We start from the raw sequence: 142,352 nt of genomic DNA, 5'->3' as shown, positions 1-142,352 counted from the left end.
AACGTCCCCTCCTCAGATGTGGAATACTCCTCTGCGTTTGTGCCCGCTTAAAAAAATACTCCCTCCGTTTTTTATTAAGTGTCTCCAGCTGTCAAAATACACATATCAATAAAATAAGATATTTTACATTTATAACCTTAGTAATTATCATAATAAATGCATATATACAACTAATTATTACATTCATACAAGTATTAATTAAATAAGGATAAAATAGGAAAAATGTCATAAATATACTCTCAAATTTTAAAATGAGACACTTATTGAAAAACAAAAAAATGAGCTAAATAAGACACTTATAAAAAACCGGAAGGAGTATGTACATAATAAATATCAATAAAATAAAATACGGAGATGTGTATATTCAAATAAATTACCCGTAGCGGTATGTACATTGAGATGTTTGAAATTCCGTACAGCACATACACTTTTAGCAGCAAAGTCGGAAAGTGATTATGCGACAAAGGATGAATTTAGCCTACAATATTAGATTCGGTTTGAAGAGAAAAACGGCGATGGATGGGACCAAAACTGAACAAATGACACTAATTATTTAGAGCTGTAATTTAAATTGTCGCTGTCAAAACATTCTTCTTTCGGGGTGCCGATGCGACTGCGCGCGGCCGGAGGACTGGAAAGGTCAACCGAAGTGTGTTACTAAACCAAGCTCGATTTTTTATCTTCAGCCTAGCTCGAATCAGTCGAGTATTTTTATCTTCAAGATTCACTCGTTTATTACTAAACCAAGCTCGATTTTTTTTTTGGGCCTAATACATTGAAACGATCTTAATAAATTTAAATTTTAAATATTCGTCCTTCTTTTTAAAATTGGCTTAATCGCGAAATCGAATATCGCATTGAAATTATCTTGACGAGAAAAAGAAAAGAAAAAAGGGTGAGGTGATGGGCTTTTACCGGTTCGCATCATTACATGAGGCCATCATATCATTGCATTGGGTTCATCTATTGAATGTGAGTAGGCCCAGCAAAAACGGCACCGCCACCTTTTCTACTACCACAAATTATAGGTAGTTGATAGATAGAGACAAGCATTCCAACAAATATTATCGGGAGTATTATTCACTATATTCATTATAATTCCCGATATATTGGTCTTTTTTTTAAGGAATAATTTATTAATCTAAAATGGGTAGTTGAATCACAGCTCCAAACACCACTGAAAAAAACGTAATTGCAATAACTTTCCCATAATGTTGTTGTTCTACTCTTCATCTCTCTTTGCTCCCTCCCTCTCACTACCAGCACCGATCATGATCGCCTTCCTATAAATGGATATAGTCACAGTATTGGCCCATTGGCATCGGCCTGATATTTTTACTTTCAAACGAGCTTAATAAATTTAGACTTTAAATATTCGTCATTCTTTTTAAAATTGGCTTCATCAGCAAATCGAATATCGCATGAAAATTAGCTTGTTGAAAAAGAAAAGAAAAAAAGGGGTGAGGTGATGGGCTTTTGACCGTTCTAATCATTATTAGGGGTGTAATCGAGTCGAGCCGAGCCGAATAGTGCCTTGTTCAAGCTTGGCTCGTTTAGCTAATCGAGCTGTTTGATTAATTATCGATCGAGCTTTAATCGAGTCGAATACAATGCCGAGCCTAATCGAGCTTTTTAAATTTAAATTTTTATTTAAAATTTTAGTTATTTTCCTAATACATAAGTTAATTTTCAAATATACTCCCTCCGTCCACGAAATGAGTACTCATATTTCCTTTTTCGTCCGTCCACGAAATGAGTACCCATTTCCCTTTTTGGCAAGTGTACCCCACACATCTCTTTAATTAATACACTCAAAAAGTGGGACCCTTAAACTATTCACACTACACTCCATACATTTCTTAAAACCCGTGCCGTCCACAAATGGGTACTCATTTCGTGGACGGAGGGAGTATAAGTTATTTTATTCACAAAAATATAATATATTTACTATTTTCTTGTAAATAAATGATGTTAATTAGATACTTAATCCAAATATTACTACATATAGTATAAAATATAGTAAGACATTTAATGAATAATCTTATGTTTTTAAGATAAATCACTTCACGAGCTTGTTCACGAGCTAACGAGCCGAGCATCGTCATGCTCAAGCTTGGCTTGTTTAGCTAAACGAGCAGTTCATTAAATTACCGAACGAGCTTTTATCGAGTCGAACGTCGAATAGCTCACGAGTAGCTTGACTCGTTTAATCATTATAGAAGCCCATCATATTCTCGCATTATGAAATTGGGCTCATCAATTGAATATGAGTCGGCCCAATAGAAACGGCAACCGCCACCTAGTCTACTACCACCGGTAGTTTTTCTAGTATTTCTTTTTCTAAAAAAAATTAACTGCCACCAGTAGTTGATAGAGAAACATTCAAGTCCCTCAAAAAAATTTCCACAATCTCCTTACTTTATATTTTTGTACGTAATCCCACCATCAAATACTCCCTCCATCCATTAAGAGTATGTTACAATACGTGATTTAATAAACATTCCTTCATTGAGAAGCATGGATCTTTCTCAAAACCAGCACTCTTCCTGCAGAGATTGGAAAACTCAAGAATCTCGAGTATTTCAATGTTTCAAGAAACGGACTCGTTGGCAGCGTGCCTAACAGCGTTGGTGGCTTCGTGAAGCTGGAGTTCCTCGACTTGCAAGGGAATATCCCTTCAAGCCTCAGCGCATTGAGGGGCCTTGGAGTTCTAGACCTTTCGCGCAACAGATTTTATGGCAGAGTTTGTTGGGAATTATAGACGCCAATAATTCCGCCCGGGATCTAGTGCGACGCAATATTTGGATATCGACCGATATGAAATGAGAAGAAAAATGACACCGATATTTTTAACGTGGTTCAGCCAAACTGCCTACGTCCACGGACCCACACTAATATATTAGAGAATCTCAAAAGGAGGAGTACAACAAAAATACCACACTGTATTTTGTATCTGCCTAAACCAAGACTATATCTCAACTCACTTTTATCACTTGTGTATAACTTCCACACTGAAGTTTTCTCTCACAAGATTTTTCTCTCTCTCTAGCAAATAACACTTTGCTTGGTGGTGTTGGTTCTGGGGTGGTTCAATGCTGCTATGAAGCCCTCAATTTATAGGCATGAAAGGTTAAATAGTGTTAGCCACCAAGTTTGAAAAATGTTGCAGCAAACTTTGAAGATATTGCTGCAATGGTTGAAGTTTGGTGGTTGCAATTGTTGAATGGAATGGTAGCAAAGTGGACATTGAGTTGCTGCCATTGTTTGACTAACAATCTCCCACTTGAAGACTGATTCCAATCTGTCTTCACACCCTGATCAACGCAGCAGTCTTTCTGTCTTAACTGTAAAGACATAACCGGTAGTGCTTCTCCTGCGATCTACCTCACCGGCAAAATCTGCATCTACAAAACCTTGTAGTGCTACATCACCTCTTCGAAAGCACAAGCATCTATCAGTAGATCCACGTAGATATCTCAATATCCACTTTACTGCTTCCCAATGCTGCTTTCCAGGATTTGCCATAATTCTGCTCACAACTCCCACTGCATGAGCGATATCTGGTCTAGTATAGACCATGGCATACATCAGACTTCCAACGGCTGAGGCGTAAGGAATTTTAGCCATGAAGTCTCTTTCATCCTTTGTCTTTTGAGAGTGCTCTTTGCATAGGCGGAAATGGTTAGCTAACGCTGAGCTAACCGACTTAGCACTGCTCATGTTGAATCTTTGCAAGATTCGATCAACGTATTTGGCCTGAGACAACTGCAAAACACCTTTTTGCTTGTCTCAGTAAATTCTCATCCTGAGAATTCGCTTTGCTTCTCCTAAATCCTCCCCTCAAACCAAGGACCACATCATGTCCTCCCTCGAACGACAATCCATACATCTTGCACCGCCGTTACCACTCAACGGGACTCGCTGCCTGACCACACTATCAGGAAGACTTTCGATACAAGGAACCACCGGATTCAATCGTGAGTTCACTGGGGGTACACCTCCGTATATCTTGCACCGCCGTTACCACTCAACGGAACTCGCTACCTGACCACACTATCAGGAAGACTTTCGATACAAGGAACCTGAGGTCGAGATGACCTCCTAGGAATAGGAGTTAGAGCTGGAACTGGAGACTGTGGTGGATCAGCCTCAGAGTTGGGCTCCTCCGTCTGCAAACTTTCATCTGTTTGCTTCGATGTACTGCACTCTGCAGTATCATCTGGATCAACATATGTTGGATCCTCCGTTGTTGTGTCGGTGAACTGCACTGCATTCCTATCTTTGTACATCAAATTTTCATTGAATATTACGTCCCTGCTTCGGATGACCTTCCTGTTTTTGTCATCTCGAAAATGGTACCCGAACTCATTTCCACCATTATCCAATGAAAATACATTTTAGTGATTTGGAGTCGAGCTTACTCCTAGCAATATCACTAATGTGTACATACGCGACACAGCCAAATACTTTTAAGTGAGAAAGTTTAATTTCTTTGCCACTCAAAACTTCCTCCGATATTCTGTACTCCAATGGTACAGATGTCCCATGGTTAACGAGATATGCCGTTGTGTTAACAGCTTCTGCCCAAAATTATGTTGGCAGTCCTGCATGTATCCTCATGCTCCTAGCTCTTTCTGTCAACGTCCGGTTCATGCGTTCTGCGACTCTATTTTGTTGTGGGGTCCCTACATTTCCAACTTGATGCCATTCTGGTAACAAAATTTATTGAACGCCATATCTTCGTATTCTCCGTCATTATCGGATCTCTTTATCCGTAAGCCAGTTTCATTCTCCACCATGGCCTTCCACTTCTTGAACGCCTCAAACACCTTTGACTTTTGTCTCAAGAAGTAAACCCACACCTTTTTCGAGTGGTCATCAATGAAAGTCACAAAGTAAGACTTTCCGCCAATGGATGAAACTTTTGCTGGACCCCAAACATCTGTGTGGACTAACTCAAGCTTTACTTGCTTCAGAGTTCTACCACTTGTGTTGAAACTCACCCTCTTCTGGTAGTTTCCCTTTCGAATGCATATACTTGAACCCTTTCTGGCTCATGTGCCCAAGTCTTTGGTGCCACAAATTTGCATTCTTCTTGCTATCAGCAACTGCAATTGTCACACACGCATTCATCGCTGTGTATAGGCTGCCAGTATCCTTGCCACATGCAAGAATCATTGCGCCCCTAGTGATTTTCCAACAATCACCTGAGAGGTGTGTATCACATCCTTCTCTCGACAATTGCTTGACGGAGATCAAGTTATTCCTCAACTTTGGAATATGTCTCACGTCCTTCAATCTCCATACAGATTCATTGAGTTTGATCTGTACTTCTCCTATGCCCACCACGCTGCATGGATGATCATCTCCGAGATATACTTCTCCGAAATTTCCCGACATGTAATTTATGAAGGAATTTCGATTCGAGGTGGCATGGAAAGATGCTCCAGAGTCTATGACCCAATACTCAGCCCTTTTCTCCATGGAACATATCAAGGCATCGCCTTCTTCTTCAGCCACAACATTGGCTTCGGTCTTTTTCTCGTTTCCCTTTGAAGGTACTTTACACTGCGTTCTGTAGTGCCCGACCTGACCATAGTTCCAACATTCAACGGACTTTGATTTGTTGGAATTCTTGTGGTTCGTGGAGCTCTGCCTGCCATTCTTTGACTTGCTCCGTCCATGTCCTTGACTTCTGGATTTTCCTTTAAGGGCTTATACAGGTCCTTCTGGTACAAATAATCCTCCATTTGCATTTTCCAAAAAATCCAAAATTCACACCGTTGAATTTATCAATTTTGGAAATTTTATCGTCTATCGACATTGCTCCCACTCGATCTGGACTCCTTGGATCGTTTCTGATTTTTCAGCTAACCACCGTGTTTAGAACACCTTTTTGTCGACAAATCGGAACCGCCGACAAATTTCACTATTCACGTGGCTCTGATACCAGTTGTTGGGAATTATAGACGCCAATAATTCCGCCCGGGATCTAGTGCGACGCAATATTTTGGATATCGACCGATATGAAACGAGAAGAAAAATGACACCGATATTTTTAACGTGGTTCGGCCAAACTGCCTACGTCCACGGACCCACACCAATATATTAGAGAATCTCAAAAGGAGGAGTACAACAAAAATACCACACTATATTTTGTATCTGCCTAAACCAAGACTATATCTCAACTCACTTTTATCACTTGTGTATAACTTCCACACTGAAGTTTTCTCTCACAAGATTTTTCTCTCTCTCTAGCAAATAACACTTTGCTTGGTGGTGTTGGTTCTGGGGTGGTTCAATGCTGCTATGAAGCCCTCAATTTATAGGCATGAAAGGTTAAATAGTGTTAGCCACCAAGTTTGAAAAATGTTGCAGCAAACTTTGAAGATATTGCTGCAATGGTTGAAGTTTGGTGGTTGCAATTGTTGAATGGAATGGTAGCAAAGTGGACATTGAGTTGCTGCCATTGTTTGACTAATAGAGTTCACCTTGTTAGCTTTGAACCTTTCGTTCAATGATCTTGAAGGCGCGTTGCCTCAAGGTGGTGTGTTCAAGAATGCAAGCGCAATTTCAGTAGCCGGGAACCCTAAGCTCTGCGGAGGCGTGCCTGAGCTCAGACTACCAAAATGCAATCTCAAGAAGTCGAACTTGAAGTTGAAGATAGTGATGATCTCTACTACAATATTAGCATTAGCTGTCATTGTTGGTGGTGCTCTTGTCTTCTGTTGTCTGAAGAGAAGGAGGCCTCTGCCTCCGTCTAATCCATTTGCCAATCCTCTGCTGCAAGTGTCGTACCAGACGCTCTCCCAAGCCACGGTCGGATTTTCAGAGGAGATCTTGCTCGGTGCTGGCAGCTACGGAGCAGTGTACAGAGGAGCTCTTGGAGAAGACGAGAAGCTCGTTACGGTGAAAGTGCTGAACCTTTCGCAGCGTGGAGCTGTGAGAAGCTTCGTAGCTGAGTGTGAGGCGTTGAGAAACATCAGGCACGGGAATCTTGTCAAAGTAGTCACGGCTTGCTCCGGCTTTGATATGTAGGGGAATGACTTGAAGGCCTTGGTTTATGAGTTCATGCCTAATGGCAGCCTCGACGACTGGCTGCACGAAGAGGATCAGAGACGAGGGCGAGCCAGGAGACTAGGCCTAGCTCAGAGGGTTAGCATTGCCATAGATGTTGCATGTGCAGTTGGACCCTATCATCCATTGTGACATCAAGTAGTTGATAGAGAAACATTCAAGTCCCTCAAAACAATTTCCACAATCTCCTTACTTTATATTTTTGTACGTAATCCCACCATCAAATACTCCCTCCATCCATTAAGAGTATGTCACTTTAATTAAATATGTGATTTAATAAACATTCCTTCATTGAGAAGCATGGATCTTTCTCAAAACCAGCTGAACAGCACTCTTCCTGCAGAGATTGGAAAACTCAAGAATCTCGAGTATTTCAATGTTTCAAGAAACGGACTCGTTGGCAGCGTGCCTAACAGCGTTGGTGGCTTCGTGAAGCTGGAGTTCCTCGACTTGCAAGGGAATATCCCTTCAAGCCTCAGCGCATTGAGGGGCCTTGGAGTTCTAGACCTTTCGCGCAACAGATTTGATGGCAGAGTTCACCTTGTTAGCCTTGAACCTCTCGTTCAATGATCTTGAAGGCGCGTTGCCTCAAGGTGGCATGCTCAAGAATGCAAGCGCAGTTTCAGTAGCCGGGAACCCTAAGCTCTGCGGAGGTGTGCCTGAGCTCAGACTACCAAAATGCAATCTCAAGAAGTCGAACTTGAAGTTGAAGATAGTGATGATCTCTACTACAATATTAGCATTAGCTGTCATTGTTGGTGGTGCTCTTGTCTTCTTTTGTCTGAAGAGAAGGAGGCCTCCGCCTCCGTCTAATCCATTTGCCAATCCTCTGCTGCAAGTGTCGTACCAGACGCTCTCCCAAGCCACGGGCGGATTTTCAGAGGAGAGCTTACTCGGTGCTGGCAGATACAGAGCAGTGTACAGAGGAGCTCTTGCTCGTTACGGTGAAAGTGTTGAACCTTTCGCAGCGTGGAGGCGTTGAGAAACATCAGGCACGGGAATCTTGTCAAAGTAGTCACGGCTTGCTCCGGCTTTGATCTGCAGGGGAATGACTTGAAGGCCTTGGTTTATGAGTTCATGCCTAATGGCAGCCTCGACGACTAGCTGCACGAAGAGGATCAGAGACGAGGGCGAGCCAGGAGACTAGGCCTAGCTCAGAGGGTCAGCATTGCCATAGATGTTGCATGTGCAGTTGGACCCTATCATCCATTGTGACATCAAGCCGAGCAACGTCCTACTAGACGATGACCTAGTCGGGCACGTGGGCGATTTGGGGCTAGCAAGATTCCTCACTAAAGCTACAACACATCAACAGAGGCACCATTGGCTACACTGCTCCAGGTACTGCCACTCAAATCCAGCTATAGCAAAAACTCTTTTGTTTTGACGGCTGATTCATGTCCTCTGCATTGCAGAATACGGGTTTGGAGGCGAGCCAACAACGTGTGGTGATGTGTACAGCTTTGGAATCCTGCTGTTGGAGATGTTCAGTGGCAGAAGGCCAACAGATGAGATGTTGAGAGATGGATTTGGGATTCATAGCTTTGTTGGGAAGTGTTTGGTCGAGGAAGCTAAGGAGGTCGTAGATCCTTGGCTCTTGACAGAAATGGAAGATGCAGTGAGATTCAGCATTGGTGATAGAGATCAAAGCTTCATGGAACATCATAAATTAGACAGTAAGTGTTTGAGGTTCTTAATGTTGGAGTTGCTTGCTCGGTCGACTCGGCCAAGGAGAGGATGACCGTTTCTTATGCGGTTGGTAGGTTGCAGTCCATCAGAGACTGTATTTGTGTTGTTAGAGAGACGGCCAACGGGCGATGATATCGTCGGGGATGCCACATCGGATCCACGCCTCCGAGTGTTGGAGCTTAGGGTGGAATGATAGCCCCATGTGTTATATTAGGTGTAGTATTCAATTCAGAAGTTAAAAGATTTTTTTGTATTTCAAAAGTCTATAGGTATTCAATTCGGATTTAAAAAAATCCATAAAAAATCAATTATAACTCTTAAATATCCATCGAATCCGGTGATATTGAAAATTTGTAGGATTCTAATATATCATGGATTTTATTGAATTCTTAAACCCTAATATAAATATAAAACTCCTCCAGAAATCATTGTGCATCTCTACAAAGTAATGGTTGAGACGGGTAAATTAGCTAAACCATATGGAGGCATCGGTGAATGTTTCTCAAGAACAATCAAAGAAGAAGGTTTTGGTTCAAATCTAATAATATCGCTCTTTGTTTATATTGACCAATACATCTTTCTTACGATTTAAATTGTTTTCAATTGATTTTTTCAAGTAGCATTCTATCAAGATTCTTTTTCTTCCTCCCCCTCTAATGCTCCTAAATATGAAGTTGATATCAATAATCAAACAATAGACACACTCTATTGTTTTCAGTTGACTTCTAACCATTTCAACATGGTTAGTTGGTTACAGAAAATGGTTTCTATTATTATTTTGTGACATTGGGTTTTTGTTTTGTTATATTTTGTGTTGTATTAACCCATTCGTTTCATCTATCTTTTCATTGACAAATGAACTCAATTGATCGAGCTAGATGCAAGCGAGCAGTATAAACAAAGTGCAGTTCAACGGCTTGATTGGTGTCTACCGGAAGGCTTTGGCATCCCAAGGCATTGATGGACCGTATCGTGAATTCAACATTTTGTGTAGAAATCATTGTTTAGTACTGTGGTCTCTGGAGTGTACAATTCTTTAAAATCTATGAGAATAGAGATAAATTAATCTAACAGAATATGTTAAACTGTACATAGAATTAAGATAATCAATGGAATTACTTGAAAAATCACAAATTTCCATTTCTTTAAGATGAGTATTATTTTATGTTTGTCCTTAACTTTAGATATATATATATATATATATAGAGAAAGGTTAAACAGAGAATGATAAATATGTGGAGAATAGAGAATTGATCTTGAGCATTAAAAATTGCAAATCAAGCGGCCTAGTTTTAATCTTGATTTGTTTCCTTAATATGGCCGAAAAGGACAATAAAGTAAATTGTTAAATATTTAAAACCGTGAAAAACACATTGAAGATCATATATATATATATATAGATCTTCTTATTTTCGGCAAGATACCACTAAATCATATATTTTCCTATATTTATTATTAATCTCATTCATTTAGTCATTTAGCCGATATCTTCAAGATTTGTTTCTATATGGAAAGATTTATTTTTATTTCTCTGCAGACTCTCTGGCCCCCTCCTCTATTTGTTTATCTCTTTCGTTTAAACACAATATTGAACTCGAACGATATCAACACAATTTATAATCTGTACAATAAATTTTATTTAGATGTTCGTAATTTTGTTATGCCTGTTCGAAATGCTTAATGTTAAATAATTTATGTTAATCAGAAATATTCAAATAATTTATTTTGGTGTTCGTAATTTTTTTACGCTTGTTCGATTTATTTTATGTTAAATATTTTATGTTAGTCAGATAAATTCAAATAATTTATTTAGGTGTTCGTAATTGTTTAAAGCATGTTCAAAATGTTAAATATGTCAAAAAATGAAAAAAAAAATCAGATTTCACAATAGAAACGAAAATAAAAGCGATTCAATTAGCGAAAATGATGATGTTTCAAACCGAGGACACATCCAAACATGAATTTCAATTAGAGTTTGAAGTTTAACCTATAGTCTTAATTAATATGCTATATTAACTCCAAATATCAACTCTCTCCATTGCTGAAAGTTGGCCTAAGATATAATATTTTGAACAATTATAGAGAATAAATTGAACAGCCAAAGAAAAATTGCGAACATGTGACTGGAAAAAAATAAGATGTTTATCAAATAATGCAATAAACATTTTGAACAAATATAGAGAATAAATTGAACACTCAGATAAATATTTCGAACGTGTGGTAACGGAGAATCACAATTTGTAAATGAACAGATTACAATTTCTAAATGAACAGAACATACTTTGTAAATAAACATATCATAAATTTTAAATGAACAACACATATTGTTTCAATGAACAAATTATTCTTATAACTACTCCTAGTTGTTTCCAGCACCTTCACTTCCAATAGCAGGCTTGCAATTTAGGGTGTCCCCTTTGCGGAGGCTGATTGTTGCTGCCATTGGAGGAGGATTCGGTACATCGACTTGGCCAATATTTCGTCTCCTGCAGCAATCTCCCTCTCGTCATAATCTAGCCTCCGTCTTGATCTCTGGTTGCTCCGCGGCGAGACGCCACATCCAAGCGCGTAGGCCCTATTCTTGCACCTCTTCCTGCAGGCCTTGAGGGGTACATCGCCGGCTGTGGAGGCAATGATTTTGAAGTGATTTCCATGTAAAAACTAACGCCAAACACACAAATTCACTAAAACTATAAAACAACCTGATAATTAAACAAGGTGGACCAAATCTGTTCAAGAATAGTTCAAAATTTAGCATAAAAAAGTTCCATCATCCAGTCAATACAAATGCATATATTAAACAATATAACCACAATCATAAACCCTATTTGAAAAATGAGATAGAAAATCCAAAAAAAATTCGAAACACAATACCTTGATTATTTAGATCCACCAAACGTGATTCAAATCGGCGAACACAGTATGCAAAAACAAGTGAAACAGAAAATCATATTCAAAAACTGAAATCCCAATATCTGAAATCTCATAATCTCAAAAGACTTTCAAATTTCCCAACAATTTCTTCATCGTCAACAACAATCAGTTGTTCGAAACAGAAAATCAAAATCAAAATCAACAGTAAAAGAACAGATTCATACAAATAAACGACACCAACATATGCTTGATTCCACCGATAACATCAATCTTCGACAAATTAAAAAGAGTTAAACATATATCAATAAACGAACAGACCATATCAGAAAAAAGAACAGACGCACACAACTAAACGAATGTGTCACCATAATACTTACATCAGAAAAAAGAACAGAGCCCAACATCTCATGCGAACGACTTCAACTTTTCACAAAAGGTTTTCGATATTCAGCGAAAATCAATTGTTCAAAACATAAAATCCAAAACCTTTAGGGTTTAGGGTTCAAAACATAAAATCCAAAAATCCCTAAAACATATCATGGATAGCCAAAAAAAAATCGCAAAACCTTACACATACCCGTTCGATTTCAGCAAAATAAACCACAAACAAAACAATGTTCGAAAATCAAAATTCCCTCAGTATTTTTGAACAAGTCGCCGGCTGAATACGAAAAAAAAAAAACTTGAAACGAGACCTTAATTACCTGGCGGCGTCGAAATCTGCTACAGAGAAACCTTAGCTGCCGTGAGAATCGTGGGAGATGAAGTGGAATGGTGGTGACTGTTCAAATCTTCTAATGGACGCGGTAGATAGGAGTAAAATACGGAACTACCTTATTTACTCTATTGGATTTTACCCAACTACCCTAATTCCATTTACAAAATAAATTCGAACAGATTAATTGCAAATTCCTAATTTTCTGCAGATTATATATCAACCGCACGATTTTTTAAAATCTAGGGATGAGATTTATTCTCTCTTCTCTATACATAGGGTCATTCTTTGTTTAACTTGACCCTATATATATATATATATATATATATATATATAGGAGAAAGTTTAATGGAGAACAATATATATTCAATGAACAGAGACCAAATCTCATGTGTTGATATTATCTAATCCAGCGGTCAGCGTTTGTTCATTTAACATTCAACGGTAATTGTGTTGAACGTATCCAAAGTTCAAACCCTAAAAAATTCCAAAGGTTCAATAAAATTATTGGTATGTTCAATTGCATTACTAACATGTTCAATATTTCTCCATTCTCTACTTATTTTGTAGTTCTCTATGGAACTTAACTCATGTAGCAACTGAAATTCGTCACTACATCAATATATGAATTTACTTTAAAATGCCATCACACACAATTTCTGGGAATTCATGTAATAACCAAGAAAAGTTTCCATGTGCAAACACATCTCAAACAAACATGAAGCAAACAACTGTTTCCAAAAATAACATTAAAAACTCAATGAAGAATATATTGTTCTGTTCATATCATTGATCACATACACATCTATCTATCAAGGTATAAAAAAAAACCAGAAATCTTAGTTCGATAAATAGCAATCCTCGGAGCCTTCCAACGGTTAAAAAAATCAACTGTATAAGCCTCCTTATTAAGAAGGGAATATAAATTATGAGAAACAAAATCATGTTTTCTTGTAGGAACACAGAGCACAAACTAATCCAAAGAATAAACGAAACTTTGCACGACGATGTAACAAAATGAGCGCGGACGCACCTTGTTTTTTGTATCTACAGACGAGTAGAGTAGCCTTTCCGGTTGCTTCTACCAAAAATGATTCAAGGGATAAACTGAGGTCGATCATCTTTACTCCGAGACTTGAGATCTTTCTTGTCTTGTACGTCCCACACAACCTTTTTTCTACGCATGAAGTGAAAGCCACTCGGTGTTAGTCACAATCCAAGCCACAAACTTCCAGAACGACTCCACCTCTTGACAGGAATGGGTTGATGCGGACCCACAACAACGAGAAGATGGAAGCGAGGAGGATAGACCACACAAGGATTATGGTGGGGACCCGGTCTTGTTTCCCCATGAAACCTTTGAGGAAAGGGTATAGATGGACAATCACCCAAATGGCAAAGAACAGCCGGCCAAATAGACTCGTACCCGTTGTTTATGGCGTTCGAGACCCCGACCACAACTCCAATGATGTTGAGGATCAATAGAGTCAGAGGAGGGATCAATAGAGACGTCCACTTGAAAAGGTAGAGGTCTGAAAACTCTCCATCATCGGCTGCTTTCGAGGTGACGGTGAAGTTTGTGTTCACACCAGCCAAGACTTTGAGCAGACCTTGGAGTAAGGCGAAGAAGTGCGATGAGCAACCACCGATCACCCAAAACTGCTCATTTCTCCACAAGTCATCGATCCCGACTCCTCCCCACTGCATCTCCAGTATGCTTGTTACGGCGATGGATATAAAGAGGCCCATGAAAACTAAACTGGCATAGTTGCTGATCTGCAGAAGGTAAAAGATACTGTTACCATCGGAATTTGGAAAACTGATAAGAATCATCAATGTTTAAACAAATTCGACACGCTGAAACTCACCTGTGGGACAATAAATTTCCCAGTTATAAGGCAAACAGCCGGCAAGGTACAATAAGCAATCAAGGGGAGCGACGTCAATGGATAGACGACCGAGTTGATGTATGAGAATCTCTCGAGCGGTTTCAGACCACAGCCATACCCATACCAAATAGGGCAATGCCTACTCAAGAGGATTTCCACCGATCCCAAGGCCCAACGAAGAACCTGGTGCAGACGATCCGAAAGATTGATTGGAGCCGACCCCTTGAATGCGGGTCTTTTTGGTATGCAGTATACTGATCGCCAGCCGTGGCAGTGCATCTTAAACCCAGTCAAGATATCCTCCGTAACGGAACCATAAATCCATCCAACCTGGTGAATATAGAATGGTTAGAATTTATGCTTCAGGTCAACGAAAAGGTACCAGATAAGTATACAAACCTCTTTTCCCCATTCTGTTTTATCTTCATAACCACAGCTAATGACATGGATAGCTTCTTTCAAGAGCGATGCAGATGACGCTCCATGAGGAACACCACCGTTTTCTAAAAGTGTTGAGGCGATAAAAACAGGTGATTGCCCGAATTTCTTCTCAAACTTGATCTGGGGCATGAGGGATGATTTTTCGCTGTCGATTCCTGCCAGCAGAAAAGAGGAGAAGAAATGAGCACGTCATTATGAAATGAAAAACATAATTTATCATTATCTCTACTCATCTCTACTAAAACTAGATATGAAATTCAGTATTGGTGAACTCTTTCAAGTTTTTATTTTCTCACCTTCGATTCCTTCCTCGATATTTTCCAGAGCATGAATCTGAGGTGAAAGTTCCTTGCTTTTAGTCTTTTTCTTACTCTCCTTTGACTTCCCTTTCTTGCCCTTCCTTTTCGATCCAAAGCAGCAGCAACACAGCTTCGGCAAACTCAAAAAATGAATTTTACTCACTTTTTATATTTAACATGAAGTAAAATATAGTTATAACATAAGTGATATGCTACTTATAGTTTTTGATGAGGACACAACATGACCCCACAAACTCAAAAACACTTCCGTCTTCGTCCTAGCTAGTAGTAGTAGCCGCGATGGCGATTTTGTTACTTCCGGCGGCAGATTAATTATTAACTTGCGTCTCGGGCGTAGTGGTGGCGTCGTAGTTCTACTTGTTGTTGTCGTTGTAGTGATAGTAGTAGTGGCGGTGGTGGCGGCGGCGGCGGCGGTGGCGGTGATGGAACAGGTGGTGGTAGTAGACGTTGTAGTGGTACATCACTTCACAACTTCATCTTTGGTGAATAAACTTTGAAATACTAAAATAAACTTCAAAAGAAAAGGATGCACTAGGTAATAAGGGCGTATTATTTCTCTCACATTTTATGTTTATTGATACTAGTTTTACATGACCCTTCAATTTCTACTAATTAAATACAAATGCCTTTTCCTAGGAATACATGAATCATAATTGGTACTAATTTAATACTTCACTCGATTAATACAAGTTTACTTTTCAAAAAAATTCTTTGCGCAGAATGTCGAACACCGTCGGCGGGAGTTTTTGAGCTCTCACAATTAAATTCTCAAAGTTCAAAATTGGCTAGTAAAAACGATAACATATCGAATTTCGGGTAATTCAAAGGTATATTTAATTAATGTTATACAGTATTACTTGTCAAAATAAATATTACATTTGAAAGTGTTGCTTCGTCTGGATCAAAATGTTGTGCTGAATGTTGGAACAATACGCACAACCACATAGAGAAAAATTGCAGCGGAAATAAATAAAAATGGATGGGAAGACACAAGGAGATACAAAAATTCTTCAAGTTATAAAGTATAACTTGAAGACGCCTCATGGCAAAATGACTAAATCGATAATGAACAACTCACGTTCAATACCTTTACAAGACTCTAGGTATTTGACACATGACACTCTCACTAAAAAATAAAACTCGGTTCAAGAGTAATACTTCGAAACCTTACAAAATAAAACAACGAGTGTTGACTCTGATGTTATCCCAACATACGGAATCACACTCGTACACAATCGTCCTACATGGCTTGATTTCTATCTGTGAGCTCTAGTTCTGACTGGGAACTCTTCCTTGGCATTTATAGGCATCACCAACTTGCTCTCCAATGCTTGAAAGTCGTGGATAGGTATAGGAGAGAGTGGTGGTATAGTCTGTTGAGGTTAGTCTACAAAGACCACTTCTCCCTTAGTTTTAGGAACTGTTTAACCACCTCTTCTCTCTCATCTTTATCTCTTTCTTTAGCTCCCTCTCTTCCAGACAATGGCTCGGTCAAAACACCTACACAAAATGTGGAGAAAGGCAAAACAACTCCATCTAAAACAATGCATAAACGTGAGTTTATTATAGAGTAAAAATTAACTCCAACAACATTCATATTATACTACCTCCGTCTCTTAAAAAGACATACGAGGGTGTGTGGCACGGATTTTAAAATTATATTATGAGTGGAAAATTGATATCACTTTATCATGAAAAATAAGGATAAAAGATAAATGGATTATGGTGAGGTAATGTAAAAATAAAAAATACATATTTTTATGAGACGGTCCAAAATAGCCAAAATTGAATGTTTTTAAGAAAAGGAGGGAATAGCATAATTATATTGGTTAGTTAATTAATTAAATTAAAATTCAATTCCTTTTGCAACTTCTTATTATTTAAAAAATGGAGTAGTATAATTATATATTGGTTAGTTATTCAAATATATATAGGTGAGCGTTCTAATAAGATCTCCTGTTTGTAGTGAGATCTTAGATTGATTTGTTGGTATTGATTTAACTGACTTATTCATTAGTCTCACATCTCACGAAAAATAACAATCTCACTAGATCATACCTCTCTATACATATATATACTATCAGCAAAAACCATTTTTTTTTGTTTTTTTTAGTATTACCAAAAAATGGTTTGATTCACGTGAATCTTTAATTTTCACATAAACAAAAACTTTTAATCGTTTTCGAATTTTAAATTAAAATGAACATTTTGATAAGAACTACATAGTACTATATGCTTTATAATTTGAACTAGTGGTTACTGTTCATATTTAATTAATCTAAAGATTGCTTTATATTTTGCCTCTTAAATTAATGCGTCCGTTAAGGATGAAAGGAAATGAAAAATTGAGTGAACGGAAATTACAAAAATTAAACATGTATATTCCTTTTTATGACCAAGAAAAAAGAATATTATTAAGGGGAAAAAAAAGGAATTGAAATACACATTATGAGTAGGAAGGAGGATAGAACCCCGAATTCCACGGCGGTGCCGGAAAACTTCTACTGCCGCTGACGCCTTCTTCTTGATACGAAGAAACAGAAGAAGAATAATGTGAATACAAACCAGCCAATGACGAAGCATACAACATATTCTCAAACAGCGTCGCCGGCGGATGCCCTAATTGCAGATCGCCCCTGCTCCCGAGCAGCTCCGAGTATTCCAAGTAGTCACTACCGGCAGTTTGAAAAAACGACTGCTGTGGCGCGGCGGCGGTGGGGGGCGGCGGAGGAGCGGAGATGGTGAATTGTGTGGAATATTGGGAAGGCTGAGGCGGCGGCAGGATGCGGACGTTTTCCGGGAAGTTGAGTTTGGCTCGGCTGCCTCGGAAGCGCAGCGCCGCCTCGTCGTATGCTCGGGCGGCGTCCTCCGCCGTGTTGAAGGTGCCGAGCCACACTCTGGCGGCTTTCTGTGGGTCTCGTATCTCGGCCGCCCATTTTCCCCACGGTCGTTGGCGGACGCCTCTGTATCGCCGCCGTCTTTCTCCGGTTTCTGGGTAGGAGGCAGTGGAGGAGGAGGACTCCGGTGGTGGCGTTTGTTCCGCGGCGGCTGCCGCTGGCTCTGGAGAAATAATATTTGTATTAAGTTTTTGCAATTGGATTTGATTTGAACATTCTAAATTCGACGACAATATTTTCTTTTGTCCATTATCAAAACAAATGACAGATATGCTATATTAATTCAACATGAAATTCTCATGTTTTACGTACATATTTTATTTCGCCATCATTTATGACTCGACTTACTGAAAAATACCAGAAATCAAATTTTATAATATATCCCATATGAAATGAAATCTCGTCTTTTACTACATTTGTACTTCATCATCATTTATCTGAGTTTGGTATATCCTATCATATATACTAAAATTAATAGCTGATCATAAATATTCATCATGACGTACGCTACGTACGTAAGTAAACTTAAATATAAAAAGACCATAAAATCAAACGTTTTCAACAAAAATACAATAAAATGGGAACCATGTATCGAATTTCAAGGCCTCTGTAATTGTGTGAATTATATAAACAAAAGAATAATAAGACTATAAGAGAAAGAGAACAAGAAAATTCTAGCTAGAACACTGTTTCATAAACATGCAAAAATACTTACTATATATTTTTCTTATTTAAATTAATGGGTAAATTAAAAAAACAAAATTTATGTTCATATAATAACATATTCAAAAAATCTAAGCAATCAAATACTGTAAATGAAAAAAAGAATCCGAAATTCAAAAAAAAAAAAAAAGGACAATAGATAACTGGGAAACAGAGCAGCTGCATGCTAAAAAAAAGTTCATCATAACTCCAAAAAGAACAAGAAAAAAAAAACATAAACCAATAAAATTGCAAACCTGATTTAGCAGCTCTAAACGAATAAAAATTCTCAGAAAACTCCGCCGCGCAATCCTCTCGATCGTGCCTCCTTTTCCGGCCGCTAGCCGAGGCGGAACTCGAAGACGAGTAAGCAGAGGAAGGAGAATTAATGGAGGCTTGGACAAAATCCCCACCGCCGCCACCACCATAAGACGAGGAGATTCCGCCGCCGTTTTGCTGCTGACTAGACACCACGTGGGTCAGCGCTGTCACCATAGCCGACATCTCAGACGGCGGCGCCGCCACCACAGCTGAAAGCAGGTAATCCGATTGTTGTGGCTGTTGCATGTGGAAGTATGACATCGGACTCGCGGCGGCGGAGGTGGCGGTTTCTCTGCTCCACGTAGCCGGAAATCTGGCGTGATCGCCGTAGTCGCGTCCGTTCGCCACCTTTGATAAGTGGGGTGTTTTCTCTAATTTAATTTATTTTGATTTTTTGGATTCTTTTTTGGGTTTTATATAGTGAGAATTTATTTATCTTCGGTAGAGAAAGAATCATAAAAAATGGGACTATATAGAAGGAAAATAGACTGGATGCAGAGATTCAGAGAATAGCTACAGCCGTTTTAGGAACAGTAGTTTTTAAATTAAATGTGCTCAAATTGGAACTGCATACATGGCAGAAAATATTTTATTTATTTGATTTAATTATTTTATGTCGATAGAAATTAGAAGGAAAAAGAAATATGAGGCTTGTAGACGACTTCGAATCTATACAAGTTCACACCCTTTAATTGAAACGAAAAGACCCACATCTATCCAACCTTACAAGTATATGTCAAATCGAGAGAAGAGAAATCATGTTAGAATTGAACTCTTTCCTTTATTCTAAATATTTGTAAGAATTTTAGTTTTATCTCTTAATTTACTATTCCTTTCTTTCAATTTAATAGGCCACAAGGACTGGACACGAATGTTAAAACATGAATAGTTTATAATAAAACATGAGAAAGAGTAATTTTTTTAATTTAAGGTATTTATAAAAAAATTAGAAGAAATAAACAAAGATATTCTTTTTTAAATAAGAAGAGAGATAATTATGTGTGGATCACGATGATATGCATATGATGTAAATAATGAGTTATGTAAGATTATTTGTTATGTATTAACTTTTCATCTTGAGAAATGACCTAGTATTAAATTAAGACGTCCAAATAATGAAATATGACCTTTTAAATTAGGATGGATGGTGGAGTACTTCATTAGGCTAAATAGACTTTGAATTTACTCTGTTATTATGGCGTGACTAATAAGAGGAAACAATGAAAATGCAATAATTATAATAATACTATCTATGTCCCTCAAACATATTCCTAAGATATATAGGGTGGCACGGGTTTTAATAAAAATTAATTGTATATGTGATGAGTGGAGAATGAGTCTCACAAAAAATGAAGATTGTAAGGATAATAGTGAGTGGAATTATTTCGAAAAGTAGGTTAATAAGATGTTTGAGAGATGGACCAAAATAAAAGGAGAGCAAGATGTTTGAGGAACGGAGAGAGTAATTAATATAAAGTTGTTCTATTCATATGTAGATGGAAAATGAAATATGGTTTTAATTAGTAAAATGTTTTTCTTTCAATTATTAAATTGAAGTTTGAGTTACGAAAGATAAATAATGAGTAATCATTATCGCTCATTCTTAAAATGAAAAATATTATCTTCGTCCCATTATAAGTGACACAAAATTTTTGAACACGTAAATTAAAGAGAATGTGTAAATTGATTAAAAGTGGTATGACTTAATTTTTTTTAAGAATTAATTAAATTTTACTCATTTATGAAAACATACTATTTATAATAGGACAATCCAAAATAAAATGCAGACCATTTTTAATGATACACGAATAAAAACTAAGGTCTAGATGATTGCTTAGCTTGCTAGTAATTGAGATAGTAACACTTTTAAATAATATCTTCAAGCCTTATAAATTGAGTTAGTAACACTTTTAGTTCGTTGGTTGATTTTTGGCATTGAAAAGTTTAGTTGGCACTTGGCAGTGGGATTTTACACATGCGTGATATTTCCTAAAGTAAGAATGTATTGATGTAGAAATTTGAGATATTCCTTGTTATCAATTCTTTATTTTCTACTCATTTTTGATATTTTTAATAAAAATACACATATAACGATATCATTTTTATGATGTGTATTGTACATGTAATATTCAAGTGATACAGGTGAAAATATCATGCATAAAATTCGAATGTGTCAATTGGACTATATGACGCCAAAAATTACTAGCAAATTAAAATTGTCACTAAATTAATTTATGAAGCTTGATCGATGTACTGTATTAACTTAAATTCAACCTAAAAAGGCGTCGTTTAATTATAATTAAAACGGCGTCGTCTCGTTCAATTTCCGGCGATGACACGCTGGAAATCCGATTGCCACCTCGAATTCAATTTGGGGAAAAAATGGACGCGGGGAAAATTGCAATTAATTTTTCAATTCATTGATTTCTGCTCAGATTTTTTTTATCATGAGAAAAAATCAAAAATCGAAAAAAATTATGGTTTTTGCGGCAATTAACCCTTTAATATATATCACTAGATTATACGAATTTGAAGTCGCATTCACGAATTTGGTTAACTAAAATGCAATTTGTGTAATTGTTACACTTGTTTGTACTTTGGCATTTTTCCCTCTATAAAAGATTTACATCATATTCTTCAAATGTAAGTCACCTACTTCATGACCGAGTCAAGCAGAGGAATACTATATAATTAAAAGTTTAAACTATACGAATTTCAGTTCGAATTTGTGTCTTATAGTATTTTATAACCATGTAATAAATTATTAAATGATATTTGTCTCGATTAAGATGATCTATATAATAACCTCAAAAAAAAAAAAAAAAAACGATAAGGACGAGATTCGGATTTTGGATAACAAATGTCAACAGTCGTACCTATCCGTGTGGGAGTCAGCTTGGATCAACGCACACGTGGGTAATAGGAAGCTTCCTATAAGATCTTTTTTGTATTCTGACTCAACATTTTAATTCGAAATCATATTTTATTATTACATTCAATCTAGTAGAATTAAATATAGAGTAATGCTAAACAGCCACATTGTGGCTGCCCACAATTTACTTAAGTAGAAAATAATTTAATTTATTTAATATATTTTTTTAAATAAAAATAAGATTTAGTCATTTTATCATATTCTCTACATTATAGTAATTTTTTTGCAATTTTTTGGTAACTTTTTTATTTTTATTAAAAAATAAAGTAAAAATAAAAAATGCAAAAAAAATAAAAAAAAATAAGTACAATATAGAGAATATAATAAAATAACTAAATCCTATTTTTATTTAAAAAATAAATTAAATAAATCAAGATTATCCTTATTATATTAGTGTGTGGGTGGCCACAATGTGGCTGCATAGATTTATTGTTAAATATACGTCGATGTCGGAAGACGGTGGACACAACCTTTTGATAGAAATACTTTTCTTCCCTTTACGAGTACTTGATGAATTTAACTACTCCATCCGTCTCTCTATATGTGAGATTTTTTTTTAACACGAAAATTAAGAAAAATATACTATTTTGTTTGTAGGTGAAAAAATGAGAATGTATTTAAAGAGTAAAATTTTTATCAAAAAATGAAAGAGTCTCGCTTATAGTGAGACACCTTAAATAGAAAGAGTCTCAGATATAGTGAGACGGATGGAGTATTAAACGCTTTTATTTTTAAAATAATCTGCATTTGATTCTACGCAATTAAAAAAGAATATTTATATTCTAAATTATGGTCATTGAAAAAAAACTCTCATGAAATGATGACTATAATAACATATATAAACTATCTTAAAATTATAAAAAAATATTAAAATAAAGATATATATATATATATATATATATATTAGCAATTAAATACACAAAACTTTGGAGCTTTTAAAAAAATGCACACGACTTTTTTTTAATAGAAAATCATGACCTTTTAATTTTTCTCATTTCGTACAAGATTTCAAATTTTCCCAAAAATGAAGTTAAGTTGGCAATTGAAAATTCCAACGTGGCCAAATCGAATATGATAGAAAAACGATACAGTGCTCAAACATATCAAAATATTATCGTTTATAATTAAATATGTGTTTCAAATTTATGAAACAACGTCATGTACGTGTGTCGATGTGTTCAACGATGATCTTTTAAAAATTGTTCCATTCCTCCCATAAATGTTTCTTTCTCGGCCACTTGGAAGATCTGGTCATGAATCATTGTGTAACATATCTTGAATTATCTTCGATATGCCCCTTAATCGTACTATTTGTGAATTTGATTTGTTTGGTGTAGTTCATATATGATGACGAAACTAAAGATCAGACATTAATTTTTTTTTTTTTGATCGGTCAAAGTCATGTTAGATGTTAGTAGTTAGTTCCCCATCCACTCCAAGAACCACCTTATCTCTCCATTCACCAAATCCACCTTATATCTCCAATCTCCAATTCGCTCCCAAGAGGGATCGAACCCGGGTCACTTCACTTAAGTGAGGACCTGGTGGCCAGTGGGCTAAGCCCCCTGGTCTTAATTGTCACACTTAATTTAAAAAATTCTTTGGTCTTAATTGTGATGACGAAAACTAAAGACCAGACATTATTTAATTGGTCACAAATTGTGGCATGCATTAATTGTGAACCATAAGAATTGTAGTAGTCAATAGTGGAAACTCATGGTACGTATATTAAATTTTATTCTATCTTGCATTTTATTATGGCACTAATTTATTTCGGGTTGTATCTGACATTGGTGGCAATTCATATATACTTCATTAAATATAAGTTATAGTCCATAATGTAGTCTTGGCTATTATGAAATGAAAGTAAAATCGATCCATAGGTAAAGAATTAATGAAAGTAAAATGTGAGTGCAAAATCCGTCGTTTGTAAAACAAAGGTCAAGTAAATTGAATTTGGTATTCCATCCTCGTGCTACATTGTGTCACGAATACAACAGATGGGATCCTCTGTCCCACAATATTATGTGTACCACGTGTACCACTCTTCATTTCTTTGTTTTATAAATTGTTTTTTATAAAAATAAAAATTATTACTATATTATAAACTCTAATTAGTATTTATCATTGAAAAATTAAAATTTAAAAAATTATATACCCTAACTTTGAATTAATGAACCCAAATAATCTATTATTAATTCAAATAAATATAAAAAAATAATTATAAACCCTAAATGAATGAGTGAACCCTTGTTAATTATCTTTATATTATATAAAAGCATAATAAATTAAAATTGAATAAAAAATCATTTATAAATATAAATAAATGAAGAGTGGTACACGTGATACACACTATATTTTGGGACAGTCATTTGCGAATACAATAAAAAGCAAGCATCACACTTAAGTAAACTATTTCACATATAACAACAAATATCAAAAAGCTAAAAGGGACATTCAACAGTCAAAGGGCCATTATAACGAGTTTGTCTAAATTAAATCACACGTGGTCGTCAAAAATTACTCTAAAATCCAATATCATGGGAAAAGTATAACTTAATTAATTGCTCTTGCTTTTATTTTTTCGTTCTACCTCTTTTTCTCTCTCATTTTCTTTTCTTTTTTGGCATCTCTTATAACAATTTACACGCACGCGTGTCGCATATTGAATTCCAACAATAAATTAATGTTTATATTTTTAAATATTAATCTTTATATTTTTTTTCTAAAGTGGCATGCTATGACGACACGTAATATTAATACTATCAAACATTTGCTAGTTCTGACTGAAAGTTGTGGATATTTCAATCTTTTAGTTTATTTATTACGAACGAGAAATTACTTTATCTTAATTAACTAGTTGTGCCCCGCGCAATGCGCGGAACAATATGTTGCAATAAAAATAATTTAATTTTTATTATTTGAATTTATACAAATGTGCAATTTAATTTTTATAATTTAGGTTTTTATAAAAAGGGTTAAATGCATGTAATATCATGAACTTAAGCCGAAATCCAAATTTAGCACGACCTTTAAAAGTTCAAATTAATATGGCTACCTTTGCTCCGTGTTCAATTTTAGCACCCCTTTTTGACGTGGCTTGCCGGCACACGCTTCAATCCTGCGTGGCTTGCCGGCATAAGCTTCCGGCCGGCGAGCAAAACGCTGCGTTTTGCTCGCCAAGCTTTCTCTCTCTCCCGCCGCCCCTCATCTTCTCCGGTTAGCTTCCTTCGCAAAATCGGCGTTCACCCGTTTCAGTTCCTAATCTCCACAGCCCACCAAAAACCTTGTTATCTTCCACAAAAAGTCCCCACCTCCGATCAAAAATTTCTAGAAATCAGTCCACCATCTCTTTCAATTTTCCAGTTTCCGGTGGGAGTGGCTGGCAATTTTCGGTAACCCCAAAAAGACAAAAACCCCAATCTCCACCAGGCGGCGGCGGTGGCCAGCGTGTCTGTCGCTCGCCGAACGAAAGCAGAGGACGGAGGTCAGCGGTGCGGCGATCTCTGGCCAACGAAGGCGCGGCGGCGTGCGGTCACCCGCGCTTTCAGGCGGAGAAGCTAGGGCTCGATCCCTTTTTCCCGCTCCCCCTTAATTGTGTGCTTTCGTTGAGAGTCGAGATGAGAGAAGGTGGAGGACGGAGCGGCGGCCGTTCACCGGGCCTTCAGCGGCAGCGACGACGACCTCACCTGGTCTGGATCGAAAAAAATGGGGCTCGCGCCCTTTTAGCCATGATTGTGTGTCTGAGAAAGGGGAGCGAAGAGGGAAAGAGAAAGGAAAATGAAGGCGACGCCGGGTGGAAGAGCGTCGGCCTCGCCGTGCGTCGTCCCAAGCGCCGACTGACGAAGCTAAACCGCCGCGTCTCTTCTTCTCCGACCATGCTCGTCTCTCTCTCTCTCTATTCAATGCTAAAATTGAACAAGGAGTAAAGTTAAATATTTAAATTGAATACGAAGTAAGTTACACATTAAAATTGGAGGTTCGTAAGTTACAGATTATGACGTGTCACTTGGAATACACGTCATTGCCACGTGGTTATGCCGGAAAATAAATCGGTGCTAAAATTGAACACGGAGCAAAGGTAGCCATATTAATTGGAACTTTTAAAGGTCGTGCTAAATTTGGATTTCGGCTTAAGTTCATGATATTACATGCAGTTAACCCTTATAAAAAGTATTAAATTAAATGATACTACCTCTTATTACAAATAAATGTCAAGAGTGTTGATGCAATAGGTGGAATATTTTTTCGTGCACTCCTTCTTACTTATTTTTATCTCCAATAATGAATATACCTATTTTATCTTTAACAATAAAAAATATTATCTTTGGATAGTGGTATGAAAATATTTGTAACAGTTTTTTCATTTCTTTGATCTCTAATAAGCATATGTTTAAAAATGAAAAAAAATAAATATTTTCTCATCTCGTTTTATCCATCTTCCAACAAAAAATTACAACTAAAGTAAATGTACCCTAAAGACTAAACCTTTAATCCATTGATGTAATGAAGCTTGGAGTTGGATGTCCTATATCTCAGAAGAAGGGCTCATCTACACGAAGACACATTTGACAAAGTTTATATTTAAAAACAAAAAATTTTATATGTAAGAAATTATATTAATTAATTACCATGACTATTCCCTTGGCATGCTTCCGAGATTAATTCATCTTCGCCATAGCTAACTCCCATCCATCAATTTCATTACAAGAATGGCAAAAGAATAAATAAATTTACAATCACATAGGGTTACAAAAGGGTTACAATCATAGGGTTACAATCAAAGAAATTTAGGAGGCTTCCGAATGAGGTATATATGTCATCTTTGTACAAAAAGAAAATATCGAAGTTCCTATGCAATGAAAATAAACAACTCGAGCTACAAATAAATATCAAAGTTCTTAATATTGTCACATCATTCTGAAATTAATCATGTGCCGATCCGAGCTTCATAGATTTCCTCATCTCTACATATATCTCTTGCTGCAGATTCATTAAACCCAAAACAACTTATCACTCGAAACTCAAAAGAAAATAGCAATAGCAAGTTGTGTGAGAAGATAAAGTTCACAAGTCAAGAGACCAAAGCCCTCAAAGGGAAGTATAGAGAATGCCTAATAGCCCAAAACATCCACATTCCTCGAATCAATATATTTCTTATTTGCAAAACCAAGAAAAAGCTAAAACTTATAAGTGATTTCTTCTTCACCATGTTTCTCTTTTATTCTAGTTTTCATCTTCTCTCTTAGTAAAATAAAGTTATATAAAGAAAAAAAAGAAGGGAAAGTTAAGCAAAGCAAAGTAAAAGCTAAACAAACATGAAATACGTACTGCTCCATTTAATTAGTTTCAATAATCCTATGAAATGCCCAAACTAAATCAGCAATCCATATTAGATGTGGACTTTTTATCTTAGATTGACAAAATCCATATTCCAAATATGCAGTGCAAAACCAAACATGAAAGAAGTACAACTAAAAAGCCAATAAAAGCAAAAAATATTCTTAAAACTATTATGACTTTAGAACAAATAAGAAGATGACATATTAAGGTGGAATGTTGAACTATGAAGCAAGAACATCTTCGTATATTGAACTACATTTATTTAGCCTCAAGCTAAACATTTAAATTTGGATTATTCTTTCAACAATAATTTGTAGTCTAAAAGGCTACACTGTTCTACAACATTAAAAGAATTAAGCGAACATAGAATCAAAAAAATTAAGTAAACATAACTTGTAGCATGCAGTAACATTCAGTTTCTATCAGTAACAACTAAACACCGGTGTGAGTGAGATAAACTTTTTAGACAATTGGCTTATGCAATTTCTCCACCATATTCATGTACTCAAGTTAGCTGCAACCCAAAAAATTAAAACGAAAAACTTAAGTTAATAATATCATTTGAAGCAGCGTTGATAAATTACCTCCAAGCAAACTCTAAATCGACAGTAAGATAGTTCCAACATCATAGGCAGGCAACCACTTATCCTGTAATATGTCCAAGCATATGTTTCCATAAAACGTCTGATGTTAGGATGGAAGCAAGATGTCTCAAATTTTCAGCAAAATATGTCGTCTTCCACGGGGAAGACGGATATCCCATAATCACCTCACATCATTAGGACCATTAGCTCGAACTGCAACATGAGAATTGAAAGAGCAAGATGAGAGATTCAGAGCGTAATATCGTTTTTCTTTGCAGGGAAAGAAAAACTAAAAGTTCAAGGTCCTCAGTCATGATTCAATATCCAAATGTGCAGCTAGTTAACCTCAATATAACAACAATCATCTAAGAGAAAAGTTGCCCCAACTGCTATTACCTAGCTAAGAAAGCTCAAGAAACGCGATTTGTAGTTAGAAATATATTTGATTGATGTAAACACTTAAGTTGCAATCATCTAAAGGGGAGTTTTGCAAATATAAAGCACATCTTGTACTACACAAGCAATATTTGGGTGTATACTTATATCAAAATTCACAACACCAATAAAAACAAAGGGAGAGAAGAAATCCCCATCTACTGTAATTGTTTATTATTTTGTCGGAGAAATTGGGGGTCTTTTTGGTTCAAATGTCATCTAACAATAAACAAAAACCGCACATTGCAATAAAGAACACCAACAAAGCTTAACGGAAGGGAGATGAGAAACCATTACTGGAGATATTCCATACCTTTTATTCGCGCTAGAGAAGACGCCATCGACGTTTCTAATTTTCTCTTCGGCGAAGGAGAAGTCATCTCTTCTCATCCATCAGGTCGATGGTGAAGTCGTCGAATTTAGTAAGTACGCTGGAGTGATTTTCTGAGTTTTGATATTCGCCATAGAAGGAGGAGAAGGGGAAATTCCTATCACTTATAGCTATTTCCCTATGCGGCGACGGTGGCAGCGCAGACTGAACCGGAAGACGATAAAAATGGGAGCGGCGAGGTTGCACAGAAAGATGGAGTAGCCGTCGACTGAATAGGGAGTAGAGAGAGGAGACGTCGACTGAACAGGGAGTAGAGAGAGGAAGCTGAAATGTCAAAAAGATGACAAAAAAATTAGCAAATCTGGCATCATAGAATCAAAATTACGATGAAAAACTAAAACCTAAAAACATATCTCCATTCAGATCCTGATTTAGCTGCGCGAGAAGGCCAGATAGAAGAAAAAAAGATCTTCTTTTTTTTTCTTTTTATAAAAATAAAAATAAAAAATAAGAACGCAAGGAAAACCTCAGCTAAGTAAATCGCCTAAAGCCTTAAATCGTGAAAAAAAAAATCCTCAAAAACCAAGAACAATCTACTATCTTTACAAAGCCTAATCAAACCTAACCAAAAAACTAAAAACACTACCGATTACAAATCCCTAAAAATCGCAGATCTGAAAAAAAAAAAAAAAAAAAAAAAAAAAAAAAGCATGCACACATGCAAACACACAACCGCAATTGGATCTTAGCCGGGAATCATTACCTCACAAACCGATCTTAAGGGAATCAAATAGAGGGCAGAGTCTGAAGAGACTCTCGCGAAGTAAAGAGAAAGAGAGAGAAAGGTATAGAGAGAGAAGGAAGAACAGCCGAAAAGATGAAGAGAAAGAGAGGATGCAATGGAGAAAATGAAGAATACATTTTGCGTAAAGGTTGGAAAAAATCTTGGCAAATGAAAAGACTGTCATCAAATTTAATGAGAAACATAAAAAGACAATTTTGCCCAATATGTTTAGGCGGGAAAATTTTGACATACTACTTTCCTTTAGTATAATAGATAGATACGACCTAGCTATACATAATTTATGTAAGATGGTGTACATTCCACATAAGCGATATTCCAACTTCAATAACTTGTCAAAGAACTGTTTGTCGTTGATTTATGCATGCCTAGTAAAATATTCCTGTAGCTATATTTCATTGAAAAAGAGTCGTTATTTGAAATTTCGTACAGCACATGAACTTTTAGCAGCAAAGTCGGAAAGTGATTATGCGACAAAGGATTAATTTAGCCTACAATATTAGATTCGGTTTGAAGAGAAAAACGGCGATGGAGGGACCAAAAGTGAACAAATGACACTAATTATTTAGAGCTGTAATTTAAACTGTCGCCGTCAAAACATTCTTCTTTCAGGGTGCCCATGCGACTGCGACTGCGGCCGGAGGACTGGAAAGGTCAACCGAAGGGTATAGCCGAGCTCGAATGAGTCGAGTATTTTTATCTTCAAGATTCACTCGTTTTGTTACTAAACCAAGCTCGATTTTTATTTTTTGGCCTAATACATTGAAACGATCTTAATAAATTTGAATTTTAAATATTCGTCGTTCTTTTTAAAATTGGCTTAATCGCGAAATCGAATATCGCATGAAAATTATCTTGACGAGAAAAAGAAAAGAAAAAACGGGTGAGGTGATGGGCTTTTACTGGTTCGAATCATTGCATGAGGCCATCATATCATTGCATTGGTTCATCAATTGAATGTGAGTAGGCCCAGCAAAAACGGCACCGCCACCTATTCTACTACCACAAATTATAGGTAGTTGATAGATAGAGACAAGCATTCCAATAAATATTATCGGGAGTATTATTCATTCACTATATTCATTATAATTCCCGATATATTGGACTTTTTTTTTAAGGAATAAATTAACGATTTATTAATCTAAAATGGGTAGTTGAATCACAGTTCCAAACACCACCGAAAAAAACGTAGTTGCAGTAACTTTCCCATAATGTTGAATCACATTCTTGTTCTACTCTTCATCTCACTACCAGCACCGATCACGATCGCCTTCCTATAAAATTGATATAGTCACAGTATTGGCCCATTGGTAATTTTCGACGTCATAAAATACAGTTGGCAATTGGCATAGGCCTGATATTTTTACTTTCAAACGAGCTTAAGAAATTTAGATTTTAAATATTCGTCATTCTTTTTAAAATTGGCTTCATCAGCAAATCGAATATCGCATGAAATTTAGCTTGTTGAAAAAGAAAAGAAAAAAAGGGGTGAGGTGATGGGCTTTTGACCGTTCCAATCATTATAGAAGCCCATCATATTCTCGCATTACGAAATTGGGCTCATCAATTGAATATGAGTCGGCCCAATAGAAACGGCCCCGCCACCTAGTCTACTACCACCGATAGTTTTTATATTTCTTTTTCTAAAAAAAGTAAAAAACATTAACTGCCACCGGTAGTTGATAGAGAAACATTCAAGTCCCCCCAAAAAATTGCCACAATCTCTTTACTTTATATTTTTATACATAATCCCACCATCAAATACTCCCTCCATCCATTAAAAGTATGTTACTTTAATTGAATACGTGATTTAATAAAATATTTGATGATTTTTATGTAGTGGAGAAAAGGTTCTACCATTATATGAAATGAGTTATTGAAATTGAATAACATATGAGTTTTTTTGTAGGATTGTTAAAATTGAATCAGATGAGTTTTATGTAAATAATAAGTATTTGTAAGGATAAAAGATAAAAAATAGATGTGGGACCATGTCCTAAAAAAGAAAGTAACGTAGTCTTTGTGAACGCCCAAAATGACAATTGTAACATATATACTCTTGACAGTCAGAGGAAATAACTTTTTATCAATTTTTATTAAAATTTGTGCCGTTTTCTTTGGGGCAAACTTTTGAGGGACGGGGGAGCATTTTTAAAAAAAATATTATTGGTTGGTTGGAGGAAAGCGTCTTATCAATAGACTGCGCTTTATCATCGAGGGACGGAGGGAGTATATTATTCACTATATTCATTATAATATTAATACTCGATAAATTGAACTTATTTTTGAAGGAATAAACGGTAAACTGAACTTTTTTTTTGTCGATATCGGGTTGTTACATTGGCAACTGGAAAATATGACTGTTGAATCATGTTCGAATTTTAAAGAAAATGTTAAGAAAAATAAATTTCACTTCAATTAAGAACCACGTCAGTTCTTACAAGAAAGAAAATAATAAAATAACTTTTTGCTAAGTCTTGTCGCTACAATTTTCCCGTTGATTCTTCTGAATTTAATGAGATTGTGAAGTGCTGCAAAGACATACTTAGATGCCAAATATATGACACATGAGATTGCTAGAGCGGCTAAGAATTCCCTTTCTATTTGTACTGGTCCGTTTCATTAAGGGGGTGTTTAATCGAATTTATAAACCTTTTAAAATAATTTTTAAATTATTTAAGAGTTTATAAGTTCTTTTTAAAATTTTGACAAAATAAATTCTTAAAGAGCTTGTAAATTATAAAACAAAAAACTCTAAGAAGCTTCTCAAAAAATAAATTTTGAATACCGAATTGAATCGAATATTCAAATATTGTCTTCAACACCAAATTAAATATTCTAATATTATTACGAATACAAATTAAATATGGTAATAATGGATACTATACGATTCAATCACAATTAAATATGGTGATATTGGATACTATACGATTCAATCACAATCAAGGAGGGAGTATGCCGACGAAACAAGAGAACGTACCATACCCCACGATACATAGTCAAGAACTCAATCCCCACTAATTCTAGTGATACCAAATTAATTGAAGCTGGCCATCTTTCTCATATCAGTAGACGCATAAATTTATATAGTCAAACAAACGCCTTTTTGACTTCAAGGAATTCCCCTCACTTTTGACTTTACCACATAAATCGCGTCTCCACTTCCAACCAAACAAAAAAAGAGGGAAGAAGAAAAAGAAGGTGATGAATAAATAAGTCTCCAATCTTGGTTCCCCTTCAACTTCATCATATTTACAATATCGTGGTAACCCTACCTTGCATGCTTCGGCAACACATCACCGAAAACAACGTAGTTGCAATAACTTGTCCCATAATGTTAAATCACATTACTGTCCTACTCTTCATCTCACGAGGCCCTTCTCGCGTTCATGGCGGCCACCAACGACCCTTCAAGCTCCCTCAGCTCATGGAACTCATCCCTCCCCTTCTGCAGATGGACATGCAGCACCACGCGCCCGCGTGTCACCGGACTTAACCTCTCCGGCTCCATCTCCCCCCACGTCGGAAACCTCAGCTTCCTCAGATTCTTGAACCTCAACAACAACTCCTACGCCGGCAGCCTCCCCCCCGAGCTCGGCCGCCTCACCAGAATCCAACACATCTCACTCAGCAACAACTTGTTTGAGGGCGAGCTCCCTACCAGCCTATCAAACTGCAGAAAGCGCGCTGCCATTGGAGCTCGGCTCCCTCTCCAGACTCGAGCTGCTCGCGATCAGCAGGAACGCCTTCAGTGGCGCAGCCCTTCCACTCTAGGCAACCTGTCTTCCCTCGTGAGACTATACTGCGGCTCAAACGGTCTTGCAGGCGGCCTCCCTGCCTCGTTGGGCCGCCTCACGAGGCTGCAGCTTCTTGCATTTGGAGAGAACATGATCGCAGGGCTGATCCCACCCTCAGTTTTCAACCTCTCCAATCTTGCAGCCAACCAGATCAGGGGCTCTCTGCCTTCCAACTTAGGCATTGTTCTCCCCAATCTTGAGTTCTTCAGCGTGGGTATAAACATGCTACAAGGCTCGATCCCGCCCTCGTTCTGAAACGCTACGAGCTTGGGATACATACATGTTGGATACAATCAGTTCACAGAGGAGGTGCCTAGCTTCATGAAGCTGAATAAGCTCACGTTGTTGGGAATCTCTGGGAATCTTTTGGGGAGGGGAGGAGCAGAGGATTTGAGCTTCGTCGCCTCATTGAAGAACGCTACAAACTTAGCTAGTTTAGGCCTAGATGGAAACAGCTTTGGTGGGGTGCTGCCTCCTGCATTTTGGAACCTCTCCACCACCATTTCAAGGATGTTCTTGAGCCAGAATCAGATCTCCGGCACTATTCCAGACGACATGGGGAAGTTTGTCGAGCTGCAGGATCTAAGGATGAACAATAACAGATTCTTAGGCATGATCCCTTCTAGCATAGGACGCCTTCGAAATCTGCAGTTCTTGGACTTGTCTGGCAACGATTTCTCGAGCAGAATCCCCTCTACTATTGGAAATTTGAGCCTTCTGCTTTATATGTATCTCTCTTACAACAATCTTGGCAGTTTTATACCATCAAGTATTGGGAATTGCCAGCAGCTGTTGGAGCTGAATCTATCTCGTAACGGTTTGACTGGTTCTCTACCTAAAGAAGTTGTGAGCATTCCTTCTTTGAGAAGCATGGATCTTTCTCAAAACCAGCTGAACAGCACTCTTCCTGCAGAGATTGGAAGCCTCAAGAATCTTGAGTACTTCAATGTTTCAAGAAACGGACTCGTTGGCAGCGTGCCTAACAGCGTTGGTGGCTGCGTGAAGCTGGAGTTCCTCGACTTGCAAGGGAATTCCCTCTGAGGGAATATCCCTTCAAGCCTCAGCGCATTGAGGGGCCTTCGAGTTCTAGACCTTTCGCGCAACAGATTTGATGGCCTCGTCCCAGAGTTCTTGGCACCTTGTTAGCCTTGAAGGCGCGTTGCCTCAAGGTGGCGTGTTCAAGAATGCAAGCGCAGTTTCAGTAGCCGGGAACCCTAAGCTCTGCGGAGGCGTGCCTGAGCTCAGACTACCAAAATGCAATCTCAAACACCACAAGAAGTCGAACTTGAAATTGAAGATAGTGATGATCTCTACTACATTAGCATTAGCTGTCATTGTTGGTGGTGCTCTTGTCTTCTGTTGTTTGAAGAGAAGGAGGCCTCCGCCTCCGTCTAATCCATTTGCCAATCCTCTGCTGCAAGTGTCGTACCAGACGCTCTCCCAAGCCACGGGTGGATTTTCAGATGAGAGCTTACTCGGTGCTGGCAGCTACGGAGCAGTGTACAGAGGAGCTCTTGGAGAAGACGAGAAGCTCGTTGCGGTGAAAGTGTTGAACCTTTCGCAGCGTGGAGCTGTGAGAAGCTTCATAACTGAGTGTGTGGCGTTGAGAAACATCAGGCACCGGAATCTTGTCAAAGTAGTCAAGGCTTGCTCCGGCTTTGATCTGCAGGGGAATGACTTTAAGGCCTTGGTTTATGAGTTCATGCCTAATGGCAGCCTCGACGACTGGCTGCACCCGGATCCAGACGAAGAGGATCAGAGACGAGGGCGAGCCAGGAGACTAGGCCTAGCTCAGAGGGTGGGTCAGCATTGCCATAGATGTTGCATGTGCAGTTGGACCCTATCATCCATTGTGACATCAAGCCGAGCAACGTCCTACTAGACGATGACCTAGTCGGGCATGTGGGCGATTTCGGGCTAGCAAGATTCCTCACTAAAGCTACAACACATCAACAGAGGCACCATTGGCTACACTGCTCCAGGTACTGCCACTCAAATCCAGCTATAGCAAAAACTCTTTTGTTTTGACGGCTGATTCATGTCATCTGCATCGCAGAATACGGGTTTGGAGGTGAGCCAACAACGTGTGGTGATGTGTACAGCTTCGGAATCCTGCTGTTGGAGATGTTGAGTGGCAGAAGGCCAACAGATGAGATGTTGAGAGATGGATTTGGGATTGATAGGTTTGTTGGGAAGTGTTTGGTCGAGGAAGCTAAGGAGGTCGTAGATCCTTGGGTCTTGAGAGAAATGGAAGATGCAGTGAGATTCAGCATTGTTGATGGAGATCAAAGCTTCATGGAACAGCATAACAGTTAGTGTTTGAGGTTGTTAACGTTGGAGTTGCTTGCTCGGCCAAGGAGAGGATGAGCATTTCTGATGCTGTTGGTAGGTTGCAATCCATCAGAGACTGTTTGTGTTGTTAGAGAGAATGCCACATCGGATCCACGCCTCCGAGTGTTGGAGCTTAGGGTGGAATGTGTAGCATCTTCTTAAATATGTCGATATTCATAAAAGCTCATCTAATGCTGCTTTCACGTTGTAAACTTCGTAAAAATATGATTGTTTAGGAATAGGAGGGAAAATAGTTACACATCCTTGACTTAGGGCTAAATTATTTAAACCATATGGAGGCATCGGTGAATGTTTCTGAAGAACAATCAAAGAAGAAGGTTTTGGTTCAAATGTAATAATATCGCTCTTTGTTTATATTGCTCGCTTGCATCTGTCCAAACGCCACCAATACATCTTTCTTACTATTTAAATTGTTTTCAATTGATTTTTTCAAGTAGCATTCTATCAAGATTCTTTTTCTTCCTCCCCCTCTAATGCTCCTAAATATGAAGTTGATATCAATAATCAAACAATAGACACGCTCTATTGTTTTCAGTTCACTATTATTTTCTAACCATTTCAGCATGGTTAGTTGGTTACAGAAAATGGTTTCTATTATTATTTTTTGTGACATTGGGTTTTTGTTTTGTTATATTTTGTGTTGTATTAACCCATTCGTTTCATCTATCTTTTCATTGACAAATGAACTCAATTGATCGAGCTAGATGCAAGCGAGCAGTATAAACATAGTGCACTTCAACGGCTTGATTGATGTCTACCGGAAGGCTTTGGCATCTGATGGCATTGATGGACCGTATCGTGAATTCAACATTTTGTGTGTAGAAATCATTGTTTAATGTGGTCTCTACTTTGGAGTGTACAATTCTTTAAAATTTATGAGAATAGAGATAAATTAATCTAACAGAATCTATTAAATTCTAAATACAATCTATAAATTATAAAAAAAATCTATCAAAATCTTTTAAATTCTCTATTGAATACACCCCCTTAGTTATAGTGTCAGCTAAAATTTCAATTACTCCTACATTATTCACGAATCACGCCTTATAAATAGATTTAGTGACGGTGCATAGTCTATTAGTGATTTTCAGCATCATAAAGTGCAATTGGATTTCCACGCGTGATATTTTCACTTAATAAATTTAATAACTTGAAAAATCACAAATTTCCATTTCTTCAAGATGAGTATTATTTTATGTTTGTCCTTAACTTTATATATATATATATATATATATATATATATATATGTATATATATGAGAAAGTTCAATGGAGAACAATATATATTCAAATAACAGAGACCAAATCTCATGCATTGATCTTATTTAATCTTAACGGTCATCGTTTGTTCATTTAATGTTCAACGGTAATTGTGTTGAACGTATTCAAGGTTCGAACCCCAAGAACCCCAAAAACCCCAAAGGTTCAATAATATTTTTCAGTATATTCAATCGCATTACTGACATGTTCAATGTTTCTCCATTCTCTACTTATTTGCAATTCTTTATGGAACTTAACTTATGTAGTAACTGAAATACGTCACTACATCAATAGATGAATTTACTTTAAAATGCCATCATACACAATTTCTGGGAATTCATGTAATAACCAAGAAAAGTTTCCATGTGCAAACACATCTCAAACAAACATGAAGCAAACTGTTTCCAACAATAACATTAAAAACTCAATGAAGAATATATTGTTCTGTTCATATCATTGATCACATACACATCTATCTATCAAGGTATAAAAAAACCCAGAAATCTTAGTTCGATAAATAGCAATCCTCGGAGCCTTCCAACGGTTAAAAAAAAATCAACTGTATAAGCCTCCTTATTAAGAAGGGAATATAAATTATGAGAAACAAAATCATGTTTTCTTGTAGGAACACAGAGCACAAACTAATCCAAAGAATAAACGAAACTTTGCACGACGATGTAACAAAATGAGCGCGGACGCACCTTGTTTTTTGTATCTACAGACGAGTAGAGTAGCCTTTCCGGTTGCTTCTACCAAAAATGATTCGAGGGATAAACTGAGGTCGATCATCTCTACTCCGAGACTTGAGATCTTTCTTGTCTTGTACGTCCCCACACAACCTTTTTTCTACGCATGAAGTGAAAGCCACTCGGTGTCTAGTCACAATCCAAGCCACAAACTTCCAAAACGACTCCACCTCTTGACAGGAATGGGTTGATGCGGACCCACAACAACGAGAAGATGGAAGCGAGGAGGATAGACCACACAAGGATTATGGTGGGGACCCGGTCTTGTTTCCCCATGAAACCTTTGAGGAAAGGGTATAGATGGACAATCACCCAAATGGCAAAGAACAGCCGGCCAAATAGAGGCCCCCACGACTCGTACCCGTTGTTTATGGCGTTCGAGACCCCGACCACGACTCCGATGATGTTGAGGATCAATAGAGTCAGAGGAGGGATCAATAGAGACGTCCACTTGAAAAGGTAGAGGTCTGAAAACTCTCCATCATCGGCTGCTTTCGAGGTGACGGTGAAGTTTGTGTTCACACCAGCCAAGACTTTGAGCAGACCTTGGAGTAAGGCGAAGAAGTGCGATGAGCAACCACCGATCACCCAAAACTGCTCATTTCTCCACAAGTCATCGATCCCGACTCCTCCCCACTGCATCTCCAGTATGCTTGTTACGGCGATGGATATAAAGAGGCCCATGAAAACTAAACTGGCATAGTTGCTGATCTGCAGAAGGTAAAAGATACTGTTACCATCGGAATTTGGAAAACCGATAAGAATCATAAATGTTTAAACAAATTCGACACGCTGAAACTCACCTGTGGGACAATAAATTTCCCAGTTATAAGGCAAACAGCCGGCAAGGTACAATAAGCAATCAAGGGGAGCGACGTCAATGGATAGACGACCGAGTTGATGTATGAGAATCTCTCGAGCGGTTTCAGACCACAGCCATACCCATACCAAATAGGGCAATGCCTACTCAAGAGGATTTCCACCGATCCCAAGGCCCAACGAAGAACCTGGTGCAGACGATCCGAAAGATTGATTGGAGCCGACCCCTTGAATGCGGGTCTTTTTGGTATGCAGTATACTGATCGCCAGCCGTGGCAGTGCATCTTAAACCCAGTCAAGATATCCTCCGTAACGGAACCATAAATCCATCCAACCTGGTGAATATAGAATGGTTAGAATTTATGCTTCAAGTCAACGAAAAGGTACCAGATAAGTATACAAACCTCTTTTCCCCATTCTGTTTTATCTTCATAACCACAGCTAATGACATGGATAGCTTCTTTCAAGAGCGATGCAGATGACGCTCCATGAGGAACACCACCGTTTTCTAAAAGTGTTGAGGCGATAAAAACAGGTGATTGCCCGAATTTCTTCTCAAACTTGATCTGGGGCATGAGGGATGATTTTTCGCTGTCGATTCCTGCCAGCAGAAAAGAGGAGAAGAAATGAGCACGTTATTATGAAATGAAAAACATAATTTATCATTATCTCTACTCATCTCTACTAAAACTAGATATGAAATTCAGTATTGGTGAACTCTTTCAAGTTTTTATTTTCTCACCTTCGATTCCTTCCTCGATATTTTCCAGAGCATGAATCTGAGGTGAAAGTTCCTTGCTTTTAGTCTTTTTCTTACTCTCCTTTGACTTCCCTTTCTTGCCCTTCCTTTTCGATCCAAAGCAGCAGCAACACAGCTTCGGCAAACAATTGCATGTTTTGCCAGGGGGTTTCGCCTTCTTGGGGGCATCATATCCGTACAGTGCCTGTCTCCGAAAGACACATCCAGTTCCCACATAAATTGGACCTTGGATCCCGTCGAGCCCCTTCATGTTTATCTGTTAGCAATTAAGATAGTATTAGCCTTTTTACAATGTCATTAACAAAGCCATATTACAGGCCTAAACCACTCTGATGACTTGTAACTTTACTCTGAGAACGAACTCCACATACATCAAAAAAGACAACGTTGCGATTCGAATATCGATCATGCCTATCAATTCCATCGAATCTTTGAGGAAATTGCACATAGCATATCTTCTTTCCAGATTGTGGATCCATCATGAAACACATAGCTTCCCTAAGGGCCTTGCTGTTATTTATGTAGTGATCACAATCGACATTGAGTAGGTAAGGAGCATTTGAAATTACAGCTGACACTCGTATCTGGAAGCAAACGAGAAATTTGTATATTAGATGGTTGTCTCAAACAGGAATTCCAAGTAAATAGAGAAGAAGAGTTTACCAAAGAATTCATAGCACCGGCTTTCTTGTGATGATCATATCCAGGCCTCTTCTCACGAGAAACATAAATAAGGCGAGGCAACTCGTTCCCTTCAATATCACGGACACCGTTTTGACCTAAGAAAACCTGTCGTGCAGAGAACATAGATAGTCAAGCAACGGATGTTCTGACAGTAGAATAGCACCAAAGCACATGTTCACCAACCTGAATCATTCCAGGATGATCTCTGACGTTATTTCCGGGCCACAGAGTTCCATCTTGCATCGTCCATCCCTCCTCGGGAACCTTTTGTGCCATGGCAACCAACGCATTTATTCGAACTCTGAACTCTTCATATTCTCTCTGCATTAGCATAAAGATATCAGTCATGAAAGCTGAGATCCAAAACTGATGCAATATATAATAACAGAGGAAAGGAAAAATTCAAGAAAGAAAGTATATGCAGTGTGGCACCTTCATTGCACGACGTTCCCTCACGAATGTCGGTTCTACTTTGTCTCTCAAGTAGTCAACCTTTTGAGCAAAGTACCATTCAGGAGCCCGAGGCTCGATTTTAAATTTTTTGCAGAATGGGACCCATTTCCTGGCAAACTCAGAGGTCTCAGAAAGAGCTTCAAAAGTAAGCATAGCAGCACCATCATCAGAGACATAGCACGCAACCTTGTCGATTGGGTAATCCACAGCAAGAATTGATAGAACTGTGTTTGCAGTAATAAGCGGAGGTTCCTTCATTGGGTCCACCGTACTAACAAATATGTCCACAGAAGCTAGCTCAGAGGGTTTTCCTTCTTTTTCATACCTGTTAGTAAATCAAACATGCAGAAGCTCAGAATGCAATCATGGACGAGCATATTGAGAGTAGACGGAACGGAGAAGTATATACCTCAGTGAGAGCCTATCCAGGTACGTCTCTCGCTTAATGGGGGACCACTTTGGGAACTGGTCAAATATCCATGATACAGCAAACCATATCTCGCATATAATTGACGTTAGCCACAACCCGTAGGCGTCATTGACAGGGTTAAGAATTCTATAGTGAAAGAACAGTCCAAGAATAACAATCCGAAGCAGAATGACCATTCTGTAAGGATTTATCTTGCTTGAAGGTATTGGTAGCTTCCTCGAGAGCGGTTGCCTGCCTTCATCCATCCTGTAACATATTTACAAAAAATTAGGAAATCATACCGTGGATTAATTTCTTTCACCACAATATATTCAAGCACATCCTCTGTGCTTCATCTCCTACTCTCTGTTGGCAATGACTACTAACAGCATTAGTAATAGATTTTATTTGCTTGGTACAGATCGACCTAGAAGCAACAAGCTTTTATTCTACTTAACATCAAACGCCATTACACTTCATGAAAGTACAGAATAGTTGTTTCATAAACTTAACAATTCGCTTAGTCATACCGTAGATACTACGAAAATAACTACTCCACCGAGTCTCAAAATACAGCATACAAAGAAGGCAACAGAGAGAATGGACCTACTTGGGAAGATCAGGATCGTCAAAATCATCTCCGTCTAAACCACCTTTATCTCCTTGGTGCTTAACCACTTGAAGTTTTTCGTTCTGCTTTCTCTTCCACTCCTCCATCCTCTCCTTCCACGCAACAGTGCCATAACCATAGACTGCCAAGTCCTTCTTAGGATCCATCGGTCGTGGTGGCACTACAATGTCGGAGGCACATTTAACCACCGATAAAGAACAACAAAGCAACTACACAGCAAACCCAGAAAATAATCAAACTCACGTGTCATGGAGGAATCAGTATATGGTACAGGATGGACTCGTTTCCCACGGCTCATAAAAGGCGGGACAATAAGCGCGTGCTTGTCAGCTGAAATTGCGTCATCCTTCACCAAGACGAACATTTTCTTTAAACAATTGAATCAGATGTTAAAGAAACACCAAAAGCAAAATCGGGATTGGGAATCTACCTCTTGACCATAAGTAAGAAGCGGAATCTCCGAGTTAACAGCTGAAGCATCCAACTCTGAGGAATTAGTGATTCCAGAAGCAGTGCGGCCAATGTGATGCCGGCCAGAGAGAGCTGCCTCGGCAACCTGATGAGGATAGCCATTGTACTCGAACTCATTATCCAAATCATCGAATTCATCCTCATCTTCATCTCCATCAACTCGAGGACTCCCTGAAAATTAGGGCAGCTCAACTACATTATCATCAAAAGGACCTGCGAAGCAGCATAAACAGCAGGAAGGCGTCACCTTACCTTTGATGCGCTTGAATCGTGTTTTGCACTGAGGACAGGCTTGATTCCCCTCTCTTCTCTCATATTCATAACAAGGTCTACACACGGGGAATGCACATTCGTTGCAGGCGATAAACGGCTCCCCATCGACAGTTACTTCAATCTCATCACCACAAATCTGGCAGATCTGCCCGCTCAACTCCTTTACAGAAGTCACCTACCGACAACAAATAAATTGATTTCATGGCCTCGAATCAGATCAAACAAGCTCTCAATAATAAAACCTAGTTCAAACTTGAAATCGAAATCACTGAGATTCATAAGCAAGCTCACATAAATTCAAAAGGGGAAACCGTCGGTGGCTAAAAACAAGCAACAATGAAACTGAAGAGCAATAAAATTTACTTTAAAGGAAACTATTTAGGCCTTAAATTGCCCAAAGCAGCACAAATTTTCCTTTATCAAACTACCAAACAATAAATCCACTCAATCCAGACCAAAAAGGCAGTCAACCTCAAGAAATTAATGAAGAAAACAGAAAAAGTTCCAAACTTGAACAATACTTCATGCAACACTGAAAACCAAAATCAATTGAGAAATTAATGGAATATATAAACAATGGAGAAGCATATATGGATTTGAGCACTCACTCTTCCAATCTCATCAGCATTGATGAGCACAAACTCATTCCTGTTGTGTGAGCCAGCAACAAGCCTCCCTTTAGTATCCATCCAAATTTAAAAGAATTTTCCCCAAAAAATTCCCCTTATCTCAACTCGCACCGCTTCAAAATCAATATCAAGAGAGAGAACGAAGAGAGAGAGTTCCTCGCGCAACGCCCATTGCACACGTTAAAGGAAGAAATGCACGGGGTTTCCACTGTTACTTTTTCTTCCCTCTCTTCAACATTAAAATCCTTGGCAATAAACTATCAACTCAAAAATGCGGAAACAATTCAACTGAAAAAAATTCCACGGATTAACAGTCTGCGGAGACGACACTATTCTAAAATTCAGTGAAGGGGAAATGTGGGTTTTACTTTTGAGAGAGAGAGAGAGAGAGAGGTTAATTGGTTTGGTTTCTTTCTCTCTCTTGATTCTTTCCTTGAGAGAAACCCCAGTTAAGAGATAAAGGGTCTCTCCCCCCTTTTAGTAATTTTATCTTAGTGTTTGTGAGCTGTGGGCATCACTGTGTGGATCAGAGAATCAAATGCCCAACCGGTGGTTGAAGAAGGGATCGACAAAGACAAAAAGCATTGTTTTATAAATTATTTATAATTTCTTTAAAGAAAAAAGAAGAGAGAGAGGGAGGGATAATAATGTGGTCGTAGTAATAAAGAGAAAGAGCAATCGAAGGTCCAACGCGTAACGCACAAGTGAGAGAGATTATCGATGTTTGGATCGGAAGCTGTAAAAGAATTTTGTAAAATGTGAGAAAGAGAGGTTTCTTTTCTCCAGATACTGGGTGGGCCCGGGCGGCGGCGGTGGTGTAGAGGTCGCGATTCCGCCGCGGTGGCGGCGGCGCTTGAGATTGGGAGAAGGGGTATTTAGGTGAGTTTGTAGCCTTTTTGTTTTTTTCCAAAGAAAAATAATACTAGTAAAAGGAATAACCAGATATTTCAGCTTGAGATTTTCTTTGGGTTTTAGATCGTTTCTTGTGATTATATTCGTTTCCTTTATTTATCTATTATAACTATTTTGATTGACATGGAATTGGAATTTTTAGATGTGATACTATAATTTTTAAGTTTAAGTTTTTTAAACTTTTGATGTCACGTTAATTTCAACTTAATCTGAAAAAATAAAATTCATTAATATTCTATTAATTTACAGCTAATTAACACCTTTTAAAATGTAGTGTTAATAGTGGTAAAATATATACACTTGGAATCTAATTAATGGAATAGAATGTAAATATCGATATTTGAAATTGAGGATCTCTTATAAAAGTTTGATGACGATTGTTGATGTAATTTGTGTTCCTTTCTTACACGATTTTGGTGCTCCATGGAGTGTTAGAGAAAAAAACTTATTGTTTTATTTTATAATTTTTTATGAATATATTTAAAGTATTTTTTTATGAATGAATATATTTAAAGTTGATAGAACTTATTTATTGTAATAAAGTAGTATAATACTGTACATAACATAACCAAATTTGTATGCATGGGAGACAACTGTAACATTTTAGCTTAAAACACAGAGTACAGTATTAAATTATAGTAGTACTATATAAAATAGAAAAAACTCATTGCAAGAGGGAAACAATGAATTTGGCCTTGTTTTATTTATTTACGGAATAAATATCAGATTAGAAATTCGGGTAGTGTCTTACTTTCTGGTAGTTACAATATTTGAGGTAATAACGTAATCCTTATAAAAAAAAAGAACGATGGATATAATGATCAAATTTTATTTTGCATAAAGCAAAATTGTAAGGGTGAAGCTAAATCGTGTACAAAAAGAAGGAAATTATGTGAAACTTGAAATTTCTTTTCAGATAACTAAAAATAAATAAAGGGTTACAGTTGTGAAACTGAAAAATCGCCATGAAACATCACTTTATCTTCCTTTTTTTTCTTTGTTTTGACCAAGCTACTAATGGAAAAAATAAAATAAAGGAGGAAAGGAAGTAGGCGGTTTCTCGATTTTAAAATTATGTCTTTCGTATTCTAATCATAAATTTCTTATAGTAAGATTAATTAATTTTTTAATTAGAAATATCAAAATGCATATAATATGATGGATTTAAACCTAGTCATTTAACCTTAAACATTAATCCAGTATATTACAAAGTCTACAAACGTACATAATATATTTTTTTCTATTTATATATTTTTGTATTTTAATACCTACAAAATTATTACTGACAAATGTGAATTTTTTTAAAATTCATTTATTATATAAAAACCTCAATAGAAAATAAGTAAGATTTTTATTTCTTGAAGTATAAATGAATTATTCTTATCAAAATACATGAAATCTCGTATAATTTTGAAATAAATTAAATTTTATTTTGGAAATATATGAAATCTTAATTTTATAGTGTATTTTTTTTTTCATTTTGCAAGACAAAAATATTAAAGAACACTTGCAATTTTTTTTTTGAGAGGTTTTCTAAACTACCCCACTTTGTGAATGTATATACCAAATGGTTAATAGTGTTTTATGTTCCGAATTTTCAGAGGTTTGCATAAAATGTTCTGAATTTTCATTTTCTCCTAATAAACCCCGAAGTTTCTGTTTTTCCATAAAATGTCCCGATATATAAAATTCGGTGACGAAAAGATGATTTATCTCGCCAAATGAAATACTTTGGAGACCGTTAGTGTTGGAAAAATCATATTAGGAACCAATATTGTTGTAAAACGTTGAAAGTTCGGAGTTTTTTGTCATCTTTTCGTCTTCGAATTTTCTATAGTGGGACATTTGATGGAGAAAAACTAAAAGTTCAGGGTTTATTATGGAGAAAATCGAATTTTCTATCCATTTTATCATAGTGAATTAATGGCCCAAATCAAATTATATGGAGATCATTCGTAACCGTTTCCCTTGCAATTCATACGTTTTTCTCATTACGAATTGAAAGTACCTTTTTTACGAATTATATTCTATGCACGAATCCGAAGTTCTTTTGTTACGAATTATGTTCTGATTAGACAAATTTCAAGTCACAAGATCAACCAAGATCTAATGGACATGATTTGTTCCTATTTTATACACTTAAAAGTGTTCTTATTTTAGCTCACCCCTACTATTAAATACTAACTTAATTGGATATAGAATGGCGAATTGGCAATTTGAAAAAAATAGGTATTTTTTATATATACATTTAAATAGTAAATAGGTAATTTTATATAATTCCACATTTTTTTGTCGCATTGACAAGTGTACCCCTCAGTCACTCGGTTATTAAGGGTAAAAACTCCAATAGCTGATATTTTGTCGCTTCTGTTTTGGGGGGAACTTTTCTATTGGACAAGGGAACAAAAACTGCAGTGCTTTATAAAATCAAATCATGGCCCCTACAGAAATTAATACTATAAAATATTGAAGTTTATAACTACAGACTATACATTGTGTTTAATATGTTGGGTATAAATTGTGTAATATTAGGATTCAATTAATCAATGTGAATTGTTTGAGTGTTATAATTATAAATAATGTTATACATTTGATATTAGTATTAAAACAAATTATTGTACTCCTAAACGCGTGTATATAATGTATAAAAGGTATACATATTTATATTTATCATAATGCATAAAAAAAACATATATTTATAATTATATGGTACCTATACTCATAAAATCATGGAAAAATTATTATTATCTTATATATATATCCATCTAAAATTAAACCCGATAATTAAATAAATTATTAACTGCATAGGCAATTTTTCAGAACTCCACTCCACATATGCTTTTCGTAGATTTGAAGACAATAATGGACCACACTTAGAGTTAGGTACGTTAATAAATTTAACATGGTACAAACTTAGATTGGAGAAGCTATACAAATATACATAAATAGAAAATGTCTGAAATCAAAATTCACGAATAATGTAGTGTAGCTTTATCACTTAACCATTCACTAGTAGCTAGTCTAGTATATATATAGTCTAAATATCCTAAAAGCCTATTTTGGTGGTAAATTAATCTCTTCGTAATGTTTTTTTATGACAATAGTAAATCAATGATAAATTATTCAAATTAAATTTTTGCATTTACAAAGAGAGAAAAAAGTTTTAAATTAATTTTGTATGATTGTATCCAAATATGCGCGTGTGTGTGGGTGTGAAAAGTCCGAGAGGGATTCGCCCCCACCATGTTAGAAACCATAGATAAGTAAATAAATAAACTGACAGACTCATCAATTTGCTTCAAGCTTCAACCAACTTCAATTTTTGCCCCACATACAATTTTTAACCCCCACCCCCCCTCTCGAGTTGGCATTAGGGTCCAATCAAATTTAAATCTTTGATAATCTCACTTAACATAATATTAGACATTTTGAATTTCTAAATATTTTTCCAATGCCTTCATCAACACATATTGTACAATGCCACGTGAATAAAGATTTCGGAGCTACTTGAATTCTTTCCATTCTATAGTTTCAGCTTAGCTATGTATAGATCATTACGATTCGGCCCTTCAATTATTCTTGCTTGCTTCTTGGCACAATTGGCATGTTCCACTCATTTTGGTGAAAGGCTTTCTTTTATTACGCGGGCATATGTCTTTACAAAGCTTTCTACTTATTGTTGAATATTAGGGAATATAAACACTTTTGTTCACTCATAATTCGGTATATTGTGTGTATTCATTTAATGGTAAAATGTTTATTATTTAAAATAAGAATTTTAAGTTAAATTTCATGGCAACGTAATTTTAAAAAATATTTTGTATTCAACGAGAGTAGATTGTGTATTGTACCGAAGGCATATATTATGGTAAATGTTTTTTGCTATGATACTTATATACGATAGGGGTGGTGGGGGTACAACCTAACCCCAAAATGATGGAAGTTTTTTTATATCAACAAAACTAATCAAAAAATAATCTTGGTTTGGAGACTTATAATCAATTTAAGTCATCATTGATATTTATATAATCTACTCTATTGTTACATAAAAAAAAAAAAACATTACTGTTGTATAAATAAACAAGCATTATCGTTAAAAATATGGATTATTACTCCATCCATCTCATTACTTTTGAGCCGGAGATTAAGAAATGTGTAATTAATAGATATAGTGAATTGGTGGAGAGATAAATAAATTGAAATTTGTAAAAATAAATATAGAGATAGAGTAGGTGGTGTGCTCATTACTTTAATTAGTTTCATAATTATTTGTCAAAAAAGAAATGAGACATTTGGAATGTGATGTACTTATTATGAAAATTGAGACATATGTAATGGGACGGATGAAGCATTTTTTATATATAAAAAAACAAAACTGTGTTTCCACCATGTGACGCCATGGATGTGTTTTACGATATCTCATCCCTTCTTAATTTGTATAATATGTGTGTTACTTACATCCATGATAAACATAGTAACTAAGAAATTAAGTATATATTTCCTCAAGAAAATAATACTAATATTATGTATCAACTGTGTTCCAACTGCAGGTACCAAAGATGGATGGAGATGGGAAGCTGCAAAAGACGGTAGGTACTCCATTAAATCAGCATATGAGGTGATCAAGAAACAATGGAGTGTTAACAACGTCCAACAGTCTGATCTGAACACCCTGGCGTCGGTGTGGAAGACGCATATCCCACAGAAGGCAATTGTAACTTCGTGGAGACTGCTTCGCAATCGTCTCCCAACGTGCAGCAACCTGAGGAAAAGGAAGATTAACTTGAGCGAGGAAGAACTTCGATGCTGCTTTTGTCATGAACAGGAGGAGGATACAAATCATCTGTTTATCTCTTGCCCAAAATCTCAGGAGCTCTGGGACGAGATCCAACAGTGGACTGGGATAAGCACAGCCCGACCATCTACGGCGAATAACCATTGGATTAGCTTCAGCGAGTGCGGGCCTAACAAGAAAGGTACGAAGTTACTCAAGGCAATTTGGATGTGTTGCTGTTGGCTTCTTTGGAAGAGGAGAAACGAGATCAGGTTCGAAGGCAAAACGTGGGAGGTTAAAAATCTGATCTTGGAAATCAAGGTTAGGGTGTGGAGTTGGAATAAAATTTTTGGTTTGGTTGATTTTGATCTGGATTTTACTCTGTGGTGCTCTAATGGGCTTTTACCACGTGTGATGTAAGTGTTTTGTTGGTACCTCTAGTACCTTGATCTTTCCTTAATAATATTCCCTTTTGCTTGATCAAAAAAAAAAAAAAAAATGTATCAACTGTGTGTGTGTGACCAAGCATGTGTACAGGAATGCAGTCACATGGCCCATGTTTTCAATTTCTAATTTATTTTAATTTTTATTTCCCCTTGCGAAGAAGGTGTGACAGCTCCTCAAGTAAACAGTGTGGGCCCATCTCGACGTTGCTTCCGCAAATAGTGAACAATTACTATTGGCCCATCAAAATTTGTCGCACCCATATTTACATACTTTATTATAATTGAATCTTCAATTTGTGTTTCTAAATCATTGTGACTTATTAAATAATTAATATATTATTGATACTTTATACACCCAACTCAATCGCTCCGTAGTATACTGTGACGTCATAGATCCAATTTTTCATTTTTATGAATTTAGATATGATGAAGAAAATTAGTATGCATTAAACTCATAAACTAAAGTGTAATATTTGATACTACGTCGTCTTGCCTTTCGATCCCATGATAAAGAGTCAGAACTTGTTTAGAATAATTGATTTTTTTTAAGTAAAGTCGAGTTATAATTATTTTATAAACGACAATGATGAACAATAGTTCAAATTATACTTACTTACACAACCCAAAGCTCAGATCAAATTGGAGGGAAATGCAGTAATATTTGGATTTTACGACAAATATATAATGGCATAAATGATCATAATTCATGATTTAAGATATTAAGACTGTCGTGGTTTAAATAAAAAAATACTCAGGTTCGTTGTGGTAGTCGATAGTGATGACACAACTAGTCACAAATCTAAGTCAAATTGTTAGTAAATTATAATCACGAATTAATATGATTAGTAAAACATGTTCTAACCACTTCCCCTGGTTTCATGTAGTAAGTTATACTTATTTAATATACTAATATGGTTTGATTCTCCATGGAAGGAATACTTGATTTAATTAAAGCATGTCACGGTATATGGGAGGTCAAGTTTATTTTTTATTTTTAGTTTTAGTTTCTGCGTATGGATCTCATTTAATGTGGAGACCAAAACCAAAAGGTTTAGTTAGGGGTTGTTATCATTTTTTTTTAGTTAACAATTTTATTATCTTAACAATTTTAGAGTGAATAGTTACTTTATTTCACTTTAATTAAGATAATAAAATTGGTTCAAAAATTTTATTATCTTAATTAAAGTGAAATAAAGTAACTATTCACTCTTTTTTTTGTTTGGGGGGGGGGGGGGGGTTGGGTTATTCCTTCACACAATGGATCAGTGCGTCTACGGGATTCATTTATTTAATAATTTCTTGATTATGTGTTTATTTTTCCTTGGATGGAATGTCATGAAACTTGGGTTAAAAGCGGTGATAATTTTTTAGAATTTTCACTTCAAGAAGGGATAATATTAATCCATACTTGAAGTAAAAATAAGAAGAAAAATTGGTGAATTTCTCTTTTGTGTAAAATGTGGGAAAAGAAAAGAAGATATTTAAAGGTATAAATTTTTGTTATCCCTCATTTTTCCATCCATCAAAGTGAACGCACCCTAATACTATTAAATGGAGGGATAATACTATTTAGGATGTGATCGTGGTGTGTTTGCTTTTTAACCTTTTAAATGGAGGGATAATATAATGAGGTATAAATTTATCACTTAAATTGAAACCCTATTTTTTATATCTTGTTTGATTTGAATGATAATATATTTATCCCTTCTTACAAAGTGGTATAAAATTATACCACAATTTCTTAGGTATAAATTATCCATTTTTCATGGATAAAGAACAACTCGAAAAATTATACTACCTACCTGAATTTTTATATACATCAAAGTAAACGAGGTATAAGATGGTAAATATAACTTATCTATTCTTTATACCTCAAACCAAATGCACTAATTTAATTTGTTACTTTGATCAATACATATATTTTCTTCCCGTTAAACATATGTTCTTGTTCGCCCGCTCTTCCTCTTTCTCATCATATCTCGTGTAATAAGAATGTTGACAATAAAATTTGTATTGATGACAAATATAACATTATTATTTTAATAAAATTTTAAAATAAAACCTTATTCGTGAACAAAATTTATCTTCAAATATAATACTTCCGTCTTTATATAAATGACATATTATGCCATTTGTTTTGTCTTTTTTTTTTTAATTACAAAATGTATTTAATTATATATGATATAATCAAATAAGTCACTACACCACATACAAACGGGATCAAAATGAGAAAATTACACCGCACATAGGCGAGATTGAACACTCAAGACCTCTCATGAAAGAGTCTCTGTGTGTTCCAACTTTGTCACTTGAGCTAAATCTCATTGGCTATTTTGTCCCTTTCGGAGGTGTTTGATTTGAGTGATAAGACATGATTGATAAAATAATTCATCTTAATCAAATGTTTGATTTGCGTAATTGGGCTTATGATTGATAATTCGGTCCATATATAATCATCCAATTGAGTGATTATTTATCACCCCAAAGTTGGGTGAATAATTTAATCACTCATCCAATCCTATCTATCTCATCCACCAATCCAAAGTGTCGTATTACGAAAATTTTAATGTAGAATTATGATAAACTTTCAATTCTATCCTTATCTTAAAGTTGGGAAAATAATAAAAATACAAAAATTGAAGGATAAAAATACTCCCTCTATCTTTAAGTAAGTGTCATATGACACAAAATGACACATATCAAGAAAAGTACTATAATTTTACATGCATACCTTTAATTATACTCCCTCTGTCCACTAATTTAAGATCTAAGGGAGGAAACACGAGTTTTAAGAAAAAAATGTATTATTTATTAGTTGAATGAAGAAAAAGTGTATTGTTTATTGAGACTCATCAATTAAAAAAAATGTATAAATAGTTACTAAAAATGGGTAGGACATGAATTGGTGGACGAACCAAAAAAGAAAATAGGACATGCATTGATGGACGAATGAAGTATTTCCTAACTTTAATTAAGATGAAGTGGGTAAGAAACAAAGATAATACATTTAATTTTAATATTAAAGATATGAGTAGAATTAAAAATTTAGCTTCATATTACTCTAAAATTTCATAATATGATACTTAAATGGAGATAAAAAAAAAACTCTAACACTTATTTTGAAATGGAAGGAGTATTAATTAAAGATACAAATATAAATATATGCGGCATTTTGTGGTGTGTAACACTTATTTAAAGACGGAGATAGTAATTCTTTATTCTATTCGGGCAAGAAGAGAGTAATTAATTACTCCTTTAAATCCTTAGAATGCAGGGATTACTGACTAGTGAACTTTTAGAAGCATTGGATGCTTCAAACTTCAAATTAGTAGCAGCCTCCAATCATTACCTAATTACCAAGTGATTGTGTTCAATTAACCACAAACCCAACACGTGCAACACATTAATTATTCATAATCACTCCATCCTAATACGACATGTGCACTGTCGATTTTCTAACAAAATATATCACTCGTAATTTCTCGGGTTTTATTTTCTTTTAATGCAATTTATTTACGACCATCATTTTTTTATATCACAAAATAATTTTCGGTTGCGCTACACTACCGTTTATGAATAATAATAAAAAATATTATTGATGACGGTCGATTAAATTTGACCACTATAACCCCAAAATACTTGAAAGAAAATCACGATATAAAACTGTTTTACAATTATTTTGACAATATTTATTGAATCAAGTCATGTACAATGTAAAATTACGACTTCTTATATTTCTAGAGAAAACGACTAAACACGAGTAATTATGATAAATACAACTTAACTATTTTAGGTGTGAATTAACATTATTCGGCCTAACCTTATTTATCTTTTACCATTTATATGTAAAATTCCAATACAACTAATAAGACTTTTAATAATGCGCCAATGCCAATATTGTACTCCCTCTGTCCCGCTCCAAATATCTCATTTATTTTGGGCACGAGACTTAAGAAATATGTATAAAGTAAATAAAATGTGTATAAAGTAGATAAAATGAGTTGGTGGAAATTGTTTAAATATTAAGTATAGAAAGAGAGATTGTGTATTGCCAATAAAGGAAATGAGACAACCCAAAATAAAAAATGAGACATTTGGAGTAAGACAGAGGGAGTAATAGCTACACTTGTTGACTTGAAGTAATGAATAATCATAGAACAAAACTATTGACGCACATTTGCAATTATGTTTCAATATTATTTAATTATTAATCAGTAATGAAATAAAAATTATTTATAATTTATTAATTTTAATTAGAAGTTATTTATCATGATGAAAATTTAATTACGAAAGATGCAGGTGAATGTAATTTTGTTGCTAATAATATAATTAGTTTACGATTAATATCGCAACCATCTTTACAATTTTTCAGGATTAACTAAAATCTAAAAGTGTAAAAACCAACCTCTAATAATTGAAATCTTGATTTCATCAGAATAATTAATTAAAAAATAATTAAGAAAAGATAACACCCCACCCATTTGACTTGAATAATTGACAGCAAAGAACAATTTGAGAAAAAGAACGTCCACGTCAGCAGCAGATCCCATCTCCAAGAAAATATAACCCACGCGCGAGCCGACAACTGTGGTCACGCGCTCCACTACTAATTTCGTCGGTGGACACTAAAATCAATAAACAAAATTAAAATAACAGGATTTGGAAAAATATCGGCCTAATTAAAACGAATATGAATATTCAATACGCATTGCGCCACCTCCGCCGACAGAAAACAGATCGACGGTTTTGATCAAGCCACGTGGCGTGCAGTGTAGTCTTCGATTACAGCTAAACGAGAGAGCCAGAATGAGTGAAGTTGGTGTGCCGCTTTCATTAGCTGTCAGGCAACTTGTTGAAGAATTTTCCCCCCCTTTCCGAATAGTACTAGTAGTATATATCTTGTCGCTGCGAACAATTTATTTATATTATTTTAATTTCACATAAATATAAATATTTTTTTAGATGTATTAATATGTCGTGACAGGCCGTGTTTTGAAGATATTATATTAATAAAATATTGCGATTCAAATTTATGAAAATAAAGTTTAGAATTGTGAAAATATCCGGATCTAAAATATGGTAGTAAAATTATAAAACAAATTCAAATTTGAACAAAAGGATCATAATTTGGACGCAACGTGTTGTAGGTGTATTAAAACATACAAAAAAAATTAAGATCCACCGAAAATGTTAAATTTATAAACATCAACCTGTATAGTTTTATCTTCGATTTTTAATAGTAGTATATATTAATGTTGAGCAGGCTAAACGTTTCTCCTCTAATCAATAGGTCAGAGATTCGAGTCACCTAAATGACTAGAGTGTGAGTGTGTTTTTCATTTTTTTGGGTAAAAACATTTAAAAAAAAACAAAGTTAAGCATGCGAGATATTTTAATGAATCTTCACGAAAAATCAGAATATGCTTGGGAGCTTGGTAGGTCAGTGGTAGTCTTTAAATAGTGAGTCATATGTGGTAGAATAAATAAATAAGGTGATGTATTAAAAATGATATGTATTGATTTGTTTTGAAATAATGTTTATAAATTGAATAAGATTATTTTTTTGTGAATGTTTCAGAATGATAAAAAATGACTATTTTTATGAGACTGATAAAGTAATTAATATTGTGCGAACCTGGAAAAGAAGAACCTTAATATGGCTATGAAAAAAGTGTACTATTTATTATTTTTTGGTTAATAGGTTTCTAATCCAATTAATCTCAAAATATCACCTTAAATAATACAATACGATAATTTGTGGGGCTATGTTGTCTCAACTCTTGTAAATTAATAAATGTTAAAGAAATAAAGATCGGATTCGATTTTTTGTTAATTGGCATAGATCGAGATCTTGCTGGTAGAAATATAATTATCAAAATTCATTAGATCGTTGTTCAAAAAAATAAACAATATGATCAATCTTCCTAAATCATTAAAACGACTTAATCAGGACTAATTTTTGATAGGTTAGGTTTGGTTGTTGAAATCAAATAAATTCTTGTATCCCTCTACCTCTGCCGACACTCGTTTTCCTCAATGTGTCTCAACAAATAATTAATAATTTAAATATCTTTTTTTATTTTATTTTTCCTAAAATGTTTATGGTCACTTATTTAATTTCTTGTTAATTATTTTCTGTTCCCCTTTAACTTTAATAGGTTTTTTTTTGTGCCACCGACACAGGATTAACTATTATGCAAAAGATATGTACAAATGATTAGACTTACGTAAAAAATAATCATTAGATTTATGTTCAAACAATATTAATCGGAAAAAGGAGAAAAAATAGATAAATAAGTAGTGGAAAGTTTTAAAGAAGGTAGATGTTCAATAATTTATAAAGGACATGTTTTTTTTTTTTTTTTTTTTTATGGTTTCTGATGTACTAAGTTGGTCCGTAATGCTATTTATTTTATACGAACCAGAAAAGTAGCAGGAAGGTGATAAAATTAAAATAATTTAAGTTATATTTCTAATTTTATTCATAAAAATCTTTTGAGGATGTTGGTGATCCCAAGTAGGGGTGGACTGGTACGGTATGCTGATTTTTTTTCGTCATACTGTATACCATACATTGGCGGAGCCACACTATGAGGTGGTGGGGCAATTGATCCCCCTCAAAAAAAAAAAAATAGTATACTTGTTATATTAATATATGTGTATAATTATTAAAAAAAAATGCCCCACCAAAATTTTGAGAAAAAAAGGGCAAAATGTGAAGATTGAAAAAAAGTTGACTTTGATAAACTACATTCTTTTTCTTTTGTCTAACATGGAGATCGGAAAGAAGATAAAGAAGTTAAATTTACACCAATTAGGAAGTCTTGCAATGGAGATGGTGAAGACAAAAAGAGATATTGTGTATTTATTAGTGTATAATATTATTAAACTTACACTTGTTTTACCTGTGACAACTACAACACAACAACTGTGGAAAGAGCTTTTTCTGTCACGATGATTGTCAAAAGTCAGCTTCGAAATCGAACGGGTGATCATTGGATGAATGATTGTTTAGTTACTTATATCGAGAAAGAAATTTTTGAGACAATTGGTATTACGTCGCTTTCAAAATATGAGTGATCGTAGAAAATTATTGTAAAAATATTTTATTATATAACTTTTATAGAAATTATTTTTTTAAAAAATTATCATGTTTTGCCCCTCTTATCTTTAGGGGCCTGGCTCCGCCCTTGATATCATATTGTAAATTGCGGTATGAGAATTTTCATATATTTGTCGTACCGAACCCTTCGGTATACCGAAGATCGGCATACCGAAAATTTCGGTATGAACTTTTCTCATGCCGATGTTGTACTGATAGTGTGGTATACCGTATCGAAAATCGGTATATCGTACTTTCCGGTATACCAAAATTATTTGTATATCATTTAATGTCTAAATTTACCAAAATATTACGGTATACTGTGTATTTGTGCATACATAAATTTTATTAAACAACAATAAAATTCGGTATATACCGCAATACCGATATATACCAAAAATTCGGTATTTTCGACATTTTTTTGATACGGTAAGTGCGGTATATATACCACTTTTTCGGTATTTAGTCCACCCCTAATCCCAAGTTGCAGTCCCGTTAGTTGGTGATAGCAAAATGAGCGAAGGAGCAAATCAGTTTGGAGAGATTAAAAAAAAAAAAAAACAAATCACCACACAATTTGCAGAAAAACTGATTGAATCTTTCGAAAAAAAATTAAGCTCTAGATACCATGTTGAGATAAACCAGGCTTTAGAGATAAGAAACAAATGAGCTGAGATTTCATTGAAAACCAAGTGACTGTACATGGAGGAGAAGCTATCTATATATACAAGAGATAGAAAAGGGAGATGATGGTTACAACAGAAAGCTTAACCTCCTAACTAATGCTAAACTACTTCGACACGTGGCACTTTGCTTGCATCTAAGTTTTTGTGTTCTTCACACTGCATGCCATGCATGCCTTCATATAAGTATTCTAATAGTTTGGAACGGGTTTTTAGTGAATTTGATTTGAATAGTTCTAATTATATTATATATTGATCTCAAAACTTAAAATGACGTATTTAGCACAAGGCTAAAATGAAATTATTACAAATCGAAATAAAATGAAACTATAATTTACACTTAAATGAAATTTGAATCATATTCATTTAAAAGAGTCTTCTAATGTTTTAACTTTACAATTTGACTCGAACCTCATTTACATCGAATGCCTTGCCAGTGCTACCTTAGAATGAGAGTAAAATGTAACATTGACAAAGTCATTAACAATGTTCTTCATAAAATTTTGATCCTTAAAATGATACTAGACTGTCGTCTCAAAAAATAAAACTGATACTAGACTATAACATTGACAAAACCATTGGCAATTTTTTAAATAGAATTAACCATTAAGTTAAATATGTCAATATTAAATTACGAAAACAATATCCATCTTAGCAAAAATTGCGTCAAAAAATAAAAATCAAATTAAAGCTTAAAAAGGTAAGAAAAAATTATACAATTGTGGCTGCTGGGATTCGAGCCCAGGTCTCCACGGCCACAACGTGGAATTCTTACCACTAAACTACAGCCACTTGATGTCTCATTACACAAAATTATTATTTTTGTACTTTGTTTCTACCGTTGAAGTCACGGAAACCTTTACACATGATTAAACGTGCTTAAGCATATTTGAAGTGATTAATTAATTGGTATAATTGGAAAGAGTGAATTCAACACATTGAGAAATGAACATAAAAAGACTGGATTTTGGGTTTGACACTGAGTTTGTTAGATTACACTTTTTCCTGCAATGGAAATTGAGGTAAAACAATAATTAGTGCACCTAAAAACAAAGATCATTTCTTGGTACTTGCAATCTTGGCATGATGGCTTATATTGGATACTTCACCCCTAAAAAATGGGGAAAATATGTTTGGCCATATGGCAAAAAATTATAAAGCTCAGTATTTAATCTTTTATGTTTAAAACAAAAATATGATTTAGTTAGGGTTTTTTTTTTTTTTTTTTTTTTTAATACGCATTGTAGCAATTGTTTTATTTAATTTAAAATAAAAAATTCATTTTTTTTTTAAAAAAATATTACAATGTGTACAAAATAATAAAACCAACAACATTCATTTTGAACAAAATACTCCATGTCTCCATCAGTTCCACCTATCTTGAGACACTTTTCTTTTTGAGCGTCCCACGTATCTTGAGACATTTCCTTATTTGACAAAAGTTTTACCATTTATTCACTTTTTCACTTTTTTACCTACACGTAAAATACTATTTTCTTAATTTTCGTGTCAAGAAAAAGTCTCAAGATAGTTGGAACGGATGGAGTATGTTTGTTTAAACAAATTAATGATAAATATATGTGTGTGTATTTTATATCTACCTGTCTGTGTGTATATATGTACGCATATTGTATAGTAAGTTTATAAACACAATGCTTTTGGATAAATGTAAATTAGGTGTGGACCGTTTAAATATTTGAAGGGAAATTAATGGACTTTGAACTGGTGCTTTCTTAAAGCTCTTATTTATCATAAAATACTATTTTTATTAAGGGTGCGTTTATTTTAATGGATAAATTTATTTATGGAAAAGAATGGATAATAAAAATTTATATCTTGAAATGTCTCCTTTCTTTTCTAACATTTAACACAAAAGAGATGTTCTTCATTTTTCCTTCCTTATTTTCACTTCAAGGATGAATAATATTATCCACTCAAAAATGGAGGGATAATATTATCCATCATTGAAGTGAAAATAAGGAAGAAAAAAATGGTGAACATTTTTTTTGTGTCAAATGTTGGAAAAAGAATGAGACATTTTAAGGCATAATTTTTTGTTATTTTTCATTTTCCATGAATAAATTTATCCATCAAAGTAAACGCAGTCTAAGAAGTTTATATTTATGTAGATTAGTAGTAATCCGAGTTTTACAATTAAAAAAATGAAACACACTATATATCGCTATAACCTTTTTGATTGGATCGATATATGATCAGTGCAATTTTTTATTTTAGTTGCGTGGGTTGTCGATTTGGTTGATGATTGGAGTGGTCGATTTGGTTGATGATTGGAGTGGTTGTAACTTTTATTGTCTTTACAGACTCTACAAATTTAAATTTTTATTGAATTTATCTTTAAGTGGGTATTAATTTCTAATTATATATGTTGAGTGTTGTTAATAATGGTTATAGTTGCTGGGCAAACGTAATTAGGTACGATTCGGTAAAAACGGACAATTTGAGTAATCATTCACGCAGGCAAACGAACAACAATATAAAATAAGATAAATAAATAATATAGTTTCAGCAAAAAGAAAAAAAAAATCATTTTTAGCACTCTCCTAATAATGACTAACGGTATTAACTTTTGACGCGACTTTGCCGTTTTACCTTTTCACATTGGCATTTCTTACTTTAATATGAAACTTTCTTGAAAACTTCTAAAACTTTCTTTGAAATTGATTTTTAAAAACTTAATTTAATTTACAACAAATTTTAAATATGCTATAAGGGTATACTAGTAAAATTATAATTATTTTTATTATTTTTTAAAATAAGAGGCTATAGTGAAAAAATTGGGGCTATGTTTAAAATTACCCTTAAGATATTTATTCCTTTGGAGCTTTTTAGAAAAGATCACATTCTTCAATATCATGATTTCGGATAGACCAGCCCAGATAGGTAACTCAATTCATAATCTTCATTTTACTTTCAATAGCCCATTTTTTTTTAAAAAAAAAAACAATAAAAAACATTGAATATATATTATTTTATCCCTAGCCTTAAAAATAAATTCTTAATAAATCCTTAAAACCCTATAGATCTAAAAAAAGAAGTAAAAACTCGTTGGACTATTCCTATAGCCTAAAATCTATTCGTCATCTTACTAAATTATTAGATTCTTTTTTTTGAAGTGCAAATTATTAGATTCTTAAAAGCGAAGAAAGAAGAAATCAAACCCCTTGAAGTAGCGTAAATTAACATCATTCGCCAAAGTTCATGTCTTCGTCCAACAATGGCTGAAAGTAGTGCGACATCTCTCTCTCTCTCTCTCTCTCTCTCTCTCTCTCTCTCTGCATGTTAGGGGATTATGGAAAGTGTTTTACGTTTATCAGTTTTCTAGGTTACGTATTTTTTCTCCTTGAATTCAATTCGAATTCCAGCAACCCCGTTAGTCCAAATCCAAATATCTACAAATGTTTTCAAATTGGCGCAAGATGCAAATATTAGGGCCCAATATTTAAGGCCCAGAGTGGGCGACTGTCATTCATATGAAAGAAACAATGAAGCATGTTTGTGAAAAAGAATCAATGTTGATATCTACGAAAGTTGGTGGGCAAACCGTGACAGATGGATGACAAGATTGCAGCATACCTGGAACAGTGGGTGCTGAGCAAAAGGAGATCCATCTTGATTTCATGATGATGTATGCATTTCTCAACCTGCAAGCCAGAATCAGCATCCGAAACCTCCGAAGCTGCTCGAGATTTGAGCCACCTAAAATCGATCGGGTTCTCAATAAACTTCAAGAAATTACTCTCAGTAGCAAGAAAGCACCAAACGTTTGAGGCTATCTTGGCACTGCACTTATCCAACTGCCTCTTTTGACACCGCTCAAATTTATGCACGTCACGGCAACCATCACATTCCAGAACCAAGAACAACGATTCTACTTGTAAATCATCATCCCACAAAAAGTTTCCAGCAAGATTCAGCAGCGACGCCCCTGCTTCAATCCACAGATTTGCTGCACCCACCACACTGCTCGGTTCATACGCGTAAAAATGGTTCACAATCCCAGCCACCAACAAGTAATATGCACAACTTGTCTTGTGCATGTTGAGAGCTTCCAGTTTGTGATTCCCTTCGAGTTCCAGATTGAGAGCCAATAAATCACTTGCTCGAACTCTATAAGCAGAAGCCAAGGAGAGACAAGCATTGATAGAAAGATGATTGAAAGGATGCAGCTTCACTCTCCTAGGTAATTCTACGGACTCGTCATAGAGCAAGAATTCAAGATCCCGACAGCATGATTTTGCGTCACCAGTTACTAGGTAGCCAGAAATGGCAGCCACCAAGTTTTGCACCAGCTTCTCTATTTCGTCGGGTGAGTGTTCTGGATTCTTGGGATTGTCAGTACGGAGTGCCTACACGGGGATTAAAAGAACGTAGGACAATCATTGATGGCCACCAGCTAAAGTTTCAATAAAGGTCTTGTAATCGTCTGAATTATTTTCAGAAAGTTCAATGCAATATGAAAAACAGTATGCAAACTCGAGAGAGTTCAAGGATATTTCAAAGACAAAACAAGGAACCAACAAACTTTGCCAACCGATAAATGTAGGTATTAAGGGATTTGGGATTTGGGAGCATATCTTATCTTGAGTTCTTGCTAATTCAAATTTAATTGTTTCCATGCACACACATTTTATTCAATTAAACTATAGCCTTACTCGCAGAGCGTGATCCACGTAACTTGTAGGCACTGCACCACATCGCTTACAGCTACAGCTGAACCGATACTTGAACCACAGCTCCGCCTGTCTCATTTCCTGCAGAAATCAATGACAGTCAGAAGCAATAAACGGTTGAAAGCCTTGCTGGAGAAGGCATGAAAATCAGAAGAAACACAACACGAGAAACTGAAAAGCTCAAGAAAGGCCAATCATGAAGAAATATAAACAAGAAACTATAAACACTGACAAACTATCGAACTACTTAAAACCTTTATACACTCAGTAACCGGAAATATAAAAACGAAAGTTGTTCCCAGTAACGAACATGTGATCAAATACTACTTAACCCCTTTCTCTGTTTTCGTTTTCCCTCAAATCTTCATTAAGCACTTCACAACTTTACCCAGTTTCCTCGGCTGTCTCACGACAGAAAAAAGGCAAAATCAACTACTTTATCCAGAATTTCATCACTAATTATTGAACTACTTAAAACCTCTATACACTCTCAATCACGGTAATAAACACGTGATCGGATACTACTTAACTGATTTCCTTAGTCCAACATTTTCCCTCAAATCTTCATTAAGTACTTCACAACTTTACCCAGTTGCCTCAGTAGATTTATCCAGAATTTTCACTAATTTGTAGCTCTAACGTATCACATTCTGAACTAAAACACAAGTAAGGAAACAACTCTTCAGAAAGATTTAGCATAAACAGAACAACTTGGCAAATATGACATCTCAAGAAATCAAAGAACACGACCAAATAATGTCCAAACCTTAGGTTGCACCAAATCCAAGTATCCAATAGTAACCTCTTCACCTTTGCTAACAGCATCTATACTTCGAACTACAAGTCTTGGGCCATAACCATTTCTATCTACAATAAATCACCACAAACAAACTCACTTCACTTCCATAGCCTAGACTAACACAATAGTGAATTCACAAACACATTATTTCACAAGAAATACCTGAAATTCCTCCTCCCATTACTAAACCACTGACATTTCTACCATCTTTCGAGGCCGGAGCAATCCTCAGAGGCGGCTGCTCATCCTCTCCCGGCCCCATCAGAAACCAGTAGCAACAATTGGGAGAGCAGCTGTGATTGATCCAAGAAAATGTAGCATCATAAACAGCAATTCCTATGCAAAACCCAGTCATTTCTTGAACCTCCACTGCATTCGTCATCACCAAACACAACACAGCCTCTTCAAATGCAAACCGTCCCGAACTTACATCTTTGCCTCTCGCCCAAGCCATCATCCTCGCACCCTCTGTAATCCTCTTAACTTTTCCAGAACTCTTATTATCTCTGGCAATTAGGGCTTTCTTGATCTCATCGAATACAAATTTTTCGCGATTGGTCATCAATCCGGCCATTCTCTCCAAACAGCCTCCGGGTTTCTCATTCTCTCCAAGAAACGACATGTAACGCGGAAGGTTCTGGAAAACGTGGGCGAGGCGGAGGGAGAGGCGGAGCTCGGTGGAGCTTTGCCACGTGGAGGGAGGAGAGGTGGCGAAGTGGGCGATGAGGCGGTGCTCGAAGGAGGAGAAATGCAAGGGGGAATCGGCAGCGGAGCAGGCGAGGGAACAGTAGAGAGGAGTGGCGCGAGTGTCGGTTGGGACATAACCGGGAAAGTTGAGGGCAGAAGGAGGAAATGGCTGCGGAGGGAGGACGGTGAAGCAGGCGGAGCAGCGGGTGCCGAAGGCGGCGTCGTGTAGGACGGCGGCGAGGGGGCGGAGGGGCGGAGTGAGGTCTTGGCCTATGCCGATATCTTCGATTGCTCTCATCTCCATTTTTATTAGACTTGTAAAGAAAATTTCGATGATGTAAATGGGCCTACTAAATGGACTGTTTTTTTTGAACTAACAAAATGGACTTTTAAATGTTTTAAGCTATTGGTTTCCAAAAATAAGTGACTGCTGCATAGATTTTAAAGAAATATTGGGCTTCAAAAATAGGGAACGGTGCATCAACTTATGAAGGTAATACGGTATATACATAAATTTTGCCATATTATAGGTAATATTAAATTTTGTACAAATAAATGACCAAATTGCACATAATTCATGATATTTAGATCCTTTCGCGAATCTAACATAGAGATAGAGCCATTCAATTTAACATAGAGATAGATCCTTGGCGGGAGGACCGACGTTGAGTAATAAAATTACTTGTCTTTCGTCTAAAAAAAAAAGATAAAAAATTACCAACATACAATTTTCACATTGAACCAACAAAGTACATCTAAAAAAAATGCAACGATCGCTACTATGAGTTACATTGAATATATCCATAAAATTGAAAATAACTGTCAATACAATTAGCAAAGTGAATATTCCCCCAACTATATTGAGTATCAACCGTAATAATTGTATAAAAAATTATGAGAACAGTTTTTAAAGGACTAATTGCATATAAATTATCGAATTTTCAACAAATTCTCATTTTGCACATAAACTTTAAAATTTTTATTAAAATTACTTAACTATTAATTTCTTCTCATTTTGCATATTTGTCCATTTTCCGACCAAACTTTGGGCCTAAAATGACGTTTTTTTCATTCAACTATACATTACAACGTCAATTCTATTTTTCCACATGATCATATTTATGCCACGTAAGCATATTCTTATCAAGCGAGTATATTTATGTCATGTCACCACGATGAAAAATAGGTAAATATGCAAAATGTGAAAAAAATAATAGTTGAGTAATTTAAATAAAGATTTTAAAGTTCGTATGCAAAATAAGAATTTGTTAAAAGTTCAGTAATTTATATGCAATTAACCCATTTTTAATAGTTTCCTTATAAAAAGAAATATTTTTTGTATCATTTTGATATATATAAAAAAAAGAGACCAAAATATCGTCTATAAAGTTGTTTTTTTGGAGAATATCCTCTATAAAGTTGTTGATGTTGACTTATTCCAAATTCTTTTTCGTCCAAAATAAACAGCAGAAAATAAGCAAAATTAAATGGTAAATAAAAATCAAATATCATTAAATCAATTTTTTAATTTATTCTTTCATTTCAAGCTAGTCCATTTAAGTTTTTGTAAAAGAGGTTGTTCTTTAAAAAAAAAAAAATTACATAAGTAAATAAAAAAAATCAAAGATCACGTGGTGGAGGACTCGAATACAGGATCTTAGGTCTTGGACATTAATCTCCTACTATTAGGCCAACATACACACACAATAAAAGAGGTTGTTTGCTCTCATTAATATCTTACCATAAGTAAATTTAACTAGACCATATAACATAAGTAAAAGAGAAGAATTTGAGATTGTAAAAAGCTCAAAACTCAAAATTCAAATGGCTCTTCAAAAGTTCATATAAAAATCTCACGATAATTCAAAAATAGTAGGGGTTGAAGTTGAAATAGGATCGCGTTTGTGTTTCTGAGTTCATGCAGAAGGTATGCAACTAAATTTTAACCTCAAAAAATCTTTTTTAAGTTGAATTCTTCTGAACACGATATGGTCATGTTTTACTGCACACGATAGCAACCATCATGGGCACGATAGCTCCCCACGATAATAGAACATTGTGTGCATAGATCGTGTTCAAGACAGAAGATGCCTTAGAATCACTATTGATTGTTTTGTTGATCGTTTTTTCTTTTGTTAATCTCAGATATCGTGGCAACGTGTTATGATACACCACAAAAGTTGTTAGGAGCGATCGACATATATATACGAGGATCCATCGATGAGGGCAAAGTTAGTCGTGCTAACCCCGTGGATCTTATTAGAGAGAGTTTGGATGGTCGAAAAGATACATAGTATGTGTTATGATATTTGGTATGCATGAATAATGACATCAAAGTAAAAAAATTATTGCTGAGCGATATCGAGTTACTCCAATTGCTAGTGAAACAGAAAGAGGATACATAGGTTTATGTGAATGAGAACGACAACCCTTCCCCTGAGGTTAATGTGGGAGGTTGCGACTCGGGATTAGAGCATGACAACATAGATCATAGCATGCTATCCCAAGATAAGAAATATGAGAAATATGAGGAAGATAAGGATACGTCCGAAGATGAGAAGAAGATCAAAGTAAAAATTTGCTTCATTCATTGTCTACAAAATTTGCTGGCACAAATGGATAAGATTTATGGTTATCAGCACTTCTCATCAAACCATCAGTCTGGCGAGCCTGAGCATCAAAGTTCACTACGCAACTGGATCATTCAATTTTTCGACCCTGATAGTGCTGAGACATTGGGCTGGGACGAACAATTGGGATCCACATTTTAGTCCAAGGAAAAGTTGAGGATAACTGTAGGAATGTGCCATTTGGATAACATGTTAAAGTAGGTCACTGATCGTTCAGTCATATTGTGTTCATTTGCAAGAGTGGTAGAAAGAATGCACGTTTAGGTTGTGTGGTGTTGAGGTGCAACCATTTGGAGAATTACCAAGTTGACCTTGGATCAAACTGTCACACTGACTTAAATTATGTTGCTTCACAGTCGGTGACTTCTGAGGTTGCTTCGTGTTATTTTGTTAAAAGGTTAGTCGGTGATGAGGTCACTTTGAGGCCAAATGAGATAATTGTAGAGATGCGTAGAGAGTACGACATTAACACGCCATATAGTTTCGCACTCCAGACGAGGAACATGGCGATAGAAAAGACGTGTAGACCACGATCTTGCTCCGACATAGTGTAAACCGGAGCTAATTTATGACTTGCAGACGACTCGTGAGAGAGTGCTTATGTCACATAACAAGCTAGTCCAACAACAACAACAAGAGAGCTAGTCCAATGAAAATACAAAATGTCGACTAACACCCATGCCCATGTCTCAACCATGATGTCGCCCCGACATTAGAGAAAATAGTAGTAAACCAACAGATTGGTTGCTTTCAAGTAATCTTCAATGTATTTGCCCAATTTTCGATCCTTGAACCTCTGGTGCAGTTCACTAACTTTTGTGTTTCAGGCGTTGAATTGTTTGTGGAAAAGACTGTCAGGCTGAATGAGATGGTTGCCTTGTGGATGAAACTCATAATTGTTGAAGTGAAGTCTAGTGATCAAGGCATAATCCCACGTAGTAAAACGAAGGTTTTTCCCGGCAATCTGAAACCACGACTCGTTCGAGGGTATGTGATTACCCTTCAATTGACGGGCTATAAGGTGATGTAGGGCTCTAGTTGTATTGCCGTCTCTACACACTCTAATCAAACAACCAACAACCTTAGAGGTGAATCTCTTAATATAGTTTGCTAACACGTCGTAATGTCAAAATTATCTCTTTAAATAAGGACTCTCGCATATGAAGATTGATTCGACGTGTAACAATGAACAATGTAGGTCTCTTTCATTCACAATTAGGCTGCAATATAAATATATAAAGGCATAAGGCCAATGAACAAGCACACGAACACAACATAATTCACCTATTGTCTTGCACATAATAGTTGGACACGACAAACATCGTGCCAGGTCGCCAAGGTCAAGCTTTAATCCCTTCTCCAGCTCGGTGACCGCCCCGCAAGTCGTACGGCAGACGTCGCCCTCCTTCTCCAATCTATGTATGTCTCGACGACCTCAAGGCCTGATCATCGAGCTCCAATTTTTTCTTGATTTTTCTTCCTTTTGTGCTCGTTTTCTCGATTATCCTCATACTTGACGCTTGGACCTCATTATCCATGTTGTGCTTCCATAACACTAAAATTTGCACCAAAATAGCCAAAACTACACTCAAATGTAATATCACGAAAGAATACGAAACTTATAACAAATGATATCACATTCAAGCACAATTCTAACATTTCAAGCAATAATAAACCAATAAAAACAATGTGAAATGAGTGTTTATCGTGCCCACATCATCATGCCCACAATGAGGTACTTGATCGTGCCCACGATGATGCATCAAATCGTAGGCATGGAGTCGTCTTCTCGTGCCCATCGTACCCAGTTGAACACCATCGGGAGCATGACTGTGTGTACCACTCCAACACCATATTCTTAACATTCAAACTACTAAATAACACTATTTAAAGGCACACAAACATGTACATTCACTCCTGCATCAATTAACTATGCATAAACACGATTTTTTGAAGCGAAAATTCGAAGAAAAAATTTTAAAAATTGGAGGGTTAGGGAACCCACCGACAATTTATTAACGAACGGTTCTTGTTACTCAGAGCCCGACTCTAACGCCGACGCTGACCTGTCGTGGTCTGATTCTGTGTCATTCTCGTCCATAATGGCCATTGAGAAGTTGCCTTCGAAGAGATTTTGTGGGGACCTATTTTGATAAGGCTTGTGTCTTTTCCAAAAAGTTTTTTTATTATTTTTTTTTTTAATTTTTTTTTTTTTTTTATGTATGTAGGCTTTTTATTAGTTATAAGGGTAGTATAATTTTTTACATTTAAAGGGCTCGTTTGGTACGGGTGGGTGTATAATATATCTATGACACCCTAATATCTTGTTTGGTAAGAAATAATATGAAACACATGACCTTTTTTATAAATTAAAAGCCCGAAAATATTATACTGATTTGAGGGATTCAGTTTACCACCTACAGATGTGGTATATGTAATACAAATCTTAATTATAACTATTATTAACTTTATATAATCTTAATACATCATACCAAACAATATATTATTATATTTTACAGATATGTTAATGCGTTTATACCAAATATGATATTAATATGACATATAGTAAAAGACATCACAATCAAATATATCATGCCTTATCCCATATTGCGTACTAGGGGTGTCAAAACGGGGCGGGTCGGGTACCCGACCCCGATTTTTGCTGATTTCTCCTACTCGATACCCGTGCCGACATTGCTGTCGGGTACCCTAATACCCGGTGCGGGTACCCGGCGCTGGTATTAGGGTACCCGCAAACCCACAATTCAAGTAATTTTTGGTACTTTTACTTTTTTTTAGCTAATTAAAATTGTAAATTATAATTGCTATTTATTTGCGAGTTTGACCTTAATTTTCGTTTTTCTCCATTCATTTAATTTAGCATTCTGATACGTTTCAAACTTTCAATATAAACCAGTAAACCACATATTTCATATTTGAATCCAATAGCAATCAAATTCGAAACTAATTCAATTACAATACATCTGGATTCAATTACCTTCAAAACTCAAAAGTAATTCGGAGTTATAATGCATTTTGAGCCATGATATTTAACCACGCAAATCATCGCACATACTTATCCAAAAATATTAGAGACAATACTATGACTATGACTATTGTTCTTCTATATTACGTTGGTTTGTTCTTCGGTTCTCTTCTTCCGTTCAGAAATCAAAAATCAAAATTAAGAATTAAGCATTTAAGTTTTAAGTTTTAACAATTTAAATTATAAAAAAAATATATATTAATTCATTGTTATGCGGGTATTCGGGTATACCCGCTACCCACCGGGTATACCCGATACCCGCAAATTTTGCATATCTAATAAGTAATGTCCGATCCCGCCCCGTGTCCCGCCTTAGTCGGGTGTATATACCCGATACCCGCTACCCGTTTTGACACCCCTATTGCGTACCAAACAAGCCCTTTAGTATTAAAAATATCTATTTTTATAAAAAGATTATATAATTGTATCTTTTATGCTTTGATATTTAAAAAAAAGGGCCCCTAAAAAATATTCATTCAGAGATTCATTATTCCATTGTGGACACCATTTCTTTTTCAATCAACTTGAATCAAATTGTATTTTATTTTACCTAATTAACTTTAGCCGCCACCAAAGAAACCTCAAATCGTATCGCTCATGTTGTTTGCTAAACTTGAGAAGCACAATTTGTCGTCTTTCATCACCGGTGTGTGTAACTTGGAATATTTCTATAATTTTAGGGGGTTTATCGTTTAGCTTTAAAAATGGGAGACTTGCAAGCATCTTCCTCAATCAATGAAAATTGGCTAATTTTTCTTACTTCAAAGCAACGTCTTCCCCTACATAATTCAGATTCAAAGCTAACACTAGTTTCCAACACCAACCAGACAACATTATTAGCAATAGTCACTACTTAAAGAATGTTTCCACAGCAAGTTTGTTAAGAACAAATTAATTACTTCATTGCTTTTTAAAAACTATTAAAGTATTTTGGTTACTCACGTGGATTGAGATTTATTTAAGAAAAAGTAGTTTTTCAATTATAAACTTCATGCGATGCATTTCCTTTTGTATTAATGATCTCTCTACGTTAATAGGTAAAATTTGCTTTGATGACATAAAACGTGATTAGACGTAAAATCACATGATATATACATGTATTTCAACTCTTTAGTTTAGGGTTCTTCAGAAAATCTGCTACGGAACGTTTTTATTAAAATGAGAAAGAAAGAAAGAAATGAAGGAATGTAAAGAATAGGTTTCTTGAAAATATCTCAAGAATAGCTTATTGCACATATATAGATGTTGATAGAGAGAATAGTTCAAATGAGTCCAAGTATATAACATAAAATAAGAATTATTTTTAGTGTTAGATTGTGAAGATCTACAATGGATTCCTGACTTAATTTGTTGAATGAATTCATGATTCAGAATTCAAATTTCATAGGTTGCAAAATTTTATTTTTTTTAAGTTCATAATATTTCACAACAGATTCATTATAGCAGATTCATTATAGCAAACTCATAATCTTATTTTATATGATAAGTGTAATTTGTATAATTAAGCATTCATTATACACACACACACCCCGTAGATCTTCATAATAAGAATTGAAAATGGTTATGATTTTATCTACACTAATAGAAAAGGAGCTTAAGGTAGTTTAAGGCACAACTTATGGATTGCTTATTTTATCCCTGTTATATATTTATTATTATATTTATAAAATATAAATCTATTTTGATATACATTTATTTGTCACCCAAATCTATAAAGAATACTTATTTTGCATTAGAAAAGAGCCTCACGCACAATATGTGGATTGCCTACTTTACCCTTATTGCATATTTTATTTTAAGGTTATATTTCATATTATATATTTATAAGAATATATTAATTCATTAGATATTACAGTAAATCTATGCGATATATATCTATAACTATTGATAAGGCTTATAAATAAATATATTCATTCAATAAATTATCTAATAAAGTAATGAATTAATAGATTTTTTTTAAAATAATAAATTATCAATTAAAATAATATTAATTACACGTACAATGTACGTTCTTTCTTGCTAGTACGATAAAATATCTGGACGTACTCATTTGAATCACTCTCTCCCTCAATATATTTATTTAGGTATATATTACATGCACACGGAAAATATGTAGGGATCTCAAATTAAGATAATGTTCCTGCCGTTCAGAATATAAGCATCATTATTAACAAATTAATTACATAGAATAACTTTTGCTTCTAGGTTTAGATATATTGCCCTTTGAATCCAAGAATCTGAAAACGGAAATCGACACTTCAACCTACTCCACACAACGTTGCCAAAACTGTAGCTCTCGTTCTCTATATGTGTGTGTGTGTGTGTGTTTATATGCTGTTAGAAACACATGTCCAGAGCTAGGAAAACAAAAACCTTAAAATGTCAGCATAAATCAAAGTCTAGGTTTTCCTTTTACATCAACATATATATACATATATACAACTATTTAAAGCCCCCCCATCTGCAGATAATTTTATGAAAAACTGCAGTTTAATTTTTCGAGGTATTTTATCATGTCTTAAGCTGCTTCATGTTATGTCAAAGTCCTGCTATACTAGATTTTGTTTTCTTTAACTGTGTTTTTTGTCTTATGATTCTGTGCTCATATGCATCTACATGTATATATTTAATGGAAATAATCCAAGGTACCTAATGGTTGGAGGCGATATGTCTTACTAACTGAACTACGTTTCGTTATCTGAAACATTACAACTTGTACATACATTGATTAGGTAAATTGGTAAAAGCAGAATGCTGCATTGCTTCAAGAGAAAGAAAAGAAGGACAGGAAGCACTGAGAAGAAAGCAGCCAGTTCAAGCATTGCCAAGAGATGGAAGATTCTAAGTGGCCTAAACCATTGGGATGGCCTTCTAGACCCTCTAGACCTCGACCTCCGTCGCTACATCATCCACTACGGCCAGATGGCGCAGGCAACCTACGACACGTTCAACTCCGAGAGGGCCTCCAAGTATGCCGGGAGCAGCAGATATGCAAAGGGCAACCTCTTCTCTAGGGTTGGGGTGGACAAGGGCAACCCGTTCAAGTACCGTGTCACCAAGTACTTCTACGCGACCTCATCAACCCAGCTGCCCGACGCCTTCATCATCAAGTCGTGGTCAAGGGAGGCGTGGAGCAAGGAGTCGAACTGGATTGGCTTTGCAGCCGTGGCCACGGATGAAGGGAAGTCTGCGTTAGGCCGGAGGGACATCTTGATAGCGTGGAGGGGCACGGTGATGACGCTCGAATGGAGCAATGATTTCGAGTTCGCGTTGGTTTCTGCACCGGATGTGTTTGGAGGGGATGATGAGGTTAAGGTGCATCTTGGTTGGTATTCAATCTACACTTCTGATGATCCAAGATCACCTTTCAATAAAACCAGTGCTAGAAACCAGGTACGTCAAACTTCTGTCCTAAAATACGCCAACTTTACTTTTGTTGGATTTTCAAACAAACCTCAAATCCAGACGACAATCTCAATTTTTCATGTGGCTGTCATGTCAGTTTCGGTTTGGGATTTCTGAGAAAATCCCAAACAGAGTAAACTTTGTGTGTTATAGGACAAGTTTAAGAGTTCATGCGCAAAACCAATATAAGTATAGTTCGTGTAGTTTGGGACAAGTCCTAATGTTCATGTGAAAAACCAAGAACGACCCAGAGTTCGTGTATTTTAGGGCAATTACATTGTTGATAAAATTGTTGTGAGAAAAACAACTTGTGACAAAGCAATTTGTTTTTGTCTGTGATTAGGTTTTGGCTGAGGTGAGGAGACTTGTAGAGGAATACAAGAATGAGGAGATCAGCTTAACTATAACTGGACACAGCTTAGGTGCTGCAGTTGCTACTTTGAATGCAATTGACATTGTCACAAATGGATACAACAAGCCCAAGGGCATGCCCAACAAGGCGTGCCCCGTCACAGCCTTCATCTTTGCCAGCCCACGCGTGGGGGACGACAATTTCAAGGCATTCTTCTCAAATTTACAGAATCTTTACATCCTGAGGGTGAGGAACGCGAGAGACGTTGTCCCAACCTACCCGTTGCTAGGGTACACGGAGGTCGGGGAGGAGCTGGGGATCGACACGGGGAAGTCGGCTTACTTGAAGAGCCCGGGGACTGTGAACAGTTGGCATGCCTTGGAAGGGTACCTGCATGGAGTTGCAGGGACACAAGGGAGTAAAGGTGGTTTCAAGCTTGAAGTTATGAGAGATATTGCTTTGGTTAATAAGCATATGGATTGTTTGAAGGATGAATATTGTGTTCCTGAATCATGGTGGTGTGACAGAAACAAAGGCATGGTGCAGTTGGAAGATGGCTCTTGGGAATTGATGGATCATGAGAACGATGCATTTTGAGTGTTTAATTATGTTTGGAGGGTTTAATTCAAGATATTGATGAAATAATGAGATTGAACATGCAAAAAATTCTCATTACAATAGAACTGAAGACAAATTTGGATACAGTCTGAATCACATTCCTAGCAGCAGAAAATCAAAGAAATGGTTGCTAAGTGAAAAGAGTTAAGAATATCATAATCAGTATGAACAAATGTACATTTTCGTTCTTTTATGATGCTAATTTTCTTGGGATGTACATGAGCTCACCTCCACAGAGCTACTGTTTAACTTGAAGGGAAGCCTCGACACGTTCGATCAGCTGGTCTGCACCCATTGCACCCTCCTGAACGTCGAATTTATCAAAAAAAAGTAAAGTAGAAATGATAAAGTTATAAACAGTTGCTGGGAAAGGCACAGTGTAAATAACCCCTAACAAAATTTCTTTTGAACAAGGTATAGAAAACGGAACTGCCGCTAAATTAGTCGATTCGAACCTTGTATCAGCAATCACAAAGACAATTATAAGACTCTTATTCATCTAAGAAGCTTCATGTCCCTCAAACTTTACATACTAAGGCAGTTGACAGTTAATGCATGAGAATGAACAGAAAGTAAAACGATCAAGTAGAGTAATTTAATTATCAGATTGTGCCCCTTGATCCAAACTAGTTTAGCATGTGATCACTGAAAGATATATGAACTTTACGCATACCGAAACTAAGCTTGAAGAAGAGTTATGAAACAAAATCATCACTTACAAAGCGATCAAATGGTTTCCCATCCTTGAACAAGATGAATGTAGGCAATGCCTGTATCTGATACTTGTCAGCAATGGCGGGATATTTCTCTGTGTCGATTTTCACAACTTGGATCTTATCTATCAGTGAAGCACTGACTTGTTCCAGTACAGGAACCATGAACTGGCAAGGACCACACCTAGAAAAGGCGAAAAACACAATTAGTTTCTCCTAATATGATAGTGACTTTTCTTGCAACCACGACTTCAAAAACTAAAGCGTTGCACATTTTACTACAATAGTTATACAAATTGAGAAAATCATCAGGATTAACTCTAGCAACAAAAGCAAAGGATAAAAGAAAGAAAGAAAAAAATCATTACCAAGTAGCATAGAAGTCCACCAACACTGGTTTATTAGATTTTTCCAACAACTCATCAAATGAAGAAAATGTCTGGTTCTTCGATGCAACCTGATGAATACCGGTCATACATATTAATCAACCAAAACACATAAGCTCTTCTCCAACATCAAAATCTCAGATAAATACAACTCACACATTTCCATGAAAAGGGCAACTTAGAAATCCAGGGAGAGTCAGTTATGCACAAAGACCTTCTTCAATCAATTCAATTGAAATATAAACATCAACCAAATCTAGTAGTTTGAGCTGAGGCTGAGCTAATCAGTTCTGTTGCATCATATGCTACTGCTCAGTTTTCCAGTAAAAGCATAAACAGGCACAAACTTACATCTCGAGATTCATGTAAAAAATCTGTCTCAATTTGTGGGTGAAAGACGTAATCAAATTGACACCAGACATCAATCTCAGAGAACATAACAAGAACAAGAGCAATTCATCAAATTTCTCATCATTCATAATCATGAATCCACTCAATTTTCACACTAACACAACATAAATTAGCAATAAAATTAGGGCTCCTTGATTAGGATAAAAGCATATCCATCACTACCATATCCCAAAGGAAGCACATTTTTCACACATTGCGCAGAAATTGAGAGCGAAAGTATTATGAAGAAAATCTTAGTAATTTCACGATGTGTATTTACCAGAGCAAGCGTACGACGTCGCAGGCGAGATTTAACGTGGTGGCTCCGGAAATTTCGGAGCTCCGACGGGAACTGAAGAGAAGAAAAGTGTGAAAGCTTCGAGCTATCAGGTGAAGAAGGAGGACATAGCCGGACGGCGGTTGTGGTGACTGCCGCCGCTAAAGAAATCGCCATTTTTGGGAGGGAAATTGGGAGACGAGTTTGGAGATATTACAGAAGTGGAATAAGGGGCGGATGTATTTAACTTAATCTCTACATAGTTCAATTTGCAAAAAACAAATAAAACATCTTTCAACATAAAAATAAAAATTAGTTTATTCTTATAGAAGATAGATTATTATTATTATTTTTAAATATATAAATGAAGTTTTTTATATTCTTTCAACTGTAATTGTACAATTTACAAGGGTAACTTTAGTATATATTATTGAATCAATAGAAAAAGAATAATTATTTATTAGAGTCGGTGATCGAATTTTAATCATAAGTCCATTAAAATTCAACTTACACATAAAAATGAATTGTACAAACTGTCCGAAAAATTTAATTCGGGGGCCCAAACCCCGTTCAAAACCTTCGAGTTCAACCCTTATTGATAAATCTTGAATCCGCCCGTGTGTGGAATGTTGTTGCCCAGCCAGAGGAGACGCAACGGATAATAGAGGAATTGAGATGTCGCCTTGTGAAAGGTGTGAATTTGGAGTGCTGTGGATAATCAGAATTTTGCAGGATGTTTGCTTACGAAGCGGAGACTTCGGATAATCTAATTAATTTAATGGAGTTTTCCTTAAATAAAAATTATAAATATATATAAATAAGCTAAGATAATATAATAATATTTGTAATAAATAATTCTGGTATTATATAATATTACAAAATTACTTTAAATTCAGAAAATTAAGAGAGATACAATATATTATCACTTAAATTAATTTAGATATAATAGGTTAATATCAAATTTATTAACAAAGCTCTTTTTATATTAAGGTGATCAATAAAATTGCATTAAGAAATTTCGAAAGGCGCATCCCATCGTATGTTATCGTTAGGGATGTTAATCAGATCGACCCACTTGATTTCGAATCAGTCCTATCGGTTTCAAGTTACTTTTTATTCGGATTACTTGGGCTTAATTTTTTTTGGAGCTTGCTATATCCATGTGCATTATGTCCCCTAATCTCTATAAATACGAAGGAATTATTCCTCAGTAATAATAGTGGAATTAATGTCGCAGAGTCAAAAATGGGTTCTACCGAACACTATTGAGAAATCCATCCAATAAATCGATTATGATTTCGAGTTTTTTGGTGATTCAGGATTCAGGCGACACCCGGATTTGAACTGGGGAAAAAGGATTTGCAGTCCCCCGCCTTACCGCTCGGCCATGCCGCCAAAATGATAGAAAATAGGTGCAATTTTTTCCGGATTACGGAATTATTATTGTACTTGCATTTTGACTTCTGTTTTCCTTAATCCTTTTATTTACTAAAAAAAAAAGAAATACCCCTTTTGATTGGATTTGATCCATCCCTTTGATTGTATAGTATCTGAAAATACACAATGCTAAAAACATTCTCTCGTTTTTCTATTGAGAAAAAAATGTGTATTTTTCAGACGAGAAATTTGAACCATTGACTCCTTACTTGGAATTCATGAACGATTCTGGGATTTGAATTTCAAATTGTGTTTTCCTAATGACAACATAAAAATGGAAGCAGAACTAATCAGTATTGATTTTTCAATATATTCGAAACGATTCGTCGGTTTCGAGCTTTATTGACATTCATAATTATCGCAATTGTGAGATACTTGTCGAGTATGGATTATAGTATATTTTTTTTTTATAAACATAGTAGTATAATATTTCTATTGAAATTCGCCAATTATTCTTATATATATTTGCTATAGAAATTATGCTGCATAAAATAGAACAGGATACACTAACAAACATATTCCCTTAAAATTTTCTCATATTAGTATATTACATATTGACTTGTATTTCTATTTTTAAATTTATTAATTTAAAAAATCCCATACATTAGACTATATACTAGTATTATGTAGTACACCCGCACAATGCAGTTTAACCGAACACTTAAAAGGCTGGAGCTCGATTTTCATCATTCGTTAAAAAATTATCGAGCTCGATTGTACGATTGAAGCTCTAGTTACTCCCAAAGCTTGAATTTAGCTCGTGAAAAGTTTGTTTAGTACAGTATAAGTTACATGAACTCTTTTTTGTGAGTGATTATGCAAGAAACAACAACAATAATATTAATAGTTTAGCAGATGCATTTGTATTATGAAGACATCATTTAAAATTCTCTATTATCAATCTATTACACACATGTCAAGCAATAGAATATTACAACCTAATTAGAAGAACAAAACAGGCAGCAAAATCTCCCAACATAACCAAAAAACGTCTGCACATGATCCACACCTTCAACCGGCCGAGACGGTTCCGGCGGCGGCGGAAGCTCTAACCGCAGATGACGATGAAACGACGCAGCTGCGGCGCCGGCGCCATCTTCAGCGTCGACACACGCAGCTAACTCCATTGCTCGAGATTTCACCTAGAAACGCGCTAGCTCTCATCACCATCTGTCCGTCTCCGACAATTCACTGTGTTTCAATTTGTTCAAGTTCAGACATACATACCTGAGGCTGGAGCATGAATCTTATAGCTTCGGATAGGGATTCGACGCTAAGCTGCGATATAGAGATCGGAGCGGGTCCCACTCCTCTCCGATGAATTATGGCGCCCCACAGGAATTGATCGCCGCAGAATGGTACGATTGTGGTCGGACACTGCATTCATATACTATATAATATTGATTTGTTTAATTTTGGTAACATAGCTTAGCTGAAAAATATATTAATTACCCCGGCTTTGAGTCCGGCTGCAGTTGTTCCAGCTCCGCCGTGATGAATCTTGAGAAACAATTAATTAAGCCCTTTTAATCTCAATTAACTCATTCCTACATTGTAAGTAGGGGTTGGGGGTCACGCACAAAAAAATCTCTCATGAGATTATATTGTTTTTACAATTTGAGTTTAAGATTTTAAAAGCAAATTTTCTTATAATTTGATTTGGTGATGAATCTATTATCGATAATTTAATGATTTGAAAAAAATTATTTTGCTTAGTCCCGCTTAATCTGCGACGAGGGGAATGTGTATCTTCAGGAGTGCTAAAACAGAAAATATCCCACGACAAAGATGCATAACAGTCCCTAACTCACCACAGCGTAACATTGAGGAAACAACCAGTGGTGAGGGTAATCAGAAATCAAGAAAACATCTTCTGCAACATCTGTATCTGCAACACAAACATCATTCCTGTTTTTTTTTTTTTTCTGCGAAATGAAAAATTAAAGATGATAATGAGCAGCATGCACTTACGACTGGCGAGGCCGCCCCACCCTGGGTCAATGATTCCTCTTTGCCCTGTGTTCTTCAACGCCTCCAAAACGATGTTTGTGGTGCTTTCCGGATCTTCTAGAGGCTTCCAAAACAGTCAAAAAATGAAGAAATTACTATATGTTTCCATTTGGAGAAGAAACTAGACATATAGATTCTGTAGTTTAAACTTAGTGAAATTACAATGGAGCTAATTGAAGTTAGTTGAGCCCGATCGAGCTTTAAGTCTATCTGTATGGGAGTCAAAGCCCCCAACAATTTTTTTTTTTTTTTTTTTTAATTTTATTATTTTATAATCGTTAAATTGTTGGTATTTTACGTGAGTCATTGTACAATAGTCTCATTACTAAATCAAATTATAAGAAAATTATCTTTCAAAAATTAAAATACATAGCCTACCATGCTCCCGAATCCGATATAAATTGGTGCAGCTCCCTTTTGCATCCACTCCACAAATTCTTGAGGAGGTTCGTATATAGATCCAAGCTCCAGAAAGCAGTAGCCCACAACATCAACTAGTGGGCCCCAGTCTGCAAGTAATGAAAGTCATATTTAGCATGAATCTTGGACAAATTAAGGAAATTATCAATAACTAAATTGTTGAACAAGGCTAGATAGAACATATATAGTGGCTAGCTATATGTGCTTATAAACAGGGACAGACACACAAATACAAAATTGGAGGGAGCTAGCTAGAATAATTTTTTTTCAAAGAGCTAAATAAGATGTTTTTATATTTACCATTGGGCTTGGGCAGTATACAGGGACTCCACATGTAAGTTGTTGGGAGATGAGAAATAGAGACATGGTTTGTGTTGAAGAGTCCATTAATAGGGCCAAGATTAAGCTTGTTTTTCCTCAACTTATTAATGTAACCTCTTAGCCCCCACCATATCACTAAATCAACAACAACATATGATAGCTGCAAAACATAGATAGTTAACTAAAATAAAAGTCAAAGAAAAAAGGTCGTATTATTTTTTACTTATTGAACTATCAATCATTGTATGATGGAAAAATAGCATACCCAATATCCAGCTCTATGAGATATGTAGGGTATGAAAGGGTGAGGAAAGGCACATGTAGGCCTGCACATTTAGCAACCTGTAAGTATTTTAGCTTCATATTTAATTTTCCTAAAACAAAGAAAATGTTGATGTCTGAATAATAATCAACACACCACACACACACATATATATATAATCTATTTCAAGTAGTATTTCATCTCCGACGATTTTCATCTATGTCGAAATAGGAGATGAAACGGTGTTTTTGGAACTGGAAAATATTCTTAATTCGAGCTAAATTCCATCCCTATTTTCTACTACATTGAATTTCAATTTCCTCGCATAATTTTCCAAATATATAAAAGTAAAAAAAAATGATGAAAAGGAAGAAAATAAAACGTACGTCCAAGGAACTGTGAAGAAGATGTGAAGGGGAACACCAAGAGCTTCAGCCACATCTACACGTCCTGCTCAATTTGTTTTATACACTAATTAATTAAGGAGTACTATTTATTAGATAAATTTGACATTTTTTTATATATTAGACAAAATATATTCACATAAAAACTAAAAACAAATAAAAATAATCTTATATTTTACATGATAAGATTATTTAAATTTGAAGATAAAAAAAAAAAAAAAATCTTAAAGGAAAAAGATGAACTTAAATTAATCTGAAATTAACTAACCGTAAGTAGGAGGATTAGCAATAATTGCCTGGGCCATGAACGGTTCACCGGTAATCGGGTCGGGTTGTGTGCAGGCTGGAAGAAGAGATTCCATAACGGCTTTTAACTGTTTTAACTGTGTAGATATATCTCGCCATGTAGTTAATAGTAAGTTTTGAGTCTTCATGAAACCTATAATTTTTTTTTTTTAAGAATTAGTCATGAGAGAAGGAAAAAGGTACTGACCATCATATTTTATATGAGTGTGTCAATTTTACATCTGCCATGAAAACAAAATACTAATCTTGTTGTTTATAAACTCTCGTAATTATAAATATTGAGGAAAAAAAACTAAGAACAAATTAATTTAAATGCATACAAGTAACCCATCTTGGCCTTATTTCCCTGAATTTCACCTAAATAATTTAGTTGCAATTCAGATTATTCCTGCAATAACAGACGTTTTGCAAGTAATCATAAAATTGATATTCTTTTGAAAATAGTTGTCATTTTAATATTCCCTCAAAAAAAAAAAAAAAAAAAAGTTGTCATTTATAGTCAAAGCACTGACCATCGGTATACGATACTAAATTTACAGGATTGGCAAATCAATGAAATTTAATTTGCAATTAATGAGTAAATACGTAGTAAGGAGAAACGATGAAAATTTTCGATGAAATTTTGTGCATATCCGCCGCCAAATATTATAATATTTATGTGAGTTTAATTAAGAAGCTCAAACCTTGGACTATAACTCGAGGGTCGCCACCAAGTGGGTAAAAATCTACAGCGGCCGACTTCACCAATCCATGGAATTGAGAGTGAGTTGCCAACCTCACACGATGACCGTATTCCTAATTAATTATATATTTTACAATATTTTTTATATTAACATATATATATATGCAGTTGGATAAATGTAAATGAAATATGATGAGATTGAAATACGATATATATGACTTGCCTGAAGTCTCCTTGCGACAGCCAGAAAAGGTTGAACGTCGCCTCTCGTTCCGACTGCAAGAATTGCAATGCTTAACTTTGGGGTTGATTCATTGTAATATTCAGTCGACATATCACCAAAGAAATCAAATAAAATGAACGGGTCTTAATAATGGATCAAACTAAACTGATGAGATTCTTTAGATAATTCAAACCGCTCAAATTTGGAACAAGAAATTCAAGAAACACAAACATATATGTATGTATGTATGTATACACGCGCGCCATGCAGAGCGGAAGAAATGAAATGATTATATTAAATTGTGATTAATTGTGTAATTAATTTCTTTCGTGCAAGCAACAGTATATGAAACAGGTTGGGCCATGTGACTCAAAACCAGATATTATGAAACTACAACTAAAATTAATTAAAAAAATTGTTTCAGTTTACTAATATTAAATAAATAAATAATAAAAAGAGTAGGTAAGATGTTTAGCACTAATCAATACAGCTCATGGAGGTTTACGTTGTTTACACACTTATAATAATTATTTATTTGAAATTTGTAGCTAGCTAAACTTTCAGTCAGCGGTGTTTTTATTTTTCATTGAAATTAATAGCACTAATAAGGTTTGTATAAGTAACATTAAAGGCAAATCTAAAATTAATGCGTAAAACCTCGGAAATCAAATGTTCTTTCTTTTTTTTGAGGGAAAACCCACATTTACAGAGACAAGAAAGCAAAGTTTACTAATAATGTTCCTTCAACCTTCACTTAGTCAAACTGATAATAAGTGTTGATTCTACTGAAGGAACCATATTTTGATATACGGTTCGTGTGCCCACGATCCATTTCGGATATCTAACAAGTACATACAAAAACCATAATCCTACAAGGTAGTAAAAGAAGTATACCTGCGAAACGAGAAGTGATCGACTCCAGAGTTGATCTTCCGAATTGTTCCCACGGCAAGATTCAACGTTGGATGGCAACGATCTTCGAATCCTTATCTCAATCTAGAGAATTGCAAATCACCTATCTCTCTCTAACTCTTTCTCACACACTCTTTTACCAACCGTTCTCTGCACACTTTCATGCTAAAAATATAGCAAAAGCATAGCAAAAGTTAAAAGATAATGATGTGCATGACTAAGCACCAACTTTCATTCCTTTACCATCACTTTCGGTTTAAACAATAGCAAAAGTGAAAGTTGGACAATCATGGTCATTTAATTATTATTTAGAATAAATAATAATGCCCATCATTATAATTAAGAGAAAGATCCTTTAGAGAATTGGTACATTGTTCTCTTGAGATTTAAGCCTATATTTGGGCCAACCGGGGATCTACAAGCTCGAATAAAGTTTGGCCTCCCAGTGCTCGATTTTCTTATTCAGCCCAGAATATAAATCGAGACACTAGTATTAATTTATTCCACTAGAAAATTAATACTGAATTACCTCTTTATTCTTTAGGTGAGTCGGGGCTAGTATTAGACTTAATTAATCTCCGTGTTTAAGATATCGAATATCCATTAATTAATTAATTCCTCTGACGGTCAATTAATTAATTAATTAGTCGTTTAATTATAAACGACATCTCGAGTGCTACCACTTAAACTTATTATCGTATCGGAACTAATTCCACCTGCAGGGTTTAATACGATAAACTTATTAAGTTCCTCAAGAGGATATTATCATCCTGTTATCAGCAGGACACGGATCCTTATTGCAATATAACCGCATATCAAATAATAATTGTTATCACTCAAAGTATCGAGTATCTTGAACTTCAACAGAGTTCTCACCCATGATAAATCAAAGTAATAATCAATTAATTATTTACACCGATTAATTCAATTAAGGTTAAATTATTTAAGTCACCGAGATCTTGATTCTTAATTAGTCAGAATATAAGAATTCATCTCACTGTGATCCTGTTCAATACACGAAGGTACTAGCATAAATAAATAGCCAAGACAAACTATTTATCCATTTATGCTACAATCTAAACCAGCAACTCGTCCATAGTTGCCTCGATTGTGAACTCAATTTATATCTCAACTTTTTCCAATTATATGATCTTCTGTGATCTACAACACACCATATAATCTATAGTATGAGATAAATTGGACTATAATAGGATTATGCAATAACAATAATTCAGATAGGAAAATAGTAGTGAATAAGGTATCAATATATACAAGCATAAAAGTGTTGCTTTAAGTATATAACCCTTCAATTCTCCCACTTATACTAAAGCAAACTTTTAGTATACAACGTGACTAATAAACTGATAATATCCTAGCTATCCACTCACTTGTAAATCTCTATTACAAATTCTCCCACTTATACTAAAGTTTAGTTTAGTATCGGGAGGTCACGAACTCCAAGGTCTTCAACATGCTTGTTGAACACCGCACTAGGAAGACTCTTCGTGAAAAGATCAGCAAGATTATCAACTCCCGCAATATGTAGTAATGCAACATCACCATGCTTGACCACTGACCGAATGTAATGATACTTGCCATTAATGTGTTTCATGGATTGATGACATCTTGAATCCTTGGTATTCATAATAGCAGCCTCATTATCACAATAAATTGTAATACATTTAGGCAAGCTAGGAATCACATCAATCTCAGCTAGAAAGTTCCTGAGCCATACAGCCTCTTTAGCAGCTACATACTCGGCTTCCATGGTGGATAGTGAATTGCATTTCTGCTTTACACTTCTCCACACAATGGCTCCACCTCCAAACATAAACACATAGCCAGTAGTAGACCGCCTCTTGTCCTTATCACCTTGATAATCGGCGTCTACATACCCTACTGGTGTCAGATCATGAGACTGGTAAACTAGCGCATACTCCTTAGTCCGTTTAAGATACTTGAGTATGTGCTTTACAGCAGTCCAATGAGCTTGACCTGGATTCGCTTGATATCTAGCCACAATGCCAACGGCAAAACAGATATCAGGCCTGGTACACTGCATCGCATACATGAGACTTCCTACAGCCGAAGCATAAGGAACTGTCTTCATGCTCGCTATTTGCTCAGGTGTTGTGGGACACAAAGCTTTAGATAGCGGAACACCTTTCTTAGCATTCTGCATGTTGAACCGTGCCAAAACAGTGTCAATGTAGGATGCTTGAGACAAACTCAACATTCTCTTAGATCGGTCACGACCAATCTTTATTCCGAGAATATATGCTGCCTCTCCCAGATCCTTCATTTCAAACTGTTGGGATAACCAATCCTTAATGCCAGACAATACATTCACATTATCACTAATGAGAAGTATGTCATCCACATAGAGTATAAGGAAAACCAAACTCCCATCGATACAGACCCTATAAACGCAGCTATCGTTGACACACTGCTCAAAACCATAAGTTTTGACCACGTCATCAAAACGTTTATTCCAAGATCGTGAAGCTTGCTTAAGTCCATAAATAGACTTCTTAAGCTTCCAAACTAGATGCTCTTCACCTTTCTTGATGAACCCTTCTGGTTGTAGCATATAGATATCTCTATCTTCTTCAAGATACCCATTCAAGAATGCGGTCTTGACATCCATTTGCCATACCTCAAGGTTCATATGGGCTGCCATGGACAAGAGAAATCGGATAGACTTAAGCATGGCTACTGGCGAAAAAGTTTCCTCAAAATCGATACCAGGTCGTTGAGTATAACCTTTTGCCACCAGTCTCGCTTTGAAGGCCGTAACCTTCCCATCCGGTCCTCTCTTGCGTTTGTATACCCATTTGCTACCAATGGCCTTTCGACCCTCAGGTAGCAAACATTTCTCGTATACATCCATGGCAGTTATGGATTCAAATTCTGAAACCATACATGCCTCCCACTCAAGAGCATCCGGATCTGCTAGTGCTTCGGAGTAAGTCCAGGGATCTTCTTCGATAAGCCCATCGTCAATTGAATCTTTAGATTTATTGACAAATGCATATCGATTGGGCAGTTTGCCCTTTGATTCCCTCTCACTTCAACGTGGCACTATTTCAGATTCGGTATCAACATTCTGTGCATTTTCTGATGAGACCTGCGGTACTACATCTTGCACAATTGGCTGAATTGGCTGACTTGTCGTGCCAATTTCTTTGACCTCTCCGAATATAATTTTACTCTTACTTTTATGGTTATTTATGTAGTCCTCTTCCAAGAATCTTGCGTTAGTGCTAATAACGACTTTTTGATCTTTAGGACAATAAAAATAACCCCCTTTCGTTCCTCTAGGATATCCTATAAACAACTTTACTTCAGTTCTAGAGCTCAACTTATCGGCATCCTTGTTCAGCACGTGTGCTGGACTGCCCCAAACCCGGATGTGGTTAAGAGAAGGCTTGCGCCCTGACCACAGCTCGGACGGGGTCTTAGCAACCGACTTAGAAGGCACTAAGTTTAGAATGTAACCAGCTGTTTCTAAGGCATATCCCCAAAACGAAATGGGTAAAGTAGCAAAACTCATCATCGATCTAACCATCTCAAGAAGAGTTCTATTTCTTCTCTCTGCCACACCATTCTGTTGGGGTGTACCCGGTGTAGTCAACTGAGATGTAATCCCAGATTCTAACAAGTATGCTCTAAACTCGTTACTGAGGTATTCGCCACCGCGGTCAGATCGCAATGACTTGATACTTTTACCTTGTCGCTTTTCTACTTCCGCCTTGAATATTTGAAACTTGTCAAAGCATTCAGACTTGTAGCGCAACAAGTAAATGTACCCGTACCTTGAGTAATCGTCAATGAAAGTGACAAAATACTCGTACCCTCCACGAGCTTGAGTGGACATAGGTCCGCACAAGTCAGAATGAACCAGTTCCAACACTTCTTTGGCCCTATACCCCTTGGCCTTGAAAGGCCGAGTCGTCATCTTTCCTTCTAGACAGGATTCGCAGACTGGGATTGGTTCTACTTGAAGAGACTCCAAGATACCATCGGAAACCAGTCTTTGGATCCTCCTTAGATTGATGTGACCCAATCGTAGGTGCCAAAGAAGAGTTTGGTTCTCTAGAGAAGAAGCTTTTCTCTTCTTTTGGTTTGTAGTCAAAGTAAAAGCAGATGAAGAATAATCAAATGGGCATGTAAAAATATAAAGAGAATCAGCCGCACTTCTAAATAAAACTTGACCATCTTTAATGAATACTGCACTGTCTTCTAAAAGAACAGAATATCCATACTTTCGTAATTGAATGGTAGAAATCAAGTTTTTCCGAAAACCCGGAACATAGAGTACATCTCTTAAAAACAAAACATGTTTATCAATTAATAAATTCACATCTCCAATTGAAACAACGGGTAAGCTTGCTTCATTTCCCATGGAGAGTGACAGCTCGCCTCCACTAAGCTCCCTTGTCCGCAGGAACCCCTGCAAGGTGTAACAAACATGGTCAGTTGCACCCGAGTCAACAACCCATTGATGGGAAGATCTCGAAACTGAGTATGTTTCCGTTACAAGAGCAGTAGAAATACCTTGAGCTTTCTTCATCATGGGACAGTCGGATTTCCAATGTCCAGTTTTCTGACACTTGAAGCACTTGCCTTTCCATTTTGGCTTTTTAATGCCTCCGGTAGGGCCTGGCTTCTTCTTGCTCCCACCTTTTTCTTGGCCTTTCTTGCCATGGGGCCCTTTCTTCTTCCTACCTTTCGGTGGAAAACTGGGTCCTGTGGCAGTGGCCAAAGCCTGTGGACTCTTTCCCATGACCCCCTCGGCCGCTACCAACTCATTAAGCAGTTCATTTAGAGTGAACTTTTTCTTGCCCATTACGGCATTGAGTCGGAAGTTTTCGTAGGATTTGGGCAGAGTGTGGAGAACCATGTCTACCTTAATGGCATCCTCGATTCCTCCACCGAGCACGTCCAGCTCATTGAAATGATTAATCATTCCAAGCACGTGCTCGCGCACAGACGAACCTTCCGTCATCTTTGAAGACATGAGTTTCCTCATGAGTTCAAAACGGACTGATCGGTCTGATTCCCCAAAGAGCTCCTCGAGGTTCCTTATAATTGCAGCCGCAGTCTCCAACGACTGATGTTGCAGCTGCAACGCAGAAGACATAGTGGTCATAATAACATCTCCACCGTTCATGCTAGCAAAGAAGTGTGATAATATAATCTGTTAGGATATAACAATCTAATCTGCACCAGACTTAATAGCATACCGCATCCATGCATATTGCAAAATAGTCCTTAAGCTTATATAGAAGCACAAACTACAATAAGAATGCCAAGTATATTATTTTCGGTTCGTAATGGAGATACCACAACCTAATTTCAATATTATATTTTGATTTTAATATATAGAAATGCATTGGAAAACATAAATTACAATAATAATAAATACAAGTAGGGATAAAGAAAGAACCAAGGCTAATGTTACAAACTATGTTCGCAAGACAAAATTGTCCCGCAATATATAAGTATATTTACATAGTAAGGATAGGTCACATGTGACCTTCCTTTGGCTTGAAATCATTCACTACTAAGCGAACTTTGTATATTCATCAACATTGAATTTCTTTTTCAACTTCCAATCATAACCAAGAAGCCTGCCACTCAGAGTGCATCCGACCCCATCCCATGTGATTTGTTATGATCACCTCCATGTATTCCATGAGAAAGTTTAGGTTCTTCTGAATTGCTTTCCTCCATTGAGAAACATCTTCCCTCGAAAGGGCTTCTTCGATCATTTTCGAATCTTCCACTACTGAGTAACAAGCGGGACAAATTATCTCCATCTTGTGAGGTCTCTCTGGGAGATTGTCAACATCATTGGTGGAAAATGCTTCTTCAAGTGTGTTCCACAAATCTCTTGCAGTTGTGTGCGTCGTGAAATGTTGGAACGTGCACAAATGGAGGGTGTTGATAATCTGATTGCGGCACACCAATTCTCCATTTTTCCAAGAGAATGTTGCTAAGATGTTGATCTCGTCAGTGCTATCTATCTCCCAAGGTGGGTTGGGATTTATCAGAAAATCATTTTATCCTACTGCTTTAAGGTAGAACAACATTTTGGTCTTCTATCAATTATAGTCGTGAGCGTTGCCGGTGAATTTTTTCTGGCCTTTTTCACTCATATGGATGAACTTGTGCTTTCCAACGACATAATTTTGTCTTACGAATGTAAGCTCTCTGCCCATTATATCGTTTCCATATTATAGACGACACGGGTTTTAAGAAAATGGTGGATAGTAACTGATAATAGTTAGTATTGGTGCGAGTGGAGTTTGGGTCCTACTATAAATATGTGGAGGGAAATAAAGTGGTATATGGACCCTACTGCTATAACTGAAAGTGAAAATGATATTGTGGACTAGAGATGTCAAATGGTACGGGTCGGGCCAGCCCGACCCGAACCCACTGGGCTTTCGATTTTTTCGGGCCGAGTCGGGCCGACCCGAAATTAGATCGGGCTACAAAATTCTAGGCCCAGCCCAGCCCCTCTCGGGCCATCGGGCGGTCAGGCTAAACCGGCCCATAATTTTTTTAATATTATTTTTTTTACAAAAATAATAAAAAATAATTTAAATTAAAAAAATTAACTCAAATTTAAATTAATAAACTTGGGCTCTTATATCTTAATTTCGGCACAAACATCTCAAATTTGAGCTAGAATACACCATATGCTGCATTGCTGCTCTACACAAATGGAGCAATTAAAAATTCATAACAAATGATGTATTTAATTAGTGCATTATTAATCGACAAGATAGTTCTCACAAAAAAAATAAAAATCATAAATCATATCATTGTTAAATATAAATAAACATGAATTAAATTTTGTTTTTGTAATCCAGCTTGAGATAATTTAGTCTTTTAAAGTTTCCTTAATGTATGTATATATATATATATATAATAAATGGGCGGGCCAAAAAAGCCCGAAAACCCCGGGCTTAAAAGCCCGAAACTCGATAAGCCCGACGGGCCAAAAACCCCGGGCTTTTAGGCCCGATTTTTTTTGGGCTCTATTTTTTCAAGCCCAGCCCGCCTCCTAACCCAGGCGAGCCGGGCCGGCCCATCGGGCCGGGTCGATTTTGACATCTCTATTGTGGACGGACCAAAATGGCAAAAGTGGAAACGATATCGTGAACGGATGGAGTATATATTAACAATATATAGAAATGCGTTGGAAAACGAAAATTACAATAATAATAAATACAAGCAGGGATAAAGAAATAACTAAGGCTAGTGTTACACACTATATGTCCGTAAGACAAAATTGTCCCATAATACGTGCTCCGCGATTCGACGGTAAATGTCTCCAGGATACAACGATTTAGTGAACTTGAGGTATTGCACATTAACAGGCTCGATGTTATGGAGAAATACTCAAATATTCGGGACTGAATATCATTCCTAGGACTCGAACTATATGCAAAATATGAAACTTATAAACTTGAATACCTTTGATTCGATATCCTGAATGAATGATTCTGAACATGGGGGGGCCTCATTTTTATAGACAGAAGATGGCTGTTCATGAAGGGGTGTGAGGTGGTTCAAGGTGGCTGAATCAAACAAGTGCATGTGGTTGAACCGCGGTTTAGGGCGTGTGCCACCCACACACAACTGCTACCACGTCCGCGCCAGGTGGCGCAACCACTGCCATGCGTGTTCATCCTCTACCACGTCATCGCACTGTGTTTGGGCGCGAGCCACTGCTGAGCCACCGAACCATAACCGAGCCACATTCACGACTCATTTAGCTAAAACTTTTGGTTCCCCAAAGCTCCTCGCGACGATATGCGCGTACGCCTCAAAGTGCTAATTGTAACAAGTGCAACGTGCACGTGTCCGTCATCGAAATAGAATGGTGCCTTGCAAAACTGGCTAGCCATAAAATGACTAACTTAAAAGTCCGTGCACACTTGATTATCTCCTTCTAACGCGACAAGACTTATAAATGATTTTGGAGTTTTTTATTCTTCCAATGTGGGATACTTTACGTTTCACATTTCTAATTATTAAAAGAGTAATGTTAAACAGCCACAATGTGGCTGCCCACAATTTACTTAAGTAGAAAATAATTTAATTTATTTAACATATTTTTTAAAATAAAAATAAGATTTAGTCATTTTATCATATTCTCTACATTATAGTATTTTTTTTTGCAATTTTTTGGTAACTTTTTTATTTTTGTTAAAAAATAAATTAAAAATAAAAAATGCAAAAAAAAAATTAAAAAATAAGTACAATATAGAGAATATAATAAAATAACTAAATCCTATTTTTATTTTAAAAAATAAATTAAATAAATTAACATTATCCTTATTATATTAGTGTGTGGGTGGCCACAATGTGGCTGCATAGATTTATTGTTATTAAAATGCTTCTGAAACATCAAACTTCATGTATTAATTGTTCATTCATTACTACTTGGAAATGAACAATCAAATACATTAATTTAGTGTGCTTGAAATGTAGATTTCTAAATCTAGAGTCATATCTCCACAAATTCCAATGAATTTACCATAGTTATTTTATAGATTTCACCATTTATATATATTTCCAACAAATTTTATAATTCTGTATAATTTAAATTAGATTAATAGCAACATCTGATCAGCTTGACAAATTTGTTCAAATATACCCCGCATCCATAATTCCGGCTTTGGATGTCTGACTGGGTTCAGCGAATAAATTATGTGGAGTGAAATATTAAATAAATTTGAAAAGTTAAAATAATTTTATTGGTTAGCCTAATCAGACATCTGATGTTGAAATTTATGATGTATGACATAATCAAACAAATTTGAAAAGTTAAGATTATTTAAATAATAAACTGAAAATGAACTTTATAAAATAGAAAAATGCCAAAATTAAGAACTTGAGGTCATAAATTACAGTTCAGCCTAAAGATTATAAAGAGTATAACTATCGTATTAAGGGCCCAAATAAAATTATTTGTTGTGAATAGGTTCACAAATCTATGCAGGCCCATTCAGCTTCACCTTGCATTTTACAACTACCCTTTTTTTTTGTTCCAAATACCCTTTCCACGAATTAAATGATGTGTTCATAAAGTTGCTATTTACTTATTGAGAAGTGGAAGACTGGTAATTTCTCTGATTTATTCATCATTTTTGTTACACAGAAGTGGAACTTAATAATGTAATGTTTGAGAAAATGAGGATGAGTTTTGGACAATCTCGTTTCTATCATTGCATATAATAATAGTTTTCAAATTATATTAATAAAACTTTGTACGACACACTATTATTCACACTTAAATTTTTTTTTTAACACAAATACTCTGCTTTTTTTTTTTTTTCATAATTACAAGAGTTATCTATACAAATACTCTCATTCCATCATAGTTTTCTTACAATTTTTCCAATTTGGACTGAAACTCAGTAGTGCAGAAGATTTGCAGAGGGGTCTTGGTCCGAAAACGGAGTTGGCAGGTGGCGGTGGAATGCTCCGACTGCAGCTCCGACGCCGTCCTCAGCGTTGATGCTCTCCGCTAGCTCCATCGCTCGAGATTTCACCTACAACAATACTCTCAGAATCAAACATTGCATTATGATAATCTTATATGTATAAAGTAATTGCATTGAAATTTATAAAAAAAAGAAAAAGGAAACGACATATATATATATATATACTTGTGGTTGGAGCATGAATGTTATGGCTTTGGACAGCGATTCGACGGTGAGGTGTGGTATGGGAATGGGCGCAGGTCCGACTCCTTTGTGGTGCATTATCTCTCCCCACAGAAACTGATCGCCGCAAAACGGCACCACCATCGTCGGACACTTCATGCATGCGCCCACAACATGTTATTATTATTATTATTAGCATTAATTACTCACATCAAATTAAATCATACTCCTACAATACAATTAATGAAAGAAAATGATTAATTATACCCCTGCTTTCACTCCAGCTGCTGCGGTTCCGGGCCCACCGTGATGAACCTTGCCAAAACACTTCAATTACTGTCCAAATCTTTAATACTTATAAAAACTTATGTCCGACGGATCTTGATCCGTAAGACTATCAAATACGAGAGTTTAAGTTTTTATCTAGACACGTATTTATAAATAAATATTTAGTGAGTGTTAATTAGGAGTTTATTAGACGTTAATTTGGATTTAGTAATTCATAATTAGGATTATAATTAATTTAACTTGGATTTAGCAATCCAGGATTATGATTTGTTATTACTTCAATTAGAGTTTAGTAATGCTCTAGTAATCCATAATAAAAGTTTTAGTAGTTAAATTTTAAATAAATTAAATAAAATATTAAAGAAAAGCAATGGATACTCTTGTAATTAAATTTATTAGTGTTTTTATAATATTTAGATCGACGCAGCATATTATGCAAGATTACCACAAATCTGGATTATGTAACTTTTGAACTCACCACAGCATAACATTGAGGAAACAACCAATCATGAGGGCAATCTGAAAGCACAAAAACATCATCTGAAATATCCACATCTGCAACATCAGAGAAAAAAGAATAACGATTAATAAACTAGACTTAGGAGTGCCCGTTTGAAGTTACGAGTTCAAATCCGATCGTTACTCTAACTAAATTTTATTTGAAGAAAAAAAAAAGGACTTTGGAGCATGAAGTAAGCATTTAGTAGATGAGATTTGGTTTTCTTGGAAAATTCAAACACATGAAGAGAAAAATGATTGACAAGTAGTAGTAACTTACTAGTGCCAAGATCTCCCCACCCTGGATCTATGATTCCTCTCTGCCCTGTCTTCTTCAGAGCTTCCAAAATCATAGCCGTCAGTTTCTCCGATTTCTTCAGAGGCTAATCAACCAATCACACACTTTGATTTACTTATTACCAATTAATACAAGAATTTTAGATGTGATCATGTTAGAAGATTAGCCAATCACACACTTTGATTTACTTATTACCAATTAATACAAGAATTTTAGATGTGATCATGTTAGAAATGGATATTGGGCTCATTCCTCCCTTAAAAGAGAATTTTAGATGTGATCATGTTAGAAATGGATATTGGGCTCATTTCTCCCTTAAAAGGCCTTATAATGGAGAGGGTTGCCTCACTTTTAGATCTTTTAGATGTGATCATGTTAGAAATGGATATTGGGCTCATTCCTCCCTTAAAAGGCCTTATAATGGAGAGGGTTGCCTCACCATATAAAGTGGTTCATGCCACCATCTCCAATCCAAGAGAATTTTGGGACACTTCAATACGAGCGTGGACTATCTTAATATAAAGTGGCTCATGCCACCATCTCCAATCCAAGAGAATTTTGGGACACTTCAATACGCATCGTGGACTATCTTAAACGCCATCCGTTGACAACGATATTGGGGGCCCCATCATTGGATTGGGTTGGCTCTGATACCATGTTAGAAATGGATATTGGGCTCATTCCTCCCTTAAAAGGCCTTATAAGGGAGAGAGTTGCCTCACCATATAAAGTGGCTCATGCCACCATCTCCAATTCAATGTGGGACAATTCAATAGATCAAGTTAGAATTAAGCTTGACTTTTTCAGTGCAAAAAAAAAGGGTTATTAGCGCCTATATACACCAACTTTGGGGCTAGTTTGGTTTTGCACATGAACTTTAATGTTGTAGCAATTTTATCACAAATTCAAATATTAGATATTTGAACTCCATAAAAATCTTACGATTTACGAGTTTAGAGATGTCGTATATGATATCTTTTAGAGATGTCTTATACGATGTCACAAATTCAATTTTTTCTCAAATTAAAGATGACGTGACAAGTCGAAATATCGACGTGTTTTCATCGGACGTTTTAAAAAATGACATCGTATAAGACATCTCTAAAAGATATCGTATAAGACATCTGTAAACCCGTAAATTGTAAGATTTTTATAGAGTTTGAATATCTAATATTTGAATTTGTGATAAAATTGCAATAATATTAAAGTTTATGTATTTTTTTACACCTTTCAAAGTTTATGTGCAAAAACAAACTACTCCTAAAATTGATGTATTTAAGAGCGAATAACCCAAAAAAAAAAAAAAAAGAAGCTTACCACGCTTCCAAAGCCAATATAAATAGGCTTGGACCCCTTTTGTATCCAATCAACAAAATCTTGAGATGGTTCGTATTTGGTTCCAAGATTCAAGAAGCAGTATCCCACCACGTCCACTAGGGGGCCCCAATCTGTATATTTTTAATATGCAATTATATTAACGTAAAAACTACGAATAACTTGTATGTGTAAAAGTTAATTATAGTAAATAACTTACATATAGTATATAACACTACCAAAAAAAAAGTAATTACCGGCAGGAGAGCGGCCGCCGGTGATTCAATTACCGGCGGCAGCAGGCCGCCGGCAATTATCTCGTCGGAGATGTGATTGTCGGCGGTGAAACTCATCCGCCGAAAATTACCGGCGGCAGGCCGCCGGTAGATTTTGTCGGGGGAACTCAGGTGGTTCGCCGGACATTTAGCGGCGGTAGAGATGCCGCCGGTGATCACCACCACCGCACCGATGGTCGTCGATGCGGGCCATTGCCGCCGCTAATTACCGGCGGCAATGTGCTGCCGGTAATTATATAATTATATAATTATTTAAATTATTTATTTTATTTATTTATCTTATTTTATTTATCTTATTTATTTATTTATTTATTTATCTCCACTAATATTTTCGTATTTATACAGTATTTCAAACATTAGGCGAACTTCTCAGTTGTGCTCTAAGTCAAGCACGCTTAACCTTGAAGTTCCTTTTGAATTGTCCCCAGTAGAGAACACTCGTATAATTGATAAAGAACTTATTCTTTTATGATTTTGAGTTTGATTCTCATAAGATGCAATAGAGGCCACGAAAGTACAATTACTTTATACGTTAAATGCAATATTTATAATTTTTATAAATAGTTTTACTATAACCCAACTATATATAATTAATGTATTGAGACACTAACCATTGGGCTTGGGCAATACATGTGAACTCCACATGTAAGATGTAGGGAGTTGAGAAATTGAGACATGCCCACTGTTGAAGTATCCAATAGGGCCAAGGTTCAGCTTATTTGTCCTCACCTCATTAATAAAACCTCTTATTCCCAACCATATCATTAAATCAGCTAGAGCATACGACAGCTATAAAAATAAAAAATAGAAATAAAGAATGGGCTTAATACTTGAAATATCCAAAAATAAACACATATCGCAATAAAAATGAAAAATAAATAAATACCCGTCCAGCCCGCTGAGTGAATGGGTGAGGGAAGGCTCTTGTCGGCCTGTATACAGTAAAGTTTCTATAATTAATAACTTCAATATCGTGTAAAATTTATTGTTTAAATTATTAATTTATCAAATATTAACTGATAGAGGCTAGAATGCATTTAGCATATCCATTTATAAATATTTTGCTTTTTAGTTGTTACCAAAGCAATGAAATGAAAAAGATAAAATAGAACATACGTCCAAGGTACGGTGAACATTATGTGCAAGGGAACATCCAGAGCTTCAGCTATATCTTTACTTCCTGATTAAAATAATAATCAATAAGATTGGAATTTAAATGTTATGAGTAGGAATTCACCAACAAATAATAAAAAATAAAATAAAGGATTTATTTAAAATAAATCACAACTTTGGACACATTTTATAGTTTTGACGTCGTTTTATATACATTCCAATAGTGTCATCATTCTAATTATTTAGTAGCAATTTTCACACCACTTATTTTCTCAAATAAATTTGTGTATCGTGGTTTGAACGTTCAAAAATTGAGAATGTTGTAACTACTATAAATCAAAAGGTAAAATCATTACTAAACTTTTTAAAAATGATAACAAAATTGTAAAATAGATTTTTAAAAATGGTGATTTTAATTATTCAACAATGAATCCTAAAACAACTGACCGAAAGCAGGAGGATTTGCAATAATTGCTTGGGCCGTAAAAGGTTCGCCAGAAACCGGGTCGGGTTGAGTGCATGCTGGAAGGAGAGATTCGATAATGGCTTTTAGTTGTTTGCGTTGCAAAGCCATGTCTCCGGGTCGGGGCAAAAGAATACTTCTAGCTCTCACGAAGCCTACAATTAAATAAAGTTAAATTTAATTTCTAAAACTACCTTAAAAATATATATAAAAATAGATGGTTCCTCTTTTTTTTTAATAAATTACATAAGATGGTTCTTTTTTGAATTGTAATATTGACGTCCAAGTGTATAATAACAAGTATATAAAGCAGACATGTTATATATTACTATGTCTATTTATAAAATAAGGAAATCTTGTTATTATATGGTCTAACGAGTTAGCAACTAACGACTACCAATAATATTATGAATGTATTATTGAATATGAATTTTGATTTATTTGTGAGTACCGTCTAATAGTTAGGACTGTACAAGATACTTAGTATTTGTTTTACATCTTATAAATATAAGAATAATCTATATAAATCTCATTGACGAATGTACAGTTTAATTTATGTACTATTTTATACCTAATATTTGGTATTTTTTTAAAAGTTAGGTCTCCCAATAAATTAAGAAAATCTTACATTCAGCCATGATGCGAGGGTCGCCGCCAAGTGGATAGAAATCCACACCAACTGACTTCACAAATCCATGGAATTGTGAATGAGTTGCCAACCTCACGTAATGCCCATATTCCTGCATGTATACTCACGTGATTAACATTTAAAAGTTTACCTCAATTAAGTTAATTATCAAAGTAATAGAATTTTAAACAAATTAAAAATGTAATGTTGTAATTGTGTATGTCTCAGATTTACAGAACAAAACCAACAATATTCCATGAGTATAGAATAGTTGTGAGAAAATGAGCATGAATAAAAGGCGAAAGAAAATAGAAATTAATTACTTGAAGTCTCAAGGCCAAAGCCAGAAAAGGCTGAACATCTCCTCTTGTTCCAACTACAAGAAGGGCAATCTTCAACTTTGGTATTTTATTTTTGCAGTCGTTCATCACTACAAACAACTTAAGTATATTTCCTCAATCACTCACTCAATAAAAGACTTGCACTTTCAATACAATCAACGACCGCAAATAATTTTCTTCATTTTATAGATTTTGGTTTTACAATGAGATTTTGGTTTAATTAATCATTTGAAGATCTTCTCTGATCGTGTTCTTTTATCGTGCAAGCAACTAACTAAGATTTTGAAAATCTCCATTAATTAATTGGGCATGAGTCACATGGATATTATATACAAGTAGACATACGTAGGGATGGCAGTGGATCTTGGACCCGGTCCAGATCCGTGGATCCAGATTCGTTTTTACGGATCTGGATCTCAAGTTTTTGGACCCGACGGATTTGGATTTGGATCTGGATCTCAGTTTTGAAAACGGATCTGAATCTGGATCTTGAAATTTTAGATCCGAATCCGGTCCAGATCCAACCCGTGGATCCGTTTTATTTTATATATATTTTTTATATTTTATATTTAGTTTACTTATAATATTAACTAAATTAAAAATAATAAATAAATTATATTCAAAAGAATAAAAACTAAAATTAATTAGATAAAAGTATTTTGTGTTATATTTTTCATGATGGAAATTAGATGTTGTTGATTTTGTGAAATTTTTTTAATTTAATTTAAAAATAGTAGATCCATGGATCTGGACCCGTGGACCCGCGGATCTGACGGATCTGAATCTGGATCCAAAATTTTCAGATCCACATATCTGAATCTGATATATGAAAACGGATCTAGATCTGGTATTGGCCAGACCCGGTCCAGATCCGGCCCGTTGCCATCCCTAGACATACGGTCTTCTTGTATTTCAATTTATTGTAAAATTAACATCATTATTTTTCTGGTCATTCAAATGTTGATGTGACATGCAATATCACTACAATTATCATCTGCAAATTATGGTCGATCGCACGTACGGTCTCGATATTTTTATTTGATCATCAGTATTAATTTGGTGGTGATAAAAAAATAAAAAATGAAAAATTAGGAGTATTAATTTTACAGTAAATTGAAAAGTGAGGAAATTATTGCAACATTTCAAAGATAGTACTCCCTCCGTCCCAGCCCAATAGGCTCAGTTCTTTTCGGCACGGAGATTAACAAATTCACTTTTTGATAGATAAATGGTGTGGTCCACACAATTTTAACCTTTTACATTCCTAATTTTTGTTAATTACCTTTGCTTCCCTTATCTCATTTTAGTAAAAATAATTATTTTTTGTAAGGATTTTATTTTAAGAAAAATTATCCACTTTTATTTTTTAATTTAAGAAATGATTTTATTTTATGAAAAATAATTATTTTATTGTATTGTCCACTTTATAATTATTTTTTGTAACTTTTTATTTTTGAAAAATAAAAATAAAATAAGAATTAAGAAGTCCCTAATTATTTCTAATTTTAGACTGAGCCTATTGGAGTGGGACGTCCCAAAAAGGAAAACGAGCCTATTGGAGTGGGACGGAGGGAGTATTAAAATTAGTACAAAATGTGTGAGAGTTTGTGCATTAATTTATTATTATTAGTAGTAGTAGTAGTTGGAATGAAAACTGTTACACATCTATCTCATTTGTGCCATGTCTGTTTATATTCCAGCATCTCAGTCCTTTATATAAATCTGAAAATATTTATAAATTCTTAACTTTGAACTAGTGGAAAGTATTTATTTCTATTTTTTAAAGGTGTCAATTATCGTAAAAAAAAAATTGTGAGAATATAAATTTTCTAATTTAAAAGTCTTGATCATCATGTTGACTTTAAAGGCGTTGATTATCAAAGCAAACACAGAATACTTAGGATATAAATTACTACAGTAACTTTTCTTTAATTAAAATGTGGGTGGATCCTAAAAATTATATACTCTCAAAATTATAGGATTAATCCTATAGTCCTATAGTTTTGACACATTTAGTGTGAGAATATGAGAATAATATTTTGAGAGCTCGTTTGGTACGCGGTATGGAATAAGGTATCAGTTATATGTAATTTGGATGTCTTTTACTATATGTCATATTAATATCATATCTGTTATGATGCATTAAAATATTTGTAAAATATAATATGTTGTTTGGTATGGTGTATTAAGATTATATAAAGTTAATAATATTTATAATTTAAGATTTGTATTACGTATATCAACTCCGTAGGTGGTATACATAATCCCTCAAATTAATATTTTCGGGTTTTTAATTTATAAAGGGTCATGTGTTTCGTATTACTTCTTACCAAATAAGATATAATCACTCGTACCAAATATGATAGCCCAAAAATCAATATTATCTAAAATTATTTATTTTTAACTTATTTTAAGTTCCAGTTATTGTAATGTATTTAAATTTTAAATTATGAAGTCATGGAGAAATATTTCATATGTCAAGGTTATGAATTGTCTAGCCGCGCCTCTAATTAGATAAATAATTCTTTCTACAATTTTGTTGCAATAGTGTGAAGATGGGGGAATTGTTGGTGATGACTTTTTCGTAATATGCGGTATATACCTGTATCGATAATAAATTATCCTTTAATAGGTATTTATTGATTTTTTGGGTATATACCACGATATTGGTATACAATGATATACTCTAATATCTGGAAAATTTATATATTTACATTACCGTAAATCTTTGGTACGGTATCATACTTTATTGAACAATTCGAAATATCTTAATTTCGGTATTTTACTTTATTTTTAGATACGAGTATACCTAATATATCGAATTTTCGGTATATTTTTCTAGCCCTATGTGTGCAGGTGTGTGCTGAATGAGTGTGTGGTGGTGTGTGCGTGAGTGGTATGTGTTTGTTTGTGTTGTGTGTGTGATTGTTTTAATAAAGGGAAATGGGTTAGAACCTAGGGCCCAACTATTGGACCCTAATTAAATTGAATGGATGGGCTTCTAACGTGGAGATGAATATCTATAAGAAAAATCTACCCTTATATATTTTATTTTATTTTATTTCATTTCATTTATTGGACTAATGATTTTAAAGTTTTGTAGAATAATTTTTCAGTTTTAATTAAATTATTTCTAAAGCCTGGTTAGGCCCTTATATTTTACTATTTAAATTTATTTAATTAGATGCGACCCGACTACGACGTAAGCTTTGATTAAAATTACTCAAATATATAGCTACCAAGATCAAGTTCAATTTTCATGTGTGAAATTTATTTAAATACATATTTTGGTTAATTGTTGTTGTCCAATTAAATATTACTCATTCCGTCTGCCAAAAGTATGACACTTTGGCTGTGCACGGAATTTAATAAAATTGATGATAGTGTTGATGTAGTGGAGAAAGGGTCCCACCAATTTATGAGATGTGTGGTTGAGATTGATTTTGGGGCGGATTTTTTTGTAAATAAAGAGTGTTTGTAAGGATAAAATATAAAGGTGGACGGTGGGACCATGACTTTAAAAGGAAAGTGGAATACTTTCTGCGAACACCAAATATAATAATTGTATCATACTTTTGACGGACGGAGGGAGTATGTGTTTACCATATATGCAGGACCGACCCTTTCATTAGGCGAAAGGGGCAATGGCCTAGGGGCCCCAAAAAATGTAAAGCCCAATACTATTATTGACCTTATTATAAAAAAAAAAATATCTATCCTACTTTTCCTAAGCCCAACTAACGTCTCTAGTCTCTCTCTTAATTTTTTATTCTTTCTCAATTCCTAGCAAACTAACATATCTCTCTCTCTCTCTCTCAATTGATCGAAGACTGGCTGCTCTGTTTTCTCTCAAAATAATAATGGTAGTTTTCTAGGCTTGCACAAAAATTGATTTGGTAATGCAAGAGCAGTTAAGACGTGTCCAAAGGAAATTCACTATCATTACCGTAATCACATGAGGTATTAGAAAAATTTGATCTTGAGAAAATTATTGATTATTTTGCTTCTCAAAATGCTAGGAGATCTTAATTGTTTTTATAATTGTTTTATCATTGTATTATATTTTATTACACTTTATAGTTAATGTTACATGTTGCTATAACTTCTCGAATCTTTATCTCTTAGAGGGTCCCTTTTTTTTCTTTTTCGCCTAGGGCCCCCGGAATGTCAGGGCCAGCCCTGCATATATGTCATGAATTATATATCGTTAGGGGCCTGCTTAATGGATCGAGGACGTCACAGTCCTTGGTATGCCACAATGTGATTCCATGTTACAGTTAAGGTTGCCAACTATTTGTCAAGGGTCCGCTCAATTGGTCCAGGAAATTAAAGTATTTGGTAAGTCATCGTGCGAATTTCAGTTATGAATGTAACAACAGAACATATGTGCTATCATTTATTAACTTGAGCAATTATTACATGATATCCACACTGAATATACTTTGTATGCTCATTCCATATTTAACATTTTCAAGATGTTGGAGAAGCGTGGACGCCGTGGAGGGTCGGGCACATCAAGTTATTTTGTAAATAGTTGACTTGATTTGCATCTAATCTAAATAATTAAAGTTTTGCTAGCAAAGTTTTACTTAATAGATAGCTATTTGCATATGACTTTTTTTTTTTTGTCATGCTTTGGATAAAAATGTTGATTCCTTTTTTTTTTTAGAACCGAAAAAAATGTTGATTCTTGATTTTAAATTAAAGTTAATATTTGAATATACTATTTAAAAGTTGATAATTGATATCTTATAAATCGTTTTAAAAATGTATTAAAATTTTTATTTCATTTAGAGGATTCACTTCTTTTAAATTGTTATCGAAATATATCTTCATATAATAAAAATTAATTTCGCATTAATTATTTTTATAAAAGTTAAAGGCTAACACCTTAATTAGATTAGGGTGTTACAACAAACGAGCCCTGAATGTATAAAGTCAATATATTCGTAGTTAAATTTAATATATTTTTAAAAAATTCGAATCTAGACAATACATTCATTTAGCAAGATAATGTATTCACCATAAATCTTTACTGTTAGATTGTTGAATTATAAGCAGTGTCATTTATATAACCGAATAATGTCAATTATAGACAGCGTCATTTATACAATCAGATAATATTATTTACACGATTTAGGTTATGATGGGGATGGAATCCGGGATTCTCGTCCTTCTAAAGAAAGGCTTGAATATAAGCCATACACAATTAAGATTAAACTGTTTTAAAAGTCGTGTTAGGCAAATCTTAAGTAATTATAAAGCCAAGTCCAGTCGAGCCGAGTGTTATATTTCAGAGCTGCATTAAATCAAAAGAGAGAAGCCAGATCGGAGGATGTCAGTCAAATTTAAAAGAATGTAAAAGACACGTGGCAGATTAATGGGTTTTGGCCAACGAACTTATATTAATGGGCTTTAGGGTTAAATTGGCCCAAGTACTTTAGATTATTCCTTATGCTTATAAATAGGACCTTAGGTTATGAATTAAAGCAAATTGATTCATTATTTTTCCTTCACCATGTAAAATGTAACCTTCAAAATATAGTGAAAAATCAGATAACCTTCCGTGGATGTATGTCTTAATGACGGAACCACGTAAATCTTGATGTCTTTTATCGTTTTATTTTATTTTCTGCTGTTGAGATTTAAACCCAACTCAGCAGGTCAGGATGCGAGTCAGAGTTTGGGTGTGGGTCAACCCAATTGTAGGGTACATTCGATTGTCCCTAAATTTTTGTGAAAATATAAAATTATTTTTAACTGTGAGTTTATTTTGATGGATAAATTTATCATGAGAAAATGATGGATAACAAAAATTTATTCATTTAAATGTCTCATTTCTTTTCCCACATTTTATACAAAAGATAAATTCATCACTTTTTCTTTCTTATTTTCACTTGAAAGAATGATAATCTATATTATATTAAAAATGGAGTTCTCAATTTCAAATTGATTTCAAATGACAATTTTGAAAATATTTTTAATATGAAGGTTAGGAATTAATAGATCCATTCATAATCCCACTATCTCTCTCTCGCATTCTCCCATATCTAATTAAAGTATTTAAGCTCAGTAACTCACGAAATGTTTATTTACAATTTTATAATCTATAAAAGGTTTATTTTTTTCTTTGTTTGATTTCTTTCTAAAATTATGGAATTCATTTAATTATAATATATTTAATATGCATATCAAATTAAAGATCACGATAACAGCTTTAATTTGATATATTTTATGTAAATATTTTATTTGAAATATAAAAATTATATTTATTTAAAAAATAAATTTTTTAAAAAATCTCTCTCCTCTCTCATCTTCTTTTTAATAAATTTATTTTTTAATTATTTTTTATTTTTTATTTTTAACTTATTTTTTTAAAATTTATTTTTTAATTATTTTTTATTTTTAACTTATTTTTTTTTATCTTTACATAATATCAATTTTTATTATTGTGAATTATTTTTTATTTTATCGTTTTTCAATATTCAAATGCTAGTTATAAATTTTAGTTATCTATTATTTTCTTATGATAAATTTATCTATAAAAATAAACGAACCATAAAAAGAAAATATAAGAAAAAAGATATGGAGCCGCCGGAAGCAAAACCGATCTGAAAGTGAACCGAATATTCACCATCGGCATTCGGCGGTGTCTCTACTAACTCTGCACTAAACGCCATCACTATCTTTATCTCAGATACTATTGGTCAACACAATTGCAACCACATAAGTTTCAGCTGAAAAAACAAAGGAAGACAATCTGATTCCGCCGTCAAGGTCCATGTCGCCGGACAATTCGGAGCCGCCCAGAACTGGAAAGAGGTCGGCCGATGACGTGTGGAAGGAGATCATGGCTGGAACCCAGCCGAAGAAGGAGATGATGACCTTGGAAGATTTCCTGCTGAAGGCCGAAGAGGCGGCTTCCACCGGCGCCGCCGCCGCGGTGAAGCTGAAGGAAGAAGGAGGATCGATTGGGGGGATTTTCGATTATATGAATTCCGTCGAGGAGGGGGGCGATGCAAGAGCGAGGGCCAAGAGGAGCTTCAGCTTGTCGGCGGCGCCGGGAAAGGCGGTGGAGCTGCGGGAGAGGAGAATGATTAAGAACAGAGAGAGCGCCGCGAGGTCGAGGGAGCGGAAGCAGGTCCGATTTGGCTGCCTTGTTGGGCTTTGTGTATGTGTGTGTGTTTGCCCTAATATTTTGGTTGATTCTGGGCTGATTTTGATGGTTTTAAAAGGCATATGAAGCGGAATTGGAGTCGATGGCGGTGAAGCTGGAGGAAGAAAATGATATCCTGTTGAAAGAGAAGGTAATTCGCTTGCTATTTCCTTGAATTGATTTCAAAATTCAGAGTATCTCAAGAATATAAATTTGTTGAGCTGAACTTAGGTTTCTAGCTAGATTGAGATTCTGCTGTCTTGATAATTGAGTTAAGATCAGTTAAAAATAGTCCAATGATTCAAAATTCTGCAAATCAACAGATTAGACAACCCAAAGCTGCTCTGCGAAGTCGATAATCATATACTCCCTCCGTCCCAATGAAAGCAGTGCGCTTCTTTTCGGCACGGAATTTAAGGAGAATAAGATTGTAGTGTAAAAGTGTGTGGGGCCACATTGCTTGTAGTGTAAAATTATTACCAAAAAAGAAAATGCACTGCTTTCGTTGGGACGGCTCAAAAAGGAATGCGCATCGTTTTCGTTGGGACGGAGGGAGTATATAGGAAGGGATGGTCAGACATGAATTCAACTTTGAGCTTAAATTGTATTGCTATTTTATCAGTATGAATGCTTGTTTAGGTCTTTTCTTGTCTTCGCTAGCTGTTTGAGTGTTACTAAGTTGGTTCCCTTTTATGTTCTCCGGCATAATCTAATCATTGGAGTGAAGAATGTTGTTCCTTATGTCTGCAAATATCTGGCAACATATGCCAATTAAATTTGCTAGTTGCAAAGGAAGGTTATTAATGAAATGCAATAGGGTAGCACTTGATGATGTTGGTTCGTTTTTCCCAAGATTTGTGTCTCAATCTTCTATTTACTTGTCGAAACCATTCTCGGCTTCACTTTCGGACTTGTTTTATATGTGTTCTTTTTGTTCGGTTTCCCATAGTGACTTCATGATTCATAAATGTGCATCGTTCCTCCTTAGAAATGTGTCCAAAATTATTTCTGAGAGCCCTTGAATGACAAATTATCAGCCCATTCTTCTTTTTTCCATATTCGTGAAGGTTCAGTCGTGCAAGTTTGAGATCTCTGCCATTTAATGTGTTTCGTTTTTAATAAATGTGATTCTTATTTCAGGCAGAACGAAAGAAGAAGAGGCTTAAGAAGGTAATCATTTTCCTCTGTAATTTTGCCCCCGCATGTTTTGCCTTCGGTTTTGGTTGTAGATGAAATATAGCAGGCAAAGATTAATCCCCTTGTAAATTCATTTCCTTTTGAGATTTTTTTTAGTTACTGATGTTTGATGCTCTTTCTGCAGCTTATGCAGAGTGTGATACCTGTAACAGATATGCGAAGACCACCACGCATCCTGCGGAGAAGCGGCTCCATGCAGTGGTAATCTTTGGCCATACAGAAGTTATGAGACGAGACTTTCTGCAATGGGACGAGGTATAAAATATATGTGAGACGGAGATGAATAAAACAATAATAAAAAAAAAAACAACTATTTTTTTTATAAACAGCTCTAAGTCTTCAAGTAGATAACTTGAGCCATTATTGATCTATAAATGTAGCAGCTACGTTCTCTGTAAAGCTATAAGGGGAAATCACATAGAGAACTCCCTTGTAATTAGCTTGTTCACTACAAATGTGTGGAACCCATTGCTCTGTTATTGAAACTTCACTTATGGTATTGGCTTAGTTTTTTAGCGTTGAGTTTCCTAGTGCACGTTTACTTTTGACAGGTTTCTTTATTCTTGTTTGCATTTAACTTCTTATTACTAAATTAAGATGATGTTGAAGTACAGTTGATGTGTATTTAGTATCGGATCAATTGATATTCAGAACTGGTAAGTTCATGAATCATGGGTGAGTTTTGAGTTGCCACGGGCATATCTCCATTCGTTATGGAAGAAACACTTGGAAAACACTGATATGGAATTAAGCATACGGTGCTTTTGAGACGGAACACGTTTCTAGTTGTGTTGTGCTGCATGCTTATTCTTACAGGAAAACGGCTTCTATGGTCATATTTCTGAGTATTCCTCTGAAATGTACGACCTTAGTACGCCTACATTTCGCTGAAGACTTAAATCAGACTACGAATTGAAAACAGGCAGTCTACATTTTTGAAGTTGATTTATATTCTTGAAACAATTTGACAGTCTCTGCAGCTATAGAATCAGTCCCTCCTCCTGCTAGTTTGGTTCTTGCTTCTTATCATTTGGAAGACGAACACCACAAATGTCAGAAGTAAAGTCGAGCCAGCAACGATGGGCAGACATAATTTGAACCTTTTCTCCGGAGTCCTCTCTCCATCACCCTCTACCGGCACAGGTTCAGCTTCTGGAGCTTCTTCAGCAGGTTCAATGGCGGAAGGCTCAACTCTGTCTTCGTCCAATCTTTTATCAAGATCTTGCTTGTAAGTATACGGTTCATCTTTTTCCTCATGTTCTTTAGGTTCAATGGCGGAAGGCTCGACTCTGTCTTTGTCCAATCTTTTATCAAGATCTTGCTTGTAAGTATCCGGTTCATCTTTTCCCTCGTGTTCTTTAGGTTCAGTTATTCCTCGTACATCGTCTGTGTTTCTCTGTTTCTCTTCGTCCTCCCTGCACGTGTCAGCTTCCACGTGATCAACTTTGCCATCTTTGAAATCATGAGCTGAAACTGGTTTCTCTTGGTGTTTCTCTTCTTCAGGTTTCTCTTGGTGTTTCTCTTCTTCAGGTTTGGCCTCACCACCATTGGAAGGTGCTTGGTCAACTGCTTCGTCTTCTCCGATTCTTGCCTTGGATTTCTCATCCATTTCCAGGTTTGAAGTCTCTGCTTTCGGGCTCTTTTCATCGGCAATCTGCAAACTCCCGGACCCCGCCCTAACGAGGTCCGGCTTGTCCTCGACTTCTTCAATGGCAGTGCCCACGCGGATTCCTTTGACCTTCTTCGGCATGGTGATCGACAAAGTCGATTCGTCGTCGTTAAATTTGGCCTTGATCTTGTCCAAGATCACCCCTTGTGGAATTCTAAAAACTTTCTTGAATCCCTTGATCTCTCTCTCTTTCTTGTAAACTTTCCACCCCACCATTACCGTTTCTTGCACCTGCTTTTCGCCGCCTATTCCGATCAAGCTCCCGTCCTCGTTTATGTCGATCTTTATATTCCTTCTCTTATAACCTGCAAAAGTTTCAGAAGCACGTGTATTAACTTAGTGGTAGAATGGTTAATATCCGAAATCAAATGTCTCATTTTCGAGTTCACGGCCATACAGTTTTTAAAATCTTATCTATCCAACTAAAAAAATTTCACACATAAATATGTAAATCCATAGGCAACAAAATTGTGCATATTCGTGTGCAGAAGCAGAAAACGGGACCTTTGAGATGAGCAGTGAGGAAGAACATGGAATCTGTTTCTCTAGACACGAAGACGGGGCTGGTGCGGTCTTTTGCTATCCGAAAATCCGAGGTGAACTCGTCGGTGACACTCGTTAACTTGAGTCCTAATTCGAGCTCCATATTTTTTTAATGAATTTTGGGACAAATTTTTGGATGAATGAATTGGGAAAAGTCAGGAAATATGGCAGTGTTGATTTATCAAGGAAGGAATTGGTGTAAGAGGGCAAAGAATATATGCTTTGCTTCGTTTAGTTTTGTGAAGAAAAAAAAAATGCCGCCGTGTCCTTGGCGGGAGGCTATGTTCAAACATAGTTGACACGTTTTGTGCAACATCTTATTTCATGGTTTACTCGTGGGGTTTTTACATAATAATAATAATAATAATAATAATAATAATAATAATAATAATAATAATAATAATAATATAATAATAATAATAATAATAATAGCGTGGGAATGAAGCACGGTTAGTCAGATTTTTAAAAATAAAGCTAGATTTACAATATATTTGTAGAAAGTTTGTTGACTAAATATGAGGTTCAAGGGCTTCAAGCTGTGAAAATAGGGGAGTTATTACTTTTTTGATCTCCCTTGCCATGACTTTGCATATGATCAATCTTGTATAGTATTTTAAACTTGAGGAAGCAATTAATCTATAATAATAATAATAATGATGATGATAATACTAGTTAACTATTTATACTCATTTTTTAGTTTACCACGTGACTTTACAATTTATGTGATTTACAATACTGATCGAAATAAAATTTGGTGTTCTTGCTGGACAAGTACATGTTTATTTTTACGAATTCTCTTTTGTTATATTCAGAATTTTCTCTTGTTTTTTTTTTCTTTGAATTCTCCTATATTTTCCTAGCTAGTATTATCAAAATTTTAAATGTTTCATATAAACATTTATCATGATCTTGATAGAAACTTTTTCACCCGTGAGCACTATCACATGAATATCATAACCCCAAAAATAAAATAAAAAGATATGTGAGAAATAGTATGAGGAATTGTTTTTGGTCATCTTTATTTGATCCTTGGATAGCATGTGAAACTGTGGTGGCATTAGCATGGCATAGTGGTACAGATTGTTAGGTGGGGAATGCATCAATCTTTTCAAAATAAAAGAAAGTGGGCCCAATGAGCAGTACTATCCCAACAAAAAACAACTTTTAGCTTTTAAAGCTTTGTCTTTTTCCACTCAACTAGTAGCTGTTTGCTGCAGCCAAATGCAGAGAGATATTGGCCTCTCATATTTCAACTTGCTTGCTCAGATATTCAGTCACTGCCACCTCATTTTAAGATTCACACTCTTCTTTTTGCTACTAGTAATCTATGCTCCCTCCATCCATTTCAATTGGCAATTTTATTTTGGGCACGGAGATTAAGAATAAAAGATTAGGTGTGTAAAGTAGGTGGAGATTATTTGTTTAATGTGTGTAGAGAAGGTAGGAACACATGCTATTTTTGAAAAGTATTAATTGAAGTGGAACAAAAGAAAAGGAAAGTGTGCCAATTGAAATGGAACGAAGGGAGTACTTAAATATATCTACTACTCCATGACTCTATGAGGCATATGAAGATATATCCATTTTTCAGATATAAAACACGAAATATTAACAATTTTCACCAAAATACCATTAATTTGAATAAAATAATAATAAGAAAAAAGAAAGTTTTAATTTTACACCTCAATGATGTGGGTGGATCTGCTGCGCCGCACCCATCCGACCCGTGAGAGATTCACGATTACGATTTCGATCAAAGATCCAAACGATACATGATTTCAAATATTGAAATAATAAATTATTGATCAACATTTATTATTCGTTAATTTTAGATTTGAAAAGTACAAGTTTTAAAATGAAGGATCCAAATTGCAACATACGGGCATCAATATTTTCAATTATAAAAGTTAAGTCCAGCTCATAATTTGCCAACAACTTATATTTCGTGTGGCCATTTGCATCTTGGAAAACAACTTTTAGCATTTAAAGCTTTGTCCATCGCCATTAAGTTGCTCCACTAGTCCAGTCATACTGAAATGTGGAATTCATATTACCAGCCATGTTTATCTAGAAATTCAAAAGAAATTCAAAATTCCAGTTTTATGTCTCAATTTTTGAGTAATGTTGATAAATTACAAATTGATGCTCAATATTTTGACAATTAGGTCTTGTATTACTGTTTTGACACTCGAAATTTCACATGACACGTTGGGCATTGATGTGGAAATACTGTTTATTTACAAAATTTAATTTTAATACTTTTCATGTGTATCCGAAATAATGATATTGTGTCACATGAGATTATAGATATCGAAAATGTGATAATAGGACATAATTATAATTTGTTGAAATATCATGTGTTAATTTGTACTAAGCATCGAGACACTATAGGAAAAAGGGATGAAAGGTTGAGACAAAAACTGATATTTGTCCAATTTTTAATCCTTGAAGTAAGTTAAAATGCACAAGTTTGCTTTATTAACATTATTTTAGGCTGAAGCATATGACACCATTTCTGTCCGTCAATGGCTTGTCGCTCTGTATTCTCAAAACAATTGAAAATAGGAAAAAGTATTGTTTATTGCAACTGGGTTCAATTTCTTCAAAAATCAAAACGTGCAGCAGAGAATTTCTTGCTTTACAAGGCTAATATATCTTTCTTGAATTAGAGTCCACAAAAATGTCGCCATCTTGAATTAGAATCCACAAGAAAACTTTGGTCCACAGCTACAAAATAGTCATTTTCAAGATTTACACACTTAACAAATAAATTACTAATTCCTAGCCTCTCATCTTAGCAAACACAACATTCTTGGCAAGAAAACTAGTTGTGAAGAATAAGCTACATCCAAAAAACACAAACCTAATGGTAGAAAAATGCAATTCATGATGGGAAGGAAAGTCCAAATTTACTCAAAGAAAGGAACAAAATTCATTATACAGAGAGAAGAGAGATGAACATCATGGACACGAGCAAAGTCCAATCCTTTTTGGCTAATTTCTTTACATAAAAAACGATGATTATGTAATAAATACAAGACTCAAATCGAATTAAAAATCCGATTTTAATCATGAAGCCCAACCGAATCAAGCCCCTGAGTTCTGCTTCGGACAATCCGATGAAACACTTCCCTAACTTGACACTCCAACGGATCAAGCTCACTCCTCAAACCGTCACACACATTCCTCACCTCCTCAACCCTCATCTTCACCTCCGCCTCCCTCTCCTCCGCCAACGGGAACGCCACCGAATCGGCCAATTCATTCAAATGCCGCGAGCATTTTTGAATCTCGTTGATCTCCCGCAGCAAGCCGCAGGCGTTCCTCCTCTCCCGCCTCTTCGATTCCTCCAAGATCCTCTCGTGCAGCGAGAGGATCGGCCCCGCCCACGGGAACTGCTTCGAGGCGCAGAAGTGGGCCTGCAGGCCGCGATCCTGACATGGGATCGCGGCCACTAGTGCCCACATTGTGAAAAGGAGCACGTGGTTCATTGTGAACACGGCTAAGCTGAGCCCATTCGTGGCGGCTGATTCATTCGGCCGCGGCGGGGTTAGGTTGTTTCCGATCGCCTGCAGCTGTTTCGCCGCCGACCACGACCGGGAAACGCTCCAGGATAGGGATCGGAAATGGCCTATGCTTTTCTGCTCTTTGTTTCTGCCGAAGGAGCGGTTTCTCTGCGCGAATGTGGTGGCGGATTGCTTCTCGTCGAGCATTCCGATGGCGAGGTCGATTAGGGCTTTTTTGGCGCGGCGGAATTGGCCCTCGCCTATGCTTCTCTGGTTGTCTAAAGCGCAGAGCACGATTTCGAGCTGCTTTTTCCATTGCCGGATCTGCTCGATTCCGTCGCGGATGGCGTTGCAGACGTCGAGGGCTTTGACGCTCCGCTCGAAGTAGTCGGCGGCGAGGCGGTCCAGCGGCGGCCGGCTGAAATCGGCCCTGTTGTTGAACATGATCGCCTTGAATTCCTCCTGGCAGCAGAGGAAGACGTCGAGGAGGCTGCGCAGCCACGGGATTGAGAGGAGGTCGTCGGAGTCCGCCGCCGCGAGGTCGTGGAACCGGTCGGCGACGTGGCGCTGGAAGGCCTCCGCCTCGGTCTCGGCGGCGTGCGGCGGCGAGACGGAGTGGACCTGGTCGCGGCGGCGGCTCAGGATGGAGAAGATGGAGCCGGAATTGGAGCTCGGAGACGATGATGACGACGACGCGTCGCGGAATTCGGTAATCGGCATTTTCGAATTGCGATCGATCGCTCTCAGCTCACATGAAATCGGGGAATTGAGTAATTGCAGCGGGAAATGGAATAACTGGAGCAGAAGACGAAACCCTAAACCCCAAAATGGAACCTTTGGATTTTGAAAACCTCAATTCCAATCAAGAATACCCAATCACAGACAAAATCTCTTGGCAGAATACCCAATCACAGACAAAAATTCCAAAGATTCAAAGTTTATAGAAGGAAAAGCAAAACCCAGAAATCTTCTTCTCCGGCGAGGAGAGAGAGGGAGTGGAGTGAAGGTGTTGGAGGATGAGAGAGAAAGTGAGGGATGTTTGAAACCCTAAAGAGGAGGTGACATGGTTATAAGGGGGATAATTTGTACCGCGTAATAAGTTTTTGTTGGGAAAAGTAAAGTCTTCATCACAGAGTAACAGTGGGTTTTTTAATTGTGCAATTTGGAAAAATGGATTTGTCTAATTAATGTGAACTGATGAATTTTTTTGAGTAAAAAGTTGAATTTGTTGGGGCGAAAATAGGAAAAGGCTAAATTGTTTGAAAGGGCCCGAAATGGAGGGCCGATGGCTGTGGGAAATAAACTTACACGCCGCGGACGCGAATTGGACACGCCTTGCGTTAATTTTATTTGCATTTTCAGTCCCTTGAAAATTAAAATATTAGATTTATGGTATTCCTAATTTTTAGGAAAATAAAATATGTTTGGTAATAGATCTATTTATTCGCATTTTCCTTAATGCTACAACGAGTTAATGCTAATTGCTTCAGCGGGTTACGAAAAATCCTTATCATAATACTACAATATAGCGACAAATAGTGGAAAGATTTTGCTATTAGGCTGCGATTTCCATGAACATTTTAGAATTAAATTAATAGCATAACTCTAAACTCCCCCTCAAAAAAATAAAAGTAAAATTAACGACATATATAACAATCATCCAAAATATAAAAGATCAACGTATGATACGAATTTTTATTATGTTTATAAAATGATAGTTGTTCGTAAACGAAGATAATACATAGTACAATTCTTTTCATAATCCAAAATCATAAAAAGAATTCGAATTTATATGAAATCTCCCTCTTGGGAACGAATTGGTGATTAGAGATATAAGGTGGAGTTTGGTGAATGGAGAGATAAGGTGGTTCTTGGAGTGGATGGGGAACTAACTACTAACATCTAACATGACTTTGACCGATAAAAAAAAAAAAAAAAAAAAAAAAAAAAAAAAAAAAAAAAACCAGTTATAGTTTTTTGTCTGGGATTAATTTGGATCATTCTTTTTTATTGTTAATGATTAGTTATCTAAACTAGTAGTAATAAAGTTGTGGGGTCCTTCGTTGCTGATTTGTGCATGTTAATTGTATACTGTGGCATTCGGATTTAAGAATAAATTGGTGGGGCAAGAAATAATTTTTTAATATTTTCTTTATCTTGTGGTTTAAAAAATATCAAGGCATGACTAGTGTTTGGCCCGTTTGGTTAAGCTTATTTTTAAAAAATAAGAGTTTATAAGGTGTTTTAAAAGTTTATATATGATGTCAGGGGCGGATCTAAGATTTGTCGATAGAGGGGCTGAACTTAATGGTATTGAACGGGGGTTCAGGTAGCCCCCGAGCCAAAATTTTCAGGCAGTTTGTACAAGTAATTTTTATGTGTAAGTAGAATTTTAATGGGCTTAGACTAAAATTCGATCACCCGCTATAATAAATAATTATTCTCTTTCTATTGATTCAATAACATATACTAACGCTACCCCTGTAAATTATACCATTATAGTTTAAAGAATATAAAAAAAACTATATATATGTTTTTAAAATAATCTATCTTATACAAAAATAAATTAATTTTTATTTTTATGTTCAAAGTTTTTTTTTATTTTTTTACTTAAAGTTGGACTGGGCTTAAATTAAACTATGTAGATATTAGACTAAATATATTTAATATACATAGGACAAAATTTTGGGGCTGCACAGAGTTATTTTAATAGTTTATATATAGGTTGTTAAAATGTTTGGATAGCTAAATTTATTAGTTAAAGATTACATTTTGAATTAGAGAAAATGAGAAAAGATAAAATTAGTTGGATATATGATGAAAATAACAAACTATTGTAAGATCATTTTCATAAAATTATTATTGCTTGTAAAATTATGAAAAAAAAAAAGTTGTAGTTTTTTTTTTCAAAAAGAATATAAATTAGAGTTGAGTAACTTATTTTTTGAGGAGTTTATAAATTATTGAAATTTATTTTTACAATTTATATGTTGTTTGAAAACTTATTTTATCAAACACCTCTAAATAACTTATATAAATTACTTTAAATCTTATAAGCTCAAACAAACACTTCTAAATACTCCCTCCGTCCCTGAAATAAGTTTCTCTTTTTCCTTTTTGGGACGTCCCCCAAATAAGTTCATGTTTCTTTCTTTCCATTTTTGGACAACTACCCCACCATTAATAATACTTTATTTATTCTTACTTTTCACTTTTTCACCACTCTCAATACTAATTATGTGCCCTTAATAATTAACTTCAGTGTAGCTTCAATGTTCAGGGAAAATTTTACCAATATGAATTGTTTATTAAAATGCAACTTGTTACTAAAATATGAAGGAAACTGTAGGCAACAAATTTTATTTTTTTGAAGAAATTAATTGAAGACACAACTTCATACCTCACTTTTGATAGGAGCATACGCGATGATAATTTACCTCGAGAAGAAACAAATTCCTCGTAAAATTATTTTATAAATTGTAGACCAGAAGAGAAATAAAAACTAGCGCTTCTTTTATTACAAAATTATGTTTCATGTCTTAGGCACACTCCAGTCGTTGCATTCAGATGCATATACATCCGCCCTTATTAAATCATAATTGATAATCAATAAATTTAAATTAAAAATTAATTAACTCTAATTTTTTTTTTTTTTGATCGAGTATTCAGATAAAAACAAAATTTGCCTTCACATTCTACTTAGAATATTAAATATACGTTTAATATTGATAGATATAAAAATGGATGCTTTGCATATTGAATTTTTAAAACAAACTTTTAAAAATTATTGTGTAAATTATTTAGTTTTCGTAAATTTTTTCTCGTACGAGGTATTACTAGGTCATCAATAAAGTTAATGTAGGAAGAGAAATGGTCAAATAAATGTACATGTCTAGAGCCATTGACCATATCAAACAAATGCACTCATCTATTTATGAGGCTGAGATAACTCGGACCACTGACCGAGTCCAACCCCTACTCAACTCGCCACTCCGTCTCCTACATAAGTGTTATTTTCCTATTGGACCAATTCTCTTACATAGTACTCACTCCGTCCCACCTATCTTGAGATAATTTTTATTTTAGGTGTCTCATCTATTTTGAGACATTTTCATATTTGACAAAAAAATTTATCATTTCTTCATTTTTTCACTTTTTCATCTACAATCCAAACTCTACTCTCTCTATTCCATTATTTATGGCACATACATTTTCGGCACAAAGATAAAGGAAACAAGATTGTAGTATAAAAATATATAAAAGTATGTGGACCTATGTGATTTATAGTGTAAAAATAGAGGAAACTTATAAAAAAATACCACCTTTTAAAAGTGATATATTTTTTAGCCCCTCTTTAAAAACAATTCTTTTGTATACCAAAATGAATTAAAAGACTAAAATACCCTTTACGGTCTCCACCACTTTAATTTTCGCGCAACATTACACGTGCCCATGATAGTGGATACGATTGTGCCCATCGTCTTTTTTTTGTTTTCATTTTTCATATCTACTTGTCCATTTCAAACGTCCCGAAATAAAAAGTCTAGGTTCACCACTGCAAGATCTATTTGGACCGAAATAATTAAAGAGGTATATTCATATGGTTGTTTCGTTTTATATATATATATATATATATATATATATATATATATATAGGGAGAGGTTCAAATAAGAACCACTAAATAAAATTAGAACGGAGAACCATTTTAAGCCATTCGATCATCAAGATCTACGGTGGATGCATCATCTTGGTGGATGAATGCAGATCCTGGGTTCGAATCCTGAAGTGAGCAAAATTTTTATTATTTTCGGATGCATTAAATTTAATAGCGAATGCATTAATTTATATAGCAGATGCATTGATTTTAATGGTTCTTATGTTCTCACGATAAGTGTGGTTCTCATTATAACCACACCCTATATATATATATATTTCTACCGGAGAAGATCATATTTTCGGTGACCATTGGAGTTTACAAAGTTTGATGGTGCAACTAATGAGCTTCCACTGATTTATGGGCATTTTGCTTTGGCGTGCGACTTCTTGTTTACAAGTTTTGAGTATTAATTTATTTTTCTTGAATGTGATTGGCCCCTTTACTATTAGAGTGTGGGGTCATTCCCAAATATCCAGTTTCTCTTGTTATATGGTGTGATCTCTCGGATATGCCTAAATTTTGTGTAATTGTCATTTTTATATTATGTAAAATGAGGCTCATTCCACTTTACATGTTCTCATTGTGATTGTTTTGGCATATTTCTTTGTATATTTTAGTTGGTTTGCTTTGCTCTTCCAACTTTTTTGTTGTGGTATATGTGAAATTAGTCATTTGATCCTTTTTGAGCAATGAAATTTATTTAAGTATAAAAAGATATTAAATTTAAAATTATTGATGTTTTTTAATTACGTAGAAGAAACTCATCGAGTTCTCATAAGAATTCTTGATATATGTACGTGATGTATATTCAATATTTTTACTTCATTGTAGTTGTTTTTAGAGCACTCACAATGGGGGCGTGGACTCCAGCTCGGGCCAGGCGCACCCCCCCCCCAATGCCGCGCCTATTCCCTCCGCACTTAGCCCCCCTCCGCGTTCGGCGCACTGTGCATGGTGATTGGGCGCGTGATATACACGACCCAATCATATAATTTTGGCTTTTTTATTAATTATAAAACAAAAATAAATATATAATTTTTTTACTGTTTGATGAGACTGTTGGAGGTAGAATGCCTTTTTTTTATTCCTCTTCATTTTTGCCGTTGAACGGCTATTTTTTTTCCTTTTCTTTTAATTGCTCTCCCTATAAATGCTACATTTTCATTCACTTCTCTACCATATCTTCTCTAAACATTCAAATTAAAATAAAAACTTAAGAGCTAAGGAGTTGACTCTCCATTGTGGAGTGTTGGCTCAAAATTGGGGGACCACTTTTAAGAGCCAAGGTTGGTTCACTACTGTGAATACCCTTAGCAATATGTGTGTTTGTGTTTGTGTTTGTGTGTGTGTGAGCTATTGAGATATTCTGACTTTTATGTATGTCTGTTTTTACCAAATCCAACATACTCCATCAGTCTACATATATCATTTTCACTTTGTGGACGTCACGAGTTTTAGGAACGTGATTGATAATAATTGATAATGGTGATTATTGTTGTGAGTGGATTTTGTGAATCCTATTGCTATGAATGGAAGTGAAAATGATATATTGTGGACGGACCAAAATGACAAAAGTAAAAATAATATCATTGAGGGAGGAAGTATATATAAATATTTTTCAATATTCACCTATATAATAAAACTTTGTACATGTGTCTTTTCAAAATGAGTTCGATCTTTATCCTTCACATGAATCGCATTTCCCCTACTAATTAACAAAGTTAATTAAAATTAAATAAAAAAGAATTGTGTATATATTTGACTTATATATAAAATGTACATAAGACCAAAAATACAACAATTTTCAACTAGTTAATTATACATATCATTATCGAGTCAGAGAATTTTGTAGGACAATAACTTATGTTGATTTGGAAATTAGAACAAAAACTTTCAAATTTGTAAAAGTAGGACACTAATTTTTTTAGAATAAAATAGGACACTAATTAATAAGCGTCGTAAAAATAGGACATTTCTCGACCGAGAATTGGCCAACAAATGTCCTGCGGGTGCAACACTTATTAATTAGTGTCCTATTTTACTCCTATTTTTACAAGTCCAAAAATTTTTATCCTAATTTCCAAATCAACCTAAGTTACTGTCCTAAAAAACCCTCCAACTCATTATCACTAGTCACTACATCTTCGTGTGTAAAATACTAGGCTTCAGTTTAGAAATGAACGACATTGTAACATTATTGAAAAGTCTTCTACATATTTTTGGAAAGTGCTTATATATCCTCCAAAACAATAAAAACAACAAAAAAGTATTATCCTGCTTTAATAAATTCATGAAACTGACAATTCAGGTTATGTTCAAGACCTTTTCTCAGTATTGCCACAGATTAATTATATATATGCATCAATTATATTATTTGATAAGACAGTCAATCAAATATATAATTGGGGAAGGGGAAACTCCACTGTTCCCCTTCCCCAATTATATATATGCATCAAATTATTATTTGATTGACTGTCTTATTCAGCATCAACCCTATTATGCTAAATTAAATACTACTACTATATGTTGTGTTGTGTGTGTGCGTGCGACTCAATTTATTTATTTGGCTAGACGCCTAAAAATAATCATATTTTAATATAAATATAGTAGTATAACATACGAGATAGATATCGTCTTTGACATTTGTGCTAGTGTGAACAATATTAAAAAATTATTCATAGTTTCTCGAAGGAAAGAGATGGAAAAAATAAAATATACTTACTAGATACATAAACTCAATTATCTAGAATTCGAAAGAAATAAAATTATTAAAAACGAGCTTAAATTAAACTAATCTAAAACATAAGTAATGGAGTATTAATTAACTGCTATAAATCTGAATATAAAATTGTAGCTATTAACATATATCCCTAATATGAAATAATGTTGACTGAGTCCTACAAGCAAAATGTAACAAGAAAACATATTAGCTGTCAAAAATTAAAAAGATGCTGAAACCCCAAATAAAATCCATTAAATATCATCATAGTAAAGTAAAGTTGCAGAATAAACATATTAAATTAATCATAACACGTGTGGGCTGCTTCTTCCTAGAGAACATGAAGTTCATAAAAAAACGAAACACTTATGCAAGAACAGCTGTCAAAATCTCTGGACAAATTGGATATAAATAAATAGATACAGTTTATTTTGAATATCTCCAAAATACGAAGTCGTTTTCTATGTTTAACATTTTTTTTGTAATAATGGACAAATATTTAGCTTTTAAATTTTGAAATATTGGAACAATGTGCATTTAGGGCTCGTTTGGTTTTCAGTAAAAGATTATGTAGGATAATTTGTAACCAGGATATTTAGCGTGGATACTGACAGATTATTAATACTGAGTTAGTGTTTGCTATCATGGCTAAATACAGAATATCCTGGTTTAAGTTAATCATAGGGGAGATGTGGTATTATTAATTCTAAGAAATCTGGATTAATAAATACTGGGTCGTGGGATTAAATCGGGTCATCCGCATTAATATTAAATAATACCAAACATTAGACTGGTCTGTATTAAATTAGCTAATACAGTGTATTAGCCAATATTAAATGCGCCCTTAATCAGGAGATTACCAATTATTTTTATTTAAAATTTATGATTATTAAAATTGTCATATTTTCAATGGACCAAGAAAGTATGTATCAGGAGATTTGAATAATTTTACGCATTAATACTATAAACCAACAAGAAAATAATAAAATGAACAATGCAAAATGATGAAGATTAATTTGGGTGACTTTTACTCATTCCACACACACGCGATATTTGTGGGAAAATGAGATTAAGAATTTAGAGATATGTCATTACCAAAGACACATCACTTCATCATTTCTCGATAAAGTTGATTTCAATATGTCACTTACTTCGAGAACGTGATGACGCTCATTATTAATTATTAAAAGATTAGATGCGATTTTCTGAAAGAGATGTAAAGCCTAAGTTTAACGTTTCCTCGCCTCATCACGCTACCTCAACCTCTTCTTTTTCCTTTTTTTTCAAGAATGACGTGCAATAAAAATTACCTAAAATTAAAGAGTAACTGTGATTAAATAACGGAATTTTATCATTTTTTAGTTTTATATATGTATAATATTTATTTATTTTCAACCTCTATATAAAAAGAAAAGTTCAAATAAGAACGTGAATTTAAAATAATGAAAAACTATTTTCAATCATTGGATCATGAAGATTTATGGTGAATGCGTCATTTTAATGAATGAATACACCATCTGGATTCGAGTCCACAAAAAAGCGATGTACTAACGAATGCGGTAACTTTACACATTAATATATTGTTCTCAGTTCTTATTTTAGATTGCGATTTTCACTATAACCAACTCCTATATATATTTAAAATTTTGCTACATAAATAACGAGTATATATTTTTAATTGTTTAGATTTTTCACACGATTGTCAGTCGCTATCAAATTAATGTTGAAGTGAAGGCTTGAAATGTTTAGAAAATGTAGTTAGATGTCTATGCTCCTTCAATTAGTCCCGATGATATTAATTCATCGATAATTGACCATCGCCTCAAAAAATTAAACAATTGAAAGTTTATTAATTTGAAGGTATAATTTTTTTTACGTGTAAAATAAAGAATTAGATGAAGGTTTGTACATTTCTACGCAATTGCCTTTAGAATATATAAATAAAACCATGGGTTCCCTTTCTTATTAAAAATAAAAATAAAACAAAAAGTAAAACCCAACACTTGCAGCTTAATTGCAGTACAAAAATAAATTCCATGTGAAGACAAAGACATCATTTTACGCTTTAAACTTTTTGGAACATGTAAAACGGTTATGCCTTAAATTAGTTGTAGAAAATTACAAGCTTAGTTTAGTTGAATTCTTTTTTTATTTTTGTAAGAACGAGAAATCAGTATTCCAAACTCAAATTTCTCATTTTTTTAATTAAGAAAAATAGTCGTACAAAATAAAAAATACATGAAATGTAAATAACGAGTTCCCAAAATTAAAATTATTATCAAACAAGATAGTATTGGAGTAGGACGAATCGAATCTATTCAATGGAAATTAGATTATTATTGCAAGCGAGCGTGACTGAAAATATATACTCCCTCCGTCCCTGAAATAAGTTCATCTTTTTTCATTTTGGGACGTCCCCCAAATAAGTTCCTCTTTCTTTCTTTCTATTTTTGGACAACTACCCCACCACTAATAATACTTTATTTATTATTATTTTTCACTTTTTCACCACTCCCAATACTAATTATAACACTTTTTCACCTTTTCACCACTCTCAATACTAATTAAGTATAACATATTTTTTTTCCACTATCAATACACTTTACCATATTAATTAAGTATTATTTTGTCATTTGATCACTAGGGCAAAAATGTTCTAATTATTGTAAAATATTCAGTAATTCATGCATATGACTTACCAATACGATTTTATAAACATCACTCCAATTTGACGTTGGGTATTCCTCTCTATAAATCTACTATATTTTATTTAATATATAATTCAATTAAATCAAGAACAGCCTCGCATGTGAAATTTCGTTTTCAATATCTATACTACATCAACTAATAAGCATATTTTCAAATTTTAACACAATTCAATATTAAGTGGGCTACCATTGGGAGTTATGTGTTGATATCAAATATTAATGATGTTGTGACAAGATAAGGTTGGCCCCTCTATCTAATCCCAAAATTAATATTTAATGGCATGTAGCGATGACAAGAAAAGTGGGGGTTTTGAAAATAAAAATAGAATTGTCAACAATTTAATTCTATTGTGTAATAAAAAAAATTAAAAAATATAGGCCACCAATTTCATTTCCACTGTTTAATTTATTGAATCTTGAAAATAATTAAAAATGATAGACCACCAATTTCCTTTCCACTGTTTAATTTCTTGAATCTCGACTTTGAAAATTTTAATCGTGACATAATCAACATATCATAAGGAGGAAAAATCCAACTCATATAATTGAGCTACAATGGCCTATTTGGAAACATAGAGAGGTGTAGGGAATCTTTTGGTTGAGTAGGGCTCATTATTTAGGTAGAAAAATGTTAGCCATGAGCTAACATGTGTGCTGTTTGTAGCCCATTTGAATCTTGTGCTAACTAATTTAATAGCATTGCAAGTTGATTTTACTATTTTGTATAAACTAATATTTTGGTTTACATTCAATTATGTTAGTCCACCTAATATAAGATAATTTTATAAGTCAAAATCTATCGGATGGATTAAAACTCAAGTTAAAATACTATCAAAACACTATAGCCTGCACAGATACGTCGCTTAATATGAATTCATATGTGTTTTATTTACCCGACGAGACAAAATTCGCGAAACTGTTACACAAATTATTGCCTTCTATTATTAGACTTGTTACATTTCTTTTAAGCACGATTATTAAGGAGAGTGTAGTTAATGTAGTTTAAGTGTATAAAGGTGTGACATCATATTATTTTTAAATTTAAGACAAAAATAAATTTAAGACAATATCAATGAGAAAGAGGGAGTATGATTTAATAATAAATAAGACAAAAAGAGTGGTACCCTATATTTTTTTAAAATTTTTATTTAAGAAGTTATTCGTGTATAATAAATTCTCATGAAAAAATCAAATAAAGATAATCTAATTAAAATTTATGCAGTACATTGTACATGGAAGCATGAAGCAATATGTCAAATTAGAGGCCTCACCGCTTCGAATTTACAAATGGGCTAACATTTTATTAGAGATGCATCACTATACTTCATTTATGGGCTTTTGTCTTTATTAGAGACCAATCAATCTTATTTTATTTTATTTTAAAAAGAGACCAATAATCATTTGGAATTTAGAATTTTCTGATATCCATTCCATGCCTTTGGTTTTCTATGCAATGCAAGAATTCTAATTTCATAAAGAAAACAAGACAATAGCAATTCCTTTGTTCTTATAATTAAGTTTAAACATGCGAGTTAAAGGGAATATTTAAAAAATATTTCTATTGTCTTAGGACTTAGAGCATCCACAATGCTTGTTGCTTAGAGGGGTGTCTTAGGAGTGGGCCCCACCTAAGACACACCCCTTTCCAATGCATTGTGTCTTAGGTGTGTGCTTAGATCTTTATTTCCACATAATTCATATTTCTACACTTTTATTTTTAAAATTAAAATTTCATTAAAATTAAAATTGAACATTACAATAATTAAAATAAAATTAAAAACATAATTAAAATACGATAATAAAATAAAAAATAACATAATTTCCTAATTTAAATAAGCCCTCGACGCTTGAGCACTTCTTGGACTAGGTGGTTGTGCAAGGCCAATTGCGCATCCGTCATACCCGTCGTGTCCTTGTTCAAGAGCTTCATATCCATATCCTCCCGTTTCATCTCGGCTTGCATTTTTTTGACCTCGGCGATTTCCCCCGTTTTGAGAGCATGCTCCTTCATGCTTTCGGCCACCTTCTCGAGGGCGTCGGAGAATGCCGATCCTCCTCCCGAAGACCCTTCTCCCTTCTTCGCCTTGCCCTTGTCTCGCTTTGCCGTTTTTTGGCCTTGGGGTCTCGCCGTGACACTCGGCTCCGAAGAAGTAGTGGTTGCTCCACCATCGGAGCCCTTCGACTTTTTGGCGGAGTGGACATCCCCGGCTTGCGACGTGAATCTTTGGCAGTCACGAAGCACTTTCCAAGCTTTGACGTAGGAGAATTGCTTCTTGAAATTCGCCTCGAACATCGTCTGGGCTTGTTGGAAGATTTGATCGTCGCTCATACCGCTCTCTCAATTGTCCTTGCAAGTGTTGTAGAAGCCCTCGAAGAATTTTGTCTCCCTTTGGACACGGGCGAAGTGAGACTTGAGATGATCCGGCTTTCGCGGCGGCGCTCCCGACGTATTGAGCGCGTTGAACTTCTCGGCGATTGCTCCCCAATATTGGAGCAACTTTTGGGAGGTCCCCAAAATAGGATTGTGGGTTGCCTCCGCCCACAATATTGCCACGAGCTCGAACTCCTCGCTAGAATATGCAGCGCGGGTGCCCTTGGCTTTCGGCTTCACCTCCTCCGGCTCTTCTTGAACGTTGGCATTCGCCGCCGGTGTAGGAACATTTCCCGTAGCCAAGACATTGGAGGCTTGTGAAAATGGAGCAAACCCCATCATTGGAAGCCTCGATCCGCCTTGTTGCTCCATGTATTCATCGAATTCACGATCCATCTTTGGAAATGTAGAAGAGAGAATTATTTTTGGGAGAGAATTGTAGTTGAAGATGTTGGTGAATTTGAAAGAGTGGAAGGAAGAGTGGTATTTATAGAAGGGGAAAAAAAGGAAAAAAAAATCAAAATAGCCGTTGAAATGCAACGGTCGTTTTAAAAGAAAAACAAAAACAAAAACAAAAATAGCAAACGGTTGAATTTTGTAAAAATTAATGATTTTTGTATTTTATTTTTTAAAATTGGGAGGCGCCATACACTCTCCTCTCTCGCCCCGGGTTGAGGCTTCGACCCCGCCTCGCATCTGGGCGCGTCTCCAGCGCGCGGCACCCACCTAAGACGCGGGTCGATCCCCCCCTTCGCACTATGCGTTGCAGTTGCTCTTAGGAGTAATTTATTTCCTTTGCTATTACTTGTGATAAATGATACTCCTGATTCGTTTGCAATTTTCCAATTTTGCAGTATATGAGCATTTTTTTTAAGTTGAGGCGATTTCTGTTACAAATCCACATTTACTCTTTCCTGTTCGATAAAATGCATCAACCAAACATTTATTAAGTTTTTTATTCAGAGCAAGTTCTTTGCTCAAAATTCGTTATCAAGAACTCACCTATAATAAATGATACAAAGATTTCCCCCTATGAAAGCTGATTCAAGATTGTGATAGTTTTACCTAAACTTGAAGAAAAGAAAAGAAAACAATATCACACCATTGACAAAGAAAAGGGTAGAATTTGAGGATGCATTACATAATATATGACGATAAGTTCAGGTGATTTCTGTTACAATTCCACAGTCATGTCTTTCTTATGCTTTAATACAGTTCAAAGATGTCCATTTTTGGCCTAAAAACATAGATGCCAATGTTTTAGTCATAAATCAAAATTATGCACAGTTCACGTTCGATAAAATGCCTCAACCAAACTTCTATTCTGTTTCTTGTTCAGATTAAGTTCCTTGCTCAAAATGTGTTATCAAGAATCACCTATTATAACTCATACACATAATTCCCCCCATAACAAAATTGATTGAAATTTACGATAGTTTTTACCTAAACTCGTAGAAAAAACAACAACATTGGAGCATTGTGTATCTTGTGCTTAATAAAAATTATGCACAGTACCTGTTTGATGAAATGCCTCAACTAAAATTTTACTCTGTTTTTTCTTCAGAGCAAGTTCTTTGCTGAAGATCTGTTATCAGGAACTTACCTATTATAAATCATACACAGGTTTCCTTTTATGAAAGTTGATTCAAGATTACGATAATTTTACCTAAACTCGGAGGGAAAAAAAAATGAAAACAATAACACACCTTTGAGAAAGAAAAGAAAGGATTGAATTGAGAGCGCATTACATAATACATTAATCCTATCCTATGTAGGTGTTGTTGTGAGGCTTCTCCACATCCTCTCTACCAACCCAAAATAGGCATCTCTCCACTTCTTCTTCAACGCTAAAGCAGTGCAAACCATTGAAAATCCCACTGCATAACCTAAAGATAGAAACACATAAAACCAATCAACCTCTGCCTCTTCTTTCTCATTCTCCTCTTTTCCTCCACCACCTTCATCACTGCACATGCTCGCTAACGGCGGCCCACAAAGATCGTTACCAATGAAGCTCGAAGCATTGAAGCTCTGCAGCTGCGTGCTTTCCGGAATCCTTCCCGTCAAGTTATTGAAAGACAAGTCTAGATAACCCAAACCAGATATGAGAGCAAGGCTGGTCGGAATTGGACCAGATAAAGAGTTTCTTGATAGATCAAGAGATTCCAACTGCTTCATTTCTCCAATATTCTCCGGCATCAAACCTGTCAAATGATTCCCCGACAAGTTCAACGATCCCAGCTCCGACAAACTTGTCAACTCATTTGGAATATCTCCGGACAGATTGTTGATTGAGAGGTCAATGCTATTAACCAATGGAAGAATGGTGTCATACTCCAATTTACCTCCCTTTTTCACTATCAATGCACTCTCCCTCAACCCTCCCGCGTTGAAAACAGAGTAAGAATACCATGATTTCTCATTCCCAGTACAGTTTGTAACAGATCAAGCAAACTTCTCCTCTCAACCATTGCTGTGAAATTGCGAATGCACCTCGGGATCAAGCCGGAGAGCTCATTGCTGGAGAGATCCAATATTTGGAGAGAGCTCAGTTTGCAAATCTCCGAAGATACTTGGCCACTCAGATTGTTCGAGCGCAAGATGAGAATCCTCAGCTCGACTAGGCTTGTTCCTATCCACGTCGGTATATTCCCTCCAAGATTGTTGTCTGCAAGCCCCATCTTCACTAATTTGGTGCAGTTATGCATTGAAAAGGGAATCTCCCCGGAGAATCTATTGTTGTCAAGATTCAATGACTGCAAATTTGCAAGAAAGCCAATAGAAGTTGGGATGCTTCCAAACATTTGATTGTTGCCTATGTTCAAATATCTCAAAGAAGGGCCATTTCATCCAACAATTTGGTAACTCCCCACTCAATAGATTCTCTCCCAGATGAAGAATCTCCAACGAATACGTTTCATACGCCGCGTCGCATAGAAAGTGAGCTATGCCTCCAGTGAATGAGTTATCAGAGAGATCCAGCTCCTTCAAAGAATCTCCAACTCGAGGCAACGGGCCCTCGAATTGGTTGCCGCTCAAGTATATAAACTGAGAGCTAGCTCCACGAACATCTGGAAACTCGCCACCGAGATGGTTATGGGAGAGATTCAAGATGCGAATCTCCCAGAACCATCTAGGAACACTGCCTGAGATTCCAGTATTAGACAGATCAAGATAGGCTGAAAGATTCCTCTGCGTCTCAAGCCATGAAGGAATCTTTGAGCCTAGGTTCCATGATCCTAGTCCAAGAGCAATGAGTTGGAAGGGGGGAATCCAGCTTTGGCTCACTTCTAAACTCAACTGATTGCTAGAAGCTGAGAAAAGCTCGAGTTTAGTCAGATTTGCAAACAGGCTCTCAGTCACTACTCCTTCCAGCTTGTTGTCAAAGATATAGATTCTCTCAAGATTCCAAAGCTGCCCCAAACTATTAGGAAGATTCTCTGTTAGGTTGTTACCACCCAATGACAAAATTTTCAAAGAAAACAACTTCCCCATGTTTGCTGGGATTGGACCAGATACTAAATTCTTGTTAAGATTGAAATATTGAAGATTCTTAAACTCTCCTAGTTGATCAATCAGCTCACCAGAGAGATGATTAAACTGCAAATCTAGGACTTCCAAGGCTTCCAAGAAGCATTCCGACATATTTCCAAATGAATCAGACATTTTCCCTTGGAAATTATTGTAGGACAAGGACAACCTTCTTGTCTTGCACAAGTTAGTAAATCCTGCTGGGATTTCACCAGTTAGGAAATTGAAATCCAAAGCAACAAACTCCAAATCTGTGCAAGAATTGAACCAGCTTGGAACTGTGGAGTTTAGAGAGTTAAAAGAGAGATCAATATACTCGAGTTTGGTGGCATTACTGCTTGCTGGAATCGGCCCTACAAAAGAGTTGTTCCGTAGATCAAGATAACGAAGATTGTTGAGCCGGAGAATCCATTTTGGGACCTCAAAGGAGTGGAAGTTGTTGGAGGAGAGGTCGAGGAGAGTCAGGGAAGTGTTGTTGAGATGATTTAGAGGAGATATGTAATCAAGGCTGCAATTTTGGAAATGAAGGTTTTGCAAAGAAGGGATTTTATTGATCACCTGCGCCCAATTTGTTGCTTTCGTGAGGTTCACGAAGTTCATATTGAGATGCTCCAGTTGAGAAAGACGCGATAGCCATTCAAGGCTATCAACATGTAGCATGTTTGGATGCTTTACATCTGCTGCAAATTCCATCACTGGATAGCCAGCCAAGTGTATGCTGTGGTAGTAGTTGAGATGGCCTGCAGAGACGATGTTTGGGAAGGCAGCCAAGTCTAGACTGCGTAGATATGAAAGATTCCCGATGTTGTGGGGAATCTCTCCATGGAATCCGGCAAAAGAGAGGTTGAGATGCTCGAGGTTTGTGAGTGAACCGATAAAGGGAGGGATTGTTTGTTTGAAGGCGTTGAGGCTCAAGTCGAGACGAGTCAAGTGTGTGAGGTTGAGTAGAGAAGGATTGATTTGGCCACTCAAGTTGAAGCCATGGAGATGGAGTTGATGAACATGGCCAGTTGAGTTGTTGCAGATTACACCATTCCATTTGCAACAATTGACTTCACCATCATCATCATGCCATGAAGAGAGATGATGGTAGGGGTCTTGCAAGGACTGCTTGAAGCTTAGTAGTGAGTGTTTTTCAATTTGTGGGCAGAAAATGGAGTTGCATAGTTTGAGAGACAAGAAAATAAGGAAGAAAGATAGAGTTGCATTAATGGTTGGATTTGAGCTGCCCATGGTTTGTGGCTTCTCTTGATACAATGATCTTTCTATTTAACGAATGATATCCTCACAAAACACACACACACACTTAGGAGTGAGTGTTTTTATTCACGGGGAAAATTCCCTCATAACTCAAGTGTAGTCAATCTCTCATTAGAATTTCGACAGATGTCTCAAGATTATAGTAATTTGGATGATTGGCGCTCTAGATATTGATAATCAAAATTATCATTTTTTGAAAAGAAAATCATACTCACTCCGTCTCACAAAAACATGAATATTTTGTTATTTTAAGGTATCTCATAAAAATATGAATATTTTTATTTTGGTACACTACTCCACCACAATCCCTTACTTTTTATTTCTATTTTTCATAAAATGGAACCCCTTTTTCACTCACAATACACTTTTACCTAATATATCTTAAAACCCGTGCCACTTAAAAATGTTCATGTTTTTGTGAGACGGAGGGAGTATTATTTGAAAAAAAATAACTAATCCATAAAATATGTGGTGAGATGCGTTGTAACAATGAATGTGAGTACGAAATATAGAACACAACGAATGATAACCCAGTTCGGTTAAACAACCTACGTCTGGGGGGCCTCGCCCAGGGAAAATCATCCACCATATGAAGTTAAGATGTACAAAGGACTTACACAATAAGACACCCTCTTACTTAGCCTCTACATCTTCCCAAAACCTCATCAACGGTGAATGATTGAAAGCTAGACAACGACTAACTTTCTAGGCGCACCTAATCCCTTGAGAAACAAGAACCAACAATAAAGAAGAGTAAATAACTCTTTTACAATGTACGCTCAAGTGTATAACTCACAAACACTCTTCTGCTAGGAGAAAATAAAAGTACAATATCAAGAAAAGTACTACAGACGATACCAAGTCCGAGGGGACACCTAGCAGGAATAATAATTCACGTCTACATCGTGAGAACTGATCTGGACGAAAATCCCCAGCCAAAACGAATTCCCTTCATCAAGTATATATAGCCAAACCCTAGAAGAAGTTTGGGCTCTTGTTGGGCTCCAGGCGACGGCCCATAAAGCGATCCAGTTGCGGCGGCACAAATTAGGGTTCAATGAAACCCTATGAATGAGGACTCCCAAGCCAACAAAAGATCTAGTAGATATATATCCATAAATAGATCTAAGAGAAACTCCTTCAAAATCCCGCATGGAAAGAGGCTGCCAGAAACATGAGACCGAAGAAGCAACCCAACAAGGAACAGACTGTAGAACTCTTGAAGCAACTCTCAAAGAAACAGTTCAATCCAGATCATGAAATCTTTATACACTTATTGTCTACTCAATGACAATTAAATAGTGTATGAAAATACTCTAACAATAAACCTTATGCAAGATCTTTAGTTACAATATCTTTGAGCCATACAGTGATATCCCAATATCAAATTAATTAGGCGATTGAACATCCTTTACCACGTGGAGCTGCCGGTAACTTTTCCGGTGAAATTACGCCGCCTTCAACTTGACTCAGTCAATGCCTTGCTCGTCTACTCGAGACCCACAAAGCCTTGCCATCAATTATTTTCAAACGTCCAATTCAAATAGCTAAAAATATCCTGCAATGCAACAACCAACATAGAAGAGAATTATAGGGTGTTTCCTTTTAAACACAAGTAGAGCCGTATACGTGTCTCGACGAGGCTTTAAATGAGAATTTAGAAATAGGTTCTTATAAGTGGCTCCCAAAAATTTGGGGTTCTGGGCAATACATTGTTATGCCTACCCTTAGTTACGGCTAGGGCGATAAATGAACAGAGGTACTCGCAAGCTATTCGAGATTCGACTCCAAAAAAGTTCGTTCGAAGCTCCAATTTCATAGGAAATGAGCCGAGTTCGAGCCTGATTTCGAGCTCGAGCCTGACATCATTCGACTCGCTAAGCTCGCGAACATGTTCGGATTCGATTGTTCACAAACATGTTTGTGAGCCTGTTTACGAATCTTTAATCGAGCCTTCAATCGAGTTAGTACACGAGCCTTAAACGAGACGAGCTCGAACTTGAGCCCGAATAACATATTAGTTAAGAAGTTTTTTATAACTATTTCAAGCTCGAACATCATGTATACCAACATCTAACGAGCCGAGCTCGAGCTGAAGCTCGAATTTGACATCATCGAATATCACACGAGCCGAATTCAAACTGAGCTTGAGCTTAGTAAGTGGGTAACGAGTCGAACTCGAACAACAATATTAAAGCTCGAGGCTCGAGCTCGAACACTCGAATATTTAAACGAGCTGAGCTCGAGCCTGCTAGTATTCAGCTCGGCTCGGCTCGTTTACAGCTTACGACCCTAAGGACTAATTTAGATAAATAAAAATAATATAAGTTAATTCATTGTTTATTAAAATGGATTGAAACTTTGAAATATCTCAAAGTCGCTATGTTACCTAAAAGAGAATAATATTTAGATAAAAGAAGAAGATATTGGAATGGTTGATAATTAATTATTTTAGCTGATAGAAATGAGATATTTAAAAAAAAAAGGTGATTCAATATATCATAAGCGTGTACCATAATTTTCTACACATAGAATGCAAGTCAAGTGAGGTTGCCTTGAGAAAAATGACAACTACAGGGTACCACACAAAATTAAGGACCACGACTTAGACTTTTCAACCAGCATAAAAACATACAACTCAACTTCCACCAATAATCATAGAATATAAATACAAATTTTTTTAGATTACATTGGGAGATTACTAGAGAAATACAAATTTCGGCCCACCGACGGAGTCTCCAAGTCCGCCGGATCGACGCAATTAGTGGCCAATTTTTTATACTTTTCTTTTATAATTCTCATTACCTTGGATTTATAATCAATCAATCAATCAATTTTTTACATTATAGCAAAATAAATCATATTCGACGTGGCATCGTATAATCACTACATTCTAATTTTCATCAATTCTCATTTATTTTTATTTATTTATACATTTCTAATCAATTTTTACATTTAAAAACTATTAAATAATCATATACATTTATAGATGAATTCTATACTATTAAATAATAATCGTATAAAACTATTAGATAAAGTCTGTACTATTAAATAATTGTATAAAACTATTAGATAAATCTAACATATCCATTTAATTCCATATATTATAGCAAAATAAATCTTATCCTACGTGGCATCGTATAATCACTCCATTCTAATTTTCCTCAATTCTCATTCATTCTTATTTATTTATATATTTCTAATCAATTTTTACATTATAGAAAAATAAAAACTATTAAATAATCATATAAATTTATAGATAAATTCTATATTATTAAATAATCGTATAAAACTATTAGATAAAGTCTGTAGTATTAAATAATTGTATAAAACTATTAGATAAATCCAACATATCCATTTAATTATAAATCCTACATATATTATAGCAAAATAAATCTTATCCTCCATTCTATTTTTTCTCAATTCTCATTCATTCTTATTTATTTATATATTTCTAATCTATTTTTACATTATTGCAAAATAAATCATATCCTACGTTGCATCGTATAATCACTTCATTCTAATTTTCCTCAATTCTCATTCATTCTTATTTATTTATATATTTCTAATCAATTTTTACATTTAAAAACTATTAAATAATCATATAAATTTATAGATAAATTCTATACTATTAAATAATCGTATAAAACTATTAGATAAAATCTGTACTATTAAATAATTGTATAAAATTATTAGATAAATTCAACATATCCATTTAATTATAAATCCTACATATCCATTTGATAATCGGAACCCAGGCAAATTAAAACACATTAGCACTTCGATGGTCCATTCGTCTGTTTTCAAACGCCTGAAATCCCTCGCAACCTCATAACAACTTTTCTTATATATATAAACTCAATGACCAACTTTTCACCCGAAAAATTTAACTTAATAAAATGATGACATCCAGAATAGGAATCCTTATACCCACTTAATTGAGATTGTTCCAAGTGTGACTAAAACTTAAATAAAGTATACCAATAAATTAATCCACGAAAGGCAATCAATTCAAATGTCAATTCATTTTTTAAAAAAGATATTCTTCAACTAAATATTATAAATAAATAAAATACATGGTTATGCCCAAAGCCTACGTAGGAGGAAGTGAAACTATAATTTATTAAATATTATGTTGGGGCTAAAGGCTGAAATTATAAATTTATGATTATTTATTATTATTATGGGCTATATTGAATAGAATCACCCTAGAATAAAATACAAAGAAAATAATCAAGGGTTAATTGCCTGTAAATACACAAACTATACTCGGATTTTGGTTTTTAACCAACACTTTTTTTTTGGCCAATTAATACATAATCTTTGGTTTTTTTGGAATTTAGCCCGAAAATTTTTTCCGGTCATATTTAATCCGACGTGGACGTCGGAATTTTCCTAGGTGGACTTTTTTTGATACAACTTCTATGACATGGCAATTTTAATTTAAATTGTATTATTTTAAAGCACCTTTTTCTCCTTTTCTAATTCTTCTTTTTTCTTTCCTTTTCTTTTCTTCTTCTTTTTTAATTACCGTAGCTTTCTTCTTCTCTTCAAAGCCAACTCATCTGCAAGAGCTTGAATTTTTCAAAATTTTCATGTATTTGATTGCAACCATGTTGCCGATTTTATACTTGCCCACACTAAATCATAAGTAATTTTGTGATTGGGTCTTTAAAATTTCTTATGAATGGATCTTCAAAATTCTCTAAGAATTTGGATTCATAGTGAATGGGTCTTTGTTTGAAATTTTATTGTTTTAATTTTCGTGAAATTCATTGTAAATGGGTATTTGAAATTTCTACATAATAATGTGGAATAGCTCATCTTGATTTGTGTGGAATAGCTCATAGTGAATGGGTATTGAAAATTTCTACTGAATCGCTGAAAATTTCTACAAAATAGCGTTGATTTGGAATGTGGTTAATATGTGGAATAGCAGTAATTGACGTTGTGTGACAAACCTCTTATAATTTGTCAAATTTAATGAGAATTTAGCAGCAATATACTGTAATCTAATTGTCTGAAGCGGTGGCTGCCATTCTGTAAAGAGCAGCTGCAGGAAATAGCTGCAAATCAGTGGGTTATATGGTTCCTACATAGTATTTGTACATATTAAGTCCTACAACCAAGAAATAACTACAATGTATCGCCAATATTTCTGATTCTTGGTCACTGATATGAATAATAAAGTGTAAAGAAACTTGCGCCCATTTAGGTAAAGATCAATATTACCATCAATATAGGTTAGTTTGTAATACTATTTGGACAAAAAACATAGGACCATGAGGTAATTTATTGGAAAAAGTTGAAACAAAGTGAAAACTAAAAGTATCAATGATCCAAAATATCAAAATTTCTTCTCAAAACTTCTACTCAATAGCAATATATATCCACCAAAAGTAAGACACCAATATTTCTGTAAACACAATTACTGCCAAAAGAATGCAGTCTTTAATATGCACAACACAGAGCCATTGTTTGCTTCACATCAAAATGCAGTCTATAATCTGCACAACCTTCTAAACACAAGAAAATATGATCACAAAAGAATGCAGTCTTTAATCTGCACAAATTAGAGCCATTGTTTGCTTTACATCAAAATGAACTACATCCACTTAAATTTGACTTTCTAAACACAAGAAAATATGATCACAAAATGCAGTCTATGAGATACTGCTTTGCTATCCACTTTGATGTAGCTAGTTTATTGTTCATTGATCTAGGACACACATGTTCTCCCGTAAGAGTCCTAATCATAAATACATCAGACCCTTTTCACAGCACTACCATAGCATCTCCACTTACAAGGAGGAGTGCAGTTAGCTTCCATTCGAGTTTTACATACCCTACTAAAATGAAGAGGCCATCCATTCTCTATTGCAACTGTAGTCAATGCCTCTTTAGCCTGATAGCCATCCTCAAATCTCATACCAAGTGTGATGTGTAACCTCTTGTGGTCACATTTTTTATCATAAACTACCCTCTTTCTCCTTGGTTTTACATTAGCATATTCATCTTCAGTTGAAGATGAATAAACTTCTGCATCAAATTCATTATAATCAGATATAACCCCATCGCCATCTCTATGGAACTCATCCACAATTACATCAACATTAATATTCTCAAAAGAGACGCCAACAAATATATCAAACACATCTCTTGGAACACTATTGTTTTTCAAATTCTTCCTAGCATCTACATATTCATCATCTTCAAGTTACAAGTCATTATCACTTAAAGAGTCATCTGTTTCACATTCAGATGGCATATAATCTATGTCGTCTTCTGAGTTTTCATCTAAATCCTCTCTTGTAACCCTAGTTTCCACATCCAGCTTACCTTTTTCAAAGTTCAATGTTGTCAAATAGCTCAAGTCTGGACAACCATGTATAGGATTGATGGATTTGTCTATAGATTTAGCATCTCCAACATTCACACCACAATCCACGTATATAGATAGAATCCTACACTTAAGACTTAAATGTGTAAGCATCTGCATTACATCATTGTCATCTTTTAAGCTATGATAAACATCAAATCATGGGAGTTTAAAGAATAAATTATCCCAATACACATAGCCCAACTTTTGTACTTCATTTTCAAGGTCAAGATACCCAAATCTATCTTATTCAAAACCATGTCTTTCTACTAAACTTCCTCCCAAATAAATTATATGTTATTCCATCCTAGAAATGCATCCCCCATGGTGTATATATAAGGAAAATGTTTCACTGCAAAATAAATTAAGCGAGTTGCAATTAGTTAAATAACTTAACCACAATCAACAATTTAATAAATAAGCCACCAATAGGCGAAGAGTTACTCTACTTTAGGCCAGCAATCTCCACAGTTTAATTTGTATAAACCATGAACCCTAATTAAATTAGGAGTTACTATAAACACTAATTAAGCATAAAAAGGCGACAATCCTAAGTAAACCCTTTACTGCGCTGTGATATACCCCTTAAATCGTGAGAAAAGGTAAAAAAACACACAAAAGAGACAAAATTTTGCATTAGGAAAAACAAAGAGGACCTACCTGTCGGCCATACTCTAACCAAAACCATCCAAATACTGATAGAATAAGAACACTCGCGGTATATTCTTTTGAGCAAGAAAAGAAAAAAAAAAGTTTGCAGTTAAAATGATAGATTACTCTCTCCTAAAAGAAAAGAACAAGAATCGCCACGGTTAAATAGTAGTTCCTTTCAAAGAGAACAAGAAAAAATGCTTTTAGAAAAGATAAGAAAAAAGAAGATACGTTTTTAGAGAAGAAAAGGAAAGAAAAAAGAATAAGAAAAGTAGGCTACGGTCCTTAAAAAAGAAGAAAATGAGAAGAAAAGAAAAAAAGAAGAATTAAAAAAGGAGAGAAAGGTGCTTTAAAATAATACAATTTAAATTAAAATTTCCATGTCATAGAAGTTGTATCAAAAAAAGTCCACGTAGGAAAATTCCGACGTCCACGTCGGATTAAATTTGACCGGAAATATTTTTCGGGCTAAATTCCAAAAAAACCAAAGATTATGTATTAATTGGCCAAAAAAGAAGTGTTGGTTAAACCAAAATCTGAGTATGGTTTATGTATTTACAAGCAATTAACCCAATAATCAAATAGTCTAATAAAATAAAAATTGGGAGATTATTAGAGAAATAGAATTTTTGGGCCCACCGGCGGCGCCTCCGAGTCCGCCGGACCGACGAAGCGTCGCGGCCAACCTCCGGCCTCCGCCTCAACGTCCCTCACCGTATTGCCCGGTTGGTGACTGGTCTGTGAAATTAATGTGTGTATGTGAAATCGTTATTGATAATGAATTTGTTGTTGTTTTTCCTCTATATGGGCTGTTGAATTGGTTGCATGCTTTCAGAACTCAGTGATTTGAGATTGTGAGGATTGATAACTCTTGGCAGATCAAGTGTTTGAGAAAATGCTTAAGTAGAACAAAGCTTGCTCTTATTCAATTGTTATTACAAAGCATTAGTTTTAGCTGAAGGATCGAGCTGAACAGGCGCTTCTGGCAATCTTGCTGAAGGAAGGATTGGATTGGATTGATTATTTGTGGGATATTGTTTACTAGCATTGTCAAGTATAAACCCATTGTTACGGTATGAGGCAATGGTAGTCTCAATGTTTCCTGTTGTGGAAAAATTAAACCACCACTATGAAATTCTTCATCGCTCTTGCCGTGACTCTTTTAAGTCAACTTGACTTATCTCTCTAGAAATAAATTCTTCATTCTCTTAGAATTCATACATATTTCTTCTTTTCAATTTCTCAATTCAATAATTTACTTAACAGTACGTGTAATTCACTCATCTTGAAAAAGCACACCAACTATACCATTTATATATATCCTTGCCATAACACTTATAAAATATATCTTCCAACATATTTTCCAAAATGACTGCCTCTAATCCAACTCTGTTTTCCCTTCTTGTTTTGTTGCTCATGAATATGATTCGTTTCAATTTAAGCCACGCCATTTTCTGCCCACTAATCGAAAAACAGTCACTCCTAAGCTTCAAGGATTCTCTGCAAGATCCTTACCATCAACTCTCTTCATGGCAAGATGATGTCAATTGTTGCAAATGGAATGGTGTCATTTGCAACAGTTTGACTGGCCATGTTCATCAACTCGATTTACATGGTTTGAGTTTGAGTGGCCAAATCAATCCATCTTTGCTCAATCTCAAACATCTCACTCATCTCGACTTGAGCCTCAACAACTTTGACCAAGCAATCCCTTTATTCTTTGGATCACTCACAAACATTGAGTATTTGAATCTATCTTTTGCTGGATTTCATGGAAAGATTCCCCACAATATTGGAAATCTTTCATATCTATACACTCTAGATTTGGGTGGCTATTCAAACGTGCTATACGTTGATAGTCTTGAATGGTTGTGGGGGCTTTCTGAATTGGAGTATCTGAGCATGAGTTTTGCAGACCTCAGCAGAGCAAAGAAGTGGTTGCAGGTGATCAATACTCTCCCTTCTTTGCTACAGCTTCATTTTAGAGGTTGTAGTCTTGATTACATATCTCCTCATCTTCATTATCTCAATATTACTTCCCTCACTCTGCTCGATCTCTCTTTCAACAACTTTGACTCCATGCCCATCCCAACTTGGATTTTCCTACTCAACAATCTTCATCATCTTCATCTAAGTGGCAACTCTTTCATAGGGCCGATTCCAACTATTAGCAATACCACCAAGCTACGCCATATTGATCTGTCTAGTAATTCTTTAAACTCCACAATTCCCGGTTGGTTGTTTTTTTGTATAGATTTGGAGTCTGTGTTTTTGGAGTTCAACTATCTACATGGTACAATACCAACAGAGTTTACTAACATGTGCAAAATACGAAAACTCAACTTAAGTTTCAATAAGTTTCAAGGAAAAATGTCAGATGCTTTTGGAAATATGTCAGAATGTTTCTTGAAAAGTTTGGAATTCCTAGATTTGGGAGTAAATAAACTTTCTGGTCATTTAACACATCATTTAGGAGGATTTAAGAATCTTCGATTTCTTTCTTTTGGTTCGAATTCGTTATCTGGTACAATTCCAATTAATTTGGGAAAGTTGTCATCTTTGAAAATTTTGTATTTGGTTGATAACAATTTAAAAGGAAATCTTCCTGATAGTTTGGGTCAACTCTATAACCTTGAAAAACTTGACATTAATTATAACAAGCTGGAAGGGATTGTCACTGAAAAACACTTTGGAAATCTCACAAAACTAAAGTCTCTATATGCTTTTGGAAATCAGTTGACAATGAAAGTTGATCGAAATTGGATTCCTCCCTTCCAACTTGAGAGACTTGTACTAGGATCATGGAACTTAGCGACAGGTTCCCATTTTCCTTCATGGCTTGAGACGCAGAAGAATCTTACATTCCTTGATATATCTAGTACTGGAATCTCAGGTAGTGTTCCTAGTTGGTTTTGGAAGATTCAACATTTGAATCTCTCTCATAACCATCTCCATGGCAAGATTCCAGATATCCGAGGCTCTAATATTGGTCAACGGCTATACTTGAGTTGTAACCAATTCTATGGTTCGTTGCCTCGAATTGGAGACACTTTGAGAGAGCTGGATCTGTCCAATAACTCACTCTCTGGAGGCATAGCTCACTTTCTTTGTGATGAGACTTATCAAACCTATTCATTAGAGGTCCTTCATTTGGGAGGTAATTTATTAAGTGGGAAATTGTCAGATTGTTGGATGAAATGGCCTTCTTTGACACATTTGACAATAGGAAACAATCAAATGTTTGGAAGCCTCCCAACTTCTATGGGCCTTCTTGCTAATCTGCAATTTTTGAATCTTTATAACAACAATTTTTCTGGCCAAATACCTGTTTCGATGCATAAGTGCACGCAGTTGGTGAAGATAGACCTTGCAGATAACAATCTTGGAGGAAACCTACCAACGTGGATAGGAACAAGCCTAGTCGAGCTGAGGATTCTCATATTGCGCTCAAACAGTTTTAGTGGTGAAGTAACTTCAGAGATTTGCCGGTTAAGATCACTTCAAATATTGGATCTCTCCAACAACAAAATATCAGGCATAATACCAAGGTGTCTTTACAATTTCACTGCAATGGCTGCAAAGAGAAGTTTGGATAGTATGTATGAATACAATTTAAAATTGGGCATATATAACTTGGGATTTGCCATAGAGAGTGCAACAATAGTAAAAAAGGGAAGTGAAATGGAGTATGACACTATTCTTTCTTTGGTTACTAGTATTGACCTCTCAAAGAATAATCTGTCCGGAGATATCCCAAATGAGTTGATCAGTTTGGTGGAATTGGGATCACTTAATTTGTCAAGAAATCAGTTGACAGGTTTGATCCCCGACAGCATTGGAGAAATGAAGCAAATGGAATCTCTTGATTTATCCAGAAACTCTCTATGGGGTCGAATTCCAAACAGCCTAGCACTGATATCTGGTTTGAGTTATCTAGACTTGTCTTACAACAAATTAACAGGAAGAATTCCACAAGGCACTCAACTTCAGAGCTTCAACGCTTCCAGCTATATTGGAAACAATCTTTGCGGCCCACCATTAACAAGAAATTGCAGCAATGATGGTGATCAACTTGATAGACAGAAGAAGAATGAGAAGAAAGGTGGAGAGATAGAGTGGATTTATGTGTTGGTATCATTGGGTTATGCAGTGGGATTATCATTGGTTTGCAGTGCATTAGTGTTGAAGAAGAGGTGGAGATATGCCTATTTTAGGTTTGTAGAAAGGGTGTGGGATGAGCTGTGTGTGTGTGCCATTGTCAAATGGAGAAGACTCACAACAGCACCAGCTCCTACCTCCTGATTGCGTCACCATTTATGTATTTTGTATTTTTGTGTGTTTTAAGTGTTTGAATAATGCGCTTTGAAAAGAAAAGCGTTATGGGATTATCTAATGAAAACATGGAGTGTGTTTGCACTTTGCACTTATGTTTGGACTCTCCAATTCTATCTCTGTTTCTCAACCATTTTAACTCTAATCAATTCCATGCGAGTCGTTTTTTTTCACATTTTCCCATGTGAACAAACAAGGTTGGCGAGCCTCCTTCCTTCTAAAAAATAAATGAAAAACAAAGAATTAATTAAAGGTCTGAAGACCTCAAAAAACCAAAAAAATAAAAGCCTACGACAGTTTTAATATAAAGTGTCACAATTACCCACAAAGTCAATTGCAAAATTGGATTTGTGAATTGAAACTGTGTTTCTATACAATACAGATGTTACGGTGCAATTAAAGACATATTCACCTATTGGATTCATCAGTACTACAAATTACAATGTATGCTGCGTCTATGGCTCTAGAAACCCAGAGCAACCTTATCCACATTCCACAAACCTTTAGTCAATACATATCTACACACAACAACACACTTAACTCATCCCCTCCTATTGAAATCTTGAAACCCGTTCAGTCGAGGATCGTTGGGGCTGCTGCTAAGCCGCTGCTGCTGCGATTGGTGGTTAGCAAAGTAGTGAAGAGATGGCGGTGGAGACGAAGCTTGCCCGGCTGCAATCTTGAGATGCTGCAGCTCATTCCTCAGTGCCTCATTAAGAGCTGAACCAATGCACCACACAACATGAAAAAACCTCGTCATTACATACAAGGACATGGAAAAAATCATTTGCTGCAACATAATAGCATCAAAACATAAGACTTGCATAGAATAGAATTTACCTTCTCTCAACTCTGCTTGCTGCTGCAAAGCCTGCAGCTTTAGCTTGAGTTCCTTGTTTTCAGCTGTCAATCCACTAGCATCTCTCTGCATTGTATATATCATACCATAAGTCATAACTTGCTTTCACATTATATCTAAATATACTCCATCCGTGCACGAAAGAATTTCCTATCTTTTCTTTTTGGGATGTCCACAAAAAAACTTTCTACCTATTTTTAGACGATACCCCACCACTTATAATTACTTACTTTTCACTTTTTCACAAGTCTCAATATTAACACCTTTTCACCACTCCCAATACACTCAACAACCTTTTTCTTAAAAGTCGTGCCACTCCCTCCTAGGAAGTTCTTTCGTGGACGGAGGGAGTATAATATAGAAGCAGACTCAAATGGGAACTCTTATTTAAAATGAGAACGTGATAACCAATTTCAGCCCTTAGATTGCGAAGATGTATGGTGAATGCATCAACTAGGTTCGAATCACATGAGAGACAAAAATTCCATTTTTTTTCTTAGTGCAGTTAATTTCAAGGCAAATGCAGTGATTTCATGGGTTCAGTGAAGTGTTCTCACGTTCTAACGAAAAATATAGTACCCACAAGAACCACAATTAGGCCTACAAGCGATATACATAAAAGCATGATTCAAGAAAGTCAATCAACTACTCATATTTTCCTCTGCAGTTTTCCATAGGAATTTATTTCCATGAGCAATTCAAGAAGGAATCCCAGCCTATCATGAAGTGCATATATATTACGAATAATTCTTTAATTTTTTTGAGTTGAAGTATTAATATAAAACCTGCAACACTGTGATCTGAGCTGATAGTGTGGTTGCTTCAGTTTGTAGAGTCTGCACCTTCCTCTCGAGCTCACTCGTGTAACGGGTTTTACGCTCTTTTGATCGTGCAGCAGATTGTCTATTTGCAAGAATCCTGCAATAACAAGCAACTCCATCATGCAACTTGCAATCTCGTCGAATTTCTTTAAGTCGTCAAAGTTTCAACTTGATTGTATTGTATCAAAAAGAGCAAGAACAACACAGCTGGATTCCTTAGTTTTCTGCCAGTGTTCTTTTTTTTGGTAAGAAAATCATGAATTTACTTCATAGTGGTTCATACCATGTGTGAGGTTGTTATGTTAAAATATGCAATCCTAATTCTACATAAAACATAAAAAGTCAAGAAACACCATGTATAATTTCTCTCACACACAACTCACAAATTTCAATCTCACTTGGGCCATATCCATACCATATAAAACCATTTCAGTAAAAAACTTGTATACATATCCTAATTAAATTCAAGGGGTAATTGCGCTTGAATACACGAACTTTCATCCAATTTTGATTTTACATGTGAACTAAAAATTCTGCCTACAAATACACAGATTTTCAATTCTTCTATCTTTTGACACAATTATTAATTTCCGACAAATTAATGTGATCCAGACAAGCTAAAGTAACAAACTAATGTCACTAAGGCAATTGGAGTGGCATAGACATACAACTTCGTTGTTTACTAACATCTACCATTAAGTCGTATAGACATTCCACACGTATACTATATCGGCCATTAAGCTCTATAGAAATTTCAGACGTAAACCACGGCATTAATTTGGGGGACAACCGGACAAGTGACAATTGTATCAAAAATTTTAATAATTGAAAGTTGGAGTATCCGAGGGCATAATTTTTTGTTCACGTGCAAAACTAAAATTGACTGAAAAATTGTGTATTTATACGTAATTACTCCTAAATTTAATTACGATTCATCAATCCCCAATAAAAATTTATAAATTTTCAATTAGGATTTAATAAAGAAGAGTACCTTTTAGCTCTCTTGGGGTCAAGCAAGGCGAGCTCGGAGAGCCTATCAGCAGCCATAGCCTTCTTCACGCTCGACTCCATCTCCGACGACGTCGCGCTCGAATACCCATCCATGGAGTTGCTATGCCGATGCTTTGGCCGCGGCGGCGCCGTCCCCACCGCCGCCGTTTGACCGTCCAAATTGAGCCCGTCGAAAAAGTCGGCATCCATCGACAAACTCCTCAAATGTGCCCCGGGCCTCGCGCCGTCAGACGCCGCCGGGAGGAGCGACGGCGGCGTCGGGGGCAGTTCGAGATTGAGCTCCACCATGACGTCGTCGAGGAGGAAATCGTCGAGCTCGGGGAACCGAAAGTGGGTCTCCGACTGGGCCCGGCGGTGCTGGGCGCGGCGGGTCGGGGTATCGGGCATCTGGTCCAGGTCGGCCCGGCCCGGGAAGTATGGGGCCGCGGGCTTTCCGGCGAATTTTAGGTCCATCATTTTCTTTTTTTGATTCGTGTTTAACTGCGCCGCGAGAAGAGGTGAATTTATTTGGGGGAGATTTTTTGCGAAGTGGA

General features: G+C 35.4%; 14 protein-coding genes, 2 long non-coding RNA genes, 2 other non-coding genes and 3 pseudogenes across 28 annotated transcripts in view; 5 read left to right on the top strand and 16 right to left on the bottom strand.

Moving 5' to 3' along the window:
* The first annotated feature begins 6,331 nt into the window (after positions 1-6,331).
* LOC131009896 (probable LRR receptor-like serine/threonine-protein kinase At3g47570) lies at positions 6,332-8,959 on the top strand (annotated as a pseudogene).
* Positions 8,960-10,943: 1,984 nt separating this feature from the next.
* On the bottom strand, positions 10,944-12,640 carry LOC130993452 (uncharacterized). Its single transcript, XR_009091664.1, has 2 exons — positions 12,345-12,640; positions 10,944-11,387 (listed from the first exon to the last, which is right to left on the bottom strand). It is a non-coding gene; the product is annotated as an uncharacterized LOC130993452 (long non-coding RNA).
* A 434-nt stretch (positions 12,641-13,074) lies between these two features.
* LOC130992881 (cellulose synthase A catalytic subunit 2 [UDP-forming]-like) lies at positions 13,075-15,141 on the bottom strand (annotated as a pseudogene).
* Positions 15,142-17,365: 2,224 nt separating this feature from the next.
* Positions 17,366-19,582, bottom strand: LOC130993004 (ethylene-responsive transcription factor ERF110-like). Its single transcript, XM_057917728.1, has 2 exons — positions 18,862-19,582; positions 17,366-18,065 (listed from the first exon to the last, which is right to left on the bottom strand). The coding sequence occupies exons 1-2, from the start codon at positions 19,184-19,186 to the stop codon at positions 17,452-17,454; spliced, it is 939 nt and encodes a 312-aa protein (XP_057773711.1). The 5' UTR covers positions 19,187-19,582; the 3' UTR covers positions 17,366-17,451.
* Positions 19,583-26,539: 6,957 nt separating this feature from the next.
* LOC130993482 (uncharacterized) lies at positions 26,540-29,476 on the bottom strand. Its single transcript, XR_009091678.1, has 4 exons — positions 29,314-29,476; positions 28,533-28,874; positions 27,785-27,997; positions 26,540-26,840 (listed from the first exon to the last, which is right to left on the bottom strand). It is a non-coding gene; the product is annotated as an uncharacterized LOC130993482 (long non-coding RNA).
* A 4,784-nt stretch (positions 29,477-34,260) lies between these two features.
* Positions 34,261-35,855, top strand: LOC130993056 (putative receptor-like protein kinase At3g47110; annotated as a pseudogene).
* A 1,294-nt stretch (positions 35,856-37,149) lies between these two features.
* On the bottom strand, positions 37,150-43,352 carry LOC130992091 (cellulose synthase A catalytic subunit 2 [UDP-forming]-like). Its single transcript, XM_057916575.1, has 14 exons — positions 42,615-43,352; positions 41,986-42,181; positions 41,693-41,904; positions 41,506-41,608; positions 41,242-41,422; positions 40,632-40,898; positions 40,202-40,547; positions 39,953-40,090; positions 39,749-39,874; positions 39,457-39,669; positions 39,068-39,341; positions 38,730-38,926; positions 38,310-38,660; positions 37,150-38,217 (listed from the first exon to the last, which is right to left on the bottom strand). The coding sequence occupies exons 1-14, from the start codon at positions 42,693-42,695 to the stop codon at positions 37,636-37,638; spliced, it is 3,267 nt and encodes a 1,088-aa protein (XP_057772558.1). The 5' UTR covers positions 42,696-43,352; the 3' UTR covers positions 37,150-37,635.
* A 13,920-nt stretch (positions 43,353-57,272) lies between these two features.
* TRNAH-GUG (transfer RNA histidin (anticodon GUG)) lies at positions 57,273-57,344 on the bottom strand. Its single transcript has one exon. It is a non-coding gene; the product is annotated as a tRNA-His (tRNA).
* Positions 57,345-59,979: 2,635 nt separating this feature from the next.
* Positions 59,980-63,079, bottom strand: LOC130992252 (protein SET DOMAIN GROUP 41-like). Its single transcript, XM_057916808.1, has 4 exons — positions 62,205-63,079; positions 62,010-62,110; positions 61,226-61,324; positions 59,980-60,919 (listed from the first exon to the last, which is right to left on the bottom strand). Exons 1-4 carry the CDS (start codon positions 63,031-63,033, stop codon positions 60,080-60,082), a joined length of 1,869 nt encoding a protein of 622 aa, XP_057772791.1. The 5' UTR covers positions 63,034-63,079; the 3' UTR covers positions 59,980-60,079.
* A 7,482-nt stretch (positions 63,080-70,561) lies between these two features.
* LOC130992688 (phospholipase A1-IIgamma-like) lies at positions 70,562-72,863 on the top strand. 4 transcript variants are annotated; one of them, XM_057917447.1, is made up of 3 exons: positions 70,562-70,694; positions 71,138-71,798; positions 72,154-72,863. In XM_057917447.1, the coding sequence occupies exons 2-3, from the start codon at positions 71,157-71,159 to the stop codon at positions 72,757-72,759; spliced, it is 1,248 nt and encodes a 415-aa protein (XP_057773430.1). In that variant the 5' UTR covers positions 70,562-70,694; positions 71,138-71,156; the 3' UTR covers positions 72,760-72,863. The 4 variants fall into 4 exon arrangements, with proteins under 4 accessions (XP_057773430.1, XP_057773434.1, XP_057773425.1 ...); XM_057917451.1 differs by having other exon boundaries at positions 70,574-70,694; positions 71,156-71,798; XM_057917442.1 differs by having other exon boundaries at positions 70,596-70,908.
* LOC130993264 (thioredoxin Y2, chloroplastic-like) lies at positions 72,033-74,790 on the bottom strand. Of its 3 annotated transcripts, none has more exons than XM_057918101.1 (5): positions 74,550-74,790; positions 73,862-73,950; positions 73,500-73,677; positions 73,009-73,084; positions 72,033-72,552 (listed from the first exon to the last, which is right to left on the bottom strand). In XM_057918101.1, exons 1-4 carry the CDS (start codon positions 74,721-74,723, stop codon positions 73,019-73,021), a joined length of 507 nt encoding a protein of 168 aa, XP_057774084.1. In that variant the 5' UTR covers positions 74,724-74,790; the 3' UTR covers positions 72,033-72,552; positions 73,009-73,018. The 3 variants fall into 3 exon arrangements, with proteins under 3 accessions (XP_057774084.1, XP_057774093.1, XP_057774077.1); XM_057918110.1 differs by lacking the exon at positions 72,033-72,552 and adding an exon at positions 72,808-72,881; XM_057918094.1 differs by lacking the exon at positions 72,033-72,552 and having other exon boundaries at positions 72,808-73,084.
* Positions 74,791-75,870: 1,080 nt separating this feature from the next.
* On the bottom strand, positions 75,871-75,941 carry TRNAC-GCA (transfer RNA cysteine (anticodon GCA)). The gene has a single exon. It is a non-coding gene; the product is annotated as a tRNA-Cys (tRNA).
* An 877-nt stretch (positions 75,942-76,818) lies between these two features.
* Positions 76,819-80,911, bottom strand: LOC130992554 (sterol 3-beta-glucosyltransferase UGT80B1-like). 4 transcript variants are annotated; one of them, XM_057917243.1, is made up of 12 exons: positions 80,612-80,904; positions 80,390-80,501; positions 79,669-79,839; positions 79,383-79,446; positions 79,000-79,060; positions 78,714-78,894; positions 78,372-78,502; positions 77,955-78,057; positions 77,795-77,865; positions 77,436-77,483; positions 77,211-77,360; positions 76,819-77,125 (listed from the first exon to the last, which is right to left on the bottom strand). In XM_057917243.1, exons 1-12 carry the CDS (start codon positions 80,720-80,722, stop codon positions 76,922-76,924), a joined length of 1,407 nt encoding a protein of 468 aa, XP_057773226.1. In that variant the 5' UTR covers positions 80,723-80,904; the 3' UTR covers positions 76,819-76,921. The 4 variants fall into 4 exon arrangements, 2 of the variants coding, with proteins under 2 accessions (XP_057773226.1, XP_057773218.1); XM_057917235.1 differs by having other exon boundaries at positions 77,795-77,871; positions 80,612-80,897; XR_009091310.1 differs by lacking the exon at positions 76,819-77,125 and having other exon boundaries at positions 77,312-77,360; positions 77,436-77,530; positions 80,612-80,911.
* A 9,847-nt stretch (positions 80,912-90,758) lies between these two features.
* LOC130992645 (sterol 3-beta-glucosyltransferase UGT80B1-like) lies at positions 90,759-96,617 on the bottom strand. Of its 2 annotated transcripts, XM_057917374.1 has the most exons (12): positions 96,431-96,617; positions 96,108-96,219; positions 95,464-95,634; positions 95,020-95,083; positions 94,790-94,835; positions 94,515-94,692; positions 93,611-93,741; positions 92,276-92,378; positions 91,976-92,052; positions 91,477-91,524; positions 91,213-91,362; positions 90,759-91,095 (listed from the first exon to the last, which is right to left on the bottom strand). In XM_057917374.1, the coding sequence occupies exons 1-12, from the start codon at positions 96,533-96,535 to the stop codon at positions 90,958-90,960; spliced, it is 1,323 nt and encodes a 440-aa protein (XP_057773357.1). In that variant the 5' UTR covers positions 96,536-96,617; the 3' UTR covers positions 90,759-90,957. The 2 variants fall into 2 exon arrangements, with proteins under 2 accessions (XP_057773357.1, XP_057773367.1); XM_057917384.1 differs by lacking the exons at positions 93,611-93,741; positions 94,515-94,692 and having other exon boundaries at positions 96,431-96,615.
* A 6,360-nt stretch (positions 96,618-102,977) lies between these two features.
* On the top strand, positions 102,978-105,323 carry LOC130993221 (G-box-binding factor 4-like). The gene is made up of 4 exons (XM_057918034.1): positions 102,978-103,589; positions 103,684-103,755; positions 104,745-104,774; positions 104,926-105,323. The coding sequence occupies exons 1-4, from the start codon at positions 103,230-103,232 to the stop codon at positions 105,004-105,006; spliced, it is 543 nt and encodes a 180-aa protein (XP_057774017.1). The 5' UTR covers positions 102,978-103,229; the 3' UTR covers positions 105,007-105,323.
* Positions 105,324-105,527: 204 nt separating this feature from the next.
* On the bottom strand, positions 105,528-107,339 carry LOC130992831 (uncharacterized). Its single transcript, XM_057917596.1, has 2 exons — positions 106,975-107,339; positions 105,528-106,775 (listed from the first exon to the last, which is right to left on the bottom strand). The coding sequence occupies exons 1-2, from the start codon at positions 107,114-107,116 to the stop codon at positions 105,790-105,792; spliced, it is 1,128 nt and encodes a 375-aa protein (XP_057773579.1). The 5' UTR covers positions 107,117-107,339; the 3' UTR covers positions 105,528-105,789.
* A 2,566-nt stretch (positions 107,340-109,905) lies between these two features.
* LOC130992796 (protein ROH1-like) lies at positions 109,906-111,691 on the bottom strand. The gene has a single exon (XM_057917545.1). It carries the CDS (start codon positions 111,237-111,239, stop codon positions 110,079-110,081), a length of 1,161 nt encoding a protein of 386 aa, XP_057773528.1. The 5' UTR covers positions 111,240-111,691; the 3' UTR covers positions 109,906-110,078.
* A 13,051-nt stretch (positions 111,692-124,742) lies between these two features.
* On the bottom strand, positions 124,743-127,739 carry LOC131009892 (receptor-like protein EIX1). Its single transcript, XM_057937296.1, has 3 exons — positions 125,778-127,739; positions 125,373-125,731; positions 124,743-125,280 (listed from the first exon to the last, which is right to left on the bottom strand). Exons 1-3 carry the CDS (start codon positions 127,737-127,739, stop codon positions 124,743-124,745), a joined length of 2,859 nt encoding a protein of 952 aa, XP_057793279.1.
* Positions 127,740-133,185: 5,446 nt separating this feature from the next.
* On the bottom strand, positions 133,186-134,783 carry LOC130993295 (uncharacterized). Its single transcript, XM_057918132.1, has 2 exons — positions 134,106-134,783; positions 133,186-133,805 (listed from the first exon to the last, which is right to left on the bottom strand). The coding sequence occupies exons 1-2, from the start codon at positions 134,263-134,265 to the stop codon at positions 133,531-133,533; spliced, it is 435 nt and encodes a 144-aa protein (XP_057774115.1). The 5' UTR covers positions 134,266-134,783; the 3' UTR covers positions 133,186-133,530.
* A 1,381-nt stretch (positions 134,784-136,164) lies between these two features.
* Positions 136,165-139,098, top strand: LOC131009885 (receptor-like protein EIX1). The gene has a single exon (XM_057937291.1). The coding sequence runs from the start codon at positions 136,165-136,167 to the stop codon at positions 139,096-139,098; it is 2,934 nt and encodes a 977-aa protein (XP_057793274.1).
* Positions 139,099-139,462: 364 nt separating this feature from the next.
* Positions 139,463-142,352, bottom strand: part of LOC130992974 (transcription factor VIP1-like) — a 3,758-nt gene continuing 868 nt past the window's right edge. The window contains exons 1-4 of one of the 2 annotated variants that reach the window (XM_057917695.1): positions 141,800-142,352; positions 140,773-140,905; positions 139,969-140,053; positions 139,463-139,848 (exon numbers count right to left, since the gene is read on the bottom strand). The exon at positions 141,800-142,352 is cut by the window's right edge and continues 868 nt beyond it. In XM_057917695.1, the coding sequence (XP_057773678.1) occupies positions 139,670-139,848; positions 139,969-140,053; positions 140,773-140,905; positions 141,800-142,275 (873 nt within the window). In that variant the 5' untranslated portion in view covers positions 142,276-142,352 and the 3' untranslated portion in view covers positions 139,463-139,669. Of the gene's footprint in view, positions 140,054-140,772; positions 140,906-141,799 lie in introns of both variants that reach the window. The other variant, XM_057917687.1, reaches the window with a different exon arrangement.

This window comes from Salvia miltiorrhiza, chromosome 1 (genome assembly GCF_028751815.1).
Source record: "Salvia miltiorrhiza cultivar Shanhuang (shh) chromosome 1, IMPLAD_Smil_shh, whole genome shotgun sequence".
Taxonomy (NCBI): domain Eukaryota; kingdom Viridiplantae; phylum Streptophyta; class Magnoliopsida; order Lamiales; family Lamiaceae; genus Salvia; species Salvia miltiorrhiza.
The sequence above is the reverse complement of the archived record's forward strand: the minus strand, read 5'-3'. Positions and strand labels throughout refer to the sequence as shown.

Coding starts and splice junctions, on each gene's coding strand:
- LOC130992645 (XM_057917374.1), bottom strand. CDS start 96,535: ATGAACGACTGCAAAAATAAAATACCAAAGTTGAAGATTGCCCTTCTT. Junction 95,084..95,463: donor TGCAAATCCTCCTGCTTTCG/GTCAGTTGTTTT, acceptor TATTTTAATCAG/GAAGTAAAGATATAGCTGAA. Junction 91,525..91,975: donor TTCCTCAATGTTATGCTGTG/GTGAGTTCAAAA, acceptor TGTTTTGGCAAG/GTTCATCACGGTGGGCCCGG.
- LOC130992796 (XM_057917545.1), bottom strand. CDS start 111,239: ATGCCGATTACCGAATTCCGCGACGCGTCGTCGTCATCATCGTCTCCG.
- LOC130993295 (XM_057918132.1), bottom strand. CDS start 134,265: ATGCAGATGCTTACACATTTAAGTCTTAAGTGTAGGATTCTATCTATA. Junction 133,806..134,105: donor AACATTGAACTTTGAAAAAG/GTAAGCTGGATG, acceptor AATTTGATGCAG/AAGTTTATTCATCTTCAACT.
- LOC130992831 (XM_057917596.1), bottom strand. CDS start 107,116: ATGGAGCTCGAATTAGGACTCAAGTTAACGAGTGTCACCGACGAGTTC. Junction 106,776..106,974: donor CCTCACTGCTCATCTCAAAG/GTCCCGTTTTCT, acceptor AAACTTTTGCAG/GTTATAAGAGAAGGAATATA.
- LOC130992554 (XM_057917235.1), bottom strand. CDS start 80,722: ATGTCGACTGAATATTACAATGAATCAACCCCAAAGTTAAGCATTGCA. Junction 79,061..79,382: donor TTCTTCACAGTTCCTTGGAC/GTACGTTTTATT, acceptor CTAAATGTGCAG/GCCTACATGTGCCTTTCCTC. Junction 77,484..77,794: donor TTCCTCAATGTTACGCTGTG/GTGAGTTAGGGA, acceptor TTGTTTCTCAAG/ATTCATCACGGCGGAGCTGG.
- LOC131009885 (XM_057937291.1), top strand. CDS start 136,165: ATGACTGCCTCTAATCCAACTCTGTTTTCCCTTCTTGTTTTGTTGCTC.
- LOC130992091 (XM_057916575.1), bottom strand. CDS start 42,695: ATGGATACTAAAGGGAGGCTTGTTGCTGGCTCACACAACAGGAATGAG. Junction 40,899..41,241: donor GACGATCCTGATCTTCCCAA/GTAGGTCCATTC, acceptor AATATGTTACAG/GATGGATGAAGGCAGGCAAC. Junction 40,548..40,631: donor CTGGATAGGCTCTCACTGAG/GTATATACTTCT, acceptor ATTTACTAACAG/GTATGAAAAAGAAGGAAAAC.
- LOC130993264 (XM_057918101.1), bottom strand. CDS start 74,723: ATGGCGATTTCTTTAGCGGCGGCAGTCACCACAACCGCCGTCCGGCTA. Junction 73,951..74,549: donor GACGTCGTACGCTTGCTCTG/GTAAATACACAT, acceptor GGTATTCATCAG/GTTGCATCGAAGAACCAGAC. Junction 73,085..73,499: donor GGAAACCATTTGATCGCTTT/GTAAGTGATGAT, acceptor TTCGACGTTCAG/GAGGGTGCAATGGGTGCAGA.
- LOC130992688 (XM_057917447.1), top strand. CDS start 71,157: ATGCTGCATTGCTTCAAGAGAAAGAAAAGAAGGACAGGAAGCACTGAG. Junction 71,799..72,153: donor AAACCAGTGCTAGAAACCAG/GTACGTCAAACT, acceptor GTCTGTGATTAG/GTTTTGGCTGAGGTGAGGAG.
- LOC131009892 (XM_057937296.1), bottom strand. CDS start 127,739: ATGGGCAGCTCAAATCCAACCATTAATGCAACTCTATCTTTCTTCCTT. Junction 125,732..125,777: donor AACATAGGCAACAATCAAAT/GTTTGGAAGCAT, acceptor GCAAATTTGCAG/TCATTGAATCTTGACAACAA. Junction 125,281..125,372: donor AATCATGGTATTCTTACTCT/GTTTTCAACGCG, acceptor ATTGGTTAATAG/CATTGACCTCTCAATCAACA.
- LOC130993004 (XM_057917728.1), bottom strand. CDS start 19,186: ATGTCATACTTCCACATGCAACAGCCACAACAATCGGATTACCTGCTT. Junction 18,066..18,861: donor GTTTAGAGCTGCTAAATCAG/GTTTGCAATTTT, acceptor TTATTTCTCCAG/AGCCAGCGGCAGCCGCCGCG.
- LOC130992252 (XM_057916808.1), bottom strand. CDS start 63,033: ATGGAGATGAGAGCAATCGAAGATATCGGCATAGGCCAAGACCTCACT. Junction 62,111..62,204: donor AATGGGAGGAGGAATTTCAG/GTATTTCTTGTG, acceptor GATTTATTGTAG/ATAGAAATGGTTATGGCCCA. Junction 60,920..61,225: donor ACGTGGATCACGCTCTGCGA/GTAAGGCTATAG, acceptor ATCCCCGTGTAG/GCACTCCGTACTGACAATCC.
- LOC130993221 (XM_057918034.1), top strand. CDS start 103,230: ATGTCGCCGGACAATTCGGAGCCGCCCAGAACTGGAAAGAGGTCGGCC. Junction 103,590..103,683: donor GGTCGAGGGAGCGGAAGCAG/GTCCGATTTGGC, acceptor TGGTTTTAAAAG/GCATATGAAGCGGAATTGGA. Junction 103,756..104,744: donor ATATCCTGTTGAAAGAGAAG/GTAATTCGCTTG, acceptor TTCTTATTTCAG/GCAGAACGAAAGAAGAAGAG.